General features: G+C 41.2%; 11 protein-coding genes across 23 annotated transcripts; 7 read left to right on the top strand and 4 right to left on the bottom strand.

Moving 5' to 3' along the window:
• The first annotated feature begins 3409 nt into the window (after positions 1-3409).
• Positions 3410-20727, top strand: lck (LCK proto-oncogene, Src family tyrosine kinase). 4 transcript variants are annotated; one of them, XM_010879224.4, is made up of 14 exons: positions 3410-3620; positions 4142-4339; positions 4600-4707; positions 6360-6469; positions 7061-7121; positions 7228-7318; positions 10104-10205; positions 10402-10655; positions 10833-10985; positions 11996-12175; positions 14905-14981; positions 17811-17964; positions 18108-18239; positions 18412-20727. In XM_010879224.4, the coding sequence occupies exons 4-14, from the start codon at positions 6365-6367 to the stop codon at positions 18612-18614; spliced, it is 1512 nt and encodes a 503-aa protein (XP_010877526.1). In that variant the 5' UTR covers positions 3410-3620; positions 4142-4339; positions 4600-4707; positions 6360-6364; the 3' UTR covers positions 18615-20727. The 4 variants fall into 4 exon arrangements, with proteins under 4 accessions (XP_010877526.1, XP_019909567.1, XP_010877525.1 ...); XM_020054008.3 differs by having other exon boundaries at positions 4142-4346; XM_010879223.4 differs by lacking the exons at positions 3410-3620; positions 4142-4339 and having other exon boundaries at positions 4407-4707.
• Positions 20728-20994: 267 nt separating this feature from the next.
• On the top strand, positions 20995-28883 carry LOC105015808 (histone deacetylase 1). Of its 3 annotated transcripts, none has more exons than XM_010879221.5 (13): positions 20995-21138; positions 22101-22213; positions 22341-22458; positions 22570-22644; positions 22763-22901; positions 23062-23203; positions 23374-23466; positions 23580-23829; positions 23988-24096; positions 24588-24718; positions 25506-25661; positions 26044-26098; positions 27921-28883. In XM_010879221.5, the coding sequence occupies exons 1-13, from the start codon at positions 21087-21089 to the stop codon at positions 27946-27948; spliced, it is 1461 nt and encodes a 486-aa protein (XP_010877523.1). In that variant the 5' UTR covers positions 20995-21086; the 3' UTR covers positions 27949-28883. The 3 variants fall into 3 exon arrangements, with proteins under 3 accessions (XP_010877523.1, XP_010877522.1, XP_010877524.1); XM_010879220.5 differs by having other exon boundaries at positions 25506-25709; XM_010879222.5 differs by lacking the exon at positions 20995-21138 and adding an exon at positions 21421-21552 and having other exon boundaries at positions 25506-25709.
• Positions 28884-30505: 1622 nt separating this feature from the next.
• Positions 30506-35657, bottom strand: tmem54a (transmembrane protein 54a). The gene is made up of 6 exons (XM_010879219.5): positions 35463-35657; positions 34171-34379; positions 33792-33851; positions 32181-32375; positions 31578-31721; positions 30506-30994 (listed from the first exon to the last, which is right to left on the bottom strand). Exons 1-6 carry the CDS (start codon positions 35473-35475, stop codon positions 30860-30862), a joined length of 756 nt encoding a protein of 251 aa, XP_010877521.2. The 5' UTR covers positions 35476-35657; the 3' UTR covers positions 30506-30859.
• A 1280-nt stretch (positions 35658-36937) lies between these two features.
• pabpc4 (poly(A) binding protein, cytoplasmic 4 (inducible form)) lies at positions 36938-47689 on the top strand. 4 transcript variants are annotated; one of them, XM_010879217.3, is made up of 14 exons: positions 36938-37548; positions 41948-42141; positions 42470-42585; positions 43558-43697; positions 43861-43955; positions 44112-44249; positions 44776-44871; positions 44999-45268; positions 45455-45545; positions 45700-45825; positions 45949-46021; positions 46132-46259; positions 46446-46576; positions 46680-47689. In XM_010879217.3, the coding sequence occupies exons 1-14, from the start codon at positions 37353-37355 to the stop codon at positions 46779-46781; spliced, it is 1896 nt and encodes a 631-aa protein (XP_010877519.1). In that variant the 5' UTR covers positions 36938-37352; the 3' UTR covers positions 46782-47689. The 4 variants fall into 4 exon arrangements, with proteins under 4 accessions (XP_010877519.1, XP_010877518.1, XP_010877520.1 ...); XM_010879216.3 differs by having other exon boundaries at positions 45949-46082; positions 46169-46259; XM_013137484.3 differs by lacking the exons at positions 36938-37548; positions 41948-42141; positions 42470-42585 and adding an exon at positions 43079-43134 and having other exon boundaries at positions 45949-46082; positions 46169-46259.
• A 3004-nt stretch (positions 47690-50693) lies between these two features.
• ppie (peptidylprolyl isomerase E (cyclophilin E)) lies at positions 50694-56055 on the top strand. The gene is given in 10 exon segments (NM_001304246.1): positions 50694-50731; positions 51087-51185; positions 51332-51375; positions 52476-52502; positions 52668-52749; positions 54269-54372; positions 54479-54602; positions 54793-54978; positions 55604-55746; positions 55841-56055. Coding segments are annotated over 10 exon segments (909 nt in total). The 5' UTR covers positions 50694-50700; the 3' UTR covers positions 55910-56055.
• A 321-nt stretch (positions 56056-56376) lies between these two features.
• Positions 56377-59092, top strand: cx34.4 (connexin 34.4). Its single transcript, XM_010879214.4, has 2 exons — positions 56377-56483; positions 57123-59092. Exon 2 carries the CDS (start codon positions 57227-57229, stop codon positions 58022-58024), a length of 798 nt encoding a protein of 265 aa, XP_010877516.1. The 5' UTR covers positions 56377-56483; positions 57123-57226; the 3' UTR covers positions 58025-59092.
• Positions 59093-77049: 17957 nt separating this feature from the next.
• cx35.4 (connexin 35.4) lies at positions 77050-80767 on the top strand. Its single transcript, XM_010879212.5, has 2 exons — positions 77050-77178; positions 78093-80767. The coding sequence occupies exon 2, from the start codon at positions 78168-78170 to the stop codon at positions 79005-79007; it is 840 nt and encodes a 279-aa protein (XP_010877514.3). The 5' UTR covers positions 77050-77178; positions 78093-78167; the 3' UTR covers positions 79008-80767.
• A 2627-nt stretch (positions 80768-83394) lies between these two features.
• hmgcl (3-hydroxy-3-methylglutaryl-CoA lyase) lies at positions 83395-87284 on the bottom strand. The gene is made up of 9 exons (XM_010879211.4): positions 87132-87284; positions 86731-86820; positions 86408-86515; positions 86118-86213; positions 85771-85919; positions 85458-85521; positions 85121-85309; positions 84904-85029; positions 83395-84735 (listed from the first exon to the last, which is right to left on the bottom strand). The coding sequence occupies exons 1-9, from the start codon at positions 87228-87230 to the stop codon at positions 84634-84636; spliced, it is 1023 nt and encodes a 340-aa protein (XP_010877513.1). The 5' UTR covers positions 87231-87284; the 3' UTR covers positions 83395-84633.
• A 98-nt stretch (positions 87285-87382) lies between these two features.
• On the bottom strand, positions 87383-92076 carry zbtb8a (zinc finger and BTB domain containing 8A). Its single transcript, XM_010879210.4, has 4 exons — positions 91864-92076; positions 89627-90483; positions 89356-89525; positions 87383-88799 (listed from the first exon to the last, which is right to left on the bottom strand). Exons 1-4 carry the CDS (start codon positions 91926-91928, stop codon positions 88488-88490), a joined length of 1404 nt encoding a protein of 467 aa, XP_010877512.1. The 5' UTR covers positions 91929-92076; the 3' UTR covers positions 87383-88487.
• Positions 92077-92513: 437 nt separating this feature from the next.
• On the bottom strand, positions 92514-97158 carry gale (UDP-galactose-4-epimerase). 5 transcript variants are annotated; one of them, NM_001304225.1, is given in 12 exon segments: positions 92514-92891; positions 93030-93054; positions 93056-93144; positions 93659-93736; positions 93902-93987; positions 94110-94176; positions 94320-94433; positions 94638-94814; positions 95211-95324; positions 96188-96300; positions 96474-96606; positions 96999-97096. In NM_001304225.1, coding segments are annotated over 11 exon segments (1044 nt in total). In that variant the 5' UTR covers positions 96595-96606; positions 96999-97096; the 3' UTR covers positions 92514-92831.
• A 2526-nt stretch (positions 97159-99684) lies between these two features.
• LOC114840945 (kazal-type serine protease inhibitor domain-containing protein 1-like) lies at positions 99685-100514 on the top strand. Its single transcript, XM_034297428.1, has 2 exons — positions 99685-100165; positions 100348-100514. The coding sequence occupies exons 1-2, from the start codon at positions 99685-99687 to the stop codon at positions 100512-100514; spliced, it is 648 nt and encodes a 215-aa protein (XP_034153319.1).
• Positions 100515-114405: the final 13891 nt, after the last annotated feature.

Here is a 114405-nt window from a genome sequence, read left to right as displayed (position 1 = left end):
CTGGATATCTGTGCCCAGACACTATGCTTTTTCCACATCGCTGTTCCAGTCGATTAGCTGCTGCCTAAGGTGTTTCCTTGGGTATGATGAGACCAGGATATCCTTGCTGTAGTTGATGCCTAACCCGGCTATGCTGGCACATTTGTATTACCTTTGGGGCTCAGTAAATGTGTGTACCCAGACTATGGTAGTCAGCTTAGTCCTACCAAATACAGCACCTTAGGGTGCTGCGCAACCTGGGAGACCCTGATGACCACTGTAGCTAGTGTCAGCTCATTGACTGTTTATAGGGAAGACATCACACCGTTAAAGTTCTTAGAGTAGGGCAGCTTCTAACAGTACAGCATGTGAAATGTTTTGTTTACTGATTGGGAAATGTTATGTTTCCATTTGGGAAAGTATGTTTCCAGCATCAGCTATCTATATGATGTTTGCATGCAGTAAAATACAACCACCACAGAACTGAATGTGAATTGCATTATTTAATTCAGGGGTGAGATCAGGGGTCAACAAAACTTTCCCACAGGGCCCCCTATTTCACATAAAAAAAAGTTTAAGATGACTAAAGTTTTATGTGGGAAATATTTTTAAGAAATATAAGACATATGTTGCTTGAATAATCAACCCATGTGCAGTAGAAACTGATAAAATAAATTGTTCCAACAAAGTCAAGGTTACTTACCACTGGCTTTCACCTTTGAATCCTTTAAGTTGGTGTCTGGATAATACACCACTGTTGATTGATCATTGGTCAGGATTAGGATTGATGATTGGTCAGGCTTGGTCAGGATTAGGATTGATCATTGGTCAGGCATGGTCAGGGTTAGGATTGATCAATGGTCAAGATTAGGATTGATCATTGGTCAAGATTAGGATTGATCATTGGTCAGGATTAGGAAATGTTTACAAGATAATATCCAACTGTTCGGATCGCCAGGTGAGCACAGTTGGATCAATAATCAGGATGTAGACTCTACATCAGCAGTTGTCACAAAGTGCTTTTACAGATACCCAGCCTGAAACTCCAAAGAGCAAGCAACAACTGGGTAGGCTAGGAACAATCATGTGGGAGCAGTGGCAGCTGGAATCATCAGGCAGCAACTTGATCTGCAACACAACCAGGAGGACTATGGACAGGGACAGCTACGTGGTCCTGGTAGTCCCAAAGTGTGATCCTGGTAGTCCTGAGGTGTGGTCCTGGTAGTCTTGAGGTGTGGTCCTGGTAGTCCTGAGGTGTGATCCTGGTAGTCCTGAGGTGCGGTCCTAGTAGTCCTGAGGTGTGATCCTGGTAGTCCTAAAGTGCGGTCTTGGTAGTCCTGAGGTGTGGTCCTGGTAGTCTTGAGGTGTGGTCCTGGTAGTCTTGAGGGGTGGTCCTGGTAGTCCTGAGGTGTGGTCCTGGTAGTCCTGAGGTGTGGTCCTGGTAGTCTTGAGGTGTGGTCCTGGTAGTCCTGAGGTGTGGTCCTGGTAGTCCTGAGGTGCGGTCCTAGTAGTCCTGAGGTGTGGTCCTGGTAGTCGTGAGGTATGCTCCTGGTAGTCCTGAGGCGTGGTCAAAGAGCTCATGTTCAAGAGCTTCAAGTTGAAACTGAACAGGACACAAGGAAAGTTTAGAGAGTGCATTCGCTGGATTTACAAAGGAGAACTGACCCTACTCTTCCGGCACAATAATATAACAGCGTAAAACCTCGGGGCTGAGACAGGGGTGTCCAGTGACACTGTGGCCCTATCCGAAGGAAATCCCAGACAGGGCCCACCAGGAATGATGCCACAAAGGCACTTCCAAGAACATAGAGCTCAAACAAGAGGAAGCCACAGAGAAGCCAACAAATACTTTGAAAGAGCAGCAGAGTTCAGTGACTCTGAGTGCAGTAACGGTGCCCTAGTCAACCATATCAAAAACCTGCATGAAATAATGTTCCACGTTTATTAAAATGTTTTAAATATCCCATTTCCAATACCATCCCTATGGTGTGGGGATGTTTTTCAGCAGCAGAAACTAGGAGACCAGTCAGGAGGATCAAGGGAAAGATGAACAGAGCAAAGTGAAGACCAATCCTTGATGAAAACCTGCTCCAGATATTATCAGGACCTCAGACTGTAACAAAGGTTTACCTTCCAACAGGAGCACACAGCCAAGACAATGGAGGACTGGCTTCTGGACAAGTCTGTGAATGTCCCTGAGTGGCCCAGCGAGTGCCCAGACTTGAACCCAATCGAACATGTCTGGAGAGACCTGAAAAGGCCTGAACGGTAACGTTCCCCATCCAATCTGATAGAGCACGAGAAACTCCCCAAATACGGCTATGCAAAGCTTACAGCATCACATCCACAAATACTCAACTGTAATTGCTACCAGAGGGTCAACAAAGAACCGCTTCAACAAAGTATATGTTTTACTGTAAACATGATTTGTATGTTGTTTTAAAAAAAAGACATTTTGCTATCATTTGTTAAAACCTTTTGTTGCTTTGTCATTATTGTGCGTAAACTGACAGAAAAAAAATCTGTTTACTCAATTTTATAATAAGTAGAAAACAAAATGTAGAAAACAGTGAAGGGATCTGAATACTTGCAATTGTTGTAATAATTGCAAAGTATTACAATAAATGTCTGCATAAATGCTCCTTGGAAAAGCTCAACATATAACCCTATAATTTAGAAACGTATCACTATCTTATAAACAGGGTGAAAAAACAAGATATCGTGACAGTAGCCAATGATTATTAAATGCACATGACCTTGAAGTGCACATGAAATAGAAAGCATGGCACAAGGCATTGTTTGCTTTTAAGACTACCAATAAGCTCAATCAGTTATTAGCAGCCAGGCAACATCTGCATCTTGAGAACAGCACTCAAGCGAAGGGGTTGGAAAAAGTGTTTCACCTACATTGTTACCTAAATGAGACTACGTAAGAGATGTGATTTCAAGCCCACATTAGAAATGAGGAACAGTGATCTGTAGGAGAAGTGGAACTTTTGGTCAACGTGCTCAATCGTAGCCCTGGTCATTATGAATGTTAAGAGATCTGAGCTACAGAATAACTTCACCTTTGCAAAAGATTCTTCTCTGCGTCTGCCGTAGCCTATTGATATGGGGATAGTAGTTTTGAGAGTAACATTTTAATTTGTGTCACATGCTTGTCCTCCGGAGCTTCCATCCGGTCTAAGAGGAAGGTCAAATGGTTCAATAAGAAATATTTAGAAACAAATCTTTGGGCTACATGCAGATATAGGATTTTTTTTAATTATTGAAACTGAAAACAATATCTAAAACACAGTCAGGCAACTAATGGAAAAATAAGTTACATTGCGTAGTTTGGTATGAGAATCAATACTACTGTGGCAGCAACACTTGCACGTTTCAGTGCACTTCCTGTATATGTTTCATCTGACTTCCTGTAAGTAAAAGCTCTAGTCTAGTGCTGCAGCCTACCACCGCAGCAAAGTTATGTGGTCTGCAGCATTGTCAACGCTCCATGCCAGAGTAACTGGAAACAAGAGGCGATAGACAGATGCTTGGAGTCGGAGCCGCATCTCCAGCTTTAACACTTCCTGTCATGTTGTAGTGGAACAGGGTTGTGTTGTGGTACTCTATTGCCCACAACCTCACCATTCAAAAAGGTTTGTAAATAATAATTTATAGGGGGTGCCCTGAGGGTTTGCGTAGGTGTGTGGATGTTTGAATAGTGTTGTGGCATTTGAGCATGTCACCAAGAAAATAACCTTAAAAATCAAAACCCTGTTACAATGACCAACAAAACTCCCCTCTGAGTTAACCAGTTAAACTCACCTCTAAATCTGTGATTAACCACATCGTTGACTATAGGAGGAAATTCTGTCCCATACCAGACTACAGCGAATGGGATGTGACCATCACAAAGGGACCTCTTTCTTTTATTGTTGATTTCCTCTGTACACTTAAAGAAAGTTACTTTTTTTTATTTTTTATTATCCAGCACAATTCTCTGTTCCTTCAGAAATTAAATTGAACTTGGCTGCACTTTTGTTTCTGTAAATATCAAAAGGAAAAGCGATGACTAATTTAGCTAAAAAAATAAAATGCTGATGACACTGGTTTCCCCATTACAACTGTCTCATTGCCACATACATTTTAATCAAAATGGACTCTCAACTTCCTGCAGACTGATCCTACCCAGTTGTGACTTTCACAAGTATTAACACCATGAGGGAGTGGTACCGTCCTGACCCATTTACACTGGAGCCCAACGTTCCCTGGTGTGGCACACAGCTGCATGGGTAGCACCTGTCAGAGACACTGCAGAGCAACCCTCAACCTTTCAACGACAGGAAGCCCTTTGGGCTGCTATCTCTCCACTGAGGTGTATGGTGTGTGTGTGTGTGTGTGTGTGTGTGTGTGTGTGTGTGTGTGTGTGTGTGTGTGTGTGTGTGTGTGTACGTGTGCATGTACATGTACGTGTATGTGTGTGGTGTGCGGCTGTGCATTCTGAAGGGACTGCATGACTGAGTGATGAGTTCTTCACACACCAAAACTCCCTGCCTGAAAACCCCGCACAACATTTTATTGTTTCTTACGTTCTCCCCAAAGCAGCAATATATATTGTTGCTGTTGTTTTAACAGGATTCCTGGTTGACGAAGCATAGTTACCTAGTCATGGAGAAAGCTGCTCTGGCTCCAAACCAGTGAACTGCTGACACCCTGTTGAAGAGACCACTGGGCAATTTTCATGTAAGTCTTGAACCCGATATGCTATATCATCCATCATTTTCTAAATTGGTGTACACTCAGTTTGAGGTCAGATGATTGTAAAACAACTACAATCATATTTTGAAGTTCACCAGCAGAGTTGCGAATACTTATCGAAGGCTAGGTTCATTATTTAGAAAAGGTTTTAATGTTCTAAATTAAATAAGACATTTTGCGAACACAATACAAAGCAAATGGAGACGCTAGTAATTTAAGTAAAAACATCTGAAAAATATAGGGAAAATGAACTGGTTTGGTAAGTGCAATTCATGTCATTATTATATTTGTATTGCATGTTGACACAAAATGGTTTAGGTTTTTTTGATTGTCAGAAAGGGATCTTGTGACCAAGAAGGACCTAATGATTTGGTCCTCTGGTATATACAGTATCTAATATGAGTTGGATGATTACATGAAAGTAACAACAACACAGTGGCTACTATTCTCAGAGACGCTTTACAGATCAATCAATATATTTATGGAAGGAAAACCTGGACATTGAATGCATTTCTTAAAGAGGTTAATCATAGCACTAAAAGGTTGCTTAAAACAAATGTCCATATCTGTGTGACTTTTCTCCAACCTCCAGTATAATGGCCGTCAAAGTGGATCACACCAGACACAGACAGCATTTCAGACAGCATTAAATCATTGCATTGAGGTGAAAGAGAAAGATTTAAAAAACATAATTGATTTAACAAACGCAGCGCAACATAAGGACTATATCAACTGAAGCCAGAGCACTGCTAATCGGCCAAACCAATCAAACCCATGGGTCTTGACAGGAGGACAGTCCCTCAGCAGCTGATTATGATTAAGAGATGAGGCCAGTAGGACATTTACTCAATGGAAAACGTTGACTTTGTTTGGAAAATATTCTAATGTCACCAAGAAAGACCCCTCTTATCCCTTCTATCCAGCCCCCGAGCCTCCCAGAGCAGGGGCAGACTGCTGCTACTGGGGTCAGGTTTTTCCCGGCCTGTTTGATTTTCTCACAGATTAGAGCCCTTGGGACAGGCGATGACTCTGACCAACCCACTGAATCTATCACATTAGCTGACCAATGGGAGTGGAGTGAACAGGGTCACACTGTACTGATGAGGGGTTAAAGAGCTCCATCGGCACCCAAAGCATGCGTCCCCCAGAAAAGCTGTATCCAAAATAGAGTAAAATAGAGTAAAAATGTACATCTAGAAGTTTCTCTAAACTAAAACTATTTAATTAAATATATATGACACACAATTTACAATTATTACATTATTTCTTTTTTACTTGCTGAGTTAGTAATATCCGGACGTCCTGTTTTTCCAGGTCTAGGGACCTCAGATATTTCCAGGGTGTCAACACAAAATACATGCTTATTAATGACTATGTCTATGTCAACTCGGCAACCAATCATTGATTTTTAGTTTAAGACCCAAAAGATCTTAAACTAAACTGTCTTCCCTTTGAAAAAAACAAGGGACTGCAATCCAGATCACCGACTCCGGAACCAAGTGGAAGCCATTATAATGCATTATAAAACTATTCAGCTTTACTCAAGTGACTCATGAATGTGTATAAAATTTGATTTTGTCAAAACAAAAATCTCATTATGCAGTGAATTAAACTGGAATCCCCTGACTATACTACAGGTAAAATGGGATGCAACTGTAGTTCAGATTATGATGATGATTGGATAGAGAACATAGATGAAGTGTGTGACCAATGCAACTGCCCGATTGCCACCCAGTCGCATAACCAGGTGAGTGTGTATGTGTGTTTGTGTGTTTGTGTGTTTGTGTGTTTGTGTGTGTGTGTGTGTCGACGGAGGCACAGCATCAAGCCATGGCTGTGGTGGTAGATTGGAATGCAAGGAAAACCGTGTAATATTTTTACATGGTCTAACACAAAAACACGAAACATCTCCATTTACGTATCTATGTCTAGACTGATCTATGTCATAAGCGTGAATTTCTGTTCTGCCTGAACGATTGTTACGCTAGTCAAAGCTTGGGAATTGGCAACTTACATAATTTGAGGGGAAGCTGGCTTTTGTGTGTGCAATTAATTGGGACTGTAAACATTCACCAAATGTTCTGCTCAACTTCCTTCCTCTGAATGCCTGGAGATATACTAGTTGATTAGAAATAAAGGACAATAGCACATAACCAACATTGTGTTGTGGCCTAGTTTATCAACACAAAGTAAACAGAAAGTTAAACGTGATGTGTTTCTTTTGTTGCTTTATTAAATTAACTACTTCTCTAAATTCTTATTAGGGTTATATGAAATACTGCAGTCAAATTTAGATGATCATCTTTTTTTTTTTTACTGTCTTTTTACCTGGCATCAGTACACAGATCAGCTGATGAACATCCCCTCTAACTTCACGCCTCCCACCTCCCCACTACCAGGTTGGTTCTTGTCAATGGTCAAAATTAATTGAATCTTCCTATTGTGGATGAAACCTGATTGTGTTGTTCTTGAATTCCTCACCTGTGCTGGTTGTGTGTTGTACAGATAACTTGGTTGTTGCCATATACAGCTATGAACCAAACCACAATGAAGACCTGGGGTTTGAAAAGGGGGACAAGCTCAAGATCATTAATAAGTAAGAATGGGGATGGTCATGGGTGTGTGTAAAGATAATTTAATATTCAGTAACAGAAACAATTGTTGAAAACTGGTTGATTTCTAAATATGTTGTTCAAGTGGACAATAGTATACCCAGGGAAAAGTTAAATGAATGTGGTCCTTTGCAGAATAAATATTTTACTCTCTATTTAACACACTGGAAAAGACCTAGGGTTTAGTCCTTGTCAATCAGCCCCCCAAATTTACTGGAACTTGCTGCTTAGCTAAGCTAACAACTTGCATAGCTCACAGTGTCGTAGCTTAGAGAGGCAAATACCAGGCGTAATAATTGATTTAAGTGTCATGTTAAGATAAGGACACAAAATCTTCACATATGCCAACTTGTAATGACTTTATTCATGGACCATAACAGCAGTATTGTCCCTTTATGGGAAATATTTTAATGACTGTAGGTTACATGAGCACAAACAAGGGAATTGGGGTTAGGCTCTAAGTGTGTCCTATGTTGAGCAGCACTCCATATTCACTACTAACGCCACCAATTAGGAGCCCAATATGCACTTATCACAGAACCTAACATCTAGGATAACTGTTCGTTACAGTAAAGCCCCAATAGATTAACCTAACATGTAGGATAACTGTTTGTTCCCATAAAGCGCCACTAGATTAACCTAACATGTAGGATAACTGTTTGTAACAGTAAAGCCCTACTAGATTAACCTAACATGTAGGATAACTGTTCGTTACCGTAAAGCCCCACTAGATTAACATGACATGTAGGATAACTGTTTGTAACAGTAAAGCCCTACTAGATTAACCTAACATGTAGGATAACTGTTCGTTACCGTAAAGCCCCACTAGATTAACATGACATGTAGGATAACTGTTCGTTACAGTAAAGTCCCACTAGATTAACCTAACATGTACGCTAACAGTACGTTACAGTTAGAGGCCCAGTGGATTACCATAACTTCCAGGCAATTCATATGACAATATAGCCCATAGAATACAATATAATAATTCACTATATACTCCCTTTTCTATAAAGAATAACCGATCAAGATATAGGCCTATTAGATCAATTTAGTTTCTGATGTGGCTTGGTTGGTAGCCAGTATGAAATGCCTTTTCACTTATCCATATATCAGTAATGTCTTTGGAATTTAGACAAAAAATTAAGGAAACACAAACGTGAATCAGAATCGGAAAGAGTTTTATTGCCAAGTAAATTTCACATAAAGCAAGGAATTTGTTCTGGCCCCTTGGTGAACAATTTATACAGATGAAATAAGGCAAATAAACAAATAAGAACCGTGAACTGAGCATAAAAACAGTAGACTAAGCATGAATAAATTACAAATAATATCTTTAAGGTGCAAGATTTGTCGAGTTGAGGATTGTGTGTGTATGTGGGGAAGGGATATAGATTATTTGGGGTGAATATTCTCCATGGGGTAAATTACTGCATGTAAAAAGAAATTACACGAGTGTAAAATATTCTCTCAGATATTGGAAAAGCACTTTAAAACAAACTTCCTAAAGTTTAAATTAATCTTTTTTTTTCCTTTATTTGATATCTGAATGCATTTCTATTGTCCATAGCAGTATAGGCCTATTTTTTACCTATTAATATATTTGTATTTTATGTTGTTATTATGAGTATTCCTAAAACTAATAATAAAATGAATAAATGATCCATGGCATGACCATCTTATAACAATTCAACCCGCTTGCTTAGCAGAAGCTTAGTAAAAGAGGATTATTGTTTTACCACACAGCAGGCTATGACTTGTTTACTTAATAGATATGTTGGCTCAACCTATCAGGTTATAATGTAAAAGTGCTGTCTCAGATGAAGCTTTATACTGGACCCCTGCCCCGGGCCCTGTAGCATTGGATGGTGTCCTCGACAATCCTTCTAAGATCAATCGGTGCATTTGGCTTCATTCACAAGAAAATAGGACTCTCACGCTCTGCCCCATTAATCTGAATTTATGGTCGGGAAATCAAACACTTTTTCCCACGTATCAACAACATTTCTGGTTCAAGTGCCTCCAAAAGTTGAGTAGGGGCTATGGCGAACCATTCAATAAAAATAATTATCATCACTTAAAAATGTATGAAGGAAATGTTGATTTTAGTTCAGAGCATTTTTATCTTTATTTACTTTGATTATCATATTTTCTAATATTTTTTATTATTTCACCACAGGGATATGTGTACCTTCTTAAAGCATGATAACCGTAATGGTAGAGATATGTTCAAGGTAAAATTAGTTGTCATTTGACTTGAACCACAGAGGAGCGTCCCGTTCCTGTGAGCATAGGTCTGAGAGACTACTTGGAAGTGTACATACAATACAACGATTCGTAAGATTTGTATAGCCTGTTTTGTTTCTACATATTAATCGATGAAGTGGAAGCATTAGCCTGAAAGGGGTTAGCATGAACATCAGACTTAGAAATCACCCCGTTTTCCCAGCAACAGCAATATTTCAACATACATTTTGAACATTTTACAGGGTCGAAACAATTGCAGTTGAAAAAAAAAAATTTGGGTCAATTTGTATGAGCACATCAGAAAATATTATAATCTTATAAACATTTTAGCTGTTACCATGTTCAATTTTAAAAATGTGTATTAAATGACTACGACAATGTGGTAGGTGATTTAACCTTTGGAGAATGTGTTATATTCAGGTAGTTGTGCAAATGAACGTAGTTGTTTGACGGCAAATGACATAGCCAGTGCTTGGAAGAGCAGTGCTTAATGTAACGGTTGGTTTTGTGTGTGGTATCCAGGGATGACCCAGAGTGGTACATGGCAGAGTCACTCATCACAGGCAAGAAGGGCTATATCCCACACAACTTTGTCGCCTCCATGAACTCCATGGAGAGGGAAACGTAAGTCAGTTCTGTTCAAACTGCAGTAACTGTATGTATTTTCATTTGAACTCATGCAGGATGCACACATATATATTTTTTTACATAATCCAGCCCCACCTGACTGAACCACAATGCCGTCTCTCCAAACTCAACACCCCTCAAGGGATGTGGTTGTGTTTGAAGCTCTGTGTCAATTTTGTGGTGTGTGCTTCAGGTGGTTTTTCAAGAACCTCTCCAGAACCGATGCCATGAGGCTTTTGCTGGCTCCGGGCAACTCACAGGGCTCCTTCCTGATCAGAGAGAGTGAGACCTCCAAGGGCTCGTTCTCCCTGTCTGTCAGGGACCTGGATCCCGAGACTGGAGACACAGTCAAGCACTACAGAATCCGAAACTTGGATACTGGTGGTTTCTACATAAACGCAAAGATTTCCTTCAACTCTCTGAAAGAACTTGTCCAGCATCACTCACGTATGTGCAATGACTCACATCCTGTCTGACTGTGCTTCTATTAAGAACATGATGAATCAACCCAACCTAGCGTTGGCAGTCAAAACCATTGTTATCCCATCCATTGTTCACATACTGTTCACCTGAGCATGTACAAATCTGTCTCAAAATGGCCCTGTCTGCATTGTGTGTATCCAGGTGAAGCTGATGGATTGGGCACCAGACTGGTAAAGCCCTGCCAGTCCCGTGTGCCCGAGAAACCCTGGTGGCAGGACGACTGGGAGATTCCCAGAGAGACCCTGAAAATGGAGCGCAGGCTCGGGGCTGGGCAGTTTGGGGAGGTCTGGATGGGTGAGTCTGTATGTGTGTTTGTGTCTGTGTCGGCGCATGCAAGTGTAGTATGCCTGTGTGCTGTGGGCGTGTGGGCATGGGTGTGAGAAAAGGAAGGAAGGAAGAGTGCCTTAGAGTGTGTGAGAAGAGGTCTGGAATGTGTTGGTTATGTGTTGTGACTGTTTTGGTCGGGATAGGTGAGCGTGAACAGAGGGTCAAGGAAATTACACCCTCCATGTCAACACAGTGCAGATACATCCTCAGTGGTTGCCATTTTCATATTGCAAATGTTTGTGCTGGTTGACAGATAAGGCCCTGGATAAGAAACAACCCGCAGTGTCGCAGTGTTTGCCAGAAGGGCTTTGGTTCGGGCTTTACATCGGGCTTTAGTTGCTCATTGTGTGTGATTTACAAAATACTGCGATGACTGTAGGGCTTGTTTGAGCTGGTAGGGCCTCTTAAGATTGTCAGGCATTAGCTGCATTAGGCAAGAGCCAGCTAATGTCCTCAGCTGAAGAGCTAGCCACAAACAGGATGCTGTTGTTGAGGCTCTCTCAAGCACTTCTCATGTATATATTAAAATATTTGCTATTGCCGCCTATTGTGACCCTTCAATGAAACACACAAGTAACTCCAGTGTTTTAATGTTGTAAATATCTATCGATTAATTACACTTGTTTCCAGTGGATGTAGAAAGGTCTCTGTTGCAAATCTTTGCGTAGAATCACCACTTTGTCCATTTCATCTTGGCAACGCATTTGGCAACGCATTCACCCAAAAAGCAGCGACTGATTAGACAAACATCATTGGGGGACTGTTGTAAAGACAGAAATTGTTGTCTGACAGAAACGTGTGTTAATTCATGTCAGACTGAAGAGTCTAACATTAAGCCTTCTTACAGAAATAACTTAAGTTGTAGGAAATAAAGTGAATTCACTCCATTACAACGCTGTATTATAACTTGCATGTCCTCAGGTTTGTCACACACAACGTATGCAGTCCTTAGCGTTGCACTTCCCTCTGTGTTGCAGGTCTGTACAACAACCATAGAAGGGTGGCCATTAAGAACCTGAAGACTGGCACCATGTCCATGGCTGCCTTCCTGGCCGAGGCAAATCTGATGAAGGAGCTGCAGCACCCACGTCTGGTACGCCTGTTTGCCGTGGTAACCCAGGAACCCATCTACATCATCACAGAGTACATGGAGAATGGTGGGTGTCACTGTCTAGGAATGACGTGGTTATGAGTTAATGGTCAGGGTGAGGACGACTCTCTGTGCTACAGATCAGTTACCCTGATCCTCTTCTATTCAGTTCTGTTCTACACTATTCACCGGGAGATGCTCAGCGAGCTTATGACTATGTCACTGCATCGGTGTCTGTCCCGTATGAGTGAACAGCTAAAACAGAGTCATCAGGGGAAATTTGAGACGAACACCTGGAGCAGCGAGTGTTTTTCTGCCAGGATATCATCATCAGCTTTCATGATGAAACACGTTAATCTGTTTTTGGTCTGCTCCATGCTAACAAGTGAGAAGAACAGGAGAACAAAGAAGTTTGTAGGGGAATTTACCAGGTTAGGGGTTTCATGACAAATTATCTTTTCACTGGCATAATCCAGTGCACTGACTCGCTTAAATTATACAAACAGCATTTGATTAAAGAACCATGATAGGGTTGTCATGTTTTGTGTTTAGTATCAGGATGAATATCTCTAGATAAAGCTTCTGTTGTTCACTGAAAATCTCTCTCTCTGGAAGAAGTAAACCATCAAGACACCAGAGCAAGCAGAACCCTGTTTTTACATGTCCTTCCAAAAGAGCAGACAACCTTATAAGAATCTATTTTCAACCTATTTCGGTGACCCTGTCCCACTCTCCTTAGCTAAAAGAAAACAAATCCGCAGCCATGAATTCTCTTTTTCCTGTTGACCTGGGCCTCTGATGTCAACACACCTAAGGGAAGTCCGTTCAGACTGGAAAAAAGAAAGATGTCAAATTGAAGAGTTGTGATTCACTGTCTCATTGTTCGGTGGTTGGATGTGTGTTGACCCCCATGGGCGTATGGCTCCATTCCAGTGTCAGCAAACACAGCCCCGCCTCATGCCCCAGCAGTCCCCCGGTCAGATGACACCTCCCAGCCGCTGTCCAGTGATTACTCTCTTTCTCTCTTCACACAGAGCCTGCCAGTAAAAGGGTAGCATAGCAAAGCCAGACCAATAAATTGTTTCCATGGTTACAATGTGCAAGTCACTTCACACAGACTGTCTGAACTTAACATAACTTAGAATGGCAACATATTCTGATAACAATAAGTCCTCCTAACTAGCCTGGGGCACAGCTTCTGTTACCTGCATATGTGTGAATGAGATCCCATATCTATTCACATTGCTCACAAAGGTTGGTTGTTGTTGCCTTTTTGGAGACCTTAAACGGGGGAAACAATATGAAAGCACATCGAAAGACACTGTGTGTGGAGCAACAATAGCTTCAGTATGTAAGTGCACAGAGCGCCGTGAATGGAGGGCCTTTGTGTTGTTCTTTATGAGAGGCTTGTAGAACTTCGACAGTGGCTGAACATCAGCCATTTCTTTGTTTTGTAATCCACGTGTGCACAAATACAAGTGTTGCCTCTGTTGTCACTAAAAAAGAAGGCTTGATGTTCCCCTCTCAATTTGTACCTCATTTTTATCACCTAAGACAATACGACTGGAAAGTAGCAGGTGTGGCTTCCCTACGATCTTGGCTTACCGTTACTTCAGCACACAGACATCAAAGGAGTCCTTCTTGACTAAAGCACAGCAGTCAGTTGCTCTTCCTTTAAACTGTATTTTCTTAAGGCATTTCCTGCCGCTAGCCTTAGCTGGCTGAGATCATTTGGTATTGTTCTGAGTTATAATCAAACACAATGTAGAGACGGAGGAGCCACGACCAGTTGAATAGAGGCCATGTATCACATTGACTGATGGTAAACGCACTTCCTAGAAGAGTTATTTTCTTATTTTAAACCACTATTCTGAGTTTTACATCAAACTGTTCTCCCATTTTAGAATTCCTGGGGAATTAAATCACAAAAAAATACCCATTTAATAACACTTAGGAAGTGCGTTTACCATCAGTCAGTGTGATGCATGGCCTCTATTCAACTGGTATTTTAAAGTGAACTTCCTTAATGCAGACTTATGATTTTGGAGAAGCATCCTAATATATTTGCTGGGAAAAAATAGTTAACCTATTCCACAATGTATCCATACTAAGTCTGCTTTCTGTAAATACAAACTGGAAAGAGAACTGGCTCTGACAAATTTGTTTTACTACTGGTTTTGTCACTATGGTGCCTGTGTCATCCAGCTGGCCTGATATTGAAAGTGAGGATTGCTACCCCTATTCCATTGCTGCAGTAATTATATTCCCTATTCATCTGTTTCTGTAATTATATCCCCTATTCCATTGGTTCAGTGATTATTACTTCTGATATCCATGATATCCAATTTGTGATAAAGGCCCTACTTCATTGCAGCAACTCCCAGTGGATTCGGGAGAGTCAATGTCAAGGCATGCATTTTCAGAGGCACTTCTGATGCCATTCAGATTCTTATCACGCTGCTCACTCAACCAGGAAGTTTACCCCGAAATCCATATATGCCAGGAGGAAAGCACTCGCCTTCCACGCGGATTAGGCTCACATGCGATCGAGCCAAAACAAGGAGTTGCTAAAGAGCAACAAGGCAAGGCCACCATATTTGCTTACTAATCCCCCAAAACTGGGCGGTTCTGGTCAGTTGCACTGCCCTCCGTGGAACCCCTGGGAAAATCAGCGAGCAGGATTGGAACCCTAGTCTCATAATGATGCCATTAACTGTGAGGCAGGGACTTGAACCTTGTAATAAAATGCAAATGTATCTATCATCATGATAACTTGATCGCACTGTTTGTTTTCAGGTGCTCTGGTGGATTTTCTTAAGACCACTGAGGGGTCCAACATACCTATCCACACCCTCATTGATATGGCCTCTCAGGCAAGTCCCATTCTCTTTCAATCTCAATAGCTCACGCTCACTAATCAGGTTAGTTCCATAAAGGTTCTCTTTCCTAGCGTTGCAAAAGAGTGGCTATATTGTATTTTCAAAGTTTTCTAATAAACTACCAGATTCACAGCTCTGATGTAAATTTTCTGAACAAAATTGAATAACGAAAAAAATGGAAGGTAGGACCTACTGTTCCCGAGGCATTGATGATTCATATCACAGGCTCTTGTCCTCTTTTGTGATGAAAAGTATACAATGAATAATTATAAATTATTATAAATTAATTTAGCACGTACAGTGCTTTTTGTCACTAAAACAATCTCAAAGCGGTTGAAAATAAGAAAGAATTTATTCAAATGTGTACCGGAGGAGCTACATTTAGAGTAGCCTATAAAACAGCTTTTTGGGTGGTTATTTTCAAACAGATGAAGTTTTTTTCAACAGTAGGAAAAAAGGTCCACTAATAGGAAGGCAGCACAGTTCATTCTCTATTCAGTATCTCAGTGTTGCCTTGCTGCCTCCACTATCTGATTGCAACGTCCCTGAAGTTGTTGACTTAATTTTGTTATAAAAAGCTAATACATTTTAAAATATTTATGAAATCGTTTTTTTTGTTGTTTTTCTAAGATTGGGAATAAGAAAACTGAGGCAAAATATTTCTGCAAGATGCTTTGCACAAATGGAACCTTCAAGTATCAAGGATTTCGTATCGTCTGTCTCCCAAATGTTCTTTCTGTCATTCACCTCCATTTTGATCCTTGTCGACAAGAAACAGCTCTTGCTATTATAGGAATTACACTAATCTCACTGCTACAATGCATGCCCTGTTTGAGAAGTTTACTAACAATTACCCCATAGTTCTGGGTACCTAAACACAAATCTGTCCGTGTCACCACTAAGGGACTCACCCCTGTCACAGTGCAATGTGTAACCCAAAGATGTGTTACCTGAGAGATACATTGCAAATTTCACAAACTGTACTCCAAATCACACATGTACCAAATCTCATAAGACCCAGAAAGCAGTTGTATTGCAATTCGAGCATCTAGTTCTGAAAATAACCTAATTTGGAGTAGTTTACAGCCAAAGATGGGGCCAACGAAGCGAAAGGAGGGAGAACATTTGATTTCAACAACATCTAATCTAATTGGAATACACCAATGTCATTTCATGGTTACATTATTTGGCTATCAATACATGGAATTGAGCTACATGAAATGTCAAATAGCTAATCTCAGCATACTCTCAAAACTTCCCATGGTAGAGAAGAGCATACTCTATGTATGTCAGATTATTATGGGGAAAAGACAACATTCTTGAGCCATGGCTTGAACACTGATGGTATTCAGCACTATACTAAGTCTGTATTGATAAAGAACCCTAAGAGAGTGTTTTGCGGACACAGACTAAGACTAGTTAATGACAAAAAAATCTAGCTAACCATTACATTTAGCTTGATTTTTCAGTCCAGGACTAGGCTTTAATTGGTCCTAACAGTCACATAATTTGATTTACATTTGAAATGACTCACATAAAAAATGACAAGTGTTTCAACTTATTGTTTCCAGTTTAGAGCTGAACTTAATGGTCGGTCTAAATTGACTAAGATGTACTTACCATCTCTGTAGTAATCAACCACGTTTGTGTGATTGTGTGGTTGTTCGACAGTAACCGAAAAGATATGCTCTCTGTCACTCTAGTGTCTGCTAAATTACTCAAATGTAGACGTGCAAAATATAGTTAGGGCATTGGTTGCTTCTTCAAAATGAAAATGCTGTGTTATATATTGTTTTCGTGTGATGTGATAGACAATGGAACACAACATGACCCCTAGACATAGTTCTGTGAAAATAGTTCAGTAAAAACAGAGACAGCTCTGGTTCCAGAGGAGTGCATGATGAGCTGAAATTCATACAACACACATACATCTTGGCTTTCTGCCAAGGGCCTCAGACCCCATGACGCCTATCTGTGAGATTCTTTCATCTGAAATATGCACCAATCTTCCGAAAACACACACTGAGAACCTATGAGAAGGGCCTGGAGTGTGTTTTCATAAAACCCACAGAAAGCTGGCACAGAAAATACTCTTACAACCATATGTTTTAGAATCATACTAATCTCTCTCATGCAATGAATTATATGGTTTTTATTATGACCAGAAACTGGTCATAATAATTGTTTAACATAAAACAATAATTATAATAAGACTACAGTCCCAGTAAATAAATAAAATAATATGATAGCGTACTATCCCAATGGGCACGCAATGTCTTTCTGATGTCATTCTGATGTCATGACCACAACAAGACATTAGAATTACATCAGAAAGATGTAGTGTGCCTGTTGGGTATGCTCTAAATACAAACGTTTTTCAAAAATACCACATTATTCACTGTCAAAATATATATAAAAACCCATCACCTCCTTTTATGTTCAGAATGTGTCCCTGTGTGTGTGTGTGTGTTTTTTGTGAGTGTGCACAAAACACTATAGTTAATAGAGCAGCGTTTGTAACATCAAACAGACCTCTGGTATTTTGGTTCTTTCATTTGCTCTTTACGATCAGGAGAATTTAAAAATAGAGTGTGACAGAGAGACTTCCTAGCAGGCCTATTTGGCTGCCAAGGGATCATAACCCACCGCTGAGAAATGAGCGGAGCACAGACGTGAGGGGCTGGGATTTGACCTGGGGAAGTGGGTACCTCCCTTTCACAGTCATCACCCTCTGCCCTGTCAGCCTCCAACACACACACACACACACACACACACACGCTCAGCGTGTGTCTCGTTAACTGTATGGTGTACTGCCTTCTGTAGGTGGCTGACGGAATGGCCTACATAGAAGAAAAGAACTACATACATCGAGACCTGCGAGCGGCAAACATCCTTGTGTCTGATGAGCTCATCTGTAAGATCGCTGACTTTGGACTCGCAAGACTTATCGAGGACAACGAATACACAGCCAGAGAGGGTAGAATAACTTTTCTGTACACTTGAATGTTCTGTCTGTTAGGCACTCTCTCTGTACCGCAGTGCCACCTAGTGTTCATCTAGAAAGCGCTTTTGAAATGATCATGAACCAAGCTTTAAATCCATTACATTTCTCCTTTTCAGGTGCAAAATTCCCCATTAAATGGACAGCACCTGAAGCTATAAACTATGGAACCTTTTCCATCAAGTCAGATGTGTGGTCTTTTGGGATCCTCTTAACAGAGATTGTGACGTATGGCCGCATCCCGTACCCAGGTATAAGTCTGTTGACACTCCACACAATTTACCACATGGCAGTAGCAACCGCCTACAGTTACACAAAAACAAATCACATATTCTCCACAAAATGTTGTCAGTCAAAACACCACTCTTTGACCATGGCGCCAGCCAGACTGAATCCACATGTCATATCTCCTCCCACTGTAAGGCATGACTAACCCAGAGGTGATTCAAAACCTGGAGCGAGGTTACAGGATGCCCCGACCTGAGGACTGCCCTGAGGATTTGTACAACATCATGAACCTGTGCTGGAATGAGTCCCCAGAGAACCGGCCAACCTTTGAGTTCCTGAGGAGTGTTCTTGAGGACTTCTTCACTGCCACGGAGGGGCAGTACCAGGAACAGCCCTGAAAAAACAAAAAGACATGAGAGAGGAGGGTCATGATGAACATTAGCTCCAAACTGCTGTTTACACATTGAAATACGGTCCCCACTTGTTAAAGTCTTGTGATACTGTCTGAGAATCATTCCAAATCTCATTTTACAACAAACATTGCAATCTGAGCAGACAGACAGATAAAAACCTAATCCTTTAAAGGATGTAAAACATAAAAAGCATTTATTATGTGACATTTTTGAGACACCTGGGAAGATTCCACTTTACTGTAACATCTGCATTTCCATTTCATTTCTATTCTTTTTTCCTGTGTATTCCCTTTAGACAGTCCTATAATCTATTTGTATATTTTCATTTACATTTAAGTCACTTAGCAGACACTTAACCAGACTGACTTGTTGTGCATTGATCTAAAGAGAGCTAAGTGGAACAACAACAAAACCGGGTACATTTTTATTCAATAAAATAGCTACAGTATCAGCAAAGTTGATGCAAAAACAAATCAGTGTTAGTTTACATAAGGCAAATGTTTGCTGCTTTAATTTTTCCTTAGGTGGGAGAGGGATGTGTGTAATTTTAGATATTCTTTAAAGAAGGAGGGCTTCATAATGTTTTGGAAGATGGACAGGAACTCTGCTGTCCTTTAACTGGGCTGGGCATCAGCTGCCTTCCCAAATAACAGAGGGGACAAAACGAAGTGCTATGATGGCACAGGCTGGGAGCCCAGCCAAAGGAGAGTTCTATTAGCCCAGATGGAAGATGACAAGTTCCAGAATTACAATATTAGCTGCTTCCGGTGTGAGGTAACGTCTGCGGTGGATGAGTAGCGAATCTGTGTTTTGACGTTCAAGAATGACAGTGTGTTGTGCAGGTTCATGTCAAGACTTGTTTGCTGTCTATGAGGGGGTCACCATGGAGTTAACAACTACAGTGATGGAGTGGTTTTGGCATCCGCAAAGAATGATGATAGGAGACATGTTGAGGATATGACAAAGTTAATTGATGTATTGATAGAAGAGGAGAGGGCACAGTACCAAGGCCTGGAGGGCCACATCTTCACATCACCAAGGAAGAGCAGCCAGAGCATGATCTGATGATGAGTCACAGTTTTAAACACACATACGTACTATAGATCTATGAGAATAGAGGTGAAAGTCAGCTTGGACAGTACATAGAGCCTCTTTGGCACAGAGGAGAGTGGAGTCGGTTGAAGAGTAACCCATCTCAAAGTCCTGACTGGTTATGGTCGGGGAAGTAGAGAGAGGTAACTAGAAAGTTCTGAGAGAGGTAACTAGAAAGTTCTGAGAGAGGTAACTAGAAAGTTCTGAGAGAGGTAACTAGAAAGTTCTGAGAGACGTAACTAGAAAGTTCTGAGAGAGGTAACTAGAAAGTTGGTCAGGTATAACACGCTCAAGGTTTTTGTAAAGGCAGGTTTTTATTTTCTAGATTTGTTTTGATTTTACATTAGAGGGATCACATTCATTTGGGTGGGGGGGGTTCAAATCAGAGGGAATAAAGACAGTCGATAGTGATGAGTTGATGAGGTAGGTTAGGAATAGAAAAGAAGTCTGGACAAAGATGGTTTGGGTGTGGTTAGGAGAAGAGGTCAATGCGTAGGGTAGTTCTGTACGTGGGACCTGGGAGACAGAGGCGACAGAGGAAAAGTACAGGGCCAGACGCTTTCTAGGGCCAGACGCAGAACCTAGACAGTGGAATTTGATAGAAAGTGGCTTGCATAGGGAGGAACAGATGGTAGCGAAAGGGGTGAGAAAGGATAATTGTTTTCAGTCAACTGTCCACAGCTCTGTTCTGTTGTGAGTCACTTCGCCACAGAGCAGGAGGGGAATGTTGAGATTACCAGGAGGAAAGAAGACAGTGATTGTCATATGATGTAGAGAGAACAGCAGTCAAACAGGCCCTCAAGAGACAAGGATTCAGCAGAAAATATAAATAATAGGATAGAAGAAAGTAGTGGGACAGACAGAGGGATGATTATGATTGGTCATGGCTATTTGGGTGTAGGGCTGAAAGGGTAGGTTTTGGGAAGGGAAAAATACATGAATAAGGAAATAAAGGGGAATGTTGCTGTACATTTGATTACTAAATGTATTATTATTATGTATCTTACAACAGTGTTCGCTTACTTGTTTATTTAATTCATGCTTGTTCAAACAAGAAATTTGAAATGTAAATGTCGTAATTTAATAAAATGTAACAAAAGGTACTCTGTTCGCTTACTTGTTTATTTAATTCATGCTTGTTCAAACAAGAAATTTGAAATGTAAATATCGTAATTTAACAAAATTTAACAATAAGTCGTGCTCAAAAAGATCCCCAAAACGTGCTTGTTATCTGTGTGATCTGTGTGCAACGCCCTCTGGGTTGTGAACTACTATTTGATTGGTTCAAGGGATGCTGTTTTTTTCTCCACTGTAGTTAGCTAGTCTGTGTGTACTAGCTAGCTAGCAACATTGAAATAAGGTAAAATGGCGCTGAGTTCTCAAGGAACAAAGAAAAAAGTTTGCTACTATTATGATGGTAAGTAGTGAGTGCTTTAATTATACATTTAGTAGTTGTATAATTTGCTTTGCTTAAGTAGACCAAATGTTTAAATCAGTGGTCGGATTAGCCAGCTAACGTTTACTAGCTAGCTAATGTAATGGTTAGCGTCTCCGGTGTGCAAAATGTTCTTGTGCAGCATCCCTAGCTAAGCTAGCTAAAGAAATGGCTTTGTGCAAGAGCGGGGCATTTCCAGATTGCGTACGTAGCTCATTTACAAATTGTTTACTAAAAGCAAGCTTTGGCATTTGCAGTCCTCCTCCATGTATAATAAAGTCAATAAACTTTAGACTTGTATTTTCAAGTTTTTGATTAGCCAACGTGTTAGACAAAAGAATAATTCATTAATTACATTTGGCTGGACCGAATTTGTGGAACGCTAACGAACGTTGGGTAAGTACGCTAGTTTTAATTAGCTACCTGAGGATGTTAACTTGTTCTCTCTTTACTGGTACAAATCGGCTGGCCAGGTGTTGGGACCCTCAATGGCTAGTGTACTGTATTATTCTGTAAGCATTGGAATCCAGTAAGCATGCTAATGCTAAATGATTAGCTATGTAGCTAACGTCAGTCTGATAGTCCTACATTGACACGTAATTAACTGAGTTATTTTATAAAAGTAAAACTTTAGTTAAGTTAATAAAGATAATGAAATGCGTAATTATTAGGCTATATGGGTAATTGTTGGGCCAGATTACAACGTTACGAATAACATATTTCACCGGACGTAGCTAATTACCAGGCTACCAATGACTTATGCTATTTAGCGAAAATAAAACATGCACCAAAAATAATCGGAACAGCGGCATGTTTCATTAAGATTGCTTGCTTAATAATCAACCAATCAAACACAAACATTTTGAAACAATTAGCTAGGACGATGCATCCATTGCCTTTAATGTCTTGGCTAATGTTCCCCGCCTTCCTCTTTTCGTTCTAAGGTGATGTCGGTAATTACTACTATGGCCAGGGGCACCCCATGAAGCCCCATCGTATCCGCATGACACACAACTTGTTGCTCAACTATGGCCTGTACAGAAAGATGGAGATATATGTATGTTGAAAATCCTTATTTTTTTTTTGTGTGTAAAAGATTCACGTTTAATAGTTCACGAAGGAAAATTCTAATTCCTGGTTTGTGAGACTCAGTAACCGATTTTCTCCATATCGGTCTGTTTCAGCGACCTCACAAAGCCAACGGTGAGGAGATGACCAAATACCACAGTGACGACTACATCAAGTTCCTGCGTTCCATCCGGCCAGACAACATGTCAGAGTACAGTAAACAGATGCAGAGATGTGAGTCTGGGGCAGGGTTAGAATATTGCGTGCGTAGCCAGATTTGTCAACACATTTTAGTTATTTTTAATTGGCTTATTATTTCTTTTTTTATCTGAAATTCCCTCACAGTTAATGTTGGAGAGGATTGTCCTGTGTTTGATGGCCTGTTTGAGTTCTGCCAGCTCTCAGCAGGAGGATCCGTTGGTAAGCTTATTTGATTGTCATGCGTATTTGCAGGTCAACCCAGTGGGATGAGACATTATAAATCCTGGATGCTATTTTTATTAATTCTGTGATTGGCTTATCTTCACATTTGTTTTAGCTGGTGCTGTAAAGCTGAACAAACAGCAGACAGACATTGCCATTAACTGGGCCGGAGGTCTCCATCATGCCAAGAAGTCTGAGGCATCTGGTTTTTGCTATGTCAACGACATCGTACTTGCCATTCTGGAGTTACTGAAGTGAGTACAAGAGTCCCACTGCTGTTAATCCAATACATGTTAATATTTATATAGGAAATTATGTAGCTGACTGATCACAAATTCCCATTGGGACATGATAGATAGACACAGAACATTTAATTACGATGAAGTATTTTGATGGTAAATCATCTTTCCCCAGATACCACCAGAGAGTTCTCTACATAGACATTGACATCCACCATGGAGATGGAGTGGAGGAAGCGTTCTACACCACAGACAGGGTCATGACAGTGTCCTTCCACAAGTATGGAGAGTACTTCCCTGGCACTGGAGATCTTAGGGTGGGTGTGTGTGTGTGTGTGTGTGTGTGTGTGTGTGTGTGTGTGTGTGTGTGAGAGATGTCATTGTTTATTAACTTCCTGGTTTGATTAACAATCAAAACATTTTCGGTGAGCTTTGAGTTCATCTTCATATTTGCAAGTAATTGACAGCTTTTGTATTTGTTTTGAAGGATATTGGTGCAGGGAAGGGCAAGTACTATGCTGTGAATTATCCCCTGAGAGATGGAATAGATGACGAGTCTTACGAAGCCATATTCAAACCTGTAAGTCTAACTTTATTCTCTCATCCCCTCCAGTCAGTCCCACAGACCCAGATGTAGACCCCGTTCATGTCCGTTTAGCCAGCCAGATGTTGTAATCTAATCTGTCTGCATAGATCATGGCTAAAGTGATGGAGATGTACCAGCCTAGTGCGGTGGTTCTTCAGTGTGGGGCGGACTCTCTCTCCGGAGACAGGCTTGGCTGCTTCAACCTCACCATAAAGGGCCATGCCAAGTGTGTGGAGTACATGAAGAGCTTCAACCTGCCACTGCTGATGCTTGGTGGCGGGGGCTACACCATTCGTAACGTGGCCCGCTGCTGGACCTACGAGACTGCTGTGGCCCTGGACAGCTCTATACCCAATGGTGAGGTCTCCTGCTACGCCTGCGATTTTATGTGTACTTTTGAGTTTTACTATCTTTTACAATGTTAGATGACAGGACAGAGTGTGTGTTTCAGAATGGACTCAACTTCAGCAGAAATCCAGTATGTCATTCTGATGATTAAACCATTAACATTTCAGAACTTCCATACAATGATTACTTTGAGTACTTTGGGCCGGACTTCAAACTGCACATCAGCCCGTCCAACATGACTAACCAGAACACCAACGACTACCTGGAGAAGATCAAGTAAGTCCTTAAATGCAACAAAGCATGTTTTCATCCACTCGTTGTCTACAATAAATAACTACAAACCCATTTTCCAAAAAGTTGGGACGCTGTGTAAAATGCAAATAAAAACAGAATTCACAGCTTTTACACAACATCCCACCATTTTTGGAAACTGGGCTGTAGGATAGTATTTCTGTCATTCTGTACTAGTCCCAGGCCAAGTCACTGGTCAATTATCGCACTTTGTGAGGGAAAACGTATGTAAGTTGTAATCTTTTGATTAAGTTGAGTAAAATATATTTACACAAAGCAATAAAAAAATGCCAACATGCTGGTTTCTCTGCTAATCCTCTGGGGACGGTCTGACATGGTCTTTGTTTGGGGTAGTCTTGAAGCACTGGATGGACTTGTACAATGATCACTATACAAATTAACTGTATATTCACACAGCACCGTAGTGCAAAACTAATTGCTGATTAATATGCCGAACTGTCCGTCTGTCCCTTCAGGCAGCGTCTGTTTGAGAACCTGCGCATGCTGCCCCACGCCCCAGGGGTCCAGATGCAGGCCATCCCAGAAGATGCCGTGCAGGAGGACAGTGGAGACGAGGATGAGGAAGACCCCAACAAACGCATCTCCAGTAAGTTACTGTTCACGTTTTTTGACCTGGCCGACAATAGGCACAAGTCACGTCTGACCAACAACACAACAAGGCCTTTTCTGGCCCCTTGAGGGGATTTCCACACAGATGTGGAACATGCATGTTGAAACTACACTAACAGTAGCCTGTAATGTGGCTGCAGGCCAAATGTGATTTAAACTAGTAACTGACAAGAATAGCAGGTTTATTACTGAGTAGAGTAAATGTGATGGATAAACTTACTTTTTTTGCCACTGGCCCATTATATAATGTGTCTGTTGGTTATGATTGTTTTATTCCAGGCTATGCTGGTACAGAAATGGCAAAACCGTAATGATATTATCAGACAATTGTTTTAAATTAATATTGTTATTGGTCAATAATTTTTCATCTAAATTGCTACAGTCAATTTGTCAGGGTAAATAAGCATATGCTTAATTTAAATTGTAGAAGACCTACATTTTTCCAATGATTATAACAACCAAAATTCTTGATATACCTTTTTTTGCAACAAGGACTAAAAATCCCAGACATTTGCAACTAAAGTTTTGGTGTTCATTTTGTGCATATTGATTGTTTGCCAATAATTTTGTGGCCAAACTTAATAAAAATGTCTGTTGATTAGTAATCAGCGCCTAAATTGCCGTTGCTGCTCCATTGGCATGCCGACATTTTCCTACTTGTAGTTAACATAAGAGTTGCACATTATCTATCCCCCAGTTATGCAAATCTTTGTCCCAGTTACCCCTGAGAAGATACGCTCACACTCATGTTCTCTGTTGTGCAGTTCGTGCCCACGACAAGAGGATCGCGTGTGATGAGGAGTTCTCAGACTCTGAGGATGAGGCTGAGGGTCAAGGAGGCGGACGCAGAAACGCAGCCAGCTTCAAGAAAGCCAAGAGAACAAAGACTGAGGAAGACAAAGAGGGAGAAGAGAAGAAAGGTGAGGAGAAGAAAGCAGGTGATGAAAAGAAAGCTGATGAGAAGAAAGGTATCACAATCATTTCATTCTTTTTTTTCTTTTCTTCATTCTTGTTTGATGCACATGCTTTTCTTTCTTTTTTTTAAATTGTGTTTGTGTACAACTGGACACAGTCATCTAATTTTTGAATCAGGGATGGATCACTTCAGATCAGCTAATGTAGTTAACCGAATGATCCTCATTTATACGTGTTTAAGAGAATTTCAATTAGTGTACAACCTTGAAAAGGAATTGACCTCAACCCTGATTTAAACAATTATAAACATTTAAATCACAGACATACCACGTCACCCTGTATATTTTACTTTCGCTGAATTATTTTCTTGTTGATTCTTTATTATAGAAGTAAAAGAAGAAGAAAAGCTGCCAGAGGAGGAAAAAATGGACACAACAAAGGGGTATGTGAACATTCCAAAGTCCATTTTAAACATGTGAATTGAACCTCAGGTAAGGATAAATAATTATATGAAATGGTTTATACTTGTGACCATTGGAAATGGTTTGAAGGTGTACTCCTGACTCAGGGTCAGCCAATGCAAATTGCCAAGATCCTTCAAAAGACCTATGACCACCGATACAAAATGTGTTTATGGTCATTTGGGGAGAGGAATCCACTGCTCTCTGTCTTTTGATTAGCTAGGATTGGGTGTCACTCTTGTCTTCCAGCCCAATGATTGGTTTACATCGTGGCATGTACCTGGAAAGAGATTTCATATGGATATGACCGGAGTGACTATGTGGTGGTTTCACAAACACAGATTAAGCCTAGTCTAGGACTTAGAAGAAATTCCCATGGAGCTTGACTTTAATTTAATCTGTGACTTAAACCATTGGTTTAAGTTCATGGTTAACTTTAAGCATCAGCTAATTTAAGTTGTCCAAGTAGTTATACCTGATGCAAGGCTACATGCTCGCTGTTCTCATTATATTATGCTTGCACATTTAGCCCTAAGCTTACTTCAGCAGTTGGCTGTGATTAAAAACGGGTTTCAGGTTTTGCTATTACAGAGAGAATATAATAAGGACATATAGCACAATTACATTTGTTTTAATGAAATTTACCTCTTGGCAAACTGCGCTAACATGATTTATGGAAAAGTAACAGTGATAATTAACTGGGATTTGGAGTGACCCTCCCTTTTTATAAAGTGTAAATCCTAAGTTTTCATTCACAGTGTAGGGTGGGAAAAGGATATGATCCCCTCGGCTAATGACTTCTCCAAAAGCTAATTGATGTCAGGAGTCGTCTAGCCTGGATTCCAGTCAATGAGACTATATTGGAGGTGTTGTGACAGCTGCTCTGCCCTATAAAAACACTCACAAATGTACTTTTTCTATTCACATGGGGCAATGCCTGATTGGAACCATGCCTCAAACAAAAGAGATCTCAGAAGACCTGATATTTATAATTGTTGATTTGCATAAAGCTGGAAAGTGTTAGAGTATCCAAAAGCTGTGATGTTCATCAGTCCATGGAAAGACAAATTATCCCTAAATGGAGAAAGTTCAGCGCTGTTGCCACTCACTAGGGGTGGCCATCGTGCAAAGATAATTCCAAGAGCCCAGCGCAGAATGCTCTGTGAGGTTCAGAAGAATCCTACAGTGTCAGCTAAAGGCTTACAAAAATCTCCAGAACATCTGTTAATAGGTCTGTGATACGTGAAACCCTAAACAAGAACAGTGTTTGAGAAGACGCCACAGAAGAAGCAATCGCTGCACACCAACATCAAAACCTGGGGAGGGAGCATCTTTGTCTGAGTCTGCTTTGCTTCCTTCGGGCATGGACAGCTTGTTGTCGTCCTAAGGAAAATGGTTAATTCCCAGGACTGTCAATACATTTTGCTAAATAATGTAAGGGTATCTGTACAACTGACACTCAACAGAAGTTGGGTGCTACAACAGGACGACAACAACCAAATACACCCAAAACACTCAAGTAAATCAACAACAGAATGGCTTTAAAAGGAGAAAATACACCCCCTGGAGTGGCCCAGAGTCCTGACCTCAACCCGAATGAGATGCTGTTACATGACCTTGAACGATTCACACCTAACATCCCAAGAATATCTGCTCAACACTTAGTGTAGGGCTAAATGTGTGAGCTGAAGTTATGCACTGCTATCATGTAGCCTTTGATCAAGTGTAACAATGTCAACTTTTTCTAAATTTCAAAAGTATGTACAACTCAGAACATTTATTTTTCCTTTGTTCTTCCAACAGGCCAAAAGAGGAATCAAAGACACCATGAGGAGTTGGTAGCCCTCTTAAAGCAATTGCACCTGTTCAGAATGGTTCAGTTTTTTTTAGACTAGTCACCTTTACTGGCTGCTGCAAAGGAAATTGAAAGGACTATACATTTTAATTACAGTTTCGGCCCCTTCTGATTTGGAATGGGCTAAACATGTATTTTCTATTACACTTAAAATGCTGTTCAAGGACAAAGTCATGAGTTTTGTTTTTTTAACTACTGTGGTTTTATTTTTTCCTGCTTTGTTCTGAATCTTTGTTTCTTAAAAACTGCTAAACCTTCCCCAAACAATTCTGTAATTCATAGTAAAGGCCTGGTACAAGTTAGTATGCTTTTTCTACATCTTTTGGATTTATTTAAATCATAAATCTGTTGGTATGTCATTTACCCCCTACCCTTTTGTGTTTTGAGCCCTGAGTCCCACCATTGTCCAGTGCCTTTGAAAAAGTAGTTAAAGCATGACTTTTAGTTCCACTACTCATGTACTTCTGTTACCTGCCAAAGCTACCCAGCTTAGCGTTGTTGTCCAGGCAGAAGTAACCTGAATCCTATTGCTATAGTACTGTATGTGATAAACTGAAATGTTTGTGATTGTCTTCCATCAATGTATTGTAGTTTTGTATTCACTGAGTCATTGTTTTGTACCAGTGACTGTGTAGGGCCCATGTCATCCCAGCATTATAACAAAACCAGCATTTATGGATTACTTCACTTGACCAGGATGTTCAGCAAAGGTATTTTGGTGAGACAGATTCCTTTAAGAGAATGTTTTAAATCTGAAGTAGTCAAGTTGGAGCCACTCAAATGTCATGACACACTTGGTGTTGTGTATATACTGATTTTATTCTGAAAACATCGTCATACCAATATTTGAAGGACCACACAATCTGTTAGACTATACTTTTAGAAACCAATAAACAATACTATGAAAAGCTTTTCTCATTCTACATATTATTGAAACATTTCCTGAGGGTTGCTGAATAAGAGATGCTAAAGTTACCTGAATGTGTAAGTAAATAACTGGTACTCTATGGTGAATGGTCATTCATACTTCAATAATGATCTTATCAGACTGTATTTTCTTCTGTGCCCATACTGTCAGTAGGTTTCTGGTACATAAAGTTAATGAAAAACAAATATCAAATGAATTAAACTCTTAATAAACTGAAATAATTATTGTATGGAGTTGTACACGGACACAGAGAATTTCAGAGATCTAAATGACTATTTTACATGCTTCTCTAACCAGTAAGGAGATCTTTATATTAAGAAGACAGTACAGAGATGCCCACTCTGAAAGTGTGGTGATAGGAACAAAAAGACAAATAGCCATCCTGAACTGATGTTTAATCCTGTTAAGGGAATATGCCCCCCATGCAAGATAGGTTTCCCAGGAAACACTTCAAGCAGTATTCTAATGAACGTTAACACTTCTAGTCTGCTTAAGTATGAGTGTCTGAGAGGAAAATAACTTCTCTAACTTCCTGTAGGGAAAGATGTGTGTAATTAAAAGAATAAACAATGTTCAGTAAATTTCTACCACAAGACCCTCCCACTAGCTAGAAAGAACAGGTTGAGATCATATGGGTTAAACAGAGTCACAGTACATGCATTTGTGTCCTTTCCAGCACTTGGGTTTTACACTTTTTAAAATACTGAAAGGAGAAAAAAAAGTTGAGAGCCTACACACCCAAGAGGAAAGTGGTTTGATTAATTCTGAGTATTTCTACATTCCATTCAACCCATGGCAGTTTTAGGTTAATTTACTAAGATGTGTAATAGGGAGAATCGTGTGCAATGGACCTGTGAGTTGAGGTTGTACTGAAGGTACACATTTTCAGTTAATGTGTGGGTATTAGGCCTACTGACACTTGATACTTCAAGTGGCTAATATGTAACATGATAGAAAACCTTTTGACTGCCACCTGCTGATGTGTGTCTGGGAGCTCTGCGGACTGGCATCTTCAGCAGAGTTTTCCATAAGGTAAATTTGGCACCATCACCAATTCAAGTAAAAGGCTATCATTTAAATTCTGCATAACACCACAGCACTTCATGAACGTTAAAATTGTCTGTTTGCTGCCATATGACTCCAGTGAAATGAGAAAGTAAAAAGGCTCTGAAACAATTGCTGTTTATATTTACAATCCCCTCATCAAAAGGGTTACTCATCGGGCTGACCGGCCTTCTCAATAGTCATTTGTAAATTGCAATTCATGGGGAATATTTATTTCTATGCCTAGGAAAAAATACAGATATTACACTTGGAACCAGCAACTTCTCTCCATCTTATTCATTGTTTAAATGGGCAAAAACATCAGTCCGAATATGCTTCATCTTTAGAAAAACCTTTCCATGCCAATATATAAAACATTTAAAAACCAACCCGAAACGCACCAACTCATGCTTAAACTTAAGGTAAAAGAGTCAATAAAGGGAAGTATAGTATTTATAGTAAGTTCATATTAGTAATATTTTCTTTTCCTACTTGATTATTTTACATAAAGGCCACACAAAGGGCCGGTGTTGAAAGACATTTTCAACTAATCACACCCTGAAAGTTCTTGCAGTTTACTGGTGAAATTCAACAAGTTACCAGTAATAAACCCTTTCTTGCTACCAAGACGGGAATCTGTAGCAGGGATTTTGTCAACATAGCACACCATTGGTGAGCAACAGCAGCTGATTTTTGTCCTCAAGTGCAAAATATCCCTTAACATTTTTTCTTCTCTAAATAAAAATTACCCCAGCAAAAACAAAAATGAGCCAAAGTTATCAGCTATCTGATGGCACTGTAACATAGATGAGCCACCACTCCAGTGAAATTTAAAGGATGTCAAAGTTCACCAAATGCGTCTTGAGCTGCTTGCATGCTGGTGGTCGATTAGTCTCTATAGCTCAGGCAGCTGGTTCAGACCCAGTCACTGTTCTCTGAAGGTGAGTCAGGCCTTAGCAGCTCATGTTGCTCAGCAGGTTCTGCCTCAGGTTCTGGCTCCGCTTCATTCTCAATAGTGGATGACATTTCAGTTTGAGACTGAATGCGCACCTGCAAATAAAAAAGGGTGTGAAACAAAATCCGGACAGACACACCCACCTGAGATACAGTGAACTACATGAGAATTCACACCCCTTTAACGCCTGGCCCCAGGGGGGTGTGGTCCAGTCAGGAGCTTACATCGCCACACCAGACAGGTTTTTGAAACACTGGAACTGGTACGTCTGGCATCGATGATTATTCCATGCTCAAAGTTGCTTCAGTCACTTGTTTTGCCCATTGTAACATTTAGTCAAATAACAACAGAATGCCTTGATGGACGTCTGCCTCCACAGTAATAGGATCGTTATAATAAAGTGTCAAAACATTTGGTTGATACAATATTTAAATCAGACATTTTGATCCAGTGAAAGGAACCAAACATTTTACGAGAGGGAAACGGATTGTCCATAACTTCATTTCATTCTGGGTAAGTTCTGAAGAATGCGTTACAGTACCAAATAATCTGGCTAGAAGTTTAGTTACTTTGTATGACCAGGCTCACACCTAGGTTTTAGCTGTTTCATACTGGCATCAAATACAAGTTCAGGTCTGAGGCAAGGAACCAAATTATACATGATGGTAGTTGGCGTACCCTTTTGGCATTGACGGCCTTCTTTCGTCTCTTGCATGTACAGAGGCGGAGGAAGGAGGTGCAGACGGCAAAACAGCGGCCTGAGAACACCACCTCCACCAAAGACATTAGGATGAGAGGCACCCACATGATAACAGTTGTTTCCTAGAGAGGACCAAGTAAATGTCAGTAGGGGCTCGTAGTATACTACTAATCTATGTACGTAAACAACCCATATTTTTATATAATCATCATGTTAAAATTACATTTCAATTTTTAAACTTTGATAAATTAATGGAATGGTAAACTCTACTATAAAATCAATCAAATATATTTTATAAAGCCCTTTTTACATCAGCTGTTGTCACTAAGTGGTTTTCCAAACACCCAGTCTGAAACCCCAAAGAGCAAGCAACAACAGGGTTGATGCACAGTGGCTATGAAAAACTCCCTAATAGGGTCAAAAATGTGGGAGAAACCTAGAGAGGAACCCTGAGTGGTTGCCAGTCCTCTTCTAGCTGTGCAGGGTGAACATGCTAAGAGTACACATTTTAATAAATAATAAATGCATGTGGGCTGTGTCCAGATTCTATAAATCTGCTACCTTTTGATTAAAGTACTTACATAAATCCTTGTGGGATCAAATGGGCACCCCATGTCAGGGTTGGTGGAGTTGTTGGTGGAGTCAGTTTGCGAGCAATATTTCCGCAGTCCCTGACCTCCATTCTGTATAGCCTTAACCATGGAAATGGTTAACCCCACAGATGAGGCAGCTGCCAAAAGGCCTGACAAAAAACTGAACACCAACAGCATCCACATCTGCAAGAACGTAAGAGGTCAATAAATAGCTCCTGTTATAGACATCAGCATGTACATATGCCCATAGATATTTGGATGGTGAAATAGGTAGCACAATACCCTGTAATAATAAAGTGAAAATGAAAAACTGAAATATCTCATGTACGGAAGTATTCAGACACTTATACTCGGTATTGAGCTCTGATGCATCCTGTGTCCTTAAATCATCCTCAAGATGTCTGTAGAACTTGATTAGTCCACCAGTGGCAAATTCAGTTGATTGGACATGAATTAAATCCAATATGAATTAAAAGACACACGTCTATATAAGGTCCTCAACTTCCCAGTGTATGTCGGAGAATTCCATAAATTCCAAGGAACTCTCCGTAGAACTCCAACTTAGAATTGTGTCAATGCATAGATCTGGGGAAGGTTATAGAGAAATAAAACAATGAAGCATTGAAAGTGGAAGAAGTTTCCTAGGGCTGGCCGTCCAGCCGAGCTAATCAGGCAAGAAGGGTCTTGGCCAGAGAAATGACCAAGAACCCAATAGCCACTCTAACAGAGCGTCAGAGATTCTTTGCAGGGGTGGGAGAACCTACCAAAAGGACAAATATCTCAACTCATCCATCAATTAGGACTTCACGGTGTAGAATCTAGATCAGTGTTTCTCAACTCTGCTCTTGGGCGCCCCCCCCCGCCCTGCATGTTTTAGATCTCTCCCTGCTCTGTCATAACTGATTCAAATGATCAGCTCATTATCAAGTCCTTGAGCTACATCAGGTATGTTAGGGCAGGGTTGAGAAACACTGGTCTAGATGGAAGCCACTTCTGAATAAAAGGGATATGACATTCTGCCCGAAGAAATAAACGAAATGGAGCAAAATACGGAAGAAAACACGCCCCATTGTGCACAGGACCTCAGACTGGGGCAAAGATTCAGCACATGAACAACATAAAGCACACAATTAAGACAGTGCTGGAATGGCTTCGGGGCAAGTCTCTGAATATATTTGAGTGGCCCAGCCAAAGCAAGGACTTGACCCTATTGAACATTTGTTTTGTGACCTGAAGATAGCAGTTCACCAACGCTTCCCATCCAATTTGACAGAGCTTGAGAAGAATGGGAGAAACTGCCAAAAAAAGAAAAAAAAGGTGTGATTGCTGCCAAAGGTGCTTCTAAAATGTACTGAACAAAGTGAAATACTTATGTATATGAGATATTTTCACATTTTATTTTCAATAAATTGGCACAATACAACAAACCCCGCCTCAGAGGCAGACAGTGAGTCTGAAAAAAAGGCCAGAGGACACTAAGCACACCCAGACACACAAGCAGGGCAAGTTCTAACAAATACCAACACAAAACAGCATTCTGGCCTGTCCAGCTCATTCTCAAGAGTGAGGTGGTAGTAGAGACTGAGGCCAAATATTTACCCAAATCCTCTTTTTCTTGTTTTTGGATAGGACTATGGCTGATATTCCAGTTATGATTCCCTGGGAAAACAGTAATGAGGTTACACATAAGCTAATACAAACCACAATCCACTGAGGTAAATGGATAATATATGGAGATATTATACAATGTTTATCCAGAAACAATGTCACCATAAGGTCACACTTTTCACAATATTCCATTTGGGCTAAAGGACAGTTTTGACAAGTCATTTATTCCACTATTGGCAAGCCTGTACTTCAACAAGCATGAACATAGGGCCAAACCACTGTGTATGGCTTAGACTACTAATACAGAATACACAGACCACACAGGAAACCCATGATCATGACAAGTGAGTTGGATGTTCACTTTACTCACCACAAGCCCTGCCACCAGGGCGATAATGTTGGACAAGGTATACAACTTGGCCCTGGCTAGAGACTGAATGTGGATGTAAATGTGGAGGTTCCTGAGCACGACGCCATGTACCAATGCTCCCAGCAACAAATTGACATGTCCTACCAGCACCATACCCAGACCCATTTTCATCAGGGTCTTTTTGTCCTGGAGATCAGCGCAGCACACACCTGGAGCAAAGAACAGCAAAGGACAACAACACTGCTGTAATTATTTAATTACTGAATAAAACAGTAAAGACTGAGTTCAATGTAATACCAGCGTTTCCTATGTAGGCATAATGTTTTTAAACAACCTGTGGTGTATAAAACATATAAATCTTGCTGTCACAGTGTACAGGGTGACACTGGTTAGGAGTCATGGGGTTCATTCATTCTGCCAAATGAAACATTTCAGTTGCAAAACAACTTAGTTAAATAGAATTAAACAGGGTGGTGGCCTAAACTTTGCTCAAATAAAAATTATCTAAGGAATGACATTGCTACTAAAATGTTTTGTTTGGTCAAATGAATAGACCTCAAGTTTGATCATTAATGTTTATATGAAGCAGAAAAATCTGGTTTAGTGAGCAGTGCTGGTTATGTCATCCCATGGTCTCCCCTAAGAGACAAAGCAACAATACTACAACTCAAGGCTTTGAAAACAAACCAATGTATTACAGTGTAATGTATTAAACCTAGTGTAATTACAATATAATAGACTTAGAGCTGATGCCTAGGTGGAAGGATTTTTACAATCTTCAACTATCTAAAATCCATTGTGAGCAATCCTACGAACCTGGAGGAGAGGGGTCTCTACATTTTTTACTTTATACCATCACAAAAGAAGCAAATGTACCCACGTAGCTTTTGAGTTATTCTCCCCTCAGCCACTACATGTCTTTTGATCTCAGTAGGCCTGTTAAACCAGTCAAATGATCTGTCATTTTCGCAAACAAAAGGTCCAACCGAAATTAAACTTCCGCCTTTTCCCCACAGTGCATAGGAGTGGGGGCTGCCATATTGGGCACCAATTTTGGTTACTTGCTCAAGGACAGAAAGACACGTTACCGGCTCTGGCATTCGATCAAGCAACCGTTCATGTTATAATGAATCTCAAAGACAGAAAGGTTCATATGCATAACTAGCCCAAAGTATTTTAAAACTGCGATATTTTGAACACATGGCATGGTAACTCACTTCTGTAGCATATATAACTTTAAACTGCTTCCAGGTAGACTTACCGAACAAGGTATAAAAGCACTCTAAACTCACCTAGGTTCACCATGTTGAATTACGGTGGCATTCAGGTCATTCTAAAGATATTCCCGTATCGCAATTGGAATGTTGAAGATGCGTAGCCCTTCAGCTTTTTTCGCCTTCTTTTCCACTCACCTGTGTAAAATCAACCTTTACCAGAAGGCGAGACAGCTAGAGACACGCCTTGATTGTACTTTTCAAAATTCATGTATGCAGCCTACGCTACCTACATCTCAATGGGCAATTTTTCACGCGCAAGGCCGATCTGCTTATTATTGTACCCCCTGCAAAAAACGGATAAGTCAGATCAAATAATACACTAAATAAATAATAATAATTATAAATAATAACATCGTATAACGATAATAATATGTTAGCATTACTTTTGCGTTTATCCGAGTCTCTTCTGAAGACCTATTGTCTCTATATATTAAGGGTGTAAGCATATTGTTCCTCAAACCACATTTTGTTCAAATTTTATAATTCCCTGTTTTACAGCTAATTTCGCTACTAAAACGTTTCGCGGAATTAATACACTGTTTGGGAACAGTGTTTGGTTTGAGGACGCTAGCTGGCTGTGCGTTCTTAACCAAGTGGGAACGCAAATTTCCATAAATAACCGATATGAAAATATCTTCCACTATCCTCCTAAATTACATATTCTATGAGCATCATCATTCAATGTTTTTGTTAAATATTTTCATTTTAAATTAATAGTGCCAGACTTTTTAATGATTGCAGAACTACCAGCTTGCATGAAACTCCCCAAAATTGAGGTGATGTATAGTGGGACACTGCTAACTCGATGGGTATATGATAGCATGGATGGAGTTGTACTAAGTGACGAAGAGTAAATGTTTGATTTATGCAGTCATAGCGATGGAGTTCATGGGAATGAGTTTGTCTTCACAATGAACTCTCCCAGTGTGTAGGTAATCATAAGGTGAGAGAAGCCTATACCAGATGCCCCTTGATGAAAGATTAGTCATTAGGGGACACTGTCTGATTAATGTGATGCGATAATCTCTTTACACGTGTAATTTTCTTCTTCTGGTGGTGAAACTGCTTCCTCACTTCCTTAATAACTTGTGTAATCCTCTTTAGGGAACTGGACAAAACAGAATAACCAGGTCCCATGAACATGGTGGAGTATAGCTATACCAATGAACAAGTCCATTTTGACATTTAAATACATTTGAGGCATCAACTCATTTTGCTTTCGGTTTTCATGCTATTACTTTTAATTAAACAGCTCCAAATAACAGGGGTGTTTTTTGCCCCCCTGCTATATTAACCCCCACGTAGTCACACCCAGATGTCGCTGTAGGGATCTATGCTGGGTAGTTGTGACTGTAACCTACACCCGCCCGGCTCCCCTTTACACCGCATGCTCGAGTTTTTTCTATCCCAAGTTTGACCCTGTCTACTATTTCCTCTGCGCACTGCACTGTCTATAAAGTGCCCATGCTTTTCCCACGCAGTCTCTTTCCCCGGCCACAAAACAACCGTGAGTGTCTAACTCACCGTCCTTTAACAATTTTAAAAAATAAAAAAATATATAAAAAATATAAAATATACAAAATCTTAATAAAAACAAGTACCGAAATATTCGAAATAAAAAAATATTTAAAAAAAAAAATGCAAAATATTATTTTTTGTTAACAGGAGGCCTCGGGCTTAACCCGACGTTAAGGACAAATCGATTCATCAGGAGAAAACTGGGATATTTATTATTCTGGTTGAGCCTTCTCTCGTCAGCGAGTAGATAAACTTCTTTTAAGTCACATTCTGGTGGCATATAGAGCGTATTTTCTACTCACAAACTACGCAAAGAGAAACATTCTTAAAAAGAATTCAGTTTATAGCGTGAGTGAATACTTTTTTACATTTTCTGCACTCCAAGAAATGAACACAGCGACTGCGGGGAGTTATCCAATGGCTTCTCTTTATGTTGGCGATCTGCACCCTGATATCACCGAGGCTATGCTGTATGAGAAATTCAGCCCAGCTGGACCAGTGCTATCTATTCGAGTATGTCGTGATATGATCACCCGACGGTCTCTGGGTTATGCCTATGTGAATTTCTCGCAACCCACGGACGGTAAGAAATATGGCATGACTTCAATATAACGGTGTGTTTGCGTAAATAATTTGTGTAATGTGGACTGGATGTGGACATGTTGTGAACCGTGTAATTCAGTGCACTTGTCTGGAAGAATATTCAATGTAAAGCACATATGAGTGGAAGAATTATAATCACGTACACGGACCGTGGAAGTCAATTGTAGTACGATTTGCTAATTAAGTATTAATCACGTTACCTGTACAGAGCCCAGTGGTTACCTCCAGACTTCATAGTATAAACGTAATACATATAGAGTCTATTAAAGAATAGGTGCAAGCCTCAACTGTTTATACTGTATGACAACATATTGTCTCCGAAGAATATATAGGCTACCACGCTCCTGGGCCAATCATAATTTTTTAAACGCTGGATCTCGTAGATAAGATGCGTAACTCTCCAAAGTAAAGTCAAAATCGTGCCAGTAGTGTGTGAGATTAAGTGGTTGAATGAGACTGCTGTCCCTAAGCATGTTTGTCAAATTTCTTTACAGAGTGATAGAGACCAACAGATGTTTTGATAGTTTAAGTGTGTACCAAAATGTTTTTATACCCTTGACTGACTTGTATGCATTTTTTTTACCTTACAAGTTAGCATTTCTTATCTCTTGTGACAGCGCCAGCATCGTATGAAACTTTCTATGTAGGACTTAACTAACCAAAGTTTTGTCAAAAACGGTGTTAGTGAGAGATCAAGCACGCCGATCTGTTGATTTAATTTTGGGTAAATTAGTTGCAGGATGTTTTTATTTTTAATACAAACTTTACTTTAGACTCAGATAAGCTTGTACGTAACCATGCATGAGAGCTTGAATGGGTCCTTGTTTTCTATGTAAATTTTAATAAAACATCTTTATCTGTGTCACTGTAACTTTGGAACTTCCATATGCTAATGTATGCTGTACGAACTCTAAAATAACATTTTGGTCTTCATGGATTACACTGTGAGTGGAGAAGTAAATATTTGGACTAGCATATAGCAGTGATGTCCTGCTTTCATGTAACAGTATTCACAAACAGACCAGAAAGAAAACTCCTGATCTGTTGGAGCCATGCTTGTGTGTCTGTGTTCTGCCTCTACTGGTGAACGGATGGAGCTGCAGTTCTGCTCCAGAGGACTTCACGCTGCCTTACAGAAAATGACCCATTTCTGCTCCTATTTAAAGAACCACCAGGGAACTGTTTTGAAGTGAAATTAGCTCCCATTGCCCCTCTGCTGCCTTTTACAATAAGAAAAGGAAAAGGCAGAGCTGAACAGTGCTGCCTTTCTTTGCTCAGATGTGGCATGGACAAACCAATGGTTGAATGCCTGATCGAGGTGCTGTAATGTATCGCAAATGTCTGCAACGTCTGAGCAGGGGAGCGTGACCTCAGAGAGAGACAGTAAACCTCCTTACATCCTTCCTATTATGGCATCTGTGAGCATACGGAAAAGCTGGCCCCTGTGGCTAAGATGGAATCCTGTGATCCTTCCTGAATCTATCAGAAGTCCAACCGAGTTGACTTCAAAATGGTGACCCTCTGCTAGCATGGTCCTGCCAAAGACTTCAACATTATTGTCAGTTATGTGTTTGTGAATACCTGTTGGATCAATTACACGATTTTAATTACAAAAATGTTGATAGACTAATGGCCAACAAGCTGCATCAATCATTGACTAGAAGTACAATACAGCACGTTTTCAGTAGATTCACAGACCCTAATACAATAGACAGTGCACTGTTGTTTGATCGAACACCTAATTTAAAGTTAACTACTACAAGGAATGGAACTGACTTGCCAGTGTTTCAAAAATTTTTTACTCACATTTCGCCTTGGCAAAGAAGCAATATAAACTCACTACAGGGGAGTAGAAGGGATGGAGACGAGCTAGACATATTTCACCTTTCTTTCACATGAATCAGTATATATTTTACAGTGGGGACACTGTCGTATTCATTCTTTTTAAGGACTCAAAGTTGACTTACACTGAGTTCTCATCGTCCTTTGGAATTTAACCCATGCGCACAAATGTGGAGATGTGGGGTAAAGAATATCATTTTCAGTTGGCTGAAGTGTGTAAACTTTCTACCTGCTTACGACGCACCATTTAGGCTTGTATTTCACTGTTTCTTGTGGGTTTAACACCTTTTATGGTTACATTCCTTGGGCACGTTCCTCTGTCAGGCCATCTGGTGACACGTCTGATCTTATAATGCTTGGATAAGTATTTTCCATGCATGTTAACCATGTTATAGGAGTCTGGTGCCTGACTGCACATTCAGTGACTTGCCAGGCAACAGTTGGTTGATGCATGCATGTCTGAGCAGGTGAATGTGACCATTCTCCATGATCCTTCCTCTACATGTGGATCTGTAATGTTTTGTTCAGGTTGTAGTGGTTTAAAATATATTTTCAAAATGTACTCCATACAAGAGTACACACTTGACACATTTCCAATATGTTTAATGTGAGTCCCCAATCCTGCTACTATTGTAAGAAGTCTGAAATATAACCTCAGTTTCATGCTTCAATGTATCACCTGATTGAACAATCACTCCATTAGCCATATAGCTGTATTCTGGTCAGTTGAATAATGTTGAAGTCTGACTTGACAGGATTGAGCTCTAGGGCATGGTATTTTCTATGAAGGGATCTTTGTCAGCCAACTAAAAAGGGTATGCCTTTTTGGCTTTTGTGTTTAAGTTTCACACCTGCCAATTTCATGTCTGAGTTAGGGTGAAGAAAACCCCATTGTCTTTATATTAATTTGATGTTTTATTTTTAACACAATCAATATAGCATTACGTCAGGAATTGTTGTATAACATTTTCATGTGACAGAGGTAGCTCTGCCTGACCATCTCCACTTTGTTTTGCATAACAGCTGCATTTGTTAACAGTTGCAAGACCTAGTGTTGCTCCTCTGAACATTCTTGTTAAACGTGTCTCCCTCCATCAGTGGTAGAGAATGCTTAACTCACACTCCACGCCAGCACATACCTCTGAAGACCCCTCTCTAAATATAGTTTGTCAGGCAGCCCAAATGTTGCCTGCCTATAATTTCTAAAACCATTTGGGGTTGGTTTCGCAGATAAAGATTAAGCCTATTCCTTGACTAAAAAATCTAACTCAATGGAAAATCTCCATGCTTTTTTTAGTCCAGGACTGGGCTTAATCTGTGTCAGTAAAACTGTCCATTTCAGAATACACAGATAATGTTAGACACTTTGTGTTTAGTTGCAAGAAATAAACAATTATTTTGTTAGTTTGTTCAAAAATAAATGTAAAGTATATTTTCAAACTGACCTGTGAAGTTCACAGCGTTTCTTTCTGTGTTGTACATTCACACAGACACCTGTTACTTGATTTCATAATGTGTTTATCTTTTTCTGCCATTAATCTATTGAGCAATCTGGGCTTCACGTGATGCGGTTTTTTTAATCAAGTATGGCACAGGGAACCCTCCAGAGCTACATACACAGGGCAACCATCACACACCTCTGAGCTGGTTTGTGTATAGTACAATTGCAGAGAAAACTGCTGATGCTAGCAGATGCAATGCAGCTCTGTTTTGTTTACCGGAAATGTTTTGCTGTAAAGCCCAGTGTGTGTTGCCATGGAGTGACAGAAACAAAGGGAAGCTCTCTGGCACAGGTGCCTAGATGGACATAAACAGGATTTTGAGAGGGATGCAGCAGGAACAAGACAGCTGAAATCTAAAATCATTATAGGCATAGCTACAAAATGCAAATCCATGTTGGAGCACACTAACAATGTGGTCTGGAGAAACACATTGGCTATTATGTGTTAGCAAACATTTTAGAGAACTTGTAAGACACCGCATCAGGTTTTCATCCGCTATTATCCCATTGAGTTAGGGCTTTACATGTACTGTATGTGTGCCATTGATTCTATTTGTTATGACAGAATGAATAAACTATCTCTTGTTGAATGTGAAGTACTTCTGATCCTATGTGTGTGAGTAACTGCCATTTGCAACTGTCTAAGCAACTGGAACAGCTGCTCAGCGTGGTGGCCTGGGTCAGACCATAGCCAATTGCTGTAATTAGGACCATGAGTTATTACTTAAAAGTGCTCTATAAACTTGGTTAGGTAGTTTTCCTGACCCCGTGATTACCTCCTGGTCCTATCCATCACAGCACGATATGGGAGGTTGATGGTGTAGCATGGTGTGTTGAGCACTGAAAATAATAAAACAACCTGGTGTGACGTACATAGCGACTGAGCTGTCTTTAAGGATCCATGTTTTAAGTTAACCTGACTCTACCCTCTTCCCCCTTCCCCCTACTTCCTTCTGAACCCTTACCCATGCCCTCTACCCTTTGACCTCTTCCCCTATGCCCTCTACCCTTTGAACTCTTCCCCTATGCCCTCTAGCCGAGAGAGCTCTGGACACTATGAACTTTGATGTAGTGAAAGGGAAGCCAATCCGAATCATGTGGTCACAGAGAGACCCCTCCCTCAGGAAGTCTGGGGTGGGCAATGTGTTCATCAAGAACCTGGACAAGACCATCGACAACAAGGCCCTCTATGACACCTTTTCTGCCTTTGGGAACATTCTGTCGTGCAAAGTAAGAAAGTGTTTCTTACCCAGAGAGAATTCTTGTTTCTCTATTCATGCCATTGCACAAAGCGGTTCCGTCAAGGTTCCACACTATTGGCTGATTCGTTTTGATGACCTGTTTGGAAATGACTCAAACTTGGTCACTGAGAGGGATCAGCCAATGCAGTTTTAAGTCCTACTCTGTTAACAACATTTCAATTGTGGAAGCCCTCACTGGTAAAGTCTGTGGACATGCATTTCCAAGAGGATTCAATGTTTATGTTCTGAACAGACATACTGACGTCACCTGTGAGCAGTTTGTAATTTTAAACAACATAAACCTGCCCCATAAACAGGTAGTGTGTGATGAGAATGGATCCAAGGGGTACGCGTTTGTGCACTTTGAGACGCAGGATGCAGCCGACCGCGCCATCGAGAAGATGAACGGCATGCTGCTGAACGACCGCAAGGTGTGAGTGTCTGATCAACCAGGAGAGGGTGTTAAACGGTGGGGAAGGGGCTGGACTTCCATCACTGTGACCGGGCCTAAAGCAACTCCACTATACGAAATCCCTTTGAATAATGTAGTAATGAAACATTCGAGTGATGTGGAGATTAATGTAAAATATTACAATAGGTCTAAGTGGAAAAAGATATTCCTGATGATATTGGAGAATGAGCATGTGTGAAGAGAGGTGGGCAGAGACGGCGGACTGTAGATGGATAGCAAGAGCCTCTTCCCCACACCGTCCCCAGACACCCAGTGTTTCTGTGTGGTTTGTCTTAACAGTGAGTGTGTTTTTGTTGTTGTTGCTGTGCTTACTGGTAAATTAACCTTTCACAGCTATGTACACAACACATTTCCACTCCCCGTGTCAGCTAAGCTGTCTGTCTGTACGATGTTCACCCGTCTGCCCGTCTGTTGTGTGTATGTGTGTAACCACGCTTGTGTGTTTTAGTGATGGAGCGAATGCAGGAATGCAATACTGGAGCACGGATTGGGAGATGTCTGCATAGCAAGGTACAGTCTGAGTAGACAAAGGTTATCTTTTAACCTCATTTGGCTCTCAGTTTTCGTCTTTATGAGCCTTTGTTCCTCCATTCCTCAAGTCTTGGACCAGGAAATGTCAGTGTTTCTGTTTTGTGTTCTGAATATATAGAGTGAATGCTCTGTTTGCTGGTTTGTGGTGCCATGAACAATGCAACAATGCCTGTTTGATCTGTGTATTTCCAGAGTGGTCCTTGACTTTTTCATTGTGGCAATGACTTTCATTTGGTAGTCATATCTGGGGACCATCAATGATAGTACTTTGTGGGTACCTGCTCAAAGCCTGGAAACATGCTTCTCAGATGAGAACCATGAGAGACGGAGCCCTGTCACTTTCTCACAGCTGCTCGGGACTGTTTTACAAGAGTTGTGTCACTGCTCTCTCGCTGTGTTTAGGTTTGTTGGACGTTTCAAGTCTCGGAAGGAGAGGGAGGCAGAACTGGGGGCCAAAGCAAAGGAGTTCACCAACGTCTACATCAAGAACTTTGGAGATGACATGAATGATGAAAAGCTGAAGGAAATGTTTGACCAATACGGTAACCTGTGGTTGAGACATACGCATACTAACTTTGCTCATTATTGGCGCCATTTAGTAATGGTTATGAGTAATGAGTTTTTGTAATCATCTCTGTGAACCTAAAAAGGAAGTTGCATCATTCCTAAAGCTGAATCCCACTTGTTGCCTTCTCCACCCCGCAGGTAAAACCCTCAGTGTGAAGGTTATGACTGACCCCAGTGGCAAATCCAGAGGTTTCGGCTTTGTGAGTTACGAGAAACACGAGGATGCCAACAAGGTACCAATATAACTGCATAATTGACCTGTCATACAAGATGGCAGGCTTTCATGGTTGTTGGAAAAGGCTTGGAGACTAATTACAGTCAATTATAATCGGGTTCAGTTATGAGTTCACTGCATAAACTCTAGCTGTAACAAATGCGTCTCTACTTAGGCTTGTGAGGAGATGAACGGCCAAGAGTTCAATGGGAAGACTGTGTTTGTGGGGCGCGCTCAGAAGAAGATGGAACGGCAAGCGGAGCTGAAGAGGAAGTTTGAAATGCTGAAACAAGAGCGGATCAGCCGTTATCAGGTCAGCCAGCGCGTCACTCTCCTCTAGGCCTACATCTTAAGATGGTCATTCTCTGTCATAAGCTTTTCATGTGGAATACCACATTTGAACAGTTTAAAAGATGGAGTACCATGTACAGGTCATGCATAGTATGTTTACATATTCCACGTGCCAATAGCTGCCTAACTGAAAGGCAATAGCATCCCCAAGTGCTTAGTTTTACATATAAAACATTTCCATTTCAAATGTTTTCCCATTTTTCATTTAGCACACACTTTTATCCAGAGAAGGTGAATGTTAGTGTTTACAACACAGTTACACCACGGTTAACATTAACGAAACACCGGCAACAAATGTGATTGGTTAAGTCTTCATGGAAACGTGACACCTTGTCTGATGCGGTGTGTCACTCTTCCAATACTGTCTAACATACACAGATACGAGCCAAATGCTTTCAATCATCCAGATGTCTCGTTTCATTGTACCCAGCCATAAGCCAGTCTAGGGATGTGCGTCAGGGGCCATGTCTGTGTTCTTCTGATTTCAGGGCGTTAACCTCTACATCAAGAACTTGGACGACACTATCGATGACGAGAAACTTCGCAAGGAGTTCACCCCTTTCGGGTCCATCACCAGTGCCAAGGTAAGGGGGGTTCAGCCGAGGCCAACGACACTGTCACGTTATGGCCCCAACCAAAATGAAACCTTGTATTTGTGAATATATACTATGTGGCATCCAGAGATAAAATGGCTGACTCTTCTTAATGCAGGTGATGCTGGAGGAGGGACGGTCTAAGGGCTTTGGGTTTGTCTGCTTCTCCTCTCCAGAGGAGGCCACCAAGGCCGTGACTGAGATGAACGGGCGCATTGTTGGCTCCAAGCCCCTCTACGTGGCCCTGGCTCAGCGCAAAGAAGAGCGCAAGGCCCACCTCACCAACCAGTACATGCAGCGCATCGCTGGCATGAGGGCCATGCCGGCCAACGCCATCATCAACCAGTTTCAGCCCGCCAGTGGGTACTTCATGCCGACGGTGCCACAGGTCAGTGATGGAGGGAGAGACTGTTGATTTGACAGACAATGACGTGCGAACGCCAGAAAGACGATTGCGAGTGTCACCTGGGGGATCATTTGTTGTGCACGTAGCAGTAGAAATAACAGAGTAGGACTGAGAATTGCAACATAATTGCCATGCATGGTTACATTTCTATCATTAACTGTCTCTCAGGCCCAGAACAGGACCACCTACTATGCACCAAATCAGCTGGCCCAGATGAGGCCCAACCCACGCTGGCAGCAGCAGGGGGGCAGAGGTCAAGGTGAGTGGTAGAGATTACATCACACTCAATGACGGACTAGATGGTATTATGGTTTGTATATCCAGACTGTGTCTATTCAAGCAGTGCCCGGCAACGTAGCGTAGCCACTGGACCTGTGTCCAGTAATAACCCCGGCCGACCCTCGTCTTCGCAGGTGGGTTTCAGGGCATGGCCAACTCCCTGCGCCAGCCCGGTCCACGTGCCAACCTCAGACACATGACTCCCAACGCCAGCACCCAGGGACCTCGAGGCATGGGCCCAGCTGGAGCACAGAGAGTTGGTAAGAGTGGGTGGCCGTTGTCTAGCTGACGTTAACGGATTGTAATTGACATGCTGGAAATTGCTCTGCAAACTCCCTATACTTGGCTCATTGAGAATCTGTATGTTTCGCCTCTACTATTAGGAGGTGCTGGCCAAGCCATGGGTCCTCGTCCATCCATGGGTGTCCCTTCCCCTCGGGCCATACCCCCGTACAAGTACGCCACCAGCGTTCGCAGCGCCAATCCGCAGGTGGTGCAGCCCATCGCCTTACAGCAGGTAACACTCAAAAACATAACTTCTCCCTCTTTGTTCTGCTCCCTCACAGTACCGCTCCCTCATATGGCCCGTTTCTCTCCTGCCAGGCTCAGCCAGCTGTGCACGTGCAGGGTCAAGAGCCTCTAACAGCCTCTATGCTGGCCGCTGCGCCGCCCCAGGAGCAGAAACAGATGCTGGGTGAGTGCTGAGACGGGCTGGTGGGTGTGTTCAAATTGTTCCTCAGAAGTTCAATGCCATATTCTAGAATCTGGAATGTCTTAGATGGATGTTGAACTTCATTTTTTTAAGAAGGTGCAATTAATAGTGGGATATTTTACTTGTGGGAACCATTCTTAACCCTTTATTTCTCTCTCTGCCTGTCAGGGGAACGCCTGTTCCCCCTGATCCAGGCTATGCATCCTAGCTTGGCGGGCAAGATCACTGGGATGCTGCTGGAGATTGACAACTCGGAGCTGCTGCACATGCTGGAGTCCCATGAATCCCTGCGCTCCAAGGTACCAGGAAATGGATAAGATCAGGATAAGGTCACGGAACAAGCTCTAGCGTGATATTCGGCAGTTTTCTCAGAGGCTCTGACTGCGATGGGTTTTCCTGCAGGTGGAGGAGGCTGTAGCCGTGCTCCAGGCCCACCAGGCGAAGAAGGATGCCACACAGAAAGTGGGAGCCGTCACTGCTACGCCTGCCACTGCTACCTCCTGAAGGCCGCTTACAAATTATTTCTTCATTAACATATGAGGGAAATATGAACCATGATATCACTTGAGCTTTGTCCCAGTACTGATGATTTGGACAAAATACATTAAAGGTGTATAGGTTTGCAAATGGAGTGTTGGACTTGTTCATATTTTGTATTTCTCATGCGATGCTTATTCTTTCTCCTAGGACACAAACAACTGAGAAAAGACGGGGAGAGATTAATAGATTGTCTTCAACGGCCTTAGTCATCTCTACTAAATCCTATGCACAAATATAAAACAAGCTTAAAAAAAAGTAAAAAATGCATATTTCTAAAACAATATTAAAGAAATATTACAGTACTTCATTTTTTAGTTCTGTAATAATTTTAAAGTAATTGCCCAGTGAAAACCTCACATTTATACCCAAATAATGTTGTTGATTATGACGTATTGGTTGCCAATGCTTACATTTAAAAATGAAACCTTAAACCATTTTAGAAATGCTCAGGAGGATGACCGCAAAATCATACTGGAAAAGGGTGAGCTGGCAAATCAGCTGTATATTCATATTCATATTTTGTATTATTGCTATATACCCACAAAATTCTGTTCTTCGGGCAAACGCAGACTTTTTAACATACTCAATTAAACAACTTGGGGGAGGTAAACTACTGTACTCATATTTAATATCCATCTGAAAACACTGAGCAGTTACTTTAAACTAGACACTAGCAAAACATTTACTGAGGGATTTCTTCAAATTTAAAAAGGCCCTTTATTTTTTGTTAGGAAAAATATATTTGCTCTAGTTCTTTGTTGGAAAGTTTTGTGTTTGATAATTAAAAACATTGGATTCTACCATCCCATCACAATATCGTGGGTGGTGTAGTATATGGTATACTCAATAAAGGGATGATTATATCAAGTTTACCACATTGGTTTTCTTTTACAATGTAGTTTTTATTCTGTCATGGCACCACTGTCTGTACTAACTTCATGACTGAACTGAAGCACTGAAGACATGTTTTGTTCTTGTCTGCAGCATAGGGTGGTCCAGAGATCTCAGTCGCTGCAGCTAGTATACATTTACCGCAGCAGGATCAGTTTATTCAGGCCTACTTCTATTTCAGCGCATTCCTTATCTTCCCACTTCATCACTGTCAACATAAAATGCTGAAGACAAAAGATATAGATAGATACAGTCGGGAGAACAAGTATTTGATACACTGTCGATTTTGCAGGTTTTCCCACTTACAAAGCATGTAGAAGTCTGTCATTTTTATCATAGGTACTCTTCAACTGTGAGTGACGCAATCTAAAACAAAAATCCAGAAAATCACATTGTATGATTTATAAGTAATTAATTTGATTAAGTATTTGATACATCAGAAAAGCAGAACTTAATATTTGGTACAGAAACCTTTGTTTGCAATTACAGAGATCATACGTTTCCTGTAGTTCTTGACCAGGTTTGCACACACTGCAGCAGGGATTCTGGCCCACTCCTCCATACAGACCTTCTCCAGATCCTTCAGGTTTCGGGGCTGTCGCTGAGCAATACAGACTTTCAGCTCCCTCCAAAGATTTTCTATTGAGTTCAGGTCTGGAGACTGACTAGGCCACTCCAGGACCTTGAGATGCTTCTTACGGAGCCACTCCTTAGCTGCCCTGGCTGTGTGTTTCGGGTCGTTGTCATGCTGGAAGACCCAGTCACTACCCATCTTCAATGCTCTTACTGAGGGAAGGAAGTTGTTGGCCAAGATCTCACGATACATGGCCCCATCCAAGATGTTTCCACCTCCATGCTTCACGGTTGGGATGGTGTTCTTGGGGTTGTACTCATCCTTCTTCCTCCAAACACGACGAGTGGAGTTTAGACCAAAAAGCTCTATTTTTGTCTCATCAGACCACATGACCTTCTCCCATTCCTCCTCTGGATCATCCAGATGATCATTGGCAAACTTCAGACAGGCCTGGACATGCACTGGCCTGAGCAGGGGGACCTTGCGTGCGCTGCATGAAGCCCCAGACTGAGGGAGATTGACCGTCATCTTGAACTTCTTCCATTTTCTAATAATTGCGCCAACAGTTGTTGCCTTCTCATCAAGCTGCTTGCCTATTGTCCTGTAGCTCATCCCAGCCTTGTGCAGGTCTACAATTTTATCCTTGATGTCCTTACACAGCTCTCTGGTCTTGGCCATTGTGGAGCAGTTGGAGTCTGTTTGATTGAGTGTGTGGACAGGTGTCTTTTATACAGGTAACGAGTTCAAACAGGTGCAGTTAATGCAGGTAATGAGTGGAGAACAGGAGAGCTTCTTAAAGAAAAACTAACAGGTCTGTGAGAGCCCAAATTCTTACTGGTTGGTAGGTGATCAAATACTTATGTCATGCAATAAAATGCAAATTAATTATTTAAAATTCATACAATGTGATTTTATGGATTTTAGTTTTTTAGATTCCGTCTCTCACAGTTGAAGTGTGCCTATGATAAAAAATTACAGACCTCTACATGCTTTGTAAGTAGGAAAACCTGCAAAATCGGCAGTGTATCAAATACTTGTTCTCCCCACTGTAAATATATATATATACACGTACATATATAAACACTTATACACACATATACAAATACAATGCCTGGATCTTAAAGAAATGTGAATGTGTATATATATATATACACATTTCTTTAAGATCCAGGCGTTGTTGGTTAAGTTTAGGGTTAAGGTAAGGCGTTACATCTAGGTAAAGTTTAGGCATAAATGTTACTTTATTGATGTTAAGGTTAGGGTTATGGTTAGGTTTAGGGTTAAGATTAGGGCAAGGGTGCATGCAATGTTTATTTTCTGGTCCCCATGAGGATAGCCGTGTGTGTGTGAGAGAATGAGTGTACACAGTGAACTCCAAAAGTATTAGGACAGTGACTTTGTGAATTTGAAATTATACAACAATGGGGTAAACGTAAAGACTGTAATTTGAGTGTATTTTCATCCATAACAGAATAACCATATAGAATAGACAGCATGGTTTGTATATTCCCCTTATTGTTTGTATTTGGACAGATTAACATTGTGTAAATAGTATTGCTTAGCACTTCATTATACATCTTTTGCGTACAAAGATTGGTCTGTGACCCATAGACATAATCAGATTCAAACTTTTTTCAAATGTGTCTGATGAGATTATGAGATTATATTTAGCATCTGGTCCCAGTTATTAGTTTACTATTGGGAGTTTGCTCTTCGGATTATTAAGGAAACCGAATGAATAGATTACCTTGTGGAGGGCAAGTCTGGAAAACCGTCTTCTATTGGGTGATTCCTCTATGAAACTATGCTTACAGAGCAACATCATTTTTACAATAGTGGCAAAAGAAGTGTACATCGGAGTTTCCCAGCATGTATTGAAAGCATATATGCCCTGAGGGCAGAAATTTATTTCATTGGTTAATTCAATGGAGAGGGTGGAGCTTACATTTGAAACGAGCTGAATACCCTAATAATAATCAAAGCTTTCACCAAGGTGAGTGCTTTTTCTACCTTATGCCCTCACCCTAACCTTTTCAGAAATGAACTTAAATATGATGATTACAGAGTTGACATGTTCATGTTAGTGTTGGGCATTCTGAGTCTTTTCATTGAGCTGTGGCTCACAAATACCAGATATAATTAAAAAAAAACTCAAAACAATATTTAAAAACGCACAGGCTACTAAAAAGGCGCAATAGCATCTACAAAAAGTATTATGTTCATCCTGTTTTTTAAGCGAAATCGAGAGAGATTAAAATGTTGAGTTTAAAACATGAAGCGTTCCACTGAGTAGACGCGTGGCGACAGCGGGTGGTGGCGCCAGAGTGTAATCCCACCGATGTCCACAGAGGCGGGCTTTGTCTGTAATGCACCAATCACGATTCTCACGAAGTTCAAGGGTTAAAGGTTAGGCAAAACATGGCGTCGACCAAACGAGTGCTTTATGTTGGTGAGATTGCTGCGTTTTAATTGCTATTTTGTTATTCTGTAGTTGAGCCAAAATGTGTCAATAGCTACTTTGCCATTCATTCTGCATATATAACGTACGTTTAAAGTGGATTGTTGAAATAGGCTGGCTAGATAGAGCGTGCAACCGTAGCAATCTCAGGTCGCTAAGTAGCTAAGGTTTATAAAACGTATTGTTGTAAGCACCATTCATTATGTAATTATGTGTAAATATGTTGCTATAGAAGCTTGAAAGGTAGTGTAACTGATGTTTTGTAACTTTATTTGACCCAAGTAGCACGGTAATGTTCCAAGTTGAATAACAACTGTAACTTTGACTTAATTGTCTATGTTGATAGGTGGTCTAACAGAGGAGGTTGACGAAAAAGTCCTGCACGCAGCATTCATTCCATTCGGGGATATCACAGATATTCAGATTCCAATTGACTATGAAACCGGTGAGAGTAATTACCCTTACCATTAACACGTCTACATAGAAATTCATCCATAATGTTTGGCTACTTTTCTTCCTGACAGTTAGTAGTTTCTTGAAATGAAAAGCTGGAAGTGCAGTCCATGTCTCACAATGTTGTTTTCCTTGCAGAAAAGCACAGAGGATTTGCCTTCATTGAATTTGAATTGGCAGAGGTAGGTAACCTAGGGACTATTATTTTGAAGATGTTAGGGAGTTATTAGTTGTGATGGCTCTTGATACCAGTTGGCCATGCCTTAATCCTAGGATAACAAAGGCTTACTGTTGTTGTTGCGTAGTTGGTGTTAAGCATGGGAGAATGTTCAACAAACCTGATGCAACTACTGGACACTTTGTCAGTGTCCAGTAGTTGTTTAAAACCCTGAACTTTCTGGGAAGAAAGTTGGTAGGTCCAAGATGTTCCTTGCCACTTTAACAGCTTCATATGTATGTGTGTGTGTGTGTGTGTGTGTGTGTGTGTGTGTGTGTCACACAGAGCAATGCCACATATGAGAGCCATTCAAAATTGGATTGATAAATCTGAAACATTAGGTTGTTGTCTCCGCTTCCCATGGGTAGAGAAAGCCCTGTGGCCAGGTAGTTCACAAGGATTGGAGTTAAAATGTAATTAATGATTTTCTCATCAATACAAACATTAGTATTTCCTCTAAGAAATGGAATGTTACACAGTGATTTCAGAAATATATTTTTTGTATTTTTTTTTTTTTTTTTTTCTTAGGTATAGCTTGTAAATGTTGCATTATTTATAAGTGCAGGGTGAACACATGTTCATGGCAACATGCCTGTAATGCCCAGTAGGATTTTACTAGCCCGTTTTTGGCTGTGCCCAAGCCTTTTCCTAGGTTTTGCCTATTTGGTCTTACTAACCTCCTATGGCAAACAACAGCTTGTGTACTATCTTGGTTTTGTTCTAAAAAGCTTTGGTGCTCATGATTTCATGACAACAGCATGCCAATCTGTGTAACACCAACACACACGGAAAGATGCTGGCAAATTCAAAAGAGAATATACTTGGATTTACCAGATTTTCTGCAACCGGGCACTGTCCTTTTACAGACACTGAACATATTTTGGGTGAATCATGAAAGAAGAGAGTATTTCTCGTTGGTTGGAAGATTATTTTGCTCTGCTAGACACTGGGTACGCAACAGATGGTTTTGAGTGTGTATAAACCTGAGATTCAGCATGGATCGCCATCTAGTGGTTGTGGTGTATGGTCATTGTAATGTTTTGCTTTGCTCTTCATCTTCCACAGGATGCTGCTGCTGCTATTGATAACATGGTGAGTGAAATGGTGCTTCTGAAGTATGTTTTCTTTATCCAACAGTTCTTTACATTATCCTTGTTTTGGGGTTGTATGTCATCTGAGACTGTCACAATATTATTTAAAAGCTGGGGTATTGGATTATTGATGCATGTTTTTCCTTTACCCCTGTGTTATTGACAGAATGAGTCAGAGTTGTTTGGAAGAACCATTCGGGTAAACATTGCCAAACCTATGAGGATCAAAGAAGGCTCTTCTCGTCCAGGTGAATAATATGCAATAGCCTCTATTAATATTTTAAAATGTCCTGTGGCTTTTATCTTTGAAGTTGCCCACCAGTGGCCTGTCTCATCCTTTTTTGACATAATTGTATCCTAGAAAGGAAATTTGTGTTTAGTTTTTTTTTTGCTGAATACTTTTAGTTGCTAATCCTTTCAGAAAATGGGGTGGGAATATTCTGATGCCTGATAATTTTACCTGGGTAAATATGTCAAATCTTTTAAGGGAGGTCTTGCTTTTTCATAATTTGATTGAAGCTGTGCTTTCAGCATGCTCATTAGCTATAACAACACAATCTAAATTGCAACCGTAAGTCCACTGTAGAAATATAACGTATACACTGAAATTCAACACTACTGTTGTTTGCTCCTTGGGGTTTAAGGCCAGGTGTTTTGTAAAAGCACTTTGTGACATCTGTTGATGTAAATACATTTTATTGACTGATTGATTGGTAATACATGAAAGCCTTTACTGAATATTTTGCAGTGGAATCTGTTGCACCTGCTAATTTAGTTTGCTGCATGACAGTCTGGCCAAGTGTGACTTACTATGACTAGCTGCTCAGAAGGAAAAACAGTTGTTTCTGATTAATAAACATCCCCATGTTGATTGGTTAAAAAACCTTCCAAAACCCGGCTCTGAAATGAAACGTAGGCTAAAAACTACTCACACACAACCTCTTTTAGGGAAAGACACGGCAGTGGCACAATGAGATTTCAAGCCCAAATCCACTCAGTGGTCACTGTAAGGTAGACATTAAGCACCTTTGCCTCCACATGGGCTGGAATTCTTTGAGGTGTGTTATCATCATGGTGCTGGAAAAATTTGTTAGGGATTTTGGTTCCCATAATGCGTGCCTGTGTTGACACAGTGCAGGGTGAATCAACTATGAATTCCTGCAGTTAAGCCAAATGCTGACCGTACCATCTACATGTCGCAGTAGAAATTGAGATTTTTCCGACCAGGCACCCCTTCAGCACAGCACTGTAGTAAAGGGTGGTTATTTAAGTATTTGTGGACTTCCTGTCAACCATTCGCCATTGTCCGCTAACTTCTCTCATTAACAATGTGTTTTTGCTCACAAAACTTCTACTAAATAGGTTTTTATTGCAACTTTCTATTTAAACTGTCGATATTGTGGTGCTTGCAAATCCCATGAGTTCAGCTGTTTCTGAGAATGAACCACTGAGTCTGTCACTTAGGTCAAGCGTCTTTCCCATTCTAATGTTTAGTCAAGCAACTAAACCTTTGGACCATGTCTGATGGCTTAAAATGTAATGAGTTTTAGGCCACGTGATTCACTGTTTGGCTATATGCATTAATCAGCGGGTTTACCTAATAAAGTGGCCACTGAGTGTATTGTACTTTGTCTGAAATGGTCTATTGACATACTTTGTGGTGGTAAAAGGGAAGCCCCGGCCATTGTCTTCCAGGTCAAACTTATTGGCCGTAATGGACTTTCATAGATTTGATGAAGCTGATTAGTGTGTGCCATTTTCCCACAGTTTGGTCCGATGACGACTGGCTGAAGAAGTTCTCTGGAACAACCACGGAAGGGGCTGAGGTGTCGGAGTCCACGGGAGAGTCTGCCAAATTAACTGCAGCAGATGTAAGTGGCGTGTCTGAGTTCCTGCCTCTGTAATGGATGAGAGTGGGAAGAACGTGGTATAATAACCTCTGGTAAAAGCCGGTCCCAATAATGTTGATGCTTGCAGGGTGAGCCTCCAGCCAAGAAGGGCAGAACCAACCCCCAGGTTTACATGGACATCAAGATTGGCAACAAGCCGGCTGGGAGGCTACGCTTCCTGCTCAGAGCGGACATCGTTCCCATGACAGCAGGTTTACATCCCTTTTTTTTTAAAAATACAACACTCTTATTTGTATTTTTTTAGGAACAGTATAAAAGCAGAGCCATTGAAGCCTGAAAAGATGCAGCCAATGTAGTAGTCTGTATTATTTTATGCCTGCGCCTACATATAGGCAACTTCCTCTAAGATATAAAATTCTCTCTCCCTGATTTCTCCTGTAGAGAACTTCCGCTGCCTTTGCACACATGAAAAGGGTTTTGGCTTCAAAGGCAGCTGTTTCCACCGTGTAATCCCACAGTTCATGTGCCAGGGAGGAGACTTCACCAACCACAATGGAACTGGGGGCAAGTCCATTTATGGGCGCAAGTTTGACGACGAGAACTTTGTTCTCAAACACACTGCTGCAGGTGAGTCCCTCTCCAGGTCTAAGTATTTGTCTGTTGGTTTGCCTATTAATTAATTTGAGTGCTTAGTCAGAGCATTATATTGTTGATCATCAGATCATGGATGTGACAAAGAATGTCTTTCAGAAGACTGTGCATCTCTGGAGGGCAGTTAATATAATTGTTCTAGTTTACTATAAGACACCCCACATGTACTTTTATGGACCTATGTTTGGTGTACAGGACCTTTTTAATTAATGCTTACGCAATAGCCTATTTAACAAATAAAAGTGTTCAAATAGCAGGTGACAGAGTGTATTTTGGAGAGAGATGCGGATTGTATTCCTACTCAAAAGACCACTAGTCTCAACATTTTAAATTAATAGAAAAGAAAAAAGAAACTGTAGACCATGTATTTAATCAACCAAGCTATAATGTAAAATACATTTTGGCTCATATATGTTTCGGAGCCACTGAAGGCCTCAGCTGGGGTCGCGTTCAGCAGGATTGATAGATATACATTGTTGGATACACATCTCTGATCTAAAGAATACATTTATACGCAACATTCAAGAACATTTTGCAACTGAATGTGACCGTGATCACATGAGGTTGACTTCCTAGTGATGCTTCCTTCTGTGTATAATAGGTCAGCTCTCCATGGCCAACTCTGGAGCAAACAGCAATGGCTCTCAGTTCTTCATCACCTGTGACAAAACAGATTGGCTGGATGGCAAGCATGTGGTGTTTGGAGAGCTGATGGAGGGCATGGAGGTGGTTAAAGCCATGGAGGTATGGGGAGAGGAAGGTGTATAGAAGTTTGGTCATATATGTGGCTAGAGACTGAAGTTGTTTAACAGCCCTGATGTGTTCTCTGTCCCAACAGGCTCAAGGAACAAAAGAAGGCAAGCCCAAGCAGAAAGTGATCATTTCAGACTGTGGGGAGTATGTTTGAGTTGAAGCATAGAATAGGTCTGCGTGTGTGCCCGTCTGCGTGTCCGCGTCTGCGCGCGTGCATGTGTTATATGCTGTACATGGATTCCACCTGTTAGTCCAACCCTTTATGTGATGTAAATATTACAATAAACACTTTTTTATAACGAATTCAATGGCTGCTTTTTCAGTTTGCTTTTTTTCCAGTTTTAAAATCGTTGTTTTACCTTATGAAGTGAGCATGTATTTAATCATTAAAAAAATGAACAGCCTTCAAACAAACAAATCAGTTGAACATTTTAGTTTGCTATTCATATTAGTTCGTGTCAGATATTAAGGTTGGTGTTCAGTGGCTTCAGTCTGCATAATATTTAATGTACCAGTTAACAAACTCATCCACACGAACCCAACCCGCCACACCTAGCAATTCAGGTTGGATAAACGAAAACATCGCTTCGTGCTCCACCCACACTCCGGTGCTGTGTTGGGATGTCTTCATAGATACTAACAGAGTTTGAACAGTCGAGTCCTGATTCTTCGTCCTGAAACAAAAACTTCTCCGGCTGAGTTCCTGGTCCTTCTTATTATTTTGAAGTGTAAGTACATTTTTAGTTTACATTTCCAATTGTGTACCGAGTAATGACCGCATTTTTAGCTGTAAGAAAGACCTTATATGATTTGTATTATTCTTTGCGGACTATGAAGACTGCCGTAGCGACATTTACGCCACAGCGCATTCACTAGAGCTAACAATTAGACCAAACGAATTACCTAATAGCGTCAGTGTTCAGGTTAACTCTGAACAGTTCACTCGTTGTTTTGCAAAACTGGCTATAGGTACTACAAAGGAATCGTCGTGTTTTTTGTAAAAACCGATACATTACAGAAACAACAATCCATACCTCGCGTTTAGATTTTTGAAGACACCAATGTATGACAATAGTTTTCTGTAACTAGTTGGGAAATATGTTTGACATTCATCATTCTGTTGGCGGTATGTTTTATCTAAAATGTTAATTTAATTGTACATTTTAGTAAGCATATTTGAATATAAAAAATACTTAATTTTACCCTGATTTTATTAAGCAGTACATAAATATAATACACTAACATTTCTTGTTGCTTCACTTCACTAAACCTACCTGTGAAAGGGAGTTAAATTAATATGGTATATGTATGCATTTGTTCACTTTTACACAATTGGTTGATCTAGTCCCCCTCTTCTCTTTCACTAGATTGATGAATTTAGGCAACCCTCCTGAGTTTGACCAACGTTTTTCACCCTAATTCATACTACATCTCAACTTCTGTCAGAGAGGTAGCTTGTGAGAGCCTCACAATGAACTGGGCTTTCCTTCAGGGCCTCCTCAGTGGGGTGAACAGGTACTCCACAGCGTTTGGCCGTGTGTGGCTGTCCATTGTCTTCCTCTTCAGGATCCTGGTGTTTGTTGTGGCCGCTGAGAAGGTGTGGGGCGACGAGCAGAAAGACTTCAGTTGCAACACGGCCCAGCCTGGCTGCCATAATGTCTGCTATGACCACTTCTTCCCCGTGTCGCATGTCCGCTTGTGGGCCCTACAACTCATCTTTGTCACATGTCCTTCTCTCCTGGTGGTGATGCACGTGGCCTACAGGGATGAACGTGAGCGTAAGCACGCTGAAAAATACGGCGAAGGCTGCCGGAAACTCTACAAGGACACTGGCAAGAAACGCGGTGGGCTGTGGTGGACCTATGTCTTGACCTTGATCTTCAAGATAGCTGTGGACGCCACCTTTGTGTATCTCATCTTCTATATATACGAGGGCTATGACTTCCCCAACCTCGTCAAGTGTCAGGAGGAGCCCTGCCCCAACGTAGTGGACTGCTTTATCTCTCGGCCCACAGAGAAGCGTATCTTCACCATCTTCATGGTGATTACCAGCCTGGCCTGCATCCTACTCTCCTTCTTTGAGGTCCTGTACCTGGTGGGCAAGCGCTGCAAAGAGGGCATCGTCAGGATGTGCAAATCACGCTCCTCCTCCAGACAAACACGGCAGAGAGCCACTGTCAATGGCAAGTATGAAATTGGGTCCAACTCGTTAAAGCTATCCAGCAAGGATACGTTGGTCCCATCATACCATGTAACCATGTCCTACTGAGGTAGCCTGGAATAAAAGGGAGAAAAAAAGATATATCTGCCAAGCTCCAACTGCTATAAGTGCGGGTTTGCCAAAAATGAATAATGACACGATTGCAGTTGATAATGAAAAGAAAAATATTTCTTCAGGTAATGACTGGATACAGACATTGCATACTAAATAAAATGTTAAGTAGTAGTTGCAATGGGAAAGGTCTTGTATTTCTTATCAGGCATGTTCAACAGATCTCTTTTGCCTAAGTTAAAGTATATTGGGACAGGTTTACTTTTGAAACTTCTGGATCGTTTTTTACTGAAAGGAGTTTTGCTGACAGTTTACTCTTCAAATGACTTGTACTAGCCATTTTGTGTATAAATTAGGAACGCAACCAAGTATTGCAACGCCTCTGGTTGGTTTACAGATGAAATGATTTGTTTACAGTTTTTGCCACAATTTAGGACATGCTGATGTAAACACTGATGAGGAACTCGCTTAAAATAATGAAACACCCAGCAGTAACAGAGAAAAGTTTTGCTGTAGGGCTGGGAGATGTTTTATTTGTTTGCAGTCTAACAAACTTCTTCACTTTACAATGGATATTTCAAGAAATCAACCCTTGCCACCCTCTTCTCATGTCATTAGTGTTGTTATGCCCTAGGTACTTTTTGTTACTGCCAGAGACTGGATTTTTGCCTTACTGGGAAAATGTGGTGTTGTATATATGTTTTCACTCTACAAATAGCATTTACTTCCTTCTGTGGTAATTTATTTAAAAATGATTGATATGTTTTAGTCCATTATGCACAAACTGGGCTTTAAAAATGACTGACTTCTATTTTTATGTGTTGAATGTATTTAAAAATACAGTACTGTCACTGTAGATTTGTGTTTCTGGTAACACAGCTGTTGATTATACATCGCAATGTATATTACATGAATGTAAACTGTGATGCCCAAACTTGGAGGTATGTCTCAGTACAGCTGCAGTTTATTTTCATTAAAATGTCTTCCCTTTTTTTTTTTTTTTTTGCATATTCTTTAGGATTTTCTGCTAAGTGCAACATGTGAAATTGCTGGGGAAAAAAACACAACGCATTAATTTTATAATAAAATTGAAATAAATTTTACTTTTTTGTGATCATTTAACACAAAATCTAATAATTTGAAAGATATTTTCAGGTATACTTTTTATAGGGACAGTGGGGAAAGCTAGAGGTGAGAGGTTTTGTTATAAAAGCTGTCGGTCTTATTCAAAAGTATGTTTCAGCCGTACCGTACAGGTCCACCAGAGGCAGCATCTTAAGACCACTGAGCAAAACTAGACCACATATTTTACAATGATTTTGTAAAACAAATGAATAACTAAAATATAGTTTCTACATAAGTATTTACCCACTTTCATAAGGCAAATGTGAATTAGTTTAGGAGACATAGGGTTTCAGAAATTACAAGTCAATGTGTGAGAAAAGGATTTACCTTCAAATCACTAGCCTGAAAAACATCAATAAATTCCCCCAGTCAAGCATTTGAAGCACACATTCAACTATAAAGATCAGGGAGAGATTTCAAAACCTCATACAAATGGACAATGATTGGAAGTTGGGTAAGAATGACAAATTCGAAATGTTGAGCCGTTCAAGCAGACACGGATTAAACCTAATCCTGGATAAAAAATAAAAAAAAGTCAACAATTATGAGGTAATAATTGGATAAATGTATTAAGCCACACAGACACATCAAAAGTTAACCCTCTACTCCAAATCTAGAAGTAGACAGCTCCTACACCCTCGGCACTCGAATGACATCCAAGTATACTTGCAAGAGCACTTGCCCAAGCACGGGTGAGTGCTGATCAGCATTAACTATCGATACGAAGTTCATTGACAATGTTTTTGGGGGGGTTGATCAAATTTGACAATTTGAACCAGTTTTAGACACATGACTACGGTTTGCATTGAATTGTGGGTGATATCAACCCTGCAATTGAGTGAAGTTCTTTACTCTGCCCCTCAAGCTAAATCATGGGCCAGAGGGCAGCTTTTGTAAATTGGACCGACATTTAAGATGGCAATCAACACTGCATCCAGTCAAGATAGCGATTCCCAGAAGAACAGTAGCTAGGGGGACTATTTAGTCTACTTTGCGAATGTAGCCACAGTCATCCTCAACGGCATAACCAGAAAGAATCTCCTCAGGGATGTCATTTTGCTATTTGGGATTTTAAAACAGGAACAGATTTTTTTCTTTGTGAACAGTATGGATCAACCACACTACAGAGACTACAATAAGGACAGTCTAAAAAGGACATTCTGCAAAAAAGTAAATGTCAAATTAATAAACATTATGGCCTTTTATTTTAGGATGAATCCAAAACATTCTAGAATAACAGGGCTGACATTGACATTGGCAAAGGCCAGTGAGTTTTTCAGATAAAAAGACCCAGCATACAGATTATGCAACTAACATTGACATTGGCAATTATATTCAGACTTATGACCTGACTATTGGGGTCAGATACCCCAATAGGTTCTAGCTACATTGGTCATACCTCTACATACAACGTAGAATGTGCTCTACGTTGGACCTTAAAATTAAGCTACGATCACACCTAGAGCATCTATGCGCTCTGGTACACCTGAAGATCGTTAATTTCTATACAAACTCAGTGTTGCAGTTGCAGTTTGTTTCATGCGTTGGATTCGATTTAACTTTTGCATCAAGTTGTATACGAAATCGGCTTAGCTGAAATGGTAGCAACAGGTGAAAATGTAACTTCTGTTGCACACATGCCGAGATGATGCAAACGGTTGGAGGACTCACGTAGTGGTTGTGAACAAGGCGTTATACCTGTTGTACCAGGTGTGCATTATGCAAGCGTAGCATTCCACTAGATATGAATTAACTTCCGGTATACCAGATCACACTGACGCAATAGGTGTGATTTGTAGTGATGGGCATACCTTTTGGTTCTCAAAATTCTGTACGTTTAAAATGCTTTAAATTGCCCCCTAAACAATTTAAAAAGTGGAGAGTGTGATCCTATCCATGACTGGACACAGTGCTAATGTTTACTGTGATCCTAATGCCAGACATGCAGCATTAATGTGTTGTCAAAAATTGTCAGATGACTTCGGTCTCATTGTGGATAAAGAAAATATATGTTCATTGATCTAGCCAGCATAACATTTATAATGTGAAAAATTCCTCTGAAATATACCTTAATTACTGTGAAAATATTCCACTCGAATATGGAATACTTTCTTTTCAGAACTGGCCACACATTTATTATGACTACAATCGTCAATCCACGTTGTTTTGTACTTTTCCATTACATTTATTTCACAGTCAAAGTTTGCTAGTTGCTATCCCGTAAACATATAATTGAAGGCTATATATCAGCATCTTTGCTGATTTACTTCAGTGTCTTATACTGCATGGCACAGCAACGCATAAGTTGAACACCTTGCAAGCTCTGTAACCTAGCCCACCGAAAGGAGTTGCAGCAGTGCAGTTTCCACTCCACTGGAATTCATGGACTTCTGCCACAATGCAATATGGCTTGACATACTCAAGCCAACTTCTGGTGTGTCCCAGAATGTCCTGGTGTGTCCCCGGCCTTAAGCCTCGATCACACCTACAGCGTCAGTGCCAGGCCGAGATCCACAGGGGGATAAAAGGGGGCATTGCCCCTTCAGGTAACACGGCCCCTCAGTCAATGCCCGGTTCCACGGCGGGGGGCATTGCCCCCTCAGGTATGCAATTTGTGCCTCCTCAGTTATGTTTCCCCAAATACATAGTCGATCCTATTTGAGTTCAACCCAGGAGCAATTGCAGAACATATGGTCTGGTGTATTTGTTGGCTTCATCCAGCAGGGTGGAAGTAGTAGCGAACGGTGAATGTCAAACTTTTCTTTGCTCTTTTAGCAACTTTTTCATATAAATGTTTTAATATGTATTCTTTTGATAATTCACTATCTACTTCATTGTTAGTACATAATTCATAAAATGTATTGTGCAGGCATATAAAGTTTGACAGTCTAAAATATAATCTCCCTCTAAAATTAAAAGCTTGGAGGTTATTACAATTCTAAATCAAGATAGTGTTGATAGGCTCATTCAACAATGAGACCAACAGCTGACGTCATGAAAACAGCTTGGGGATTTTCACGGACTGATTGAAAAGCTTCGCCTTTTAGGAGAGGAATTTCGTAGCTACTTTTGTATGGACCAAGGCCAATACAATCAACTGTTCCAGGTGGTAGGACCACAGAGCAAAATGTGCACCAAATAGCATTTGACAATTTGTCACCGGAAGTGTTTAATACCGTAACTGAAATTAGGAACTAAACAATGTTTAGCTGCTTTCACAATCTTCGCTGAGATTTCATGAGAAATGGGATTGATAGAGGGATGAAAAGTCTGTGAAGTCCAAAAACATATGGTTATGCTAGCAAGCTACTAGCTAACTAATAATTGGTAGCCTACGTAGGTAGCTACTTGAAACACAATATGCAAAGCAAAAAAGCAGCATGCAACATCTGTGTAGAATCAATGCTTTCTGTGTAATTGTGTAGCTGCACAAAATGCGTGCAAGCTCTTCTGCTGTGACGCTGTAGGTGTGAGTGAGGCGTGCAGGGTCACTGTGCTCTGGTACACCGGGAGTTGATTCATTTCTAATAGAATCCTGCCTTGCTGTGTCATTTCGTTGCAGGGCATTCGGTTTGTTGCATGTGTTGGATTTATTGAGTATATGCATCAAGTTGTATGCAGAACATCTGTTGCCCACGTACCCTGATAATACATGCATAAAAGTTTGAGGATTGAGACTGTATGTGTGAACGAGGCGTTGCTTGCCTTGCAGCATTGCGTGGCAAAGCGTTCTGTGTGTTGCAAGCATTGGATTTATGTATTTATTCTGTTGTACACATGTTTGTCTTCTAACACCTAGCCTATGCCACAACCTGAATTAACCTCTGACAATTTTATGAAAACAGTGTAATTCAGAACACAATAGAGGATAGGATCAACTTTAGCAAATCCACAGCATCCAGGTCACTTTCCAAAATAATTGACTCAGAACGGCTTTATGTGCTTGAAAAAATTTTGAGTTTGAATTGCAGCAACTTCCAACCTAGTATTTAAGGGCAGCTTTTCCAGAATTAGCTTTTGCAACCAACCCTCAAAAAGGGAATAATCTACATTCAAGTTGGTTTTTGAATAGACAAGTTTCAACTAAAATAAATTTTTTGAATATAATCCCCATCTCCCCATCAAAGTCACATAGGGTAAAAATCATCTGAGCATGGATAGGGACTGGACTTGAACCTGAATGAACATCTCTGGAGAGACCTGAAAATGGCTGTGCTGCCACATTCCTCATCCAACCTAAAAGCGAGTGTATCTGCAGATAAGAATGGGAGAAACTTCCCGAACAGGTCCAAATGTGCTTCAACAAGAACTGAGTAAAGGGGTGTGAATACTTATGTAGAAATTATATGATTGATTTTTCTGTTGTTGCAATATGCAAACATTTATATTGCCTGGTCATTGTTGCTTGGGAAAAAAATTATTTAATCAATATTCGAATAAGGCTGTAACGTAAATTTAAATGTGGAAAAAGAGGGTTTGCACTGTTAGAACAAATACTTTAAAAAGGCAAATGGTGAACATTATTCCCAAAAATGTATGGTTATTTTTTTCTTACGTAACTACAAGCATAACTGCACAATCCAGGTGTGGAAAGCTTTTTAAGCCTCGTTCAAACCTACAGCATAATTACACAAAATTGTCTGCAAGCATTGTTCAGGTAACAAAGATGAACTGTCATCCATTACTACAAAGCTATTTTGCCATAAAACTGAATACATCCATGTTAGCATTGGCTATGTAGTTGTGTCAACAAAAAGCTGCTGGTCCAGGGCAACATTTGGCTAGCCTTGCACAGCCGTATGTTCTCGGAAGCATACATATCTGTCCAGTTGGGCTGAGAATGTTTAAGTTAGGACCCAGCTACCATTTAACCAGGACAATCAATGCACTTTCATGAAATGTGGGTGTGGTCTAGGTGATGACAAGTACTAACAAAAATATATTTTTCAGGAACGTTCAGCAATGTTAAACCTAATGCTATTAGTCTTTCATTAACATTAGTTTTATTTACTCTCTAAGGTGCCAAATTTGTGCCAAAATTGCCTGATATTTGCAACTGTTCATAATTCCCTCCACCCCGACTAAGCTGAAGAAAAACAGCCCCAAAGCATGATGCTGCCACCACAATGCTTCACTATGGGTATGGTGTTCTTTGGTTGATGTGCAGTGTTGTTTTTGAGCCAATCATACCTTTTGGAATTATGGCCAAAAAGTTCAACCTTGGTTTCATGAGACCATAACACATTTTCCCATGTGCTTTTGGGAGACTTGATGTTTGTTTTTGCAAACTTCAGCCGGGCATGGATGTTTTTCTTTGTAAGAAAAGGCCACCCTAGTCTTGCCACCCTACCCGATTGCCCATTCATATGAAGAATATGGGAGATTGTTGTCACATGTAGCACACAGCCAGTACTTGTCAGAAATTCCTGTAGTCCCTTTAATGTTGCTGTAGGCCTCTTGGAAGCCTCCCTGACCAGTTTTCTTCTCATCTTTTCATACATTTTGGAGGGTTCTTGGTAATGTCTCTGTTGTGCCATTTTTTCTCCACTTGATGATGACTGTCTTCACTATGTTCCATGGTATATCTAATGCGTTTGAAATTATTTTGTACTCTTCTCCTGACTGATATCTTTCAACAATGAGATCCTTCTGATGCTTTGGATGTTCTCTGTGGACCATGGCTTTTGCGCTGAGATGCAACTAAGGAAATGTCAGGAAGATCCTACTAGAACAGCTGAACTTTATTTTTGATTAATCAGAGTCACTTTAAATGATGGCAGGTGTGTAATGACTTCTATTTAACATGAGTTTTAATGTGATTGGTTAATTCTGAACACAGCCACATCCACAGTTATAAGAGGGTGTGCACACTTATGCAAGGTTATTGTCATCTCATCTTCATCCGCTTATCTGTATCAGGTCGCGGGGGCAGCAGCTCCAGCAGGGGACCCCAAACTTCCCTTTCCTGATCCACATTTGCCAGCTCTGACTGGGGGATCCTGAGGCGTTCCCAGGCCAGTGTCGAAATATAATCTCTCCACCTGGTCCTGGGCCTACCCCGAGGTCTCCTCCCAGCTGGACGTGCCTGGAACACCTCCCTAGGGAGACGTCCTGGGGGCATCTTTACCAGATGCCCAAACCACCTCAACTGGCTCCTTTCGATGCAAAGGAGCAGCGGCTCTACCCTGAGTTCCTCATGGATGGCTGAGCTTCTCACCCTATCCCTAAGGGAGAAGCCAGCCACCCTTCTCCAGGCCTTCACTGTAGAGTGGCCAGACGGAAGCCAGTCCTCACTTAAAGGCACATGACAGACCGTTAAGAGTTCGCCAAAAGGTACCGAAAAGGATCACAGACGATAAGAAACAAGATTCTCTTATCTAAGTAAAACAAGATTTGTCCTGAATGACAAGAGTCACGTCTGCAGGAAGACAACTTGAGTGGCCCAGCCAGGGACTGGACTTGAACATGAATTAACATCTCTGGAGAGATTTTAAAGTAGGGCTGTTCAGCCACATTCCTCATCCAACCTAAAAGAGCTTGAGTGTATCTGCAGATAAGAATGAGAGAAACTTCCAGAACAGGTGCGCCAAGCTTTCCCCCCCATACACAACTACAAGCACATAAACTGACTGTACCAGTCATACAGCAGTATACTCATTATTTGGTGCTGAGAGTAAAGCTTCCTGCATACATTATAAATGTTTAAGGGTGCTACAGCATTACAAACATATTTCAGTTTGTTCAGAAATTCGTTGAAAAGTGTCTGTACTTAAAAAATAATCCCAAACATTAAATGAAAGTGACTTTCTTTAGGATTAATCAAAATGTCCCATATTAGATCCATTTGAGCTTTAAATGACAGCATTTGCTGACTAGGTTCTAGGTGGAAATGAGTTTAGTCCCGTATCAGTACTGGTACATCATTCACATCAGTACTGGTTTTAATGTCAACAGTTTTGTATGGATGGAGGTGGGGTTAGGTAGGGTTCCTCACTCTCCAGCTGAATACGTAAGCTATGTTGGTAGACCCACCCGTCAGAAGAATCTCTGAGACAGATTCTGATCGAGTGACTCCTGTTTTCAAAAATGTGAGATAAGAAAAGGGTTAATATGCATAGTCAGAGTGAACACAGAGCAGTGTAGCAAAAGTAAATTGTACTCACTCCCTATTCCAGAAAAGTGGAATTCATTTGTTCAATGGAATGTACTCTTTTTCTGTAATAATCAACCAGGATTCAAGGCTGGACATGATCTGTTGACACAGAAAATGCAGTCTTTCTCTGTAAATTATCTCTCTTTTGCCACTTGAATCAGGACTTATGGGTATGTTACTGTGTAGACAAAAATAAGGCTCAATGGCAAAAGGAAGACTACTGCATTCTCTGTTAGTGCTGCCCCAACTCGCCTTCTATTTCCGCCATGTCCTACTGTTTTCACTGTCTAATAGAGCGTACAGTGAACTTCCACAGAATATTTTGGTTGCTTCCCTGTTCTGTTCTCCCAGCTTGTTGAGGCAAGCACTTCACAGCCAATGACTCATGAGGTACATTCCATCCGATGTACCCAGCAGAGTTCAGGAACTCTCAGATTTCCTTGTGTCCTAATGTGTATGACACAACAACAGATGTTACCAAGGCATATGTTGACGTGACCTTCTCTAATCATGCCTGATTACTAAAACCCTCAGGTAGACTATTAGACCGTCAAAAGTTAGGGGGTTACATGATCCCGACTGGCATATTGATTGAGCCACTACAGTACTGTATGTATCTGTTGAGTAGTTGGGAATAGCCTGTGGATGGAAGGGGTGTAGAAAATGATCTTCCTGGTGGATAAAAACACAAGACCGATAACCGCTCAAGAGCAGGAATGAGTGGGAGATTGACAATGCACTGACCTGAGATCTGTTTGGCCAACATGTAGCCACAACAATACTAGCTGAGAGAGTTTCTACACAATTTTCTTTTCATGTTATTGAGACAGACACATGTCTTAGTGTTTTATTATTCTGCATGTCTCAGCTTGTTAAATAAAAGTAAAATATTTCAATAATGCATAATTACAAGGTTTGTGTACTGTATAGGAGTGTGTTTGTGTGTCTGTCTGGAAACATGTAAAAGACATATGATCATTTTGAATGTACATATGTACATACAGTTTTAGAACACCTCCATTTTTTCAGTTTTTCTGGAAATTTAAGCACTTGAAGTCCAGGGAATCTGAAATTATATCAAGCAATAAACAGCCAGAGGTAAAAAAAAAAAACAACAAAAAGGTACATTTCTGAGTAAAACAAAAGGCCTTTTTCAGGGAACAAGTAATGTACAGCTGTAAATTAAGCCTTGAGAGTTCCTGAGAGTTCCTGAAAAGTAAGAAAGCCATTGCTAAGATGGCAAAATAAGAAAAAGGGGCCTGTCTGGGCCATGAAGCACCATCAGTGGACTACTAGAAAAACATGTGGTCTGATGAGACAGAAATAGAGCTTTTTGGTCTAAACTCCACTCGCCATGTTTGGAGGAAGAAGAAGGATGAGTACAACAACAAGAACACCATCCCAACCTTGAAGCATGGAGGTGGAAACATCATTCTTTGGGGATGCTTTTCTGCAAAGGGGACAGGACAACTGCACCATATTAAGGGGAGGATGGATGGGCCATGTATCGCAAGGTCTTGGCCAACAACCTGTAAGAGCATTGTAGATGGGTCGTGGCTGGGTCTTCCAGCATGACAATGACCCGAAACACACAGCCAGGGCAACTAAGGAGTGGCTCCGTAAGAAGCATCTCAAGGTCCTGGAGTGGCCTAGCCAGTCTCCAGACCTGAACCTAACAGAAAATCTTTGGAGGGAGCAGAAAGTCCGTATTGCCCAGCGACAGCCCCGAAACCTGAAAGTCCGTATTGCCCCGAAAGGTCTGTATGGAGGAGTGGGCCAAAATCCCTGCTGCAGTGTGTGCAAACCTGGTCAAGAACGTATGATCTCTGTAATTGCAAACAAAGGTTTCTGTACCAAATATTGAGTTCTGCTTTTCTGATGTATCAAAAACATATGTCATGCAATAAAATGCTAATTAAATACTTAAAAATCATATAATGTGATCTTCTTAATTTTTGTTTTAGATTCCATCACTCACAGTTGAAGAGTACCTATGATAAAAATGACAGACTTCTACATGCTTTGTAAGTGGAAAAACCTGCAAAATCGGCAGTGTATCAAATACTTGTTCTCCCCACTGTATGTAGTTGTCATGTTTCAGGGCAAACATGGTTGGTGCAGTTACCGGTTCTGCTGCTGGGTTAATGAACTTTTACGGCCCTGTCAAGCTCTCCCATGTAACGGCCGTCTCCTGGTATCTCCTCCATGCTCTTGAGACACAGCAACACGTGATTGTGTTGAAAATAGGCAGTTCTCCAAACAGACATGTTCTTACATGAATAGTGCTATCCTAAGCAGACAACCATGTTCTTTGATATTTTCAATCACACCTCTGGGCGTTTTCTTTTCTTAATTGTGGCCTGAAAAGATACTCAGACACGTTGTCTGGGGAACATTGGCAAAACAAGACTGTGAAATGTTACCATGAAGCAAACGTTTATTTGTGCCTAAGTGATAAACATTATGCTTGGTGCAATCCCAGCAAGGCACATATCCCAAAGAACAGCATTACTATGGTGAATCATAGTGGTGGCAGCATCATGTTATGGGGATGTTTCTCATCCTCACAGACACTATGACAATATATTACTATAAATTAAGCAATGTATAGAAATGTCCATGAGGAAAACCTGCTGCTTTCACCTTTCACAATGACCTGAGCCATGACCTATATCCAATTTAAAGTTACTAGTATTACTTGGTGATTGTGGTCTGTTGACGGTCCCTAATGGACTTGACAGAGCTTAAACAGATTTGCAAATTATTATTGGCAAATATGGATGTGCAACAGTGGTAGAGACCTATCCCAACAGATTCATAGATTGAAATGATGGAAACCAAAATGGCCAACTGATTGAGGGCTGGATTCAAACTCACACCGAAAATCAAAGTAAATAATTGAAATCACAGGCTGTTCCAATTTGCATGAATTTCATCATGGCAGCTCATAATGTGACTCAGTAGTGTGTATGGCCCTCATGTGCCTTTATGCACTCTGGACAATGTCTGGGCATGCTCCTGATGAGACGGTGGATGGTGTCCTGGGGGATCTCCTCCCAGACCTGGTTCGGGGCATCAGTGAGCTCCTGGACAGTCTGTGGCGCTACTTGACGGCGTTGGATGCACTGATACATAACGTCCCAGAGGTTCTCATTGGATTCAGGTCTGGGGAACGTCAATGGCATCAGTGCCTTCGTCATCCAGGAACTGCTTGAACTTTCTGACCACATGAGGCCGGGCGTTGTCCTGCACCAGGAGGAACCCAGAGTCCACTGCATCAGCGTGAGGTCTGACGATAGGTCAGCGGATTTCATCCCGGTACCTAACAGCAGTCAGGGTACCGTTGGCTAGCAAGTGGAGGTCTTTGCGACCATCCAAGGATATGCCTCTCCAGACCATCTCTCACCCACGGCCAAACCCGTCATGCGGGATGTTGTTTCAGGCAGCATAACATTCATCACAACGTCTCCAGACTCTTTCACATCTGTCACATGTTCTCAGTGTGAACCTGCTCTCATCTGTGAAGAGAAAGGTACGCCAATGCCAGTCCTGCCAATTTAGTTTTTTGGCGAATGCCAATCGAGCTGCACCATTCTGGGCTGAGAGCACAGGTCTCATGCCACCCGCATTGTGTCTGTTTATGACAGTTTTGTCAGAAACATACACACAAGTAGCCTGCTAGAAGTCATTTTGTAGGGCTCTGGCAGTGCTCCTCCTGTTCCTCCTTGCACAAAGGAGCAGATACCAGTTCTTCTGCTGGGTTGATGCTCTTCTATGGCCCTTTCAAGCTCTCCTCGTGTAACGTCCGTTTCCTGGTATCTCCTCCATGCCCTTGAGACTGTACTGGGAGACACAGCAAACCTTCTTGTGACAGCACGTATGTATGTGCTATTCTGGAGTAGCTGGCCTGCCTGTGCAACCTGAATGGGCTGCAGGTACTGCCTCATGGTGACAAGGTCACTAGCAAAATCCAAACTAGAAAAGAATCAGTCAGGAAGGATAAGGACAGAGGTGGCCACCACCTGCAAAACCATTCCCTTTTCAATGGTTGTCTTGCTGTTGCCTCTCCAGTGCACCTGTTGTCACTTTCATTTGCAACAAAACAGGTGATATTTATTCACATCGCTTATTAACGCCATGGAATAGAAATTAATTATGATATTTCTGTTATTTTTATATTTAAATTTACATTACAAATACACCTCTGGAGAAAGGTGTGTAATTGAAATGCATGAAACTCTGAGGCAGTGATAAAACAATATGTCCAAAAATCTTTGTGTGGACTTTCTACAGTATATTATGGACATGTATGAAAGCTTATTTGTGAAGTTGGATAATCAGAGTCCCTTTCTTTTGTGATTTTGATTTGTGTGAGCAACAACTAACTGTCATGTCCTCCCTCCCCTGAGGTGATCTGTTTTGGTTACTCCAGGTTGTCAGGGCAACGCATTAAGGGGCGTGGCGTCACTCTTTTGAATAGAACCGGTACCAGCTGTTCCCTATACCCAATCACACACCTGTTCCCGCTTGGCTCATCACCGGCTGTATATCTGAGGAGCCCTGACGACCCGTCCCTGCCGGATCTTTGATCCACATTCGTATGTGTCACGGCTCACGACTAAATCCCTGAGATAGCTTGCTTGTCGATCCCACTAATCTTGTCTCCCTGTGCTTATAGGAATCTTCCTGACAACCTTCATCAGCCCGTGTACTGACCTCCTGCCTGTCCAAGACTGCTCTGCCTACTCCCTGTCTGTACCTCTGCCGCCCGCCCGTGTGCCAACCTTCTGCCTGTCCCAGACTGCTCTGCCTACTCCCTGTCTGTACCTCTGCCGCCCGCCCATGTACCGAACCTCTGCTTGCCCACGACAACCCTCTCATATTAAATTGATTTTCGCACCGCACTCATCCGGTCTGCGTTTGGGTTCATTTCAGATCTGACACTACCCTGATATGATATGGAATGGCTTTGCCTTTATAAAACAAAAAACCAGGCAAGCCTAGTTCAGCCAGCCCCCGAAAGAAAACACTTCCACCTCAAAATTTGAACCCGGGTCACCCAAGTGAAAGGCTGTGTCGTTAACCACTACACCCGAGCCGTACCTTTGCAATGTGTCGCTATAGCCTCTTGTCTCTTTCCTGAACAAATTCTCTTTTGCCTCTGGCCCTTTTAATAGTTAATTGGCCATTCATGAATGACATTGATACAGTTAAACTGACTAACGTTTCTTACCTCCACAACGTTTACCTCCACCACAAACAGCGGCTATGTATTACGTTTGCCACTGGCCGTTTTAACAGTGTATTAGCCAGTAATAAGCTTTACCGGTATCTACTAACTTACTGGAATAGTCATAAAAATTTAGCAATTGCTAGCAAGTCTGCCAAAGCTATTTCATTTCATGGCATAAGAACTTATTTTTCATGGCTAAACAACATACCTTTTCCTGTAGTTCGTGAATTACTTTTATACAATAACTATCAATAAAGGCGACTATTAATAACTTTTTCATCTACCAGAAACAATTAATAAATGTTGTTGCTCTCTATAGATTCGAAATTAGGTCTTCCACATGAAAGGCAGTGTCTTTAACCACTACGCCACGGCATTACACGTTTCAGCAGATTGTGTTAAACTGACTAACATTTCTTATTAAGTTCACCTCCACCACAAATAGCGTCTATGAACTGTATTGCTTTTGCCACTGGCCGTTTTAACAGCTTATTAGCCAGTAATAAGCTTACTAGTATTTACTCATTTCCTAGGAATAATTATAAGAATTGAGCAATTGCTAGCAAGACTGAAGATTAACTATTCCATGCCAGAAACAGTCGCAATATAACCATACAGAGTTTCAGGTTTTAGCCAGTGATGTTTTTCGTTAATACAGAATAATTCAGAATGCGTACTTCGCTTCGCCTGCGAGGAGATACAAACTCGGGACCTATAGATCACAAATCCACTTCACTAACCACAACACAATTTAACAAGGGGTAATCAGTCAGGCACTCAGTCAGTCAGTAAGAGACATTCGCTCTTCTTAGCCAGCTCTGCTCCGCTAACCCTAACCCAAAAAGGCTGAAAGTATTTTTTTGCTGATTAATTCCTGCCCATTTCCAAAACGAATGACTTTTCACCCATTACAATTCTTCTTACATAATAACTATAGATTTACCCACACCAGGTAAAGCGTTAATGCTTTCTCCCCATCAGGTATGAGGAACAACAATGGAAAAAAGGCATTCATGTGTAGGTGTAATGGTATTTTCTGTTGGTGGATTCATTCATGAACAAGTTTAACTGGAAGAAAGGACCGTAAATGAAAATCATCCTCAAATGTTCTGCTGTTTCCTCAATGTATCCAAAGTTCAGTTAATTGAGAGAAGATGGTCTATCAATAACATGATACTACTTAATTATGGTTTACGTTTGAAGAAAAATACACCGATCAGCCATAACATTATGACCACCTGCCTAATGTTGTGTAGGTCCTCCTTTCGCTGTCAAAACAGCCCTGAGCCATTGAGGCATAGACTCCACTAGACCTCTGAAGGTGTGCTGTGGTATCTGGCACCAAGACGTTAGCAGCAAATACTTTAAGTCCTGTAAGTTGCGAGGTGGGGCCTCCATGGATCGGACCTGTTCATTCAGCACATCCCACAGATGATTGATTGGATTAAGATCTGGAGAATTTGGAGGCCAAGTCAACACCTTAAACTCGTTGTTGTGTTCCTCAAACCATTCCTGAACCATTTTTGCTTTATGGTAAGGCGCATTATCTTGCTGAAAGAGGCCAAAGCCATCAGGGAATACCGTTGCCATGAAAGGGTACACATGGTCTGCAACAATGTTCAGGTAGGTGGGATGTGTCAAAGTAAAATCCACATGAATGGCAGGACCCAAAGTTTCCCAGGAGAACATTGCCCAAAGCATCACACTACCTCTGCCAGCTTGCCTTCTTCCCATAGTGGGGTCAGCATGGGCGCCCTGACTGGTCTGTTGCTACGCAGACCCATACGCAACAAACTGCGATGCACTGGGTGTTCTGACACCTTTCTATCAGTAACAGAATTAACTGTTTCAGCAATTTGAGCTACAGTAGCTCGTCTGTTTTGACAGCAAAATACACACAAAATCCCATAATGACAAAGTAAATTCTACCAGTCATAGCATGATACTCCCACCACCATGCTTCACTGTAGAGATGGTATTAGCCAGATGATGAGGTCTACGGAGAGTTCCCTGGACTTCATGGGTGGGTTTTTGCTCTCAGATACACTGTGAAGTGTGAACTTTTATAGATACAGCTCTGGAAAAAATTAAGAGACCCCTGCAAAATTATCAGTTTCCCTGGTTTTACTGTTCATAGGTATGTGTTTGAGTAAAATGAACAGTTTTGTTTTATTCTATAAATTACTGACAACATTACTCCCAAATTCCAAATAAAAATATTTAGAGTCATTTTTTGAGTATTTATTTGTAGAAAATAACAAGTGGTCAAAATAACCAGAAAAATATGCATTGTTTTCAGACCTCAAATAATGCAAAGAAAACAAATTCATAGTCATTTTTCCACAACAAAAAACTAATGTTCTAACTTCAGAAATCAATATTTGGTGGAATAACCATGATTTTTAATCACAGCTTTCATGCGTCATGGCATGCCCTCCACCAGTCTGTCACATTGCTGTTGGTTGACTTTATTCCACTTCTGGCACAAAAATTCAAGTATCTCGGCTTTGTTTGATGGCTTGTGACCATCCATCTTCCTCTTGATCAAATTCCAGAGTTGGGGAACATTGTCAGAGCATTGTCAGAGCAGAAGGAAGCAAGTGTTCTTCCAGGATAACCTTGTACTTGGCTTGATTTATTCGTCCTTCACAAAGACAAATCTGCCTTATTCTAGCCTTGCTGAAGAATCCCCAGATCATCACCGATCCTCCACCAAATTTCACAGTGGGTGCGAGTCACTGAGGCGTTTAGGCCTCTTCAGGTCTCCGTCTAACCATTAGATGACGAGGTGTTGGGCAAAGCAGAAAGTGTGACTTGTCAGAGAAGAGAAGATTGTCCAATCCTTATGGTCTTTTGCAAACCTCAGCCTGGCTCTTCTTTGCTTCTCATTGATGAAGGACTTTTTTCTAGCTTTCCACAACTTCAGGCCTGCCCCTAGGAGCCTGTTTTGAACGTCCTCACCGTGCACTTCACCCCAGCTGCTGTTTGCCATTCTTTTTGTAGGTCACTTGATGTCATCCTACGGTTTTTGAGTGACATTCGAATGAGTTGACGGTCATCTTGGTCAGTGGACAGTGGTTTTTGCCCTCTGCCAGTCTGTAGCTTTTTTGTCCCCAATGTCTGTTGCATGACCTTGTTCTTATGAACCAGGATGGAAGGATCCCTCTACCAGTAAAGCCAGGATTGAACCCTTCTTTTCCTCACTCAAAGCTTTTCTTTTTTAACTCTTTTGACAACCTGAATAGTTATTTTTGTTATTCAAATTACCTTTGAGGTACTACTTGCATTGTTTTTCCATCCAGCTGGTCATATTGCAAGATAATTTAATAATTCTTCTCGTTAAATTAGTTTTGGTTCAGGTAATCACTTAATCAGTACCTCATTAAGTAAAATGAGGGGTGCCTGTGTTGGAATTTAACAGACACTGGAATGGAATGGCTGCCATACATGTAGAGATACCGATTTAAGAAAAATAGAGCTGTGTGTGTGTGTGTCTTTCTAATTTATTTTCAGTTATTGAATTTGCCACTGGTGGACTCATTTACTTTCTGGAGAAGGATCATTCATATTTGGGCGTGCAAAGTTGATGGAAACCAATGCCAACAGACCACAGCTAAATGTACTGCCCAAGGTGCTTCCACCAACTATTATCACCATAGGAAAGGAATGTGCTTTGATATTTATTTATTAACTTTATTTTACATTACAAATATCCACTTTTGGAGAATGGTATGTAATTGAAATGCATGAAACTCTATGACACTGACAAAACAAAATGTGCAATAGCTAAAAGGAGGTGTAAACTTTCTACAGTATATTGTGAACTGGTATGAAAGCTTATCTCTAAAGTTGGATAATAGAAGTGGTATCAGAGTCCCTTTCTTTTGAGATTTGGATTTTTGTGAACAACAACCACCCTTAACCTCTCAATGGCCACAGCAAAATGTAATAAAGGGAATTACTACAAAAGATGATGACACCTCTCAACTAGAGTTGTTCAATGAATAGATTGTAAAGAAACAATAAAAAGTCAGGTTACTTTGTAACCATTAATATGATATGGAATTGCTTTGCCTATATTACAAAAGCTGGAAGGATAAATTATTTTCCTGATTATTAATTCCTGCCCAGTTCCAAAACGAATGACTTTTCACCCATTACAATACTTCTTGCATAATAACAATAAATGTACCCACACCAGGTAAAGCATTCATACTTTTTGCCAATCAGGTATGAGGAACAACAATAGACAAAAGCCATTCATGTGTAGGTGTGGTGTTTTTTAGTGGAGTCATTTGGGAACAAGTTTTATCTGGAAGAAAGGACTGTAAAGTTAAAAATATCCACAAATATTTGGCTGCTTCCTCAATGTATCCGAAGTTCAGTTAATTGAGAGAAGATGGTCTATCAATAACGTGATACAAAATTATTGTTATACATTTGAGGAAAATTATATATTTTAGCAAATTTAGGGAGGTCCAGTTATTGAACAGGGATGTATTGACTATCAAGTCAAAACCTTTACTGTTATGCTAAGAAGTCTAAACCTCCAATTGGGTTGCTGTGTTCAGGTACTGTAACCCCTATATTACTCTTTGATACTCCTCTCACATGTATAGTGGCTTCGAAAAGTATTCAGACCCTTCACTTTCTCCACATTTTGTTGTGTTTTAGACTTTTTAAATAATTAAGTATATATTTTCTGCCAGCAATATACACACAAATTCCCATAATGACAAAGTAAATTCCACCAGTCCCCAGTCACTGCCACTGAGAAACATACCCATTCCATGATGGTTCCACCACCACGCTTCACTGTAGGTACAGACTTCATTACTGGGTTTTTGCTCTGAGTTGTGGGAACTTTTATATATATGTGTATCTTTCTAATACATTTTCAATTAACTGACTTTGCTACTGGTGGACTCCAATCACGTTCTGGAGACATCTCAAGGATGATGCATCTAAGCTCTCTTTGAAGTGTCATAACAAAGGGTCTGAATGCTTATGTACATGAGATATTTCCATTTTTTATTTTAGATTTTAGATTTATGCCAAAAAGAATTAATATAATTCTATCTATAACGCAAGTGCAGTAAAATCAAAGGGGTCTGAATAATTTCCGAAGTCTGTACATGCCTCACCGCTGGCCTTCTAGGCATTATCCTACTTCCAGTATCCATGTAAGTATTAATGTAAATTTGGCCTACTGTACCTTCACAAAGAAAAACAAATCTATTAGGTAACTCTAAAAAGATGACACTGATTATAATAGCCTGTGGCATCTAACTGATGCAGTAGGTATTAAATGGGTATTTGTCCTATTCAAGGAGTTATCGATGATTAGTTAGATGGTGTTATGTTTATGGCTAAATACCTAGTAATAATCTGTATTGACACATGAATATTTTTCAGGATGAGGAACTATCTAAAATCAAGTTGGAAAATAGTGAAAATCTCTTTTAAACCCCACCCACAGCCAAACCCAAGACACATATTACTCAAGACAACGGCATTCTACAATTCTACCTGTAGAGCGGGGCTAAATATTTGCGCTATAGAAATTAAACCAAAAGAAAGTTACAGAGAACTCTGGAAAATTATATCAGAATGGATTGAAATTTGTTAAGTAAATGAAAAGTACGGTAACCATTTTTGTTTATTTGTTCCATAGTTTTGGTGTGTGGATGAGTTTAGCCTGTTTTTATTGTTGTAGCTACTTCGTTAATGTTGAATTGTTGCCTAACGTTGTTAAATCCCGTAGCAAAATAGCCTTCATTTACAATGTTATGACGAATGTCTGGTATTTATATTTAATGTATACTAAGCCATTTGAAAACGTGTAACAGAACACAAGGTTATTCGTTAAACGTTTTTGATTAACCATTGTCTAAACGTGCGGTTGTAGCTATACCTTTTAATAAGGATGAAGTTAGAACGGTCTTAGGATTTTATTAAAATGAAACATGTTTAAGCAAAGATAATAAGCAATTAGGAAACAAAGAACTAATAGAGAACCACGATTGGCACTTGTCCTTCCCTGTTGAGCCACACAGCAAAACGCTGACTTATAACATAGAGTATAATGCTTATCCAATGTAATGTACATATCTAAACTGTTAAAGCTTTGTCACTGTGTGTGTAAGAGTAAATCCAAAGTGTACTATAGTGGCCTACTATAATGCCATGTCTCACCATTTATTTCTAACTTTGCCCCATGTTTCTTTCATTTAGATTATGTAAACTGTAAACCTTTTAATATAAATATCACAAGGAGAATAAACAGCAAACTTTGTTGACAACGATGATGTATAATACACAATGTGGAATACGTGGAAGTAAACTGATGAAACATTAATTGAAACAGGAACCCAATAGGCAGAACGTTTTTCAACTTAGAGATATTATTCTGGTTCCTATAAAATGAACAAAAACAATAGGCCTATACCCAACAACCTTAACAGTTTATATTGTCTGTGTATATTGCCAAATATGAACACCCAAGGGAAGGCAGCGTGCAATTAATTCACTTCACCTCTCTGTCATATACTTAGGCTGCTCTAGCAATCAACAGTAGTTGAGCATAAGAAAATATCTGGAAAGGAGACTGCCAACATCCAGCCTCGACCATGGACTGGAAGACCTTCCAAGCCCTACTGAGCGGGGTGAACAAGTACTCTACGGCATTTGGCCGCATCTGGCTCTCTGTGGTGTTTGTGTTCAGGGTGATGGTGTACGTGGTGGCGGCAGAGCGCGTATGGAGCGATGAGCAGAAGGACTTTGACTGCAACACCAGGCAACCTGGGTGCACCAATGTCTGTTATGACCACTTTTTCCCCATTTCCCACATCCGCCTGTGGGCCCTGCAGCTGATTTTCGTCACCTGCCCCTCCTTCATGGTTGTGATGCACGTGGCGTATCGTAACGAACGCGAGCGGAAGTACCACGCCAAGCACGGCAAGGAGACCAAGCTGTACGAGAACACTGGGAAGAAGCACGGCGGTCTCTGGTGGACCTATTTGCTCAGCCTGTTCATCAAGACAGGCATCGAGATTTCCTTCCTCTACATCCTGCACAAAATCTACGACAGCTTCTACCTGCCCCGGCTGGTCAAGTGTGAGATCAGCCCCTGCCCCAATTTGGTGGACTGCTACATCGGCCACCCAACAGAGAAGAAGGTCTTCACCTACTTTATGGTGGGCGCCTCAGCCCTTTGCATTGTGCTAAACATCTGCGAGATATTCTACCTTGTAGCTAAACGCGTGGTGCGCATCGGACACAAGATGAAGAAAAAGCGCAAAATGCTCCCCGATGAAGAGTACAGTAAAGGGAAATCCTGCAGTGACTGTACTCTGCCCATATCTAGGCTGGAGATGCAACCTCTAAAGCCCAGGTTTTCAAGCCACCTTCAGGCCCCCTTAGCGGCTCACCTGCGTGCGTCTGCCCCTGACCTGTCCACTGCAAGATAGGATGCCCACTCCATGTCAAGCCTCAACCACAACATGGAGACTGATGGCGCCAAGCCTCAGTGGTCAAGCCCGCTGTAGCTTGTCCTCTGGTGAGACTGTATTACAAAGGTTCTTCTGACTCTGTTGTCTATTTATGTTCCGTAACTCTATGGCTTTATACTGATTTTTTATTACCTGTGAGCTAGAAAACCCTTTTTTCCATGTTATACTGTTTACATTTCACAGCTAGAATGAATAACACTGCCACTTTTATTTAAAACATGTTATAATTTTATCCTGTAACATTAGACAATTTTACCACCCTGTTCTGGGTCAGCCCTAGGCATAAGCGACATAGGTGGCACTCAGGGCCCTGGATCACTAGGGGAGAGGCGGCCGTAAATTCGAATGCTAGGGCCGGCTCTGGCTGCAGGACAGAGACGTGTTTTCACACAGCTAAGCATGAGTTACCCTCCCATAGAGGTGGGGTTGCAAAGATATCAGAGGTTGCAAAACAATGTGCTGTGGTAGGGATGTAGGTTTGAACATTGCCTGAGGGTAGGGTGGTGTAGTTCTCCATACCGCTCTGTAAGCAAGCAGAATTACACAACTAAGTGAACTTCAGTTCTTTCCACAGTGGATAGGCCTGTGATTTTGCTATAAACACTTCAGGGAAAGGTAGTTTGTAACAATGTTTGCAAATTGATTTGTAACTAATTTTAAATGATCTTCAGTATAGAAATGCAGTCACTTCCCCTGATTACAATAATTATCAGCTAAACAGTTGAGACTTCGCTGGTTTACATGGCAACATCTGGTCAAAATGGTACTCATCAGCCCTGCTATCTCTGTGGCTATTTTGCTTCCACTTGAGTATGTAATAAGTTATGTAACATATTATAACAATTTAACAACAAAGTTGTTTGAGGAGCCTTGTCAATTGCTTTAAACCAAGAGGATGGCATTTAATTTACTTCCTATTTAAATCAAGTCAGAACAAATCAACTATCACAAACATTATTTTAAAGCATCTGTGTAAAGCCAATCTGCAACAAAAAGAAGCCATTTTGTCACTTGATCTAAATACACCTTTTTTTTTACTTATACTTTTGCATGGTTCTTCTCAAGTTTATGTTGCAAAGCCTCAACAGATTGCATGTGTTTGTAAATGCTTGTAAACTAACAAATGAGGGAATGCAACAAAGAATGCTGTGGTTGAATTGCTGTTCAGGCCCCTGTATGTAAGTGAACATTGGGTGATTGGGAAGTTAGATTACAGAAAAGCAAAGAACAAGATGGCTAAGTGGGTGAAACATAGTTTCTCAGAGAAGAGGTGGGGATACCTGATATCACATTATCAGGAGAAAAACCTTCACCATCTGCTTCACACTGCCATATTGTATGTTATTTTTTATTTTTGATAAATAAATTGTTTGTATATTTTGAATTCAATCTTTTTCATTGCAGTAGTTATTTTACATTTCTTTTGACTTACTGTCTATATACTACAAGTACTTTGATGTGAATTGGGACTTCTTTTCTATGAATTACAGTATGACCCATTGTTTCTTGTTTATACATGCACAGTCAGTGAAAATGTGTTTCCTAGGCTATACTCTGGGTTGAATCCAATAGCAGGGTATACTAGTCAATGTGGCAATTCTCAGATTGAGCAAACATATGCGGCATGTAGTGGGATCTCTGCAAAGGCATGAACTTCCTTTTTAAGTGTGTAATACCCTTACTCCTTTTAAATCGAATACAGGCCTAAATCTTCAAAATGGCTGTGTGTTTCATTTTCAGTTAGTGGTCGTCTTGGAAGTTTGTCACCCAACCAGTGATGACTAAAGTGGATCAACGGTCATTACAATTTTAACAAACAACAGTCAGATCTAGAGCTTGATCTCAATCAGTTCATTTATCTTTGCACGTCACCTTAATTCAAAAAAGCTATTTTGATGTCTCCCCATCAATACATCCATCTAGCTTGTTGGTATGAAGGTAATGTCTAATTGTAGTTTTGGAGACTTGGTGACCCCAAGGGTCTCTTGTTCTCCTGTGATCCTTGGAGAATTTGGTACATCTCAAACCATCCTCATCGCTGTGCAATGGGGAAAATACACCTAAATAACCAAGGGTTAGGGTTAGGGTTAGTTTGGCATGTGTGTGACATTCATACCATAGTGAAATAGCAATTAATAAAAAACACCTTATTATATCTCCAGTTTGACTGCAAGATGAATCTGATATTCTGGAGTCAAAGGTTTGGACACACCTACTCATTCAATCAATCAATCAATCAAATGTATTTATAAAGCCCTTTTTACAAGAGCAGGTGTCACAAAGTGCTTTACAAAGACACCCGGCCTTAAACCCCAAGGAGCAAACAACAGTAGTGTAGAATTTCATGGCTAGGAAAAACTCCCTAAGAAGGCCGTATTTTAGTAAGAAAGCTAGAGAGGACCAGTCCTCTTCTGGCTGTGCCGGATGAGATATTTAGAGTCCAATTGGAATCATTAATACATTTATCTGGGCTAAATCCAGAGTCTATTTAAAATTAGACTAGGTCAGAAGTATGACCAGATGGACAAGGACAGGGACAACAACGGGCCCCCCAAACCAGGTACTCCGCAGGTGTGGACCAGGACCTCGTCCTCCTAAAGTTTAAAACGGGAGAAAATTCAGAAAATGCATTCATCATATCAACAACGATTTATAGTGGAGAAGGAGAACTTTGCGGGGAAGGAGAACTGACCCAAACCCCCAGCACAATAATATAGCAGCGTAAGACCTAGGAACTGAGACGGGGGGGGGGGTTTCAAGGGTATTTTTATTTATTTTTTCACATTGAAGAACAAAAGGGGGGAAGGCAAAGGGCGGCTAGTTCGAAGAATCTAAAATATAAATGTATTTTGATTTGTTAAACGCTTTTTTGGTTGCCATAGGACTCTAGGTGGTATTTGTTTTAGAGTTTTCATTACTATTCTACAATGTGTAAAATAGTAAGAATATTGAAATAACTTCTTGAATGAGTAGGTGTGTGAAAATGCTTGACTAGTTAGACACATCTCAACACATGAATATACACACATACACTCACCTAAAGGGTTATTAGGAACACCATACTAATACTGTGTTTGACCCCCTTTCGCCTTCAGAACTGCCTTAATTCTACGTGGCATTGATTCAACAAGGTGCTGAAAGCATTCTTTAGAAATGTTGGCCCATATTGATAGGACAGCATCTTGCAGTTGATGGAGATTTGTGGGATGCACATCCAGAGCACGAAGCTCCCGTTCCACCACATCCCAAAGATGCTCTGTAGGGTTGAGATCTGGTGACTGTGGGGGCCATTTCAGTACAGTGAACTCATTGTCATGTTCAAGAAACCAATTTGAAATGATTCGAGCTTTGTGACAGAAATCGAGACTCATCAGACCGGGCAACATTCTTCCAGTCTTCAACTGTCCAATTTTGGTGAGCTTGTGCAAATTGCCGCCTCTTTTTCCTATTTGTAGTGGAGATGAGTGGTACCCGGTGGGGTCTTCTGCTGTTGTAGCCCATCCGCCTTAAGGTTGTGCGTGTTGTGGCTTCACAAATGCTTTGCTGCATACTTCGGTTGTAACGAGTGGTTATTTCAGTCAAAGTTGCTCTTCTATCAGCTTGAATCAGTCGGCCCATTCTCCTCTGACCTCTAGCATCAACAAGGCATTTTCGCCCACAGGACTGCCGCATACTGGATGTTTTTCCCTTTTCACACCATTCTTTGTAAACCCTAGAAATGGTTGTGCGTGAAAATCCCAGTAACTGAGCAGATTGTGAAATACTCAGACCGGCCCGTCTGGCACCAACAACCATGCCACGCTCAAAATTGCTTAAATCACCTTTATTTCCCATTCTGACATTCAGTTTGGAGTTGAGGAGATTGTCTTGACCAGGACAACACCCATAAATCCATTGAAGCAACTGCCATGTGATTGGTTGATTAGATAATTGCATTAATGAGAAATTGAACAGGTGTTCCTAATAATCCTTTAGGTGAGTGTAAAATGCAGTTTCAGTAAAAACGTTTTGTGTTTTCTTCCAAAGAAATACAGCTCTAACTTTAAGGTTAATGCTTCAAATTATGATGACCCCCTTCCAGATACTCATACAAACCTCACAACAATGGACAGAACCAAGTACGAAATCAGATTAGGAGGACAACATAATCAATTAGATATTATTTTGCCGGACCGCAAAAGCAGAGCCGGCCAAGAAGAACAAATGTCTTGTTGTTTCTATACAGAAGAGCATGCACAATTATAATTGCCTGAATCTCCCAACACCTTTTCGATGCGTTATAAACAAAACTGTACGCCTGTAACCAGTTTACAGAATCGTGTCCTAAAAAAACAGGAGACTTACGTAGTGTTATAAAGGTATTTGTTTATTGTTCATTTTAAATACAATGCCATTCTATGGCTTATTTATGGTTCATTTTCAGTGTAAAAAAAAGAATGATGTTCCCCAAACATCTACTCTACAAAAATCTGCCATCGGCTGAATCTAGTTGCCTGTAACCCCTGTGACAGAGCAAGTTAAAGGAATCTCAGCATAGCTGGTCCAGCTTGTCAGGCAGGTTTCTTTATTGCCCACATCAGGATAGGCAAACAGTCCTTGTTGGTTCAGTATTACTAAACTGGCAATAACAGTCCAAAATCCTGATCTCTCAACCATGGCCTCACACCATAGAAAGGTTAGGCTATAGAATACTCGCACAGGAGTCACACATTTAAAGGTCTACAGATTCCTCAACTAGTTTAGTGTGATAATGAGAGGATCCGTAGGCGATCTGTGTCTTTGTCCAAATGGGCAGGGCAGTGTTGTGTGCCACTTGTAGCAGACCCTGGCTGTGTAAAAGCACTGTTACCTTAGCCATCTGATTTAACACACAAATTCAGAATGTCCAAATACACAGCAAAAGCAATTAGGTATCCTTAGATTTGAGGCAAACATTCCTCACAGTATCAATTCACAAGTTGTATCCTTTACAATAAATATTTGAATTCACAATGACACAAATACAAATAATCCAACACACAGAAAAACCTTAAAATGCCATTTCAACTGAAGTAATGGCTGAAGTAAGTTCAGCAGAAACATTTTAGAAGGAAATGACAAACATGACAATAAAATTAGTCAATGCGGTGACACTACCAAACCAGACTATACCTGTCGATCATTATCGAATTTTCTATTATTAGGAAACATCAAAGTGTGTTTTAGATCCCAACTCATTACACATGCCTTAGCTATGACTGGCTGAGTATTAGGATTGAGAAATAAGGAAAGGTTGGGGGTACACCCAAACAATGGAAAAACGGTTTGGTAGGAGATAAATACGCAACAACATAACACACATGAAATGAAAACCTAAGAAGAAATGGTAAAAAACGATAAGGCACCCTTGAGTAGAGCACAGGCATTCCAAGAATTTAGATTTCTTCATTTCCAAAAGAGGTGCTTGACATAAACAACAGAACACACACTTCTTACACCCATGCTCACCACCAGCTAAATCAAAGCATGTTCCTAGGTGGCACAGGTTTTAGGTGTGTGTCCTTGTACGTAGGCATCACATTTACAAGCTTTGTCGAGCCAGGTTTCAGAGCTTGCAGGAGGCCTGAGCCACTTTGGAGCTGGTCTTTCGGTTAAGGGAACGACAGATGAAAGCTCCAGCATCCATCACCTTGGTCAGATCCACTCCCTGAGACAGAGAACAGTAACACTCTGAAACAGCTCTTTGACCAAACCGAAACGACAACTGGGACTCCTATAGGTCAAATGCTCGCTGTTGAGGTAAATGGTGATGACCGTGCATTTTTCCAAACTTGAAAATAGGGAGACTGACAGGGTGGGAAGAGTTGAGTCTCACCGTCTGAATGCCCAGTCCATGCAACATGTACACCACGTCCTCGGTGGCCACATTCCCAGAAGCCCCCTGTGCGTATGGACAACCGCCCAGGCCAGCAACAGACGAGTCTACCACACTCACACCCATCTGCAGAAACAAACAGCATCTTTAGTAACGGCATGCCAGTAGTATTCCAGCACAATTCAGACACCAATCAAAAGACTATGTTGCATAGTACCTGCAGGGCGATCAGGATGTTGGCCAGCGCCTGACCGTACGTGTCGTGGCAGTGGACCGCCAGGGCGGTAACAGGCACCTCCCTACTCACCACCTCCAGCATCTCAGTCATGCCACCCGGTGTGCCCACGCCTGTGGTGTCGCCCAGAGAGATCTCATAGCAACCCATGGAGTAAAGACGCTTGGCTACCTGCATTGCATTGAAAGCAACGGATTTAAAGCAATACCACTCCTAATGAAAATCTCTCTGGAGAATGTTGACACGGACGAGTGAAAATTAAGAGAAGGTCTGAAAGGCGAAACGAATTTGTGGCTTCATCCAGCTCAGAATAACTCACCTGAGCCACTTTATCTGGTGACACCTTACCCTCGTATGGACATCCCAACACACATGAAACATACCTTAAGGAACAGAGAAAGGTGGTGTGACTGATGTCCAGGAGCCAAACCACCTGACTGGACCCCTACTGAAAAATCTACCACCCCCCCACCTCACAGAAATTCACATTATCTAAAGCAATTACAAAAATTCTCATGAGAATTTACTGGTAAAATGTGGAAAGAACCAATATCTCATTTTGCCCCTAGATTTCTTTGGGATTATCACGCATCAACTATTTCCGTCTGTGGCTGTCAGTCCATCAGTCCTACCCTCTGACTGGCACGCCGGCCTCTTTGGCTGCTTTGGTGACCTCCTCAAAGCGCTGCAGGCTTTCCTCTACTGAGCAGTTGATATTCTTCTTACTGAACAGCTCAGAGGCTGCCCCAAATATGGCCACCTCTGCTGCTCCTGCTTTCACCTGAGAAAAGAATCAGCTAAATACTTTTAGAATGAAGATATTGAGGAGGTAGCATAGTGCAATGGTTTAGAAAAATTAGCTTTGATTGAATTCCCATTACTTAGTCAAACATCTCTGTATTATTAATGTTTCCCAGTGATAATGAAGGGACACGGCAAGCACAGTAACATGTAGATGAAGTCAATCAGAGATACATACAGCTTCCTGGAAACCCTTGAGGTTAGGGGTTAGCACTGGGTAGGCCACGCCAGGCCTTCTACGGATCCCCTTCATCACCTCCACCTGGTCGGCCATCTTTCATTCAGGGATGAAAGGACAAATGACAAACAACATGCAACTTCTTCCCCACAACTGAATGAAAACAGTATAATAAACATCTAAAAAGCAGACCAGTTTTTGGTGTCAGGCCAAGGAGATCATAGGTCATTAACTACAATCTACAGTCTGAGAGGTCATACAGTTGTTGACAATACCTCTGGTAATCTCACCTGAGGAACCCATTTTGGAGAGACAAAGCTTGTGGCTTCGATGACAGGAAGACCTGCCTCTGAGAGCATGTCAATCAAGTGAATTTTTACTTCTGTAGGGACAACTGTCTAGTAGGGACACCAGAAGACATTCATTAATACAGGTTCTGCAACACACTTTCAGAACTTCGTTGTTTCTCATTAGTTTGATAATACATATATATATACCCACCCCCACCTGCTCATTGGGTTGCTTAACAAACGTCCAGCATCACCTGCTTAATCCAGGCTATGTTATGCATTGTGGTGGACTGAACAGAAATTAAAATAACCAAAATAATCACCTTCTCATTTTGCAGGCCATCCCTAGGTCCCACTTCGACTATTTTTACTCTCTCTGGAAGAGCTTTCCACGCAGATGAACCCACCTGAACCTGCCGGAGTTGTGAGACGGTGCATATTCAAACACACAAGGAAACACGGCCAGAAACCAAACCATATACCATTGTAACTATGACATTCCTCTTCGAACAAAAAGTATTCAACATAAAGCTTTTACGCAGTCCTGAATTTGGAAAGAAACCAAGATAGCAAGTTTAACGCGTTGGCTAGTAACAATCTACTGAAGGAAAATAGGTTAGTTAACTACTTCTTTACGTACATGCTAGCTAAGTTAGGCTAACAACACAGTAAAAAAGGCTGACTGATTTTGGGAGACAATAATGAAGAAAAACACTTGGCTTACTGATTTCGGCACTGCTGCTGAACAACTTGAGGACAAACACTGATGACCCATTCTACAACTAAATGTGCTTCTGTGTACAAATCTAATGACAGCCGCCATGATCGTCCAGCAGTGAATTAAATTGCTATTTTGCTGGTTCTCCACTAGGGGTAAAGTTCCCCACCAGCAGTATAAAATACGCTTCCGGGTACTTGGGCATGCTCTTGACCGATCTACAGGGACAAGAGACTCATGAGACCATAGTCTGGTCAAATTAATAGGGGTGGGGTACTCAAGGGGTTCTAAACAGTCCATATCTGATAAATTCACGGGTGACACAAAAATGGAAAAAGGTTGGAAACCACTGCACTTAACAAATAAGGTGCATTACCGCCACCTACTGACCTGCCCAGATATAGCATACGTTTGCACTTCAACGTTAAGTGAAACAAGGGAAAGCAAAGCATAATAACATAATAACGTGACTTTAATGTTTTTAACATGTACTTTTTTCCCTTTATTTAGACTTTTCCTTTATACCATGTTTTGATCAAACAGAAAAATATGCCTGGTTTACAACAATATAAACGATGTGCAAAACCGTAAAACATAAAATAGCAGTCTAACATATTTATTTGCACAGTGAAAATAAAGTATAACTTATAAAAAAGTCTATACTCCAGGATTTTGGATTTGACATTAAATGTTTTATATGATGCGACATCACAGAAGTCAACAGTACAAAAACTTTCATTTAATTTTTGAAAGACAACCGTTTTATTAACTATATTAATGCTATACCAACCTATTCGGACAGTTTCACTGAAGGTGAATTACATTTAGTAAAAAAAAATGTAGTGGGTTCCGTAATGATTCCTGTTTCAGACCAGTTGTGCCCAATTGAAAGAAATTGTAACTGTTTTAGTAAAAAATGTAATTAGGATATTTCTTAGCTTCACTGTACAAATATTTATGTAAGGAAGTATACGTAGGACAGGTTATTATAACAAACTCCCACTATTGAAAGGCCAACAACTAACATTGTGAAACACTGATCAATGTAGGTGATCAAACTTGAAAGAGGTTGGCAAATATATACATAAACATTCCTAAAAATATTAACGTCAATGGTGTGATGCATATTTTCCTGGAAATAATGTTGATATTTTTGTTACAAAGAAATTTAAACTCAAACAAAATGGTAATATTACACAGCCAATTCACTGTACATTGAATAACAAACACTGCTTTATATTAAACTGAAAATACAACCTTGATAGCAGTATACTATATTATAAATTTAAATATTTACAATTGATTATTATTTAAAAAAAAGATTACTCCAGAACATCTTGACCAACATCATTTTCACTAAAGTTACTCATCACTGTCATCCACTTCCTGGATGATAAGGTCAGCCCCCGAATCTTCTGCTAGGTCATCATCGTCAGTTACTAGCCAGCTCCGCTGTGCTTCTCCATCCTCTTCCTCCCCATCCACTCCCAGCAGAAGGGCAGGTTCCTCACTGGCCTCCTCCAGACCCTCCATAGGCAGGTTTTCACAACCAGTCTCTTGGATGCACTCTGTGCACATTCTGTAGCTCCGCGAGCCATCACACACCACCTGCCCACTCAGCTCTGTCACCCGACGCTTGCACTTCCTGCACACCAACTTCCTGGCCTGATGGATCTGTAGATTATTACAAAGGAGAAGAAATGGAGACATTATATATGAGAAAAAATGTAGTAATTATTTCAGTATTTGATTCATGTTTTTCCCAATTTTTCATCCCAATTTGACATTCAATTTGTATTGGCAGCTTTATCTCATTGCAAAAAATCCTAATGAACTCAGCAGAATAGAAGATTGGAACAAGTTCTTAAAAGAAAGAAGTCTTTCCAAGCGGTGCTGCTTTTTGTCACATTACTCAATCACCCAGAGACTCCAAGCTCTTGGAGAGGTTTGCTACGTGAGCTAATGCCCACAATGAATCGCTTTACCAGCTACAAGACGTTGCTTGAGTGCAATGTGGCAAGGCAACCGTTCCCAAACGTCCCTCCCTCCAATCCGGAAAGGTGCACAGCCAGTATGTGCCTCCCTCTCCACCACAGCTGGTGTGGCGCGACCATGGAATTAACCCGGGTCGCACCAGTGCAGCAGCACTCTGACGTGATGCTTTTGTTCCCTAACAGAATGTTTTGCGTCCATAAATCCGTCCGGCGCGTCCAAGCCCGGCATGACTCACCGTCTCAAAGTGGCTGCGTAGGTGCTCCAAGCGGGTGAATCGCTTGTTGCAGGCCTGGCACGGGTACGGCCGCTCGCCTGTATGACAGCGCAGGTGCCTCTTCAGGTCTGCTTTCCTCTTGACTGTGTGCGTGCAGAACGGACACTTGAAGCGCATGGAGGGGTTAGGGTCTGAGGGGAAAATTAGGGGACCATTTATTAGTGCCAGTGTTTGCCCACATCATTAATAAGGGTCACTAAGAGTACTGCCCCACTCCCTTCCACCCAGTCACCTTTGTTGAAGAGTCCCACAACACCCACAATGGTAGGTAGGGTGGCATACAGTTCGTTAGCCTTCTGGGCTGTTTGCGACTGAGCCTCCTGAATGGCCAGGGCCTCATGGGTTGAGGACCGTGTGCAGTAGCCTTTCCTCTTGGCGGCCCCTCTCCGCCTCCGCTCCGTGAGAGGCTGGGCAAACTGGAGATGCTCTACATCGGGCAGGACCTCCACTTCGGGGCTGTGTTGCTGGCTAGACTGAGGGGAGATGAGCTCCTGCTTCAGGACCGCAGCTTTCAGGTCCGAATCCTTCGCCAGGTATCTAGAGGACTGGGGCCTAGAGCTGTCGTGGGTCCAGAGGGCAGAGGGAGGGCTGACTGAGCCAGCGGCTTCAGGGTCTGCGTTGTCATCCCCCACCCCTTGGGTGTAGCTGTTCTCCGACAGGCTGAGGTAGCGGACATCATCCTCTTTGGCACTGATCTCCAGGGAGGACTTGATGAAGTCTTTGCAGTAGCTGATGACATTATTCATCTGCAGGTAGCTGGCAGCCGACATCACCTCGATCACGTTGTGACTGGAGAGGTCCAGCTTTCCAGAGTAAATGAAGTCCAGTATGACGGTGAACGTGTCGGGGCTAAAGACCTCGAAGGAGGCGTTGACCGGCTCTGTGTTGTCGTCGGCACCGTGGGAGAGCAGCATGCGGAAGTAGCCACTGCTGCCGAAAAGTACATTGCGGTGGGCTTTGAATAGCCGACCCTCCACCAGAACGTTGCAGTCACAGAACAGCTCCTGACGCCTCTGTTCATCCAGCTGCTTTAGCAGGTAGCCCTGGTGGTCCGCTGTGATGTCGGTGTGATACCACCGTGGGACCTGTCTGCAACACACAGCACAGAAAGACTGGCAAATATAATGTCAAATAAAAATCCCATTAACCTTTAAAAGATGTAGACTAAAACATTATCTGAATTGTCTTTTATGGCTTTGCATCCATCCAAATAAGCATATTAAACCTTAAAGCACACTGAGATTGACAGCCTCCGGCATCGGCAGTGTGATGTATTGCTTTTATGTATTATTTATTCATTCATGTATAATTTTGCTTGCTTTTCTGATTATTTCTATGCAGTTTGATTGATTGGGTCCTGGGGTGGAGTGGGTACTTGGAGTCATTATACTGTATAGATCTTTAATGTTCTATTATTATAATTGATAAAAAGATAAAAGATGGACATCAAACTAAATAAACCTACATTTAATTATTTGTATAAAAATAAACATTGCATTATTAATTGTAAAATGTGCAATTCAGAGTCTTCCTGCTAGTCTCCATCCTGCAACCGTGAGTGGTTGCCTGAGCCGTCAATCAAAGTTTTTCTTATGCGAGAGGTTACACCCGTTTCATTGACAGCTCCGGGTAACGAACCCCTGTAATCATCCCAGAAAATAGAGCGTTCACCAGAAAACAATTAAGCAAATAGTAAATGACAACAATAAAATATATTTTACTACATTTGGTCTATGGCTCTCCCGGAGAAAGGGAATACTGTATTTCTTTGTGGATATATTGGAAGTCTTGGTTGTTTAAAACGCCAGTCAAAAGCATATCTAATGCTATTGTGTGGTCATCTAAAAATATCATTAAATTAGCTGAGAATTTCCCCCCAAATATCAGCATTTCGAATTAAAGGAGCAATGGAACAATGAGCTACATCACTACGCCCAGTTAACGCCCGTTTGTAATAGACAGCATATAAAACAAAGAAGTAATTGCTCAAATTTTCAATCAATGTAATATTATTTTAATCGCTATTAATCATCAGTAGGTAATAAAAAAAAATGCACTGTAAACCTATACAGTAACAGGCTACAGCGCGTCGAAAGAAAAGCGGGCATTCTCAGCCTGTGCGAACGCAGCTTCCTGGAGAGACGCCCACTTGGCGTATAGCTCCCGCACAATATATATACAGTAAAATAGGGATCAAATAAGGCAGGGTTCAATCGATCAAACACAAATACGAATCAATAAAGTTATATCCCGTGTGCCAAAAGACCGCATTACCCTCACACCCGGTTTTTGAAACATTGACCACCCCTCAGTTGGCTGAGCAGCGAGGAGAGAATTTCTGTGCTGCGGAACCCAGTGCCTTTTTTAGGCGAACAATTTCTACAGGACCCGCTTACGCCCTAGCGCCTGCTTACCCGCGCCCCATGCTTCCGCCAATGCGCTACCCACGACAAAGGTATCGATACTCACAGCTGACCTGGTTCGCCCGGTGCCGGATATGCTCTATTCGCAACCATCTCTGTTACCATGGCCATTTTCTGTATTTTATTGTCAACTTTACTTGTTCTGTTTCTGGTTTGGGGTACACATTCGCCACACTTCCTGCTCAGCCCTAAAGACCGAAACCCGTTTCTAGACCGAGAAAAAACGCCAATGCTGACGTGGGTGTTTAACTGAGCGCCCGAGGGCCAAGGAGCCACTTAAAGTACAAGTGTCCCCTTTTAGAGACTATATTTGCCTTTTCTGGCTTAAAAGTGGTTTGTATTGAAATTGTATTATTAGATATTTATCAGATTTTTTGTTTAAAAAAGACTGTTAGAAATACATAGCTATCTCACGTAAGGGTGTATTGTAGTTCTAAGGAAATATGGGCAACTAAAACAAAGGGGTTGGCCATCTGGCACTTTGTGCAAATGACAAATGGCCAGGTCCACATGTATTTTTCCCCCGCAAAACATGATTATTATGTGGCTTATTATGGACGTTTTCATGAAAGAATAAGTTGCATGGGACCAGGAGGCTGTGAATGTGCCCATGTAGTGCTGATTTCTGCTCCTCCCCAAATACATTTGTTTAATATCTCATTCCAGGGCACAAAAACACAGACTATTTATTTGCTTAGAAAAGTAATTTATTTCCAAATTTGTATGGCTGTAGCATCAACTATTATATTGTATAATTAAAATGTCAATGATGATACACATAGATGACAAGACAAACAGAAGACATGGTAGATTTTTTACCCAACAGTTAGAAAATAGCCTTAGTGAAAGTGAAAAACAATATTAAATCATTATAGAATATATATTTATTTCATTCATTTTGTCTTGAGGTCTCGGGAATGTGTGAATGTGATCAAAAATATGAAACTTCTTGACTGGCTTTGGCCCAGTAAATTATAGGGAAGTGAAGGAGGGACTAGAAGGAGTCTCATGATGTCATGTTGTTATTGGTGAATCCGGTGGGGTTTTTAGACTGCCAACGCCACAAGTCCGTACCTTTTGGAGACATAACCATTATGAAAATAAACATTTGCTTTATGGGCTGTGCACTGTACCGATGCTTGGAAGTGCCACAGTGTATTGATAAATGGTACAGTTATAGAAAGTGTTAGGTAAGTGCATAAGTGTACTCACACATTCTCTCCAAGTCAAAGTCAGCTTTCCAGGCCAGCTCCTTCTCTGCCAGACAGGGGTCAGCATAGCAGGACGCTACATCTCCTCCTCGCCGGGGGGCAATCTGGTACAAGATCTGTGACAAAGACAATTAATATGGAAACGGTTGTCTGAAATTAGCTGTAAGTAGGTGCTTCTACCCAAGCAGATGTAAAGAAGGATGATTATCAGTGTAATTAAGAGGTAGGAATTTCAGGAATAGTGTTCTGGGGCCTTATTCTTGAATTATAGTCAATTTCATACAAAATATTGGCGTCTGTCATTTTTAAAGGAATACATATAAAAAAAAAATCATTTCAAGATTCAAGAATTTGTCCATACTAGGTTTGAAAAGAAAAAGTAATGGAACATTTTGGTTGTGGACGGAATGTTGGGATATTTTGCAGTGACTTTTTATTCATTAATTTGTTATATGGCTACTTGGGGAATATAAACCACAAAAAAATTTATTCTGCAATTGTAATTAAACATATAAATGTGTGTCCATTTAGATGATTAATTTCCCCAACATTTTGATCAAATCCCCCATTTGCCCAAAAGCATTATAAAGTCAGAAAAATATACAAAGAAATAAATCAATAGTCATTCACCTCCTTTCCCGAGGCCTTCTCCATAGCCTTAACGATCTGCAGCACAGAATACCCAGTTCCTGTTCCTAAGTTATACACCTAGAGAGAAAAATAGAGAAAGGGGAGAGAGAGGGAATATCATATTACTATTTATGAATGGATGAGAAAAGATAAATAAAGATAATAATAAATACACTGGGAATAAATGTGGAATTACTGGACTGCTAAATGTGGGGCCAAGTTAGTCTACCGGTATAATTCTACCTTGCATCCACAATTCTCATTCAGTTTTTTGAGGGCAGAAATGTGTCCTTTGGCCAAATCCACAACATGGATATAATCTCGCACCCCTAAAGATAGAAAGTGAAGGATAATTCAATACTTGATGCATTTTAGTAAAATACAAGACACTGACAAAAACATACAACTGACAACATTCTTTTCAGTGCTGTTTTTAATCAGTAATCATAACCTGTTCCATCAATAGTGTTGTAGTCATTTCCAAACACATTAAGGTGTTTTCTTCTCCCAACGGCAACCTGGGTTAGAGAAGACAAAGACATGGCAACTAAAAAAGTAAATCAAATCTAAATCCTGCTCAAAAAGTCAAAATACTAGGAAAAAAGGAAATCAAAACGGCACACATCACATTTCAAAATGAATAATATGCTTTAGTGGTTACCTGGGCAACATAGGGCAGCAGGTTATTTGGGATGCCCTGGGGGTCTTCTCCGATGAGCCCGGAGGAGTGAGCCCCGATGGGGTTGAAGTACCGCAGCAACACGGCGTTCCAGCCCTGGGAACCCACAGAGCACCGCAGGCGTTATTACCAGCCCACTTAGCGTCGCCCAATTCATAATCTCCCAAGGTCAGGTCAACGTAAAACACTGGCGCCCTACCACATGCCACCATGCTTCGACTGGAGAACATACTTCCACCCTCCTCGCCCCCCAGAACTTAATCAAGCATCTGGTTGTTGTTTTGAATATCTTTGTCGTACCTTCTCGGCCTTGCACTGGTCCATGATCATCTCCTCTATGAAGTACTTGGTCTTGCCGTAGGGGTTGGTGCACCCCCCCACAGGGTGCTGTTCGTCTATCGGCAGCCGCTGTGGGTCTCCATACACCGTGGCTGAGCTGCTGAACACCAGATTGTGAACGCCATGAGTCTGCATCACCTGTGAGACATGCAGATGCGTGCACACGCACACGAACACACACAGACAGACAAACACACAAAAACACACACACACACACGCGAACATAAAAACACACACACGAACACACACACACACACACACGAACACACGGCAGCCATTGAGACAGGAGTCTGAAGCCAACACACGACAGGGCATACAGGCTAACATGATGCGGTGGGTTGAGGTTATCGCATGCAACTCACACATACTAGTAACCGATTAAAGGTACAAGGCAAACACTCTGCGCGGGGGAAATCAAATTAATCCATTTCAAACTCACGCACTTATGCATTCCAGGCAGGCAACATGACGCCGTTACAGTAAGCCACTTCAAATAACGCAGGGCAAAGCCAGTTGAACGGCGTTCTCACTCACCTCCAGTAAATTCATGGTCGCAGTGAGGTTGACTCGATAATACCTCAAGGGTTGCTCAACTGACTCGCCCACCGCCTTCAGACCAGCGAAGTGCATTACCGCACTGAACGAATGCTGTTAAGACAAGGACAAACAGGTAAACACGAAGGAAAAAGGGTTGTTGATGTCATGAGCGACGAATTAGTAGACCCCTGTCATCGGTTTGCAAACCCTGCTGCTTTTCACCGTACTGTAGCTCACAGGGATCCATCATTCTCTGAGGCGTTTGTAAACGCAGGGCCCCTGCTCTGCTCTCTATACAAGAGAGATCAATAGGGGTTGTGGGAGGATCAAGATCAGGGGTGGGAGGAACCAAAGACGTTTGGGTTACAGCTTCCTGCTTTATTGCGGCATTAACTGGTTAGGCTGGTTAGGAGGATTACTATGGCAGGTTAGGAAAATGAGTTTACGGTTACATAAAGGTTAACAGTTAGTGTTAGGGTTAAGATGAGCTCAAATGTAACAAGGATGCAGGTAGCAGCCATCAAAAAACAGACTTAAATGGCAACAAATAAGCCCAAGGAATCAGTTAAACCTCTTTTGGCCTGTATTTGGATTTCAAGTCTGGCATGAATGTGTAGTTAATGTAAGGTTTGGCATAATTGCTTATCAACTGCATGGACATAGCAAGTTGGTAAAAATATATACATAAGTGTTAGGTGTTTTACAAAGATATCAATGGAATGTAATTTCAGTGACTGTAATACTAATGATTACAAAATTAGTAAGTGAAAATTCACTTTTTTAAATATGTCATAATTATGAAAAATCTAGGCTATATCATTAATGATGGCGACGGCATTCAGCATTCAACGGGAATGTGCATCTCTGTGTTGTCAGTGTGGCTTGTGTTAGAAAGAGGCCAAATAGAAACAGGAAAAATTCCGGGACCTAGCTAAAGCCTCTGCACATAACCCTGGTCAGTGTTCTGCTCCAACCTGTTTGAAGAGCTTCTCCAGGCCTGGGCGGTCCAGCATGTCCAGTTCATGAAACTCAATGCGGGTGTCTAGAATCTTCTCTATCCTCCGCAGGCTCTCAGGGATATCCCCTTCTCCTCCACAGAACCAGACGTGAAAACATTAGAAGCAGCCTTACATTCAAAAAACACACCTGATACTGTAAATGTTATCAACATACCCAAAACTTACAATGACTGTCAAAAGAAATGAACGCCATTTCACTATCACTTTCAGTCTCAAAATCACAATAACTAAGGACACTTACCTCGGACAGCGTTACTGAAGTTATCTATAACCACAGGGCAGAAACCTGCCTCAATGAGTTCCACCACACAGTGGCTGCCAATGTAGCCTCCTCCCCCAGTAACCAGGACCTTCTGTGCCATCCTGATCGCCTACTTTACCAAGATACAACACACCAGGAACACACCAGAGGATACCATTAGTGAACACAGCAACGCACTATAGATCTGCTCTACCTCAGAATTCCAAGAAATCATATAAAAACCACCTTTAACACAGGCAGTTCAAGTGTCAATAATTGTTTATGCCTGATTCTCGCTACCCTGTCTTTAAGTCATCACATCAGCCACCAAAGACCGTTTATTATATAGTACACAGCGGAAGTAAATATGCACCTTAAAGACACTGTAACGTTAACAGAGTGAGTTCACATTCAACTCTGAGGTCTCGCTAAACTGTCCCCACTGTATTTATGCTTACTGTATGAATCCTCGTTAACCACTGACATCAAAAAACAAAAATCAGAAACATGAATGAAAATGCATACTTAACGTCCCAAGCACCAAGGAATTGGAATTGTCTTCGCGGGGCGGGCCAAATTAAAGTAGAGAGTGTACCTATCCAGACAAAACCACGATATCATCTAAAATAATGAACGTCTTCCTTGTCGGCTTTGGGCATATTTCTGGCTTCCTGAAGAGAGAGCGACGTGGAGCTACGTAACGTCAGAACAATCAGATACTACAGCCGGTAGGGTATTGGCGTTTGATTTTTCAAATTAAAAGCCATGTTTCAAGAAAACAGTAAAGTAATCAATACGTAAATGCTTTCGCTTTTTACTGACTTTGAAGTCAAACTGTAGGGCATTTTTTAAATAAAGTTTGCTCTCTTTGCTAGTGTTATGTTATCAGACATGCTATTTAAGCTCTTAAAACAATGCCGTCTATTTTCTATTTATAAGAGGACCTTTATTTTTGTAACGTCACCCGGATCAGTTGGAGAATCTGTGGAACAATTTAGCTAACTTCATTGCATTGATACGTGGAACCACAAACAAGGACGCCACATTTTCTGACGTCAGAATTCACTCAATGAAAGCTACACCTTTGACCATTAAGACAGTAGATTTATTGTGGGGCACTGGCCAGTAGACTCTCCCGAGATCCTTGCAATTCACATCCTTGTACTTCACATACACATTTTCCTTTTACTTCTACAGTAAGTTCACAGTGAACACGAATTTGGTCTCAACAACATGTTTTCTTAAAATTGGGAAAATCACTTATTTTTTGTAAACTTAAGTAAACAAATGTAATTTCATTTTTAAAATTGCTTGGAGAACTCTGTCTGAGCAGTGGCTTTGGGACTGAGCTTAAGAGAAGAGGGGTGCTTACATGGGCATAAAGGGATTGGAGGTATTTGCTTTGGGGTGTGTGTAGTTTATTTTCTTGTATATCTTAATTTTTTTGTGTGGATGTTGCCTTTCTGCCCTGTTTTTCAGTTTTAACCTTTGGATCCCCATGTCCTTTTAATCAGGAAAAAACGTATTCATTAGTTCTGAGGAAGAAACATTGTTTCTGTCCATTGTGTGTTTTTAATCCACATTAATCCACGTGTTCTTGGACTACTGGAAAGTGTAGACGTAGAGATGATGATATACTCGACAGTCTATAAACTTGGGTTGGCCTCATTGGTTTGACATGTCATAGCTATGGTATATGTTCTCCTATAGCACAGCCAATAAGCATTCAGTACTCAAACCACCTGGTTAAAAATACCATGACATCATATCAGTTTTACTGCTCTAATCATATTGGTAACCGTTTTTAATAGCAGTAAGGCATCTTGGGGAATCTTGGGGAAAATGTATATACACAGTATATATTTAGATAATCAGTATATATAGTATAGTATATACACTCACCTAAAGGATTATTAGGAACACCATACTAATACTGTGTTTGACCCCCTTTCGCCTTCAGAACTGCCTTAATTCTATGTGGCATTGATTCAACAAGGTGCTGAAAGCATTCTGGATGTTTTTCCCTTTTCACACCATTCTTTGTAAACCCTATAAATGGTTGTGCGTGAAAATCCCAGTAACTGAGCAGATTGTGAAAGACTCTGACCGGCCCGTCTGGCACCAACAACCATGCCACGCTCAAAATTGCTTAAATCACCTTTCTTTCCCATTCTGACATTCAGTTTGGAGTTGAGGAGATTGTCTTGACCAGGAACACACCCCTAAATGCATTGAAGCAACTGCCATGTGATTGGTTGATTAGATAATTGCATTAATGAGAAATTGAACAGGTGTTCCTAATAATCCTTTAGGTGAGTGTATTTAAATAATCCTTTAAAAAACACAAGTTTTTACATGTATTCCTAAAATGCTGACAGATTCCATGAGAGACAAAAAATGGTGCCAGACCCAAGTATTTCACACTGCTCCACTAGAGAATATGTCTCTGAGAGAGAGAGAGGGATGAGACCAATGAAAGGATGTCATAATAAAACCCACATTCACAATCCATATTAATATATACATGTTTTTCTGTGTCATCGGAATGGCAGAAGTTACTTTTGGTCTGCGCGTTTCGTACTTGCAAGTGTGGCGTGGCTTCCACATCACTGCCTGTGTGATACACATTAAATGGCATTCTTTTATATGTTGTACCATTTCTGAGACCTTCGTGCCAGTCCTGCCTTGTCAAGGAACACTTGGCTCATGAAGAAAGACAGACATTGTGACGGAGGAGAGAAGTGTGAAGAGAGAAGAATATTTGTGGGCACTATTTCCTGACACTACACTTTTTTGCGTGCAGAATTAATACGCCTTCTCTGTAGCTGGGGAAACGTGAACTGAGGGAAATATTTCAGAAAGGTGAACAAAAGATTAAGGCTTTTTTGAACAAACACAAATAAGCAGAAATAGAAAACTCAGAGATCCAGAGGAGGACCGACCCACAGGTGGCACGGAAGACTGAAGGGAACATATTACTTCAGGTCAGACCAGAACCTCATGTTAGCTGCAGGCACATGTTGGATACTCATTCTCCAGTTGTGGGGGGAATCAGGGATTTGGAATAAAATGGATCCATCTGATATTTGGTACTGGATCTACTTTTATGTTCTACAGTCTCTCTGCTGTCTGTAAGTTTGTAAGAAGAAATAATTCTGTCAGTTGTTGATTTGTGCATTTGTTTGTGTGTGTGTTGTGCGACTAGAGTGCAATGGCCCGTGCTGGGGTATGGCTGTGTGTCTTTGTCGGTGTGAGTCTGAGTCCTTGTCCAACACTTGGGGTGCCTCCCCAGCACCGTGGCTGGCTGCGTCTCTGGGAGGAGGGCAAGGGCTGTGGTGAGTGTGAGACGGAGCGCTGCCCTTTGGCGCCCCCTAACTGCCCAGCAGGGCTAGTGCAGGACAGCTGTGGCTGCTGTCAGCAGTGTGCCAATGTGGAGGGGCAGCAATGTGACCCGGATGGGGCACAGGAGTTCTACGGGCGCTGTGGGAAGGGGTTGGTCTGCCAGAAGAGAACCAGGAGAGGACGATGGGGCCACAGGGGAGGGGAACCGGAGCCCAAGTGCGTGTGTGAAGTGCAGGGCTCCGTGTGCGGCTCTGATGGACGTACCTTTCCCAACCTGTGTCAGCTTAGAGAGGCGGCCAGCGAGGAGGGAACTACACTGAGGAACACTGGACAGGGCCCATGCTACTCTGGTGACTATAGCACATTCTTATAGAAGCGTAAGGTCAAGATGAATCTACAAATAGAATAGATACGCAGTTCCTTTGTTTTTGCTAATCCACGTGATTCACTTGTATTCCATCTTTGAAGCCATTATGTCCTGTTAAGCTAGAATATAAGATATCATCTTCCCATGGCTTTCTCTCTCCCTCAGCCCCACATATCTCCAGAGCTCCACGTGATCTGTCCAACTACACTGGAAAACACATTGTGTTTGGCTGCGAGGTCTCTGCCTTCCCTCTGCCCAACCTGAGCTGGAGGAAAGAGGGCAGCAACAACTTCCTTCCAGGAGACAATCCACACATCTCGGTCCAGGTCTGATGATGTCACAAGTGCACCGCTTCTGAGTGTCTATGTACCTAGGTTTAGTGAAGTTTATATTGCCGTGTTGGTGTTTGACTTGAGGAGTGAATGTAGGTATTCATGTGGCCTGTGTCTGGTCCCAGATACCCAGGCTTCACCCTCCCTCTCCTCCCATCAGACTCGAGGTGGTCCCCAGAGGTACACTATTTCTACCTGGCTGCAGATACAAAACCTCCACCTCTCAGATGCAGGAATATACTCCTGTGTCTCCCACAATGCACTGGGTGGGAGGTCTGCTTCTGCCCGCCTCACAGTGCTACGACAGGGTGAGTTGGAGCCCAGATACTAACGATGAGGGAATAAATATGTACAATGGGGAGAACAAGTATTTGATACACTGCCAATTTTGCAGGTTTTCCCACTTACAAAGCATGTAGAAGTCTGTAATTTTTATCATAGGTACTCTTCAACTGTGAGTGACGGAATTTAAAAGAAAAATTCAGAAAATCACATTGTATGATTTTTAAGAAATTAATTTGCATTTTATTGCATGACATAAGTATTTGATACATCAGAAAAGCAGAACTTAATATTTGGTATTTTGTTTGCAATTACAGAGATCATACGTTTCCTGTAGTTCTTGACCAGGTTTGCACACACTGCAGGAGGGATTTTGTCCCACTCCTCCATACAGACCTTCTCCAGATCCTTCAGGTTTCGGGGCTGTCGCTGGGCAATACGGACTTTCAGCTCCCTCCATAGATTTTCTATTGGGTTCAGGTCAGGAGACTGGCTAGGCCACTCCAGGACCTTGAGATGCTTCTTACGGAGCCACTCCTTAGTTGCCCTGGCTGTGTGTTTCAGCTCGTTGTCATGCTGGAAGACCCAGCCACGACCCATCTTCAATGCTCTTACTGAGGGAAGGAGGTTGTTGGCCAAGATCTTGCGATACATGAGCCCCATCCATCCTCCCGTCAATACATTGCAGTCATTCTGTCCCCTTTGCAGAAAAGCATCCCCAAAGAATGATGTTTCCACCTGCATGCTTCACGGTTGGGATGGTGTTCTTGCGGTTGTACTCATCCTTCTTCTTCCTCCAAACACGGTGAGTGGAGTGTAGACCAAAAAGCTCTATTTTTGTCTCATCAGACCACATGACCTTCTCCCATTCCTCCTCTGGATCATCCAGATGGTCATTGGCAAATTTCAGCATGCTTGGACATGCACTGGCTTGAGCAAGGGGACCGTGCGTGCGCTGCAGGATTTTAATCCATGACGGCGTAGTGTGTTACTAATGGTTTTCTTTGAGACTGTGGTCCCAGCTCTCTTCAGGTCATTGACCAGGTCCAACCGTGTAGTTCTGGGCTGATCCCTCACCTTCCTCATGATCATTGATACCCCACGAGGTGAGATCTTGCGTGGAGCCCCAGACCGAGTGAGATTGACCGTCATCTTGAACTTTTTCTAATAATTGCGCCAACAGTTGTTGCCTTCTCACCAAGCTGCTTGCCTTTTGTCCTGTAGCCCATCCCAGCCTTGTGCAGGTCTCCAAATGTATCCCTGATGTCCTTACACAGCTCTCTGGTCTTGGCCATTGTGAAGAGGTTGGAGTCTGTTTGATTGAGTGTGTGGACAGGTGTCTTTTATACAGGTAACGAGTTCAAACAGGTGCAGTTAATACAGGTAATGAGTGGAGAACAGGACGGCTTCTTAAAGAAAAACTTACAGGTCTGTGAGAGCCGGAATTCTTTCTGGTTGGTAGGTGATCAAATACTTATGTCATGCAATAAAATGCTAATTAAATATAAAAAAAATATGCAATGTGATTTTCTGGATTTTTGTTTTAGATTCCGTCTCTCACAGTTAAAGTGTACCTATAATAAAAATTACAGACCTCTACATGCTTTGTAAGTAGGAAAACCTGCAAAATCGTCAGTGTATCAAATACTTGTTTTCCCCACTGTAACTACAATCACTTTTCCAGCTAAACATTGCATATGATTTGAAATTCCTATTTTCACAGAAATTCCTTATTTTTGTTGTCAGAGCGGAGGGTTCTTAAAGGACAAATTCTGGATGAAGAGGAGGATGAGGAGTATAAATATGGTAATAAAGAAGGCAGTGATAAGCCAGATTCGAGAGACTATGTGGGATGACTATATAACTAAAACAACAACAGACTTTCATTTAAAGAGAACTGACAAAGGCAAGGTGAAAGCAGAAATTATGTGTTCTGGAGCAAGATGGTTTCATTTAACAACATTCAGTTTTTTCATAATGTAACATATTACATAGCAATAGACTAGTCTCCGTGTTTATGTAGTGAAGGAACACTACGGCACAGTGTATTATAGCAAAAAGCATGACTTTTTGCATTTTATTTACTGCAGCCTGACTTTGTTTGCACTCTGTATATTGTTCCAAATTACAGCAGCAGGGGGTGCACAGCCCATGTAATAAATGTAATGCCCATGTAATAAATGTGAGGCCCATGTAATAAATGTGAGGCCCATGTAATAAATGCCCATTGGGAATGTGTACGTATTTGCATTCTCAAAAACCAATCACCGGTTTAGATCTGATGTGATTTTTGCCTGTCTGTATTCTGTCAGTGCCTCTCCCAGCCTGAGGTCTTGTTAGTCCTCTCCTCAGCTCATTCACTGGTCCCTGCTGGATACAGAGGCTCCATCTGAATGGGAGCCTGCATTAGCACTGAAGATCTCTCATTGCAGTCTGTGTTGGTCAATTCTGATTGGAGATTAGACACCATAGGGATGACATACAGTAGTTCATCCAATCTTAACTCACTCTCACTCTCCCTTCATTTTTTACTTTATTAACCCCATTCCGTCTTACATTTCACGTCATGGCTTTCCCATTATCCCAATTATCCCTGACATTTTTCTAATTTCTGAAGGAAATCGCTGGATAGATACATTTTCATTTTGGGTGCAAATAGATGATGTCACAACACATTTCCTCATGGTGTGGAGTCTTCCCTTCCTCTGCTAATTACCTTGTACAAACCAAGATCTGATACAGCGGATATGAGGCTCAAATACAATTATTGCGAGCTAACAAAGACAGATTGAGACACAGGGAGAGAGTGACAGAACGAGAGTGAGAGAAAGAAAGAGATAAAAAATATTAAGAGAAGGAGATTGATAGATACACACAGAGTTGTGTCAATTTACTGTAATTCAAACAGGAAAAAACGTATGTCTCACACACACACACACACTACCACTTGTTTTTCCGTCCATTCCCTCAGATCGGGTAATGTCATTACTGTGGTAATTATCCTCATTAGTGGAAGCAGCAGCTGTAGAGAGCTCTGTGTGGCAGTCCTTCAGACCCAACCAGCCCAACCCTCTCTCTCATTACAGCTCCCCTAAATGATGTACATCAGACTTCAATGGGTATTACTGAACCCTATAGTGAACAGACTGTATCACTCCTATGCAAAAATATTAAAAGCACCATTGTTGTCCATAGAAGGAGAAATCTTTCAGTTGAATTGAAATCTCTACAAGACTCTCAATTTGCAGGAAACAATCTGCCCAAAGCTGACAGCAACCGGTCTGTAGTCTAATTCCCGCAGGAACCAAGGACCAACATACACTGAACCTGGCTGTGCTCCAAATAGCACCCTTTTCTTTAAGGTGTGTATAATGTTGTTTTTCAACATTGCCCATTGGGTTAGGATAAAAACATTGTGGTTTGAAATGACACTCTGGGCCTGTTTATTTAAGAGAAAACAAACATGGAATATTCTGTTTTGTTGCCTTGAATTTGATTGGCTATCTGTGTCTTGGAAACCAGAACAATTTAGTTGTCATATGTTGTGACCATGACAATTGTACTTTTCCTGTTTGAACTGGCATCCAGATCTGAACCAATCATAAAAAAGGGTGTAGGTTTCATTCAGATTTCGTCCTGTCTGTGCCAGCCATGTTTCAGCATACACCATGTCACTTCATCCTAAAACCTATGTTTTTCATAATGGGTTAACTCTGAATGCAGGATGCAATAACATATTCCTTCTTGTGACAAATCTTATTGTCTACCACTTCAGCTGAAGTTTATTTGGATGCAATATGAGAATCATCCCCTTCACTGACTTTAATTGTATAATCTTTGCCAGTCGCCAGAAAGAAAAATATGATATCAGTGTCTAAAGCACTGTTTTACACAAAGCAACCCGCACTATCTGAAATTGCCTATCTTTTATTGGTAGGGAATAGTGTACAGTGAGCAACCTGTATGAAGCATAAGCTCTGTATTAGGAGCCAAATGTCATGCATAGCCTGTTTTTATTGGCTGCTGTGGCACGATCTGCCCTTTTCCCTTCCCAGAAGCTATTGTTAAAGAGGTGCTTTTAATGCAGAAGCAGCAGATGGGTTCTCCTGCATTCAGACTGTGAGTGTTTACCATGCAATGATGTGTGGATAACAGGTGAGCATATCTCATCCCCGTCGGCCAATCAGGACGCAGTCAATGTCCTGGCTCTGACTGTTAACCTTTATTTGGCATATGGGGCTGTTTAGGGGATAATGGAAGGACAGGAAGACAGTTTGAACCTGACAATTGTCAAGGTTCATCCCACTGACTATTTATGCCATCAAGACTAAATATTATTTTGATGTATGTCAACATCATTGGATGATGAAAACAGATTTGGATTTCTTTTGAGCAGAAGGTTGGCAAGGAATAGCCCTTTATCTATCACAAAATAAAAGAAGCGAATCAAGATTCGGATTAACCATTCAGAAATCAAGAAGGTTTGATGTGCCAAACAAATCTGGATGGATTAATATTATGTACAATAGTGCTAGATTACAGTAACCTCCACCTTTCACCTCCATGTCTCCACTTCACGTGTCTCTCTCTGATTCCCACGGTCAATAAAAGGATTGAATAAACAGCAGAAATACGTAAGGAGAGTGTGTCCAAAAAAACAAAGGCCATGCACAACAAAGAAGTCATGATTGACTCATGATTCATATGTCCTACACATGTAATGACTGACTGAAGTCTACGACCCACAGATCAACAGACACTGGACGTCGTCCCTGGTGAAGCTTCTGGTTCCTGCTTGTTTTGGGCCTTTTTGTCTTCAGTCTCGTCTTCGGCACGTGAAACCGGATTCCAATCAGTGATTGACTTGGCCAGTCAATCAGGCCACGCTCTGGCCCTTTAGAGGCAATTGGTAGCTATGGCATGACAGTTTGGGGCCATTCCGCACGACGAGGCGCCGTCCAGTGAGTTTGAGGCATTTTGTTGAATCGGAGCAGATCAGAACACGTCCTGCTGCTGCTGCTCACATCCCGGGTGCACCAGTTCCAGCCGTACATGTCGCTTGGGAGTCTGTTGCACCGAACCTGTGATACGGTGCTGACATGCCCAAAACTCCCCCTCCACCTTTCCCAAAGATGAGGCGACGTTGGTTCCAATTTCCGCCACACTTTCCACTCTAAATACGGTTGACCTTTGTCTTGGTCCACAATACCTTTTGCCAGTACTCTGCAGGCTCTTTTACATGTGTTTTAAGTCCTTCAGGCTGACTGGAGTTTTTCGACCTTGCTGTGCAGCATCTGTTCGCCTGGTTCTCTTCTGGATGCACAAACGCTGCAAACAAACCGAACCAAAGCCAAATGTCCCAAATCATTTTGACACCCTAAATTAGGGGGAATATGTACAAAAGTGATGCAATTTCTAAACGGTTCAACCTATATGAAAGGAAATACCCCTTTATTTTAAAGGTGAGAGTACGCATTCAAATACAAATGGCCTAAATCGAATCTAAAATACTGGAACACAGAGCCACACATGTTTTGTCTCTGTCCAAACAGTTCTGGAGTTCACTGGATTTAACATTTTCTACTAATTGTATACGCTACTGACCAGTTCAGTCTGTCTCATTCATGTTTCAGAGAAATCTCCACTTTGAACCTTAAGTAAATAAACATTCAACATTGCTTTCCTTTTTCAGCTTGGGCCATCCTCAATTACTGCAATGTGGTATCATGGCAACCAGGCTGGTGTGGGAGGGCAGAAGGGAGTCTTTCAGAGCTCTGAATTTGTTTTCTAATGGATGACCTGTGTCTAGCATGCAGCACGCAGTTCATCAAGACTCAGAACACCTGTCCACTCTGTGTCAACACCAGATCAGGTTACCATCCTGACCACGGAGCCCCTAACCTTACCCTGCGTCTGAATGGCACGCAGCCCCTCTAAAGGTTTGGCTGCGCCTTCACATCGCTCATTTCTTGATATATTAATTGCAATGCCTCAACTATAGACAAATTCATAAAACTTGATTTTCATTTAGCATTCAGTTTTCTCTGGTCAGGTGAGTTACATGGTAGGGGAAATCCTCCAAGCCCTAGGTCTGTCCCCATATCCTTCCAGTGACACCATGCACAGCTGGCCACGGTGACCTCTCAGGCTGGTTAGGGTGCTAAGCATCTGGAGCAGGCCAGGCTGAGGCTGGGTCCTAACGGTACCTACTGATTAACTCCAATATACTATCCTGGCAGACTGCTGGGAGGTGTGGAGACCAGAGAGGAAAACCGCTGGAAGAACTGTCACACGTAATGAGAATTAGGGATCCTTTTCTTAAAACCACCCAAGAATGTTCTAATGCAATTTCATTTAACACAATACACACCACACTTGCAGTGCTAAATTAGTGATTACAAGAACCGAACAACACAGGCATTCATTTCAGAATACCCAAAGTCAGTAGATGCATGTCAGCCTGTCTAAACATTAACCACTATTCAAACCAACAGATCACCTAGCATCTGGTCATACATGCACCTTTCATGGTAGCCGCAGCATTGACTCTCAGTAGATAGATACCTCAGGAATTGACTCTCAGTAGTTAGACACCTCATGAATTGACTCTCATTAGTTAGATACCTCATGAATTGACCCTCAGTTGTTAGATACCTCAGGCACTGACTGCCTGTAGTTAGATGCCTCATGCATTGACTGCCCATAGTTAGAAACCACAGGCATAGACTCTCAGTAGTTACATACCTCAGGCAGAAAGCACACAGGGACATGTGTGTTGTTCAGCCTGACCGGCACGCAGCAGCCTGCGGGCACTCACGACCAAACGGGCTGACACCCCTAGCAACCCGTCACTGTCAGCCTGCGTCCATTGTCATCTCCATTACATACCTCTGATGATGAAATGATTAGCGGACGCTGGGCTAATCACAAAGAGAGCTGGTGATGGATGCGCTGGCAGATAGACTCAGGGGGGAGGTGGGGTGCTTTGTCCAGGCAACCCCTCAATCTTGTGATAGCGACGACCCCCAGCCGTCTCATCCAATCCCTGGTTCCCCGGCAGCTGCCCCCGGACCCCTCATCGTGCCTCTGCCTCTGCTTACCATGTGTTGAGCGTCAAAGGGGTTCACCCCCCATCAGTCACTGGGATAGCTTATCCCAAGTCACCATTAATCGCCCCCTAGACAGAGATGGATGGGAGCATCCACGACCCTGCATCTTCCTGGTAAAGAACCTTTCACAATTGGCTTTTGTCATCGGTGGATAATGGAAGGAATGGTGCTCAGGTCAGGTCAGCTGCGCCTGGAAGGAGGCAACTAACAGTATCGGAACCTGTCTTCTTATTAGGAATAATTGTCTTTTCTCCTGGATACCACAGGCTTTCCTAAACACCAAGGATAACCATTGTATTCTGTTCTGTTCTTAGAATGACACTATTATTTTCATCAAATACATTTAAAGACCAGTTCTCTAGAAAAATATGATATAGATGATCAATAATTTAGTGATTTTGCCCTACCATTAAAATGATTTGGATGATTGTGGAATTTAAATATTAGTCTTGACAATTTTTAAACAGGCATTTCCAGACCAATTCCCAAAATGTTAAATAAAGGCTATCCATATCTGAAATGAACAAATCAGTCTTTGCTGGCAGAATTAACAGACTTCTGGTCTAGGACAGAATTGACTCAAGATGGGGCCTGGAAAGACCACCGGTGGGTGTCTTTAAAAACTGGCCACCAAATAATTTGATGAGCTCAGGAAAAACATTTCAGAACTTCTTTTCAATGAACTTGATGCTGTTTGCAGATTATCAAGAAGAAATGTATCACTAACTTTATCACTTTATATGTTTTGGGCTCATGTAGCTAGTCACTAACAGTAATTTAGTTTAGATCCCTTTATATATGGCTGTCTACTACAAACAAATAATCATTCAATGCTGTGTAATTTACATTAACATATTGTGTATGGATCAGTGCCGGTTCACTTGCTTAGGGCCTTTTGTGGGCCCTAAGCAAAATTTGATTTGGGGGGCCCCCACTCCCCAGTGGTCCAAGGCTCACTAGCAGTCTGGGGCCACCCGGCAGTCGGGGGTCCTAAGCCGCCACTAATGTCGCTTATTGCCTAGGGCCGGCGCTGGTATGGACACAGACATAGAGAAAATAGAAAACTAGAGTATATTGATTTGATTAACTAATTATACTCTTTGTAATCCTACTCACCATTAGAGAGGAACGCATGTCTGTGGACTCCAATCACACATCACATTATTAGTACGGCGCAAATCAGCTCAGTGAACCGAAATCAATATACCATGGAAACAACAGTGATTAACCACACAATTACGGAGACGAGGAGTTCATTTCAGCCACGTACATATGCAAGGCACTCCACACCGGGCAACACTCCCTTAACAATAACTCTTAACATCACACAGGTTTAAGTGGGATGTGATTGGGGTCATTCAGTCATCAGCAAAATATATGCAAGTTGTTGGTGATTAAGTAGGATGGAAACATGTGCAGTACATTGGCATGCCATTACCATCCTCCAGGACTTCTGACCCTACTCAATACCAACAGAAGGCCATCTAGCTGAACTAGTAAGAAACCCTGGTTATATCAGAGTGAATGCCATCTCTGCACTCCCGGCACAGCGACAGGCCTTCATGACCGTGCGCCTGACGGTGTACAGAGGAAGGTGGTGCTGGAGACAACAGAGGCGACAGGGTGGAGAGGTCCTCTGGAACATCCGGAGGGTAAGTCTGCATGGCAAATCCACAGTCCGCTCCATGACTGATCTCATTTGATCTAGCTCATTATGAAAATGGCTCCCAACTCCCACTGCATAATTAGGACTTAATTAATTTGAGAGAAATCTTTCATCTGTCTGGGTCCAGCCTGCTCCTTCATTCCATTTACAACATTATATTAATTTCGGAGGGAGGGATGGTACCCTCGGTGATGAAAAGACTGATATTATTAATTAAGTATCCTTTTTTCCCTTTTTCAGAGAGAAAGTAATAAGTGCGATGAGCAGAGTCTGATTAACCCTATTATAGTGACTAATTAGGGAGATAATTTAATAATCAAGGAAGCAGGGCAATTATGACAGAATGCAAATTATTCCATCCAGTGAGGAGTGTTTAAATTTTGTGCAAGCATTGTTTGGGAAATATGACATTCGAAACTCTTCACACATAGTCATTTGTTTTTCTGAGAATGCAAGGATTGGCTTACCTGTTTGACTCCCCAATTATTCCATCTATTGTTGCATTTCTCATGCATTCACAAAACATTACACACTTACACATGAATGTTACATTAATTCATTAGGCCTAGTACACACACACTTTGAGTAACAAAAAAACACCAATATTTTTCTCAATTGCATTGAAGTAATTTACGTTGATTTGATGGAGGTTTTCCCTTTGTAAAACCTCCTAGTAACATACATGCTAGGTATTCAGCTGCTGAGAACGTGAAGTCTAATAATCACCTCAGGGTAAACAACATGGATGACCTCAAGCCATCATACTACAAACCAAGACATATCTTCTTTGTCAGATCTGCCACTGCCAGGTTCAGTTAACTTGCCTGGATAAAGGATTAAATAGAACTGAAGTGCATCAGAAAAGGCCAACTGCATTAAGCGATTCATGAGTTGAGATTCAGCACCTTGGACAGCCAACCAATGTGCCCAACAACCACAATAGGTCACTAAAATCACATGCTTTACTTGCCTTAAAGAATTACTACATGGTAATTGTTGGTGGGTGTATCAGGCCACAAACGAATTAGTCTGGCAGACACCAGCTTTTTAAAGTGTTCTTCTCTGTGTACAGTAGTGACAGGGTTTGCGTTTTTTAGTCTAAATAAATAGACCAACTATTTGATCAACATATTGATCAAAACCTTGCTAACCAGGCCAAGGTGAATAGGATTACATTCAATATGTATATTGTGTTAAGGCCATAATCTGATTCCCTGGCAGGTTATGGAATGTGATGATGGTTGATGTATTTCTATATGGTAACCTGGATGGCAGGGTCACAGGAGAAAATAGAATCCAGGATGAACAGCTGAGAGAATTTTGTGGGTTCATTTATCAATAAAGGCAGGATGTGGCCCATTAGGTTTCTGAACGGCCGTTTTTTTTGTGTTTTTCAAGATGATGCATCTGTCTTCAGCAGTTTCATTATGATTATTGCAACCTCATAAAATAATGAATTTGAGCAATGTTCCTGGTTTCATATCTGTACATTGAGTCACTATAGTCATTATAAATGGTTATTTATTACATGGTGGTGTAAAAAAAAAAATCATGCAGAATTTCAGTGTTCTTATACAATAGACATGAACATTCACAGTCATTAGTTAACCTCTGCTAATGGAATCCACCAGGGAAGGAGATCTGTTTCAAATAATGTGGGTTGGAGCGTGTGCACGTGTGTGTTGGTAAAGTATGTAGAGTATGTGCGCCTCCACAAGTGAGTACCTCAATATCCCTCTCCACACCCCCATAGTCTCAGAGAACTCTGTAAGGTAATTGAATGAGTGGAGCAGGGAGAAACCTGCCATGGAGAGCTGGGCGCTTGCTGTCCTTATTATCTGTAACACAGCAGCCAAACTGCCCGCTCTTTGTTGTTTGCTCATGAATAGAGAAATTAATGTGTGGAACGACAGAGGTGAACACAGAAGGGAGAGACAGGGCAGCACATTTTAACAAGCCCAGATTGACCAATCACTTTATGCACCTCCACGGCTCAGAGGTGGATTAGAATTTAACATTCCAAGGCATGCTCGGTGACAGGATGCTCTAGCATAACAAAACCAATGGGCTGGAGATATTCCCGCGCATCTGATGTTTTGGGTTAGCAAACTAAATATACCCAGAGGCATCATGTTTAATGGATCCACTTTCATATGTAGTACGTGGGTCAGAGGGCAAAATGTCACGTATTCTCCCATTTTAGGTTGGGGTCATTTTAATGAAGGTCTATGTCTGTGGCTTATACAGTTTAGGTCTAGAAAAATGTGGACACTGACAACATTTTCATAATTTTGTCTCTATATGCCACTTAGGTGTATTTGACATGAAACAACCGAGATGAAATTGTAGTGCAGACATTCAGCTTTGATTCAAGGGTTGAACAAAAATATTGTATGAAATGTTTGGGAATTGCAAACATTTTTATTACTTCAGGGGCTCAAATGTAATTGGACAAATTAACACAATCGTGAATAAAATGTTCTTTTTTAATACTTTTGAGAATCCTTTGCAGGTAATGACTGGTTGAAATCTGGAACACATGGACATCATCATCCTCCTTTGTGATGCTTTGCCAGGCCTTTACTGCAGCTGTCTTCAGTTGGTCTTTCTGCCTTAAGTTTTGTCTTCAGCAAGTGGAATGCTCGATCAGGTTGAGATCAGGTGAATGACTCAGCCATTGCAGAATATTCCACTTCATTGCCTTAAAAAAACTCCTAGGTTGCTTTCGCAGGATGTTGTGAGGCATTGTCCGTCTGTAAAGTAAAGCGCTGCACAATCAACTTTGCTGTATTCGGCTGAGTATGAGCAGACTATGTATCCCTATACACTGCAGAATTCCTCCAGCAATCTATCTTCTGTCACGTCATCAATTAACTCTAGTGACCCGATGCCATTGGAAGCCATGCATGCCCATGCCATCACACTGCCTCCACCGTGTTTTACAGATGATGTGGTAGGCTTCGGATCATGAGCCTTCTCCATACTTTTTTCTTCCCATATAGGTTGATCTTTTTATTTTTTAGATGTTTTTTGTCTATGGCCTTTCTATTCTTGAGGCTTATGAATGGTTTGCACCTTGTGGTGAACCCTCTGTATTTGCTCTCGTGAAGTCTTCTCTTTTTGATTGACTTAGATAATGATATGCCTACCTTCTGGAGAGTGTTCTTCACTTGGATGGATGTTTTGAAGGTTTTGATTTTTTTTTTACCATGGAAAGGATCTTACGATCATCCACCACTGTTGTCTTCCGTGGACGTCCAGGCCTTTGTGTTGCAGAGCTCACCAGGGCATTCTTTTTTTTTTCTCAGAATCTACCAAACTATGTTTTGTTTTTTTGCAGCCTAAGGATTGCATTGAGAGCTCCTTTGACTGCATGTTGTGGGTTCACAGCAACAGCTTTTAAATGCAAATGCCACACCTGGAATAAACTCCAGACCTTTCACCTGCTTAATTGATGATGAAATGATGAAGGAATAGCCCACACCTGTCCAGGAAACAGCTTTTGAGTCAATTGTCTAATTACTTGTAGTTCCTTGAAAAGGAGGGGGTACATATTAAAGAGCTATAATTCCTAAACCTTTCTTCCAATTTGGATGTGAATACCTTCACATTAAAGTACTTTAACCCCTTATTCATTATTTAACTGTAACTTCAATATATTTTGGTAAGCCGCCAAAATAACCAAATTTGTATCAGTGTCCAATTGTTTCCGGACCTTACAGTACATTGGTATAATAGCAATGTATCAGAGAATGTGGCTAGAACTGCATTACAGTATACTCTGTGATATTATATTATGACTTTATACAGTTAGTTGGGCCGACAAGATTAGGGGTGGGAAATATAATTCTGTATCAGTGAACAGTCTTCTCAAACTAAATCATTTAATACTTTTTTTTTTTTTTTCATTCTTATTTACCCGGTAAGTTGACTGAGAACAATAACTTAAGACATATTCTCTCAGGATCTAAACAATCATCAAACATGTTGTCCATCTGCAAAGACACAAAGGCTAAACCTTTCTGCACCAGTCCTGACTGACGCTGTCTGTGGTGCTGAATAAAGACTACTTTGCCCAGAATACACACAGGTAGAATATGTCCACAATTCATCCATTACATCATTGATTGTGCTATTCATATAACCCATGTCATGATGACCACCTATCAGTGTAACATTGCAGCATTCTAACAAGATAGTAGTAGATAATATTCAGAAAGTGGGCAAATGTACAAAGGATGTTTTGGGTATACTTTGAAGATACATGTTTTAAATTCAACATTTTTGAATGCGTATTCTGTTTAATATCAGGCAACATAGAGGGAACTGACCTTAAAGACAAGCAAAACGTGTACAGATATGACTGATCCTGCTTGTTTTCCTGCATCCGTATTTAACCTGTAGGTGGTGCAAAAAAGAGACAGACTGCGAAATGAGTCCGAGAAAAATGATCTAAAATAGGTTACACTTCTGAGTAAATGCTTCAGGCACTTATCTTAATGCTGTAAGAAGTGACGCGCAATGTTTGTGTTTATTTATTCAAAATTGTCCTTTACTGCAGATTAGGAAATGATGTGTAGTCATAAGAACAGCTTGAGTGGTTTCCCTCATCCCAGGGCATACTTTGGTATTTACGAGAGAAGTCCACGTTTCCCATTTCAGGCCAAATGCTGTAATGGCAATGAGGCTCAGAACTTCACATATACGCTCCATTTGGGTGCGGGTGTAGGCTAGTGTCGTTTTAAAATGAATTCCTTGGAAGTGCCTAGTCATCAGTACAAGACAAATATTACTTTTTAATACTTACTTCTAACTTACTACTAGGGACTATTCC

The sequence above is a fragment of the Esox lucius genome, chromosome 15 (assembly GCF_011004845.1).
Source record: "Esox lucius isolate fEsoLuc1 chromosome 15, fEsoLuc1.pri, whole genome shotgun sequence".
NCBI lineage: Eukaryota > Metazoa > Chordata > Actinopteri > Esociformes > Esocidae > Esox > Esox lucius.
The sequence above is the reverse complement of the archived record's forward strand: the minus strand, read 5'-3'. Positions and strand labels throughout refer to the sequence as shown.

Excerpts from the sequence above, each read along its gene's own strand:
- lck (XM_010879224.4), top strand. The coding sequence starts at position 6,365 with ATGGGATGCAACTGTAGTTCAGATTATGATGATGATTGGATAGAGAAC. Across the intron at positions 10,206-10,401 it reads AACTCCATGGAGAGGGAAAC|GTGGTTTTTCAAGAACCTCT; the intron begins GTAAGTCAGTTC and ends TGTGTGCTTCAG. Across the intron at positions 10,656-10,832 it reads ACTTGTCCAGCATCACTCAC|GTGAAGCTGATGGATTGGGC; the intron begins GTATGTGCAATG and ends GTGTGTATCCAG.
- LOC105015808 (XM_010879220.5), top strand. The coding sequence starts at position 21,087 with ATGGCGCTGAGTTCTCAAGGAACAAAGAAAAAAGTTTGCTACTATTAT. Across the intron at positions 23,830-23,987 it reads GGACAGCTCTATACCCAATG|AACTTCCATACAATGATTAC; the intron begins GTGAGGTCTCCT and ends TTAACATTTCAG. Across the intron at positions 24,719-25,505 it reads CCCCAACAAACGCATCTCCA|TTCGTGCCCACGACAAGAGG; the intron begins GTAAGTTACTGT and ends TCTGTTGTGCAG.
- tmem54a (XM_010879219.5), bottom strand. Across the intron at positions 33,852-34,170 it reads CCCTGGTGGCAGGGCTTGTG|GGAATCATAACTGGAATATC; the intron begins GTGAGTAAAGTG and ends CTGTTTTCCCAG. Across the intron at positions 30,995-31,577 it reads AGGCCGTCAATGCCAAAAGG|GTGCGCATTCAGTCTCAAAC; the intron begins GTACGCCAACTA and ends TTTTATTTGCAG.
- pabpc4 (XM_010879216.3), top strand. The coding sequence starts at position 37,353 with ATGAACACAGCGACTGCGGGGAGTTATCCAATGGCTTCTCTTTATGTT. Across the intron at positions 37,549-41,947 it reads TTTCTCGCAACCCACGGACG|CCGAGAGAGCTCTGGACACT; the intron begins GTAAGAAATATG and ends TATGCCCTCTAG. Across the intron at positions 43,956-44,111 it reads AACACGAGGATGCCAACAAG|GCTTGTGAGGAGATGAACGG; the intron begins GTACCAATATAA and ends GTCTCTACTTAG.
- cx34.4 (XM_010879214.4), top strand. The coding sequence starts at position 57,227 with ATGAACTGGGCTTTCCTTCAGGGCCTCCTCAGTGGGGTGAACAGGTAC.
- cx35.4 (XM_010879212.5), top strand. The coding sequence starts at position 78,168 with ATGGACTGGAAGACCTTCCAAGCCCTACTGAGCGGGGTGAACAAGTAC.
- hmgcl (XM_010879211.4), bottom strand. The coding sequence starts at position 87,230 with ATGGCGGCTGTCATTAGATTTGTACACAGAAGCACATTTAGTTGTAGA. Across the intron at positions 86,821-87,131 it reads CAGCAGCAGTGCCGAAATCA|GTTCAGGTGGGTTCATCTGC; the intron begins GTAAGCCAAGTG and ends CAACTCCGGCAG. Across the intron at positions 85,310-85,457 it reads CACCAGATAAAGTGGCTCAG|GTAGCCAAGCGTCTTTACTC; the intron begins GTGAGTTATTCT and ends AATGCAATGCAG.
- zbtb8a (XM_010879210.4), bottom strand. The coding sequence starts at position 91,928 with ATGGCCATGGTAACAGAGATGGTTGCGAATAGAGCATATCCGGCACCG. Across the intron at positions 90,484-91,863 it reads CCGGGCGAACCAGGTCAGCT|ACAGGTCCCACGGTGGTATC; the intron begins GTGAGTATCGAT and ends TGTGTGTTGCAG. Across the intron at positions 88,800-89,355 it reads TACGCAGCCACTTTGAGACG|ATCCATCAGGCCAGGAAGTT; the intron begins GTGAGTCATGCC and ends AATAATCTACAG.
- gale (XM_010879207.3), bottom strand. The coding sequence starts at position 96,594 with ATGGCACAGAAGGTCCTGGTTACTGGGGGAGGAGGCTACATTGGCAGC. Across the intron at positions 96,304-96,473 it reads CTTCAGTAACGCTGTCCGAG|GAGAAGGGGATATCCCTGAG; the intron begins GTAAGTGTCCTT and ends GGTTCTGTGGAG. Across the intron at positions 93,737-93,901 it reads ATGAGAATTGTGGATGCAAG|GTGTATAACTTAGGAACAGG; the intron begins GTAGAATTATAC and ends TTTTCTCTCTAG.
- LOC114840945 (XM_034297428.1), top strand. The coding sequence starts at position 99,685 with ATGGCCCGTGCTGGGGTATGGCTGTGTGTCTTTGTCGGTGTGAGTCTG. Across the intron at positions 100,166-100,347 it reads ACAGGGCCCATGCTACTCTG|CCCCACATATCTCCAGAGCT; the intron begins GTGACTATAGCA and ends TCTCTCCCTCAG.